The 144,179-nt window shown below is 44.1% G+C and overlaps 1 protein-coding gene across 7 annotated transcripts; it reads left to right on the top strand.

Annotated features, from left to right (window-relative positions):
• Nucleotides 1-47,544: 47,544 nt before the first annotated feature.
• Nucleotides 47,545-141,629, top strand: EDARADD (EDAR associated via death domain). 7 transcript variants are annotated; one of them, XM_086679601.1, is made up of 8 exons: nt 47,589-47,667; nt 65,932-65,986; nt 72,274-72,365; nt 83,054-83,112; nt 87,015-87,054; nt 99,933-99,991; nt 126,753-126,798; nt 140,915-141,629. In XM_086679601.1, the coding sequence occupies exons 3-8, from the start codon at nt 72,302-72,304 to the stop codon at nt 141,295-141,297; spliced, it is 651 nt and encodes a 216-aa protein (XP_086535727.1). In that variant the 5' UTR covers nt 47,589-47,667; nt 65,932-65,986; nt 72,274-72,301; the 3' UTR covers nt 141,298-141,629. The 7 variants fall into 7 exon arrangements, with proteins under 7 accessions (XP_086535732.1, XP_086535728.1, XP_086535730.1 ...); XM_086679603.1 differs by lacking the exon at nt 72,274-72,365 and having other exon boundaries at nt 47,583-47,667; XM_086679605.1 differs by lacking the exon at nt 72,274-72,365 and having other exon boundaries at nt 47,640-47,667; nt 65,932-65,977.
• Nucleotides 141,630-144,179: the final 2,550 nt, after the last annotated feature.

Below are 144,179 nucleotides of genomic sequence, written 5' to 3'. Positions count from 1 at the left end.
CCGTGTTCCTGAAGTCTAACTTTAATTCGGCTTCGATTCAGCTGTGTGTGACCTTGAGCGAGTCATTTCTCTGTCCCGGCCTCGCTTTCCTTATCTGTGAGCGATCATGAAGCTACTTTTGAGCTGAGGTTTTATGACTATGATTTGAACACTTGTTATGTATAAGGCCTTTGCTGATAGACGCTGAACTAATAAAAATGTTTTTGAGTGAACTCTTTGGTGTCCATTAAGTTTGTAAGGCCATTTAGTCCAAGAGGCCTCTTTTGATTTCTAGACTTTACTACCTAGTTTGCCCCTCAACCCCAAGGTGTTCTTGCACACCCCAAAACAAGTACCAGGTGATAAGCTTTTCGTTTTCTCTACTTTTGGACAAACCTTTTTGGGGTCCGATGTTTCTGGAGAGGCTTTTTCCTCCCCTGCCTTTTGGGTTATAGGACCTGTACCAGCTTTGCCTTATGAATCTTTCCTTATTGCCTTGAACCTGTCTTCCTCTTTGAAGAGCTCAAACAGGGGCACCTGGGTGGCGCAGTCGGTTAAGCGTCCGACTTCAACCAGGTCACGATCTCACGGTCCGTGAGTTCGAGCCCCGCGTCGGGCTCTGGGCTGATGGCTCAGAGCCTGGAGCCTGTTTCCGATTCTGTGTCTCCCTCTCTCTCTGCCCCTTGCCCGTTCATGCTCTGTCTCTCTCTGTTCCAAAAATAAATAAACGTTGAAGAGCTCAAACAGTCATTTGTAAGGATACTTACTGCAATTGATTGCTACAATATACTGAATTCCAGTGTGACCAGGGTTTGTAGCAAAACCTGGTTACGTACAAATCACAAGCATTCAATTTTATTTTATTTATTTGATTTTTAATGTTTATTTATTTTTGAGAGAGTCAGAGAGAGAGAGAGAGAGAGACAGAGAGACAGAGCACGAGCGGGGGAGGAGCAGAGACGGAGGGAGACACAGAATCTGAAGCAGACTCCAGGCTCTGAGCCATCAGCACAGAGCCTGATGCGGGGCTCAAACTCACAGACCGCGAGATCATGACCTGAGCTGAAGTCGGATGCTCAACTGCCTGAGCCCCCCTGGCGCCCCACAAATCACATATATTAAGCAATCACACAAACTCAACATCATTATGACAAAATTGGGGGGTGGGGTAAATAGCCCAGAGGACTATGTTTAGATTTATACTGGAATTCAAATTTCGACACCTAGTTTTTCTATTTTTTTTTTTTTTTTTGAAGTGGTGTGACTTTGGGCAAGTCGGTTAGCTTCTCTGAGGCCCAGCTTTCCTCACATTTCCAAAGTAACATTTTTCTGATAATAGCAAGCTGTATGGTGCACTGAGTATTCACTTAGTTAATCCTCACAACAACCTCATAAATAGGTAGTTGATTATCCCCACCTTACAGATGGGTTAAGCACAGGCAGGTACTAAGGAAGCAGTGGAGTCACAATTTGAACCAGACAGTTGGTTCCGGAGCTCGGGTTCTGTAACCACTGCGGAACCTTAACTGGCTTAGTAGCGGGTTTCTAACACCAACTCCCTGGCGCGTTTTTTTCCTTTTTATTGAAGTGTACTTAACATACCATGCTGGTATGTTGGTATTAGTGGCAGGTGTACAACATACGGATTAGTGGCTGGTATTAGTGGCAGGTGTACAACATACGGATTCGATAATTCTGTACATTACAGAATGCTCGTGGCAGGTGCTGTCACCATCTGTTATTCCAACGTTATTGACTATAGTCCCTGTGCTGTACTCTTCTTCTCCGTGACTTGGTCATTTTATGACTGGAAGTTTGTACCTTTCAATCCCCTTTTCCTATTTCACCCATTCCCTCCCCCACCCACCTCACCTCTGGCAACCACTGTATTTAAGAGTCTGGTTGGGAGTGCGCAGGTGGCTCAGTCGGTTAAGCATCTGACTTCGGCTCAGGTCATGATCTCACGGTTTGTGAGTTCGAGCCCCACATCGGGCTTTCTGCTGTCAGGACAGAGCCCACTATGATCCTCTGTCACCCCCCCCCCCCCATCCCTCCCCCATTCACCCTCTCTCTCTCAAAAATAAATAAACATTTTTAAAAAAGCTGTTTGGGGGAGCCTGGGTGGCTCAGTCGGTTAAGCATTTGACTCTGGCTCAGGTCATGATCTCACCGTTCGTGAGTTTGAGCTCCGTGTCAGGCTCTGGGCTGACAGCTCAGAGCCTGAAGCCTGCTTCGGATTCTGTGTCTCCCTCTCTCTCTACCCCTCCGTCACTCATGCTCTGTCTCTCTCAAGAATAAATAAGCATTAAAAACATTTTAAAAGAAATCTGTTGGAATGAGTACTGGGTAGCTTATATAAGCCAGTTTGACAATAAATTATATTCAAAAAAAAAAGATTCTGTCTGGCCTGACATTTATTCTCCAAGCTCTCAGTGATTTGTTACTGAAGAACCTAAGTACTAATCAGTATATAGGAGCAAAGTGGAATAAGGGAAATGTGTTTCATGCTCTTAGATCCCAGGCAGAAGTAGAAGCAGCTGCATTTCCCATAATTTTATTCAATGCAGAAGATTTACTTGTGACTTCTGGGAAAGGACAGGGCCTCTGCTGGTTCCGAAAATGGTGAGGGATTGAGCATTGATTGACTTTGAACTCCAGCTTCAGGGAACGAGCTGGCTGGGTGCACAGAGACACTGTGTGAAGCTTAATCATGGAGAGTCCACAAAAGCAGAGGGGAGAATCCCTAATGCCGTTAGCCCTAGGCTTAGCTAAGAAGAGGTCAACCTCAACGCTCGGTATTCTTCAGCTTCCTTTGGGAAATGTTCCACTGTGAGGGTTTCAGACTCCTCTGGCCCAACCCATCTGGCTTGTAAATTGTTGACCTACAGACTATTTAAAAATGTAGTTAGTTGTCAACATTTAATTCACATTTATATCCAAGTTGCTGGATTATTGAAAAATCTGCAAGTCTGACCTGTCCCACCTGTCAACCGCTCAGCAGATGCTGCCGCCATGAGAATGAGTCGGTGCACCACTCCCCTAGACCCCCTTCATGCCACCCCCAGCCGCCTGGTTCACTAGTGTCCACACCTCCTGGACTCCTAATAGCCACTGAAGTGGCCATCCTTTTTCCAGCCTTTTAGGATTTTTCCTTGACATCAGCCCTTTTCACCAGATGCCTAGTACGTTTCACCAGATTCATTTACTCAATTAGGGGCTCTTTCCAGGTTAAAAAACACTTAGCCTTGCTAAAATGCACACATCTCCTTATAGGACATTAAGGTAATGGTGTTATTAATAAAGATTCTAGGCTTCCGGAAAATCCATTTTGTCAAATGGTCTTTTGGCAAGGCTTGCTTGATAACAAATCATCTTCAGAGCATAAAATATATACGTTTATTTCTTTTTTTATTATTTAATTTTATTTTTTAAAAGTTTATTTATTTTGAGAAAGAGAGACCATGAACAGGGGAGGAGCAGAGAGAGAGGGAGAGAGAGAATCCTAATCTGGTTCTGAACTGCCAGTACAGAGCTCAACGTGGGGCTTGAACTCATGAACCATGAGATCATGACCTGAGCTGAAACCAAGAGTCAGATGCTTAACCAACTGAGCCACTCAGGCATCCCTATTTTTTTTATTTGAGAGAGAGAGAGAGAGAAAGAGAGGGATCGTGTAAGTGAGGGAGAGGGGCAGAGGGAGACAGAGAGAATCTTAAGCAGGTTTTATGCTCAGTGTGGAGCTGATGCAGGGCTCAATCCCATGGCCCTGGGATCATGACCTGAGTGGAAATCAAGAGTCTGATGCTCAATTGACTGAGCTACCCAAGTACCTCTAAAATATATACATTTTAAAACTATACGTTTAAAAAAATTTTTTAATGTTTATTTTATTTATTTTCAGAGAGAGAGAGAGAGCATGAGCAGGAAAGGGGTAGAGATAGAAGGAGGGAGAGAATCTTGTGCTAACAGACAGAGCCTGATGAGGGGCTTGAACTCATGAACCATGATAACGACCTAAGCCGAAATCAAGAGTCAAATGCTTAACCAACTGAGCCACCCAGGTGCCCCAAGACCATAGTTTTTTAAAGTTTTTATTTCACAAGTGAAGCTTTTGAAAAATGAGAAGTCCAAATTCCAGAATTATTTAGATAATATGTTCCAAATGTCATGCTTGCAGAAAACTATAACGATGATCAACATAGAGCTAGCTTATGAAGTGACTATTCCTTGAAAACTCTTGAAATAGTATGGACATAAGTGAATAAAATACAGTCTTTCAAGAGAGAATTTTATTCATGATAACTCTTTATGAGGAAATTTTCAAACCTCTAAGTTGGTATATATGGTCAGAGACTTTATATTTATATATATTTATAGTATTTAATATATAACATATAAATGTTATAGATAGATAAATAGATAGATAGATAGATAGATAGATAGATAGATAGATAGATAGATAGATATGGAGATAGATACTTTCTAAGGGAATATCCTAGTCTGGATTACTTTTAGATATCCTTCACTGTTTATTATTCTTGACAATAGTTAAACCATGCTAAATCAAGACCTCTGGAAAATCTAGAACTATAGTCCCATATATAATGAAAACCCATTCAGATGTAAGTGGCTATGAACCAAGAGAGTAATATCACCAAAACCACAATTAAGAATATAGCTTCTCCCATTACTAACCAGTAATTACAGATTTATGCTCTATTTAGCATCTTTTAGAGCATGTACTGTATAGTATTAGGAGCATTATAATTTCATCAAGCATTATAATTCTCCATCAAGAATGCAGAAAACAAAACAAAACAAAAAGAATGAGAAAACAGTGCTGACAAGCAGGTGTGCTCTCCGACAAGAATAAGAAGGCCTAGGGGTGCCTGGGTGGCTCATTGGGCTAAGCACTGACTCTTGATTTTGGCTCATTTCATGATCTCATGGTTGTGAGGGGGGAGTCCTGAGAGAGCGCTTGTGGAGCCCTGCTTAAGATTCTCTCTTTCTCTCTCTCCCTTCCCCTCTGCCCCTCCCCCATTCACGTGAGTGTGTGAGCTCAAAAGAATAAATAAATAAGTAAATAGGAAAAAACAGTTCTAAATAGAATCACAAATGAGAGAGAAATAACAACCAACACCACAGAAATACCAACAATTATAATATTATATAATTATATATATATATATATATATAGAGAGAGAGAGAGAGAGAATACAATATTATATATAGCAACAAATTGGACAACCCAGAAGAAATGGGTAACTTCTTAGAAACGTATAAACTATCAAAACTGAAACAGAGGGGCGCCTGGGTGGCGCAGTCGGTTAAGCGTCCGACTTCAGCCAGGTCACGATCTCGCGGTCCGTGAGTTCGAGCCCGGCGTCAGGCTCTGGGCTGATGGCTCAGAGCCTGGAACCGGTTTCCGATTCTGTGTCTCCCTCTCTCTCTGCCCCTCCCCCGTTCATGCTCTGTCTCTCTCTGTCCCAAAAATAAATAAACGTTGAAAAAAAAATTAAAAAAAAAAAAACTGAAACAGAAAGAAATTGAAAACTTGAACAGACCAATAACCAGCAAAGAAATTGAATCAGTAATCAAAAAACTCCCAACAAACGAAAGTCCAGGACCAGATGGCTTCACAGGCCAAACATTCCATTAAGAGTTAATACCTACTCTTCTCAAACTATTCCAAAAAACATAGAAAAGGAAGGAAAACTTCCAAATTTATTCTATGAGGCCAGCATTACCCTGATACCCAAGCCAGGTAAAGGCACCACTAGAAAACAGAACTACAGGCCAATATCCTTGATGAACATAGATACAAAATTTCTCAATAAAATACTAGCAAACGGAATCCAAAAATACATTAAAAAATCATTTACCAGGTCAAGTGGGATATTTTCCTGGGTTGCAGGAGAGGCTCAGTGTTTGAAAACATACCAATGAGATACATTACATCAATAAGAGAAAGGAAAAGAACCATATGATCACTTCAATAGACACAGAAAAAGCATTTGAAAAAGTACAACATCCATTCATGATAAATAACCCTCAACAAAGTAGGTTTAGAGGGAACATACCTCAACATAATAAAGACCACATATGAAAAACCCACAGCTAACATCATCCTCAATGGGGAAATCTGAGAGATTTTATTCTACAGTCAGGAACATGACAGGGATGCCCACTCTCACCACTTCTATTCACCATAGTAATGGAAGTCCTAGCCACAGCATTTAGACAACAGAAAGGAATAAAAGGCATCCAAATTGGTAAGGAAGAAGCCAAACTTTCACTGTTTGTGGATGACATGATACTTTATGTTAGAAAACCTGAAAGACTACCAAAACACTGCTAGAACTGATAGACGAATTCAGTAAAGTTGCAGGATACAAAATCAATGTACAGAAATCTGTTGCATTCCTATACACTAATAAAGAAGCAGCAGAAAGAGAAATTAAGGCATCAATCCCATTTATGACTGCACCCAAAAAGTAAAATACCTAGGAATGAACCTAACCAAAGCAGTGAAAGACCTATACTGTGCAAACTATAAAACACTGATGAAAGAAATTGAAGACAACACAAAGAAATGGAAGGACGTTTCATGCTCATGGATTAGAAAACAAATATTGTTAAAATGCCTATACCACCCCAAGCAATCTGCACATTTGATACAATCCCTATTAAAGCACCAACAGCATTTTTCACAGAGCTAGAACAAACAATCCCCAAATTTTTATGGAACCACAAAAGACCCTGATTCAATCAGCCAAAGCAACCTTGAAAAACAAAAACAGGGGTGCCTGGGTGACTCAGTTGGTTAAACATCTGACTCTTGATCTCAGTGTTGTGAGTTCAAGCCCTGAATTGGGGCATGGAGCCTACTTTAAAAAAACAAAAAAAGAAAGAAAAGAAAAGAAAAGAAAAACAAAGCTGGAGCTGTAGTAATCAAAACAGTATGGTACTGGCACAAAAATAGACACATAGATTGAACAGAATAAAAATCCCAGAAATGAACCTACAACTATATAGTCAATCTTTGACAAAGCAGGAAAGAATATCCAATGGGCAAAAGACAGTCTCTTCAACAAACGATGTTGGGAAAACTGGACAGCAACATGCAAAAGAATGAAACTGGACCACTTTCTTGCATCATACACAAAAATAAATTCAAAATGGGGGGCACCTGGGTGACTCAGTCAGTTAAGCATCCTACTCTTCTCTTGGTTTTGGCTCAGGTCGTGATCTCACAGCTTCGTGGGTTCAAGCCCCGTGTCCGGTTCTGTGCTTATGGCGTGGAGCCTGCTTAGGATTCTCTCTCTCCCTCTCTCTCTCTGCCCTCCCCCATTTGCACTCTCTCTGTTTCTCTCAAAATAAATAAATAAACTTAAAAAAATAAATTCAAAATGGATTAAAGACCTAACTATGAGACCTGAAGCAATAAAAAGCCGAGAAGAGAACACAGGTGGTAGCTTTTTTGACATCAGCCACAGCAAATTATTTCCAGATATGTCTCCTAATGCAAGAGAAATAAAATAAAAAATAAACTATTGAAATCACATAAAAATAAAAAGCTTCTGCACGGTGAAGGAAAAAAATCAACAAAACTAATAGGCAACCTAGTGAATGGGAGAAGTTATTTGCAGATAACATATCCAATAAAGGGTTAGTATCCAAAATATATAAAGAACTTATGGAATTCAACACCCCCAAAATGAATAATCTGATTTATAAATGGGCAGAAGACATGAATAGACAATTTTCCAAAGAAAACATATGGGAGCCCAAAAGACACATGAAAAGGTACTCAACATCACTTATCATCAGGGAAATGGCAAATCAAAACTACAATGTGATATCACCTCACATCTGCCAGAATGGCTAAAACCAACAACACCAGAAACAACAGGTGTTGGCAAGGATGTGGAGACAGGGGAACCCTCTTACATTGTTGGTGGGAATGCAAACTGATGAAGCCACTCTGGAAAATGGTATGAAGATTCATCAAAAACTTAAAAATAGAACTACCCTACAATCCAGCAATTGCACTACTAGGTATTTGCCCAAAGGATACAAAAATACTAACTCAAAAGGATACATGCACCCCCATGTTTATATCAGCATTATTTACAATAGACAAAGTATGGAAACAGCCCAAGTGTCCATCAATTGATAAATGGATAAAGAAAAAGTGGCGTGTGTGTATGTGTGTGTGTGTAATATCCATTATATACAATGGGATATTACTCAGCCATAAAAAGTGAAATCTTGCCATTTGCAAACACATGGAAGGAGCTAGAGAGTATCGTGCTAAGCAAGATAATACAGTCAGAGAAAGACAAATACATATTATTTCACTCATATTTGGGATTTAAGAAACAAAACAAATAAGCAAAGGGAAAAAGAGAGAGAGAGAAACCAAGAAACAGACTCTTAATTATAGAGAAGGAACTAATGGGTACCAGAGGGGAGGGGGTGGGGGGATGGGTGAAATAGGTGCTGGAGATTAAGGAGTACACTTGTCATGAGCACCGGGTGATGTACAAGTGTTGAATCACTGTACTGAACACCTGAAACTAATACTATGCTGTATGTTAACTAACTTGAATTTAAATAAAAACTTGTAAAGAAAAGAATAAGAAGTGCACACGGTAGTTTGAAGTCAATCCTAGTCCTCGATGGACCACATTTGACGCAGTTAAAATTACTTTCTGTCCTTTAACTATTTAAAAAAGAACTTACAATTTTGGTTAACTTGGATGTTCACAGAATCCTTTAACTACAGCACATCAGAAAGAAAGAAGGCAGCATCTACCTATTATATTGTGTAGGACACCCAAGCTCCCTGCCACTCAACATCACTAGACTTTGACAGTCCCTGAAATCACAGCTGTTGGAGACACACAGTGATGCCAACAAAATCTGTACACTCTCCCACATAGGTGTCATCTCAACTCATAATCCCACATTTCTGTCAGTCTATCTGAAATCTCTGTCGCCTCTGATTTACTCCACCTGCGGTAAGCAGTACAAATCAGTGTCTTCTCTATTTCACATTTCGCCATCAGTTACGCTATTACTGTGTCTAGTATTTCCTACTCTATGTAGACCAGTAGTCTCCATTTTTTTTGATAATACCCTTATTGAGATATAATTTATATACCATATAATTCACCCATTTAAAGTGCACAGTTCAATGCCTTTAGTATATTGACAATATTGTGAAAACATCGCCACAATCAATTTTGGAACATTTCCATCATCCCCAAAAGAAACCCTATACCCACTGGCATGCATCCCCCATTTCCCTCCAACCCCTCAGCTTCTGGAAATCATTAATTTACTTTCTGTCTTGGTCACTTTGCCTATTCTGGGCATTTTATACAAATGGAATTGTATAATATGTAGTCTTTTGGGACGTGCTTCTTTCATTTAGCATAGTATTTTCAGGGTTCACTTGTGTTCTAGTATGTATCAGTTAATTTCTTTTTACTGTCAAATAATGTTCCATTTTGTAAGTATGCCATATTTAAGAATCTAAAGATACCAAGTATTTCAATGATGTGGAACAATGAGAAATTTGCTGTATTCCTAAAGAAAGAGAGTAAAATTTTCAACCACTATGAAGAGCAACTGGCAATACCCTTACAGTTAAAGAAGTGGGTACCTTAAGACACAGCAGTTACCTTCTCAGGTATGAATTCTAAAGGAATGTTTGTATAGGTGCACAAAGGACACATACATGTACTCTCAGCTTTGTAATTGCAAAAAGGTATAACTCTTCTTACTGTTCATGAAGAAAAGAATGGGTATACCATTCTCATGAACAGTATATTCAATCAGTGGAGTATTTCGTAATGAACTATAGACATAGATGAAATCTGAAACATATACTAAACGAAAAAATAGCTTTCCAGAACACATAATATCATGTATGTAATTTTTAAAGATTTTTATGTATTTTTAAAATTTTCAATGTTTATTTTTGAGAGAGAAAGAGAGAGAGAGCACGAGCAGGGGAGGGGCAGAGAGAGGGAGACACAGAATCCAAAGCAGGCTCCAGGCTCTGTGCTGTCAGCACAGAGCCCAACATGGGGCTCAAACTCAAGAATCATGACATCATGACCTGAGGCTAAGTCAGATGCTTAACCAACTGAGCCACCCAGGCACCCCATGTAATTTTTAAAGATTTTTACACTTATGGGGGCACCTGGGTGACGCAGTCGGTTAAGCGTCCGACTTCAGCCAGGTCACGATCTCGCGGTCCGTGTTCGAGCCCCGCATCAGGCTCTGGGCTGATGGCTCGGAGCCTGGAGCCTGTTTCCGATTCTGTGTCTCCCTTTCTCTCTGCCCCTCCCCCGTTCATGCTCTGTCTCTCTCTGTCCCAAAAATAAATAAAAAACGTTGAAAAAAATTAAAAAAAAAGATTTTTACACTTATGTATAATGTACAAACTTTTATATTTCTCTAAAAGCATCTTTATTTTCAAAAACTAGCCCTTTCCCCCACCTCAGCTATGATTTTGACATATACAAGCAATAGAAAATAATTCCAAAATTTTTCAAAAGAAAGGGATGTATTACAATTATACTGAACAGTTCATATAGTCAAAGAAAGTGCTGAACCAAAAAAATCTTGAAATTGATTATGGCAGCACCAAAGTCTTCAGCAGCAGGAACCTTCCTGTGGGTCCTGCCATACTGTGACTCTGCTTCTGACCTTAAGTCTGTTGTGGGTTTTCTCCTTGGGAATCGAAATTCCTGAAAGAGTATGTCATTGACCCGCTTAGTCTCACTTCCTTTGTAGTGGGAGTGGATAGGCTGGCATGTTCCCTTCTCTTACTGATCGTGCAGGCAAGGAGAATGGACCTCTCAGATCTCAGAGATGCTGTGCTCTGGAATCTATCGTTAGGTTAGCTCAGAGCCCATGCTGCCCACAGGCTGCTCCCAGCCAACTAGTGAGCTCGCCACAGCTGTGAGACAAGCCCATTCCTGGGAGTATCCAGGTCTGACAGCTCTCCCAGCTTCTCCCATCCTCTTCCTGCTCCCTCCCCATATCAAGAACCATATGGAGTGGGTACTCTCCAAAGGATGGGTGCTGAGCAGAAAAAAACACACCTATATTCCAACATCACCACATTATAGTACTTAACTTGCCAGAATACACACATATGTACACTATAAATCCTTCTTCTGAGGCTTCCCCAAAATGTTCCTGAGATTCTGCAAATTTCCATATGCAACTTGTAAACACTTTCATTCCCTGACCAATGGAAGACAACCCAAAGTCATGCCTACCTTTTGCATCTAGAATAAAGACTTAGATGTTTTTAGAGTTTACAAGCTCCCAATAAAGTTCATTCCATTTCTTATTCCATCCAATTACTTCCTTACTTGTTTTTTAAAGTTTATTTATTTTGAGAGAGAGAGAGGGAGTGTGTGTGCGCACGAATGCGTGCATGCATAAGTAGGGGAGGGGCAGAGAGAGAGAATCCCAAGCAGGCTCCACACAGTCAGTGCAGAGCCTGATGCTGGGCTCGAATTCATGAATCCTGAGATCATGACCCCAGCCGCAATCAAGAGTTGGACGCTTAACATACTGAGCTACCCAGGCACCCCCCACCCAATATTTTCTTAATATGCTGACATCCACGGTGAATTTAACCATTGCCCAAACTCCTGTTAATGATGTGAAAGGTAGGCATAAAGAGAAGGAGAATTTTTTAAATAAACAGAAGACAAAGAAAAGCAGGAAGTACAGATTGAAGTAAAACGTGGTCAGAGGATACAGCTGGTGTTCACGTCTTCCTTCCCCCATCAGGCCAGCAGCTCTACTGGTCAGGGATCTGTGCTTAGCAGAGTGCCTGAAGTTTTATTCCTGAGGGCTGAATTCATGGTCTTTTTGCCAGTGTAAAGTAAGAGTAGTCCTCATGCATTTTTGCTATTAGGATTAGTAATTAAGGAAGATCCCAGAATGGACTTCAGAGGGTCACTATTCTCTTCATGACCTCATTGTATCACAAAATATCAATTTAGAGCCTTTGGGGGAGACAGTGGGCAGATAACAAAATCTCCATTTAACGTTTTTTTATTTATTTTTGGGACAGAGAGAGACAGAGCATGAACGGGGGAGGGGCAGAGAGAGAGGGAGACACAGAATCGGAAACAGGCTCCAGGCTCTGAGCCATCAGCCCAGAGCCTGACGCGGGGCTTGAACTCACGGACCGCGAGATCGTAACCTGGCTGAAGTCGGACGCTTAACCGACTGCGCCACCCAGGCGCCCCCAAAATCTCCATTTAGAACTGAATTAAAAAACAATGAATTTTATTTTCTCATGAACGGGAAGTAAGAAAGTGGATTAGGTTTCAGGCACATTTTTATCAAAGCCCTGCTCAGTTTCTGGAATCTTCTCTTTGGTCTGCCCTCCCTTGTGAGTCAGCTTTATCTATGCTACCAAGAGCGACTATAATGGGGGATTGGCTGCCGCCTTTCAGATGCCTTGAGTTAGTGACACATACAGTTTTATTTTTCCCCATAGAAGAATGCAGAGATATAGGAACCCAAGAGGAGAGCTGGATGAGGGAAAGACAAGAGAATTCTTCCCAGAGTTACAGCTCACGAATCATCTGCTTCCTTTCCCCTGCACCCTTCGTTCTCTGGGTCCAAAGGTTTTACTGATGTGTTCTTCCTCTCTCTATACCACCCCCAGGACATAGTAAGTTTTTTGCTGAAATAGGTGTTGCCATTGACTAGTTTTGGCTTTTTGCTCAACCAGGAAAACAGACAAGAAGGAGAGAGTTAGAGTTAGTGTTGGCACTGACTCTCACAACAAGGGAAAGAGAATTTGCTCCTTGTGAACACTCTTCCCTCAGCACCTATCCATCCCCACCTCTTTTACATCAGATCCCCCATTTTCATCAATCGTTTGTACCCCTTATGATCCATGTGATTCTAGAGATAATAATCTCTCTCCTAGCCACAGGGCTCGAAGCCAAACATGCTGAGTCCATTGGTCTTATGGTAATAGAACCAGAAACCAAAGTTAGAACCAATCAACGCATGACAACCCCAGACAATTATCATTGGTTCAAGGTTGGGTAGGTGACCAATGTTGGTCGAGTCAGACTTCTGGAAGGAGTTTCATTCTATGACCAGGATAGAGGTAAGCAAAGAAGTCCTTTCTTAGAAGCTATTAGCAGCTATCTTGTGATCTGCAGGGAAGGTAGTCTGCAATCTTTTCTGCAGCATTACTTAAAAATTTAATAAAGGTTATGAGATTTGTATTCTTGTGTTTACCCAATTCATTTTTTTAAAAAAAATTATTTTATTTAATCCAAGTTAGTTAACATATAGTGTAGTGTTGGTTTCAGGAGTAGAATCCAGTGATTCATCACTTACTTTTAACACCCAGTGCTCATCCCAACAAGTGTCCTCCTTAATGCCCATCCCCCACTTGGCCCATCCCCCCCACTCCCCTCCCCTCCAGTAACCCTCAGCTTGTTCTCTGTATTTAAGAGTTTCTTTTGGTTTGCCTCCCTCTCTCGTTTTATCTTATTTTCCTTTCCTCCCCCTATGTTCATCTGTTTTGCTTCTTAAATTTCACATATGAGTGAAGTCACATGATATTTGTCTTTCCCTAACTTATTTCACTTAGCATAGTGCATTTTAGTTCCATCCACATAGTTGCACATGTTAAGATTTCATTCTTTTTGATCACTAATATTCTGTTATATATATACCACATCTTCTTCATCCATCCATCAGTCAATGGACATTTGGGCTCTTTCCAAAATTTGGCTATTGTTGATAGTGCTGCTATATACATTGGGGTGAATGTGCCCCTTCGAACCAGCACTCCTCTATCCTCTGGATAAATACCTAGTAGTGCAATTGCTGGGTTGCAAGGTAGTTCTATTTTTAATTTTTTGAGGAACAGCCATACCGTTCTCCAGAGTGGCTACATCAGTTTGCATTCCCACCAGCAGTGCAAAAGGGTTCCTCTTTCTCCACATCCTCGTCAACATCTGTTGTTTCCTGAGTGGTTAATTTCAGCCATTCTGACGGGTGTAAGGTGGTATCTCATTGTGGTTTGGATTTGTATTTCCCTGATGATGAGTGATGTGGAGCATCTTTTCATCTATCTGTTAGCCATCCGGATGTCTCCTTTTGGAAAAGTGTCTTACACAATTCATTTCTAATTTGCTTTAAAAGCACACTTCTCAAAACAGAATTCTGTTTTTCCAAATTAATCGACAGAAAGCCAGAACTTAATCTGTTCTTTAACATTTCAACTACTGATCAAACACCTATTTAAGTGGTGCAGCAGGTCTCTTGCAATTTAATAGTATTTCTTTTACACAAGCCATGATAAAATAATTTTTAATCTGATTTATAATCTTTTTTTTAAGTTTTGATACCAGAACTTATTACTTATGTTGTGTATACATTACAGATTTTTGTGGTTATGATTATTCCCAAACATTTGCTCATTTTCTTGTGCACTAGTGTTATAATGTATTTATCCACCACTATCAGACGATTCCAATACTCTGCTTATATATATATATTTACTGTAACCAGTGATATTTGTACTTAAATAAGATCTTTTGTTGCTTTTCCTGTCCATTTATTTCAATTAAAACTACTTCTTTTATCCCATCTTTAAACCAGGTTTAGTGATAAATTACATCCAATTTTGTTTAATGAGAGTAATCGTTATAAAACTGTCCTTTAAACCAGGAGATATAACAATCTGATTTATAATCTTAAAAAATCTTTTGATTATTCTTTCTAATGTGTTCCACTGTGTTTTTTTTTAATAGTTTTAAAATTTTTTCTTAATGTTCATTTATTTTTGAGAGAGGGAAAGAGAGACAGAGTACGAGTGAGGGAGGAGCAGAGAGAGACGGAGATACAGATCCGAAGCAGGCTCCAGGCTCTGAGCTGTCAGCACAGAGCCCAATATGGGGCTTGAACTCACAAACCATGAGATCATGACCTGAGCCAAAGTCTGACGCCCAACCAACTGAGCCACCCAGGCACCCCTGTTCTGCTGTGTTTTATAGTCCAAAATGGGTTGTCCCATTACTTGAGTCTTGATCATTTCCTGCTACAAAAGACAATCCTCAGATAATGATGCTGGGGGAGGCAGGGCAGACAGAAAAGGCAAATCCAAATGCAGAATGTGTCTGTCCCGGTGAAGGAAAAATTCCTCCTTTTTCCAAGAAGAATGAAGTCCAAAGTCACTGGCATTCTACGAGGTAGCTGGCTGGTCATCTCAGACCAGGGTGCCAGGTTGGGGTTCAGTATGAATGACGGTGGCCAGCAAATTAGGCATCGCACAGTGGCAACAGTGGGGACCAGAAGTCCATATTACTGAACTTGCACATAACTTGAATCCCTGCCACAGGATGATGGATTCATGAGCACGCTGGGTTGGCCAAGGAAACAGGACACTAACATCCAGACCCCAGGTTGTCTTGTGTCCTTAATTAAAAAGTTCTCTCTGCAAGAGATAAAAATAATTTTCTTGTCCTTTTGGGACCATAGCAAGGGCATGAATGAAAATAACATTCATGTGGCTCAAAGCCAATATTCTCATCATGCCAAGTCTTGGTAATCCTTCCTCTACATCAGGATTTCTCAACCTTGGCAGTACAGTCATTGGGGCCCAGATAATACTTTAGTATGGGGGGGAGGCTGTCCTGCTCAGTGTAGGATGTTGAGCAGCACCTCTGACCTCTATCCATGAGGCCTTGAGCGCTGTCTCAGTTGTGACAATCAAAAATGCCCACAGACAACTGTCAAATTGTCTGAGAATCACTGTTTCATTGTGCCAACAGATTTCTTATCTATTTATATCATTCAACCTGAGCACCATGAGGTCTAAGCTTACAAGAGGCAACCCAGAAAACTGTTGAAATGTAACTGACTTTTATGGTGAGCATATTGGATGCACACTGGGGTGATTATGCCCATAGCAATACCTTTCTCCGGATTCAAAATTATTATCCTCTCGGTCAAACACTTTAAAATTCAGGTCCCACAGAAATTCCCCCAATTTCTTAGAAATAAAGTAGTAGATTCTTACAGTTGTTTTTTTTTAACCCCTGCTCTGAAATTCTGCAAACCACCCCCCCCCACACACACACACCAAGGGTATGTCGACATCCATGAAACTGGATTGCATGGTAAGCAAGTATTACTTTTGCTATAGCTGTTGCGTGCCAGACATCGTCCTTTTCCCTTTACAAGTATTAACTTACTTAATTCTTCCAACAAGCCCATGGGGTTAGTACCAAAATACCAAGAAGTTACTCTAGTTGCCTGAAATCACACCACAAATTTGTGGCAATGCAGTGGGTGGGAGATCCTTTGCTTTTCCTAGTGAGGAAGCCAACTCCAGCTACCAAAGACTGAGGAGGTGAGAGGGGACATGTTCTCTTTCTCCTGAGTTTTCAACAACAGGGGGGCCGTGAGGAGTGTTTGTGTATAGGCAGACACTTGTGTAATTCTTTTTTTTTTTTTAAGTTTATTTATTTATTTTGGGAGAGAGAGGGAGAGTGCAGGAGAGGGGCAGAGTGGGAGAGAATCCCAAGCAGGTTCTGGGCTGACAGGGCAGAGTCCGACATGGGGCTTGAACTGAAGAACAGTGAGATCTTGACCTGAGCTGAAATCAAGAGTCGGACACTTAACCCACTGAGCCACCCAGGCACCCGGACACTTGTGTTATTCTTTCCTAAATTCTTAAATTCAATTATTTTATTTCTGGAGCCCTCTATATTCTTTGTTCTGATTCTAACAAAATCATGGCTCAAGTTTGAGACTGCAAATCCCTAATTAGCAAATCTCTAATTAATGACAGTTTGGGAAGTAAAATGATCAGTGACCCAGGTAGTGTTAGAAGGCAAAATTCTGAGCAGGGCTGCAACTTAGAAGATCGTGAAACAGATGAAAACTGAGAGTTTTCCTTAAGACTTGGTGATGGTAAGATTATAGAACCTAATCCACATTGAAGGAAAGCATTGGGTACAGGAGAGAGGGGGTGGCTTGAAAGCCTAGGACACAAGAGATTAAGGGTGAGGGAAGTCCTAGGGTAGGGCCATTTCAATGTGGCCATGGCAATTGCTCAGGGGTCTGGATTGGGCCAAGAAAGTCAACCACGCATACTTCACCTTCACACACTTGTTGGTAAGTATCTGTTGACTGAACCATCGATATTGTTTAAATTTTCCATTTAATCCCAAAGGCTTCCTCAGGTGACCATCCTAGAATTGGTGCCTCTTGTGGAAATAAAAACTATAAACCCTAAATACTTTGATTTAGCTTCTATTCAATTTAAATTTAATTAAAAAAAAACCCTAGTATATTTCCTTGAGAGGGTGAGATCAATGATGCAAGCACTTTTGAGAAAGCAACACTGAACTTGTTATTCTTGGATAGAGAGAAAAAAGGAGGAGGAAAAATATTTACTTTATCAGTCATCATAATGACACAAAGAGAAAAGAACATTAGCCAAGTGGGGTTAAGGAATAGCTGAATATACTGTGATTTTTAGCATTATGAAATTGAGTTTCTGGCTAATTTTCTTCTATGAAGGGCAAACAGTCTCTTGTAATAATCTATTTTTAAGTACAAAATTTTTTCCTTCTCCTATGGAATTTAATTCTTTAAAAAAAAAATTTTTTTTGAGAGAGAGAGCGAGCACATGAGCAGTAGAGAGGGGCAGACAGAGAATCTTAAGCAGGCTCCACACTCAGCACGGAGCCCAGCACAGGGCTCACTCCCACGACCCTGGGATCGTGACCTGAGCCAAAATCAAGAGTCAGGCATTCAACCGACTGAGCCACCCCCTGGAATTTAATTCTTAATCTTGAGTGTAGGGTTACATGTTTGTTGTAAAATACTATATTATGTTTTGTTACAGGGAAATATAATCTTTAAATTCATATTTTGTAGAAATTGAATTTATTCACCCAAGCTTTAATGTATATACCATCACCATGATGATTAGTGTATCTTTGTTCTATAACTTCACCAGTATATATGTGGCATGAATTCACTTTCTAGGAAGAAAGTACTAAGATACTTTGTCTTGACATTCTTCCTCAAGGCTTATTTCAGAAAAGTACATTTCATGATTATAAGAGACTTACCTAAGTAAAACATGAATCTTATTTCTCCAATATCCTAAATATTTCTCTTAGATGGCTTACATTTGGCATTTCTTGAAGAGGCAGTAAGATGAAAAGTGATCTTTCATTAGCAAAGGATGTACAGTAAAACCTTGGTTTGCAAGCATAATTCATTCCAGAAACATGCTTGTAATCCAAAGCACTTGTATATCAAAGTGAATCTCCCCGTAAGAAATAAGGGAAACTCAGATGATTTGTTGCACAACTCAAAAACATTCACATAAAAATGATTACAATACTGTCATATAATACAAAATAATAATACAAAATTTTAAGACAAAGTAAACAAATTCACCTGCACTTACCTTTGAAAAGCTTCATGGCTGGTGTGAGGGGGACAAGAAAGAGGAGGGTTATTGTGTAGGACGACTTTCACTAATAGAATCACTGCTATCTATTGGCTCAATGGAATCTCTTTCTTTTCATGCAACTTTAACAAGGAACACATGCAAAATTTTGCACTGTGTCAACCATTTTACACATCTCCCTAATCTCATTTGAACAGAGGGATTTCTCCACCTTTTTCTCCTCCTCCTCTGCAGACGAGATGCAGACGTAGACTTCTTATAATATCTTGCAAGTTTGGTCACTCGCATACCTCAGTCCTGTTTCTTGACGATTTCCGTTTTAACTTCCACTGTAATCATCTCCTTCTTCTTACCGCCTTTCTTTTGAAGCTTTTTCTGCATGGGGGCCATTGCATACACTTGCACAATTGTTGACTACAGTATAGTATTAATAAACTCTTGCCATATACTGTATTTCACGTAACCGGCAATAAGGCAGCAGAGGAAAGGGTCTATATCTGCAGGTAAGCTCACTCTTGTCTGGAAAAACAAAGGACTGTCCATAGGCACTTTGAGGTGACAAAAAATACACTAGTGCCAGTTGTGGGCACCTCCCAACATTCTGAAAAATCACTGATTTCGGCCAAACAGCATGGCCTGACAGCCAGCATCCGAGCAAGGGAGACGACCAACTACAATCCCGCAGCACATGCACACGAGAGAGGAGAACCATTGGCTCAGTTGTAATCATGTGATGTTTCACATCAGACACTACTTGTGTTGCAAGACATCATTCGTTTATCAAGTGAAAATGTAATAGAAATGTTAGCTCGTCTTGTGGAACACTCGCAGAACAAGTTACTCGCAATCCAGGGTTTTGCTGTACCTTCTTCCAAGAAGTTCATCAGAGTCGGAATGTCTAAATGATCATCCTACCTGTTGCTGTGTAACCAAACCCAAGTGTGCCAGCCTGATGCACAGGGAAGACGATCCCTGGAAGACGATCCCTGGGAAGACGATTCCATGGAATCTGCAGCAAGGAAAGAGTTTACTGGAGAGGCAGCCAAAGGAGGAGACCCGAAGGAGAGCCTCAAATCTGCCTCACCTAAGCAGAGACAGGGAAATGCAAAGGCAAATGAACGCGACCTGGGTAAAAACTTGCAGTTCTGCTTATTAGTCTACAGCTGTGTTTATTAGTCCCGTTAACCTTTTGGTTACTGGTTTCAGTATTAGTACATAGAATCCCATCAGCTAGAGGTTTTCTCTGAAGCACTATGTTAAAGGGCTAACAATTTTTTTAAATAACAAAGGCTCCAGAACTCCTTGTTAGGTTACTACAGTGTTAAGAGATTGGGCGACTTCGATTGCACTGTCTGCATTTCCATGATGCTAGCAAACGTATTGCCATTCTACCGTGACTGTGTTTTGGTTGACTTGTCTTTTTAATAAAAGAGGAAACAGTTGACGAGGTGTTCTACTTCAACCTGACAGTGTTGGGACGAAAATATAATAACATACTTTGTATTTTTAATGGCAAGACTAATTTGTGAGAGTGAACCAGCTGGATATTGGTGCTTACCCACACTGTACTGTAAATGGGACACTGGTGATTTGTATCTGTGACTTATACGAGTGACCTTTTGCTTGACATTAGGTTTTTCTGGCCTTTTCTCAAGACATTTCTCTTTCTTTTAAACAATAATAGGAATGGGACACTCGGGTGGCTCAGTTGGTTAAATGTCCAACTCTTGATTTCGGCTCAGGTCATGATCCTAGGATTGTGGGATCAAGCCCACATCGGGCTCTGTGCAGGCAGCATGGAGCTTACTTGGGATTCTCTTTCTCCCTCTCTCTCTCTCTCTGCTCCTCCCCTACTGGCTCGTGCTTGCCTCTCTCTCTCTAAAAAAACAAAAAATCAAATGCAGAATAAAAAAAAAACAATAGGAATGAAGAGTAACCAAAATGAAAGAGACCATTTTTTTTCCCTAAAGTATTTCTTGAAAATAAAACTTTCTTCTCTTTATCATACAACAGAGAAAAACATGAAATAATTCAGAATCATTAATAATGCTGAGTTTATATAATACAAAATGTCACATGGAGAAAGATCTTTTTAAAATCACCAACATAATGAGTTTGGCTAGTGTTCAATGTGCTACATGTGTTCAAGAGACTCTAAGATTTAAAAAAACTGGTAAAATTCATGCCACAATTCTGCCCCATTTCTTCACACATTAACTTGTATAATGCAACTCTTTTTTGTTAATGTTTATTTATTTTTAATGTTATTTTTTCACTTATTTTTGAGAGAGTGAGAGAGAGCATGAGCAGGGGAGGGGCAGAGAGAGAGGAAGACACATAATCTGAAGCAGGTGCCAGGCTCTGAGTTGTCAGCATAGAGTCCAATATGGGGCTTGAACCCACAAACCATGAGATCAGGGCCTGAGCTGAAGTTGGGTGCTTAACCGAGTGAGTCACCCAGGTACCCCTATTTATTTGTTTTTGAGAGAGTACCCGTGCGCATGAGTGGGGGAATGGCAGAGAGAGAGAGAGAGAGAGAGAGAGAGAGAGAATCTCAAGCAGGCTCCATGCTCAGCACAGAGCCCCCCACAGGGGCTCACAACCCTGAGATCGAGATCATGACCTGGGCTGAAATCAAGAGTTGGACGCTTAACCCACGGAGCCACACAGGTGCCCCTATGTTGCAACTCTTAATAAGACTAAAACAGATCAGGGAGTAATGTAACAGAACCCTTTACATTAGGACCCTTTTCTTAACTCCTCCCGCTTTCCAACTCTAGCCTGCTCCACCCTGGGGAGGTCACAGTGAGGACTAGTACTGCTGTGGGGGACAAGGCAAAAGAAAAAATTAAATTTTCTTAGTACTTACAGCCCATTGACAAGTCCTTGAAACAGGCAGAGTGACCTTCTTCTAGGAGCTCAGCTGAGTCCATGTTGATACTTTGCTAAGCGCAAAAGGCAATCTTAGCTTAACATCCCAAGCTCCAGGACACTGTAAATCTACCTTAACATATAAAAATTCCTTTGGAAACTTCCTTTATCTCTAACCCCCCAAGAGATATGTTAGCAATCATCCTCCAAGCATATGGCCCCCTGTATACATATGAAGGGTCTCATAACTAAGGTTTTAGTAAACAGTAGTAAACGACCTTTTCCTAACAACAGCCAGCCCCCTCAAGGTCCTGGAAACCTTGCTTCCAAAATTCCTTGGAGGTTTACACTATCTCTAACTCCCTCCCAACTTGAAAGTAGATAATCAGTCACCGGTCACAACCCCAGTGCGGTGCAGCTCTCTCTTTCTACCCACGGGCCCTGTCCTCATGCTTTAATAAAGCCACCTTTTTGTACCAAAGACGTCTCAGGAATTCTTTCTTGGCTGTCGGCTCCAAAACCCATTTCCACATCAGCACCACTGATGTTTAGACAGTGGGAGGTAAACATGACCTGGCGTAGCACAGGACAAGGTCATGGAGCTATTGACTGCAGACAGGGAAAGGCTGAATGCACAGCCATTCGAGTCATAGGAGGCTGATGGAGGGGAGTTTGTGTTGGCCCTGAGTTTCTCCCTCCTGTCAATCTGTACCCCAAGGCATCGGGAACCTCGCAACACTGGGTTTCTACATGAGCCTGGAACTTTTTAAGTTTACTGCCTTTTCCCTTGGTTCATTCAAAACCACGTTTACTGGTTTCATGTGGTTTCTCCCTTTTGCTTGGTGCTGCTGCTTCTCCAAGGGTCAGACCCGTGAACCCCCTGAAGAGTCTGGTGCTTCCTGTGCAGGCTCAGTGGGGCGAGGTTCTGTTCCCCACCATCTGTGCCCCAATCTCCACTCAGGGGTAGGATCCCTTCTGCCTTGTCACAGTCCTTGATCACTGGTTTCCATTTTCTGATTCCCTTCAAGGACTCCACCTTCTCCTTAAGAAGATTGTAGCTTAGGGGCACCTGGGTGGCTCAGTCGGTTAAGGCTCCAACTCGGCTCAGGTGTTCGTGGGTTCGAGCCCCTTATTGGGCTTGCTGCTGTCAGCAAGGAACCTGCTTTGGATCCCCTGTCCCCATCTCTCTCTGCCCCTCCCCCACTCGCATGCACGCGCACGCGCTTTCTCTCTCTTCCTCAAAAAAAAAAAAAACATTAAAAGAAAAAGAAAATTGTAGCTTATATTTCAAATGCTGTGCTCTCGTTTGGAAAAAAGACAAGAGTACCTATTCTAGAGGTCTTTAAAACAGTCCTTTGCACTTGGTCCTTAAATGAGTGCTTAATAGGATTTTCATTTTTCTGTATCACTAATAGGAGTGACTGCCAGGCCGAATCACATTCCTGAAATGCGCGTGTCTCCCAGTGTGACAACAGTCATCTATGCCACCTCTTTCCTTCCAGCCCCTCCCCATGCATCAGCCATCCAGCACAATTGATGGATTTCTAATTTTACTATCTGGCTTTTTAGCATATTCAAAATATGGAGTTCTGAAATAAAAAATTTTAGTTCTTTAATAAAAGCTGCACAGAAAACAAAGTATCATAAGATACAGATTATACCCATTATAATTATGACACGTAGTTATATGCATTATATAAATATAAATATACAAATATATACTTATATATATTTAAGTGAATGCTCTGCAATGATGGGTGACCAACAGCCTCCTCTAAGGGAGCTATGAGAAGAAGTTGTTTTGATTTTTTTTCATTTTTTAAAATGTATTTGTTTTTTAATTAATTAATTAATTTTGTAATTTACACCAAAGTTAGCAAGCATCTAGTGCAACAATGATTTCAGGAGTAGATGCCTTAATGCCCCTTACCCATTTAGCGCATCCCCCCTCCCACAACCCCTGCAGCAACCCTCTGTTTGTTCTCTATATTTAAGAGTCTTTTATGTTTTGTCCCCCTCCCTGTTTTTATATTATTTTTGCTTCCCTTCCCTTATGTTCATCTGTTTTGTATCTTAAAGTCCTCATATGAGTGAAGTCATATGATAGTTGTCTTTCTCTGACTAATTTCACTTAGCATAATACCCTCTAGTTCCATCCACACAGTTGCGAATGGCAAGATTTCATTCCTTTTGATTGCTGAGTAATACTCCATTGTATATATATATATACTACATCTTATTTATCCATTCATCTGTTGATGGACACTTGGCTCTTTCCATACTTTGACTATTGTTGATCATGCTGCTCTAAACATTGGGGTGCATGTTTCCCGTCAAACAGCACACCTGGCAACTGACGGAATGGGAGAAGATATTTGCAAATGACATATCACATAAAGGGTTAGTATCCAAAATCTATAAAGAACTTATCGAATTCAATGCCCCAGAAAACAAATAATCCAGAGAAGTTGTTTTTGAAGTATTGCTAACATTGCTGGCTCTGACTCAAATAGCACTCACTTGGAGTTCTGATTGATCACTGGACAGTTCTAGAGTGCAGAGCATCTATTGCAGGGTGGGGAAAGGGTATAAATGACCCCTTGTACTCTGTTCTGGCAAGAGGAGAACACAGCATGGCCTGGGCAATGGTAGCTCCCATTTATTCAGCATTTTTCTGTGTGCCGGACTGTTCTCAGAGCCTTACATGTACTGAACATTTTTAATCCTCCAGCAACCTTTAGAGTTTTCTTTCCTTGGAAAAGCATAGTAACTCATCCAAGGTCACAGTCCTACGAAGTTGTGGACCCAGGGTTTATACCAGTGAGTCTCTCTCCAGGGTCTGTGGGTCTCTCAGGGTCTTTTAGGGTCTCTCAGGGTCTTTTAGATAGTTCTACCTCAATCATTACACCTTATACTGGATTTTTACCTTTCTTCTAAGGGAGTGGTGTGGAAGGAGGAGAAGGCATCTAATTCCAAAATATTAATGACTCCTGGAATATACTAGCATTGATTTTGAAACAAGTGCTTCTGATTTTTGTTTTCTCTCCAGTGTTTAGTAAACAGGAAAGTATTTTCTTTGAAATATGGGAGTCTGGTCTTTAGCGTTCTGATTGCGGAAGTTGGCTTATGCGAATGGGGGTTGCAGGACATCTAATCCCAGAAACACACCAGAAGTGGGCAACCAAACACCACCAGGATCCACACTCTCGTACCCCTGTTCCTCCCTGAACATCTGTCTCCTCTTCACCTCGTACCGTGGACCAGCCTTTTCTGCTTCTCAGTTTATACAGCAGGACATGGACACTCCCAGGTGCCAGGCTCCTACTCCCTCCCCTTTCAAACCCACCTGGGTCTGTGAAGGGATATCTTGGTAATCCCTCCAAATTCTCCGCAAATGGATTTGGTTGGTTCGGCGTGGTAAGGGGTTAACTCTTGTACCAGGTTCAAGGCCTTGTTATCCAAATGTGGCTGCTCCCTTAGCCAACCTGTAGTTATGAATGAGCAGTTTTCTGAAAAGGGATGTAGGTTGGGGGTGGCAGTGGAGAAAGATAAATACACCACCTAATAGGTACCTACTACATTTAGATTTCACTGAAACTCAACTGGGAAAGAATTGTTAGTCCCCCATCCCTTCCTGAACCCATTGGCATAGGCTTGGCTTTGTGAGTTCACAGAATAAGCGATTGTCATTTGAAAGTAGGATCAGAAGCCATTTCCCCCAGCGGCACTAAATAATGCCTTTAAAAACCAAAACAAGGACCTTCAACGAGAATAGTAAGCTTTATTCGGTTTCTTTAAATGGAAGATGCTCATCTTGTTCTATGAGATCCTCAATCCTACAGCCTGCCCTGACACAGAGTAGACATTCAGTAAACATTAGCTGATATTTTAATTTTTTAAAATGTTTTGTTTATTTTTGAAAGGAGAGCATGAGTGGGGGAGAGGCAGAGAGAAAGAAAGCAGGCCAGAGGATCTGAAGTGGGTTCTGCACCAACAGCACAGAGCCCAATGTGGGGCTCGAACTCACGAACTGCAAGATCACGACCTGAGCCGAAGTCCGACACTCAACTGACTGAGCCATCCAGGTGCCCCACTGCTATTTTAATTTTTATAGAAGGCATGGAATGAATAGTATTTAATGTTGTCGAAGTGGGGGTACTGAAATTGATGCTGTACCTTGACCTTCTCAGCACTTCTCCAGACCAAGGCCTACCATAGTGGTATCAGCTGACAATACTCAGTAAAACATAATATTATTGAGGACCATGTTATCAGGACATGAAAATTTAAAACAATATTTAAAAGACCAAGATTATATAAACCATGCTGTATGTTAATATCAAATTTACAGCAGGTTCTTTAACTATGTGTGTTTCCTTCCAATAATTTGACATCTCCCTTGCTATCCAGCTTGTCCATCTCTTACAATGTGTATACGTAAATTCCATAAAATGCTTATTAGTTTCTATTATCTTGAAGCATTAATGTCACAAAAAAATTACTATCTCAAATTTAAAAACTAGCTTAAAATCTTAAATTACTGATATCAATCATATAGTTACTAATACATTAGTTAAGTATTGCTAATAATAGTTTTAAATGGTTTGTGTCCTGACACAGAGCGGGGGGGGGGGGGGGGCAGGGGGAGCCAAGATGGCAGAACAGCTTGGAAGTTTTTTGTGTGTCTCGCGTCCATGAAACGCAGCCAGACCAACACTAACCCATCCTACACACCTAGAAAACTGATCGGAGGGTTAACACAACAATCTACACAACCTGAACCACAGAATTCAGCAGGTACATGGCGGAGAGAGGTGAACTTGGGGAGCAAGAAGCCGCAGCGGGCAGGCAGCCGCTTTTGCCGTTGGAGAGAGGACGGAGGCTGGGGGGAGGGGGGGGGATACGGGAAAAGCACCCCTCCCCAAAAGCAGCTGGAGAGAAAGTAGAAAATGAGAAACAGCCGCAGGGACTAAACTAAAAAGGGAGAAAGGAGAAAGGAGAGGATTTAAATTCCATTAAGACCGTAAACAAGGAGAGCACATTGTCTGCAACTCTGCAGCTCCATACCCGGCGGTGCTCTGGTGGGAAGGGCAAATCCCCAGGAGCAGAGTGGGGTCCAGGAGGTTCTTGGGCCACACAGGGAAAAGTGGTTCCACTGCTGGAAGGACATTTGTAGAGACTGTTGAGGCCACCTGGTCCCAACAGACCCCAGAGAACAGCCACATTCGCTGGTGCTGGAACAAGGTCAGTAAGGGTGAAGCCTGGTGCCAGATGTGTGTTGTGATTTTCCACAGTCCCTGAGGCGCTGCTGCTACACTATCTCGCGAACTTTTTCTGGGGCGGGTGGCACCTGGCCACAATCTCAGGGCACTGGCAGCAGAAGGGTCCAGCAAGTGTTCCTGGGGGCAACCGACATTCATTCGGCCATTGCTCGGTGAGACCCTCCCACAGAGGGGCGGAAAGAGTCAAAGCCCCGGTCCTTCAGAAGTAAGGGGCCGGGGAAAACAGCCACATCTGAAACAAAACTCGGGAGAGAGGTATTGCCTGGGGCTTGGTCATGGACAGTGAAAAAGGAGGGAGTGGATGAGAGCTGAAGACAGAGCACGGGTGCACGATTGTTGATCAGGGAGAACAGAGGTCTGATACTAGAGACTGGGTAGCTGGGTGATGCCATTTTCACCGCTCCTGCACATGCGCATATGCACTTAGGAGCGCCACAACACTCCACCCCAGTAGTCTAGCAGCGCCATCTAGTGTAGAACGGAGCTGTTACACTGAGCCCTGCCCAATGGGGCCAACCTTGCTCTTCAAGAACACAAGTCTCACCGCCTGTTTAGTTTATGGACTATAAAGCACTTCATAGTCTGACTTATAGGGGAAAATGAAGTAATTTCAGTCCTATTTCAATCTGTTAGCAGGTCCATCTATTCAATTTTCTTTCTTTTTTTCCCCCCTATTTTTCACTTCTTTTCTTTTTCTTGGATACAGAAAGAGAAAAAATTCATTTTTATTTTCAATTTTTATTAAAAATATTTTTCTTTAATTTTTTGTACCATATTTTTTATTGTTATGTAAATTTTTTCAAATTCTATTTTACTTCCATCATTTTATTTTAGTCTACTACAGTGTATTCACTTTTTCAAATTTTCAAACAATTTCCTCTTTTACTTTTCTTGTTTCTCTTTTTCATTTCTTTTATTTTTCTTGAATACAGAGAGAAAAAATCATTTTCATTTTTAGTTTTTATTATAAATATTTTTATTTAAGTTTTTCTACTATATTCGTTACTTTTGTGTAAATTTTTTCAAATTCTATTTTACTTCCATTATTTCATTTTAGTCTACTCCAGTGTATTCATTTTTTTCAAATTCTCAAATGATTTCCTTCCCCCCCCCTTTTTTCTCTAATCTATCAAGCCACTTTCAACACCCAGACCAAAACACACCTAGGATCTAGCATCATTTATTCAATTTTGTGTGTGTGTGTTTTTAATTTTAATATTTTTTCATTTTAATTTTTTTCATTTTAATTTTTCTACCTCATTGATTCCTTTTCTCCCTTCAAAATGAGGAAACGAAGGAATTCACCCCAAAAGAAAGAGGATGAAGAAACGACAGCCCAGGATTTAACCAACACAGACACAAGCAAGATGTCTGACCCAGAAGTTAGAATCACGATAATAAGAATACTAGCTGGAGTCAAAAATAGACTAGGATCCCTATCTGTGGAGATAAAAGAAGTAAAAATTAGTCAGGATGAAATAAAAAATGCTATAACTGAGCTGCAATCACAGATGGATGCCCTGGTGGCAAGGATGGATGAGGCAGAACAGACAATCAGCAACATAGAGGACAAACTTATGAAGAATAATGAAGCAGGAAAAAAGAGGGAGATTAAGGCAAAAGAGTACAATTTAAGAATTAGAGAAATCAGTGACTCATTAAAAAGGAACAGCATCAGAATCATAGGGGTCCCAGAAGAGGAAGAGAGAGAAATAGGGGTAGAAGGGTTATGTGAACAAATCATAGCAGAAAACTTTTTTTAACCTGGGGAAAGACACAGACATCAAACTCCAGGAAGCACAGAGGACCCCCATTAGATTCAACAAAAACCCAACCATCAACAAGGCATATCATAGTCAAATTCACAAAATACTCAGGCAAGGAGAGAATCATGAAAGCAGCAAGGGGGAAAAAAAAGTCCCTAACATACAAGGGAAGACAGATCAGGCTTGCAGCAGACCTATCCACAGAAATTTGGCAGGCCAGAAAGGAGTGGCAGGATATATTCAATGTGCTGAATTAGAAAAATATGCAGCCAAGAATTCTTTATCCAGCAAGGCTGTCATTCAAAATATAAGGAAAGATCAAAAGTTCCCCAAACAAAAATTAAAGGAGTTTGTGACCACTAAACAAGCCCTGCAAGAAATTTTAAGGGGGACTCTCTGAGGGGAGAAAAGATGAAAATATATTTAAAAATAATAAATAATAAATAAATAAATACCAAAAGCAACAAAGATTAGAAAGGACCAGAGAACACCACCAGAAACTCCAACTCTACAAGCAATAGAGTAAGAATTGGCATATTGGCAATAAATTCATATCTTTCAATACTAACTCTAAACATTAATGGACTCAATGCTCCAATCAAAAGACATGGGGTAACAGAATGGATAAGAAAACAACACCCATCTATATTCTGTTTACAAGAGACCCACTTTAGACCTAAAGACACCTTCAGATTGAAAGTAAGGGGATAGAGAACCATCTATCATGCTAATGGTCAACAAAAGAAAGCCAGACTAGGCATACTTATATCAGACAATCTAGACTTTAAAATAAAAACCGTATCAAGAGAAGCAGAAGGGCATTATATCATAATCAAGGGGTCTATCCACCAAGAAGACCCAACAATTGTAAACATTTATGCACCAAATGTGAGAACACCCAAATATATAAATCAATTAATCACAAACATAAAGAAACTCATTGATAATAATACCATAATAGTAGGAGACTTCAACACCCCACTCACAGCAATGGACAGATCATCTAATCAAAAAAATCGACAAGGAAACAATGGCTTTGAATGACACACTGGACCAGATGGACTTAACAGATATATTCAAAACATTTCATCCGAAAACAGCAGAATATACATTCTTCTCCAGTGGATATGGAATATTCTCCAGAACAGACCACATATTGGGACACAAATCAGCCCTCAGCAAGTACAAAAATATCAAGATCACAGGGGCGCCTGGGTGGCTTGGTCGGTTAAGCGTCCGACTTCTGCTCAGGTCATGATCTCATGGTCCGTGAGTTCGAGCCCCGCGTCGGGCTCTGTGCTGACAGCTCAGAGCCTGGAGCCTGTTCCAGATTCTGTGTCTCCCTCTCTCTCTGCCCCTCCCCTGTTCATGCTCTGTCTCTCTCTGTCTCAAAAATAAATAAACGTTAAAAAAAATTTTTTTTTTTTAAAATCAAGATCACACCGTGCATAATTTTGCTATGAAACTCGAAATCAACCACAAGAAAAACTTTGGAAAGGTAACAATTGGAGACTGAAGAACATACTACTAAAGAATGAATGGGCTAACCAAGAAGTTAAAGAGGAAATTAAAAAGTATATGGAAGCCAATGAAAATGATAACACCACAACCCCAAACCTCTGGAACACAGCAAAGGCAGTCATAAGAGGAAAGTATATAGCAATCCAGGCCTTCCTAAAGAAAGAATAAAGATCTCTGATACACAACCTAAACTTATGCCTTAAAGAGCTGGAAAAAGAACAGCAAATAAAACCCCAAACCAGCAGAAGACAGGAAATAATAAAGATTAGAGCAGAAATTAATGGTATTGAAACCAAAAACAAAAATAACAGTAGAACACATCAATGAAACCAGAAGCTGGTTCTTTGAAAGAATTAACAAAATTGATAAACTACTACCAAGTTTGATCAAAAAGAAAAAGGAAAGGACCCAAATAAATAAAATCAAGAATGAAAGAGGAGAGATCACAACCAACACAGCACAAATAAAAACAATAATAAGAGAATATTATGAGCAAATATATGCCAATAAAATGGGCAATCTGGAAGAAATGCACAAATTCCTAGAAACATATACATTATCAAAACTGAAACAAGAAGAAATAGAAAATTTGAACAGACCCATAACCAGTAAGGAAATCGAATTAGTAATCAAAAATCTGCCAAAAAACAGGAGTCCAGGGCCAGATGGCTTTCCAGGAGAATTCTACCAAACATTTAAGGAAGAGTTAATACCTATTCTCTTGAAGGTGTTCCAATAAATAGAAATGGAAGGAAAACTTCCAAACTCTTTCTATGAAGCCAGCATTACCTCGATTCCAAAATCAGACAGAGACCCCACTAAAAAGGAGAACTATAGACCAATTTCCCTGATGAACGTGGATGCAAAAATCTTCAACAAGATATTAGCCAACTGGATACAACGATACATTAAACAAATTATTCACCACGACCAAGTGGGATTTATACCTGGGATGCAGAGCTGGTTTAATATCCACAAAACAATTAACGTGATTCATCACATCAATAAAAGAAAGGACAAGAACCATAGGATCCTCTCAATAGATGCAGAGAAAGCATTTGACAAAATACAGCATCCTTTCTTGATGAAAACCCTCAAGATAGTAGGGGTAGAAGAAGCATACCTTGAGATCATAAACGCCAATATATGAATGACCCAATGCTAATATCATTCCCAATCAGGAAAAACTGAGAGCTTTCTCCCTAAGGTCAGGAACAAGACAGGGATGTCCACTCTCTCCACTGTTATTCAACATAGTATTGGAAGTCTTAGCCTCTGCAATCAGACAACACAAAGAAATAAAAGGCATCCAAATTGGCCAGGAGGAGATCAAACTTTCCCTCTTCACAGATGACATGATACTCTATGTGGAAAACCCAAAAGATTCCACCAAAAAACTGCTAGAGTTGATTCATGAATTCAGCACAGTTGCAGGATATAAAATCAACACACAGAAATCAGTTGCATTCCTCACCAACAATGAAGCAACAGAAAGAGAAGTCAAGGAATCGATCCCATTTACAATTGCACCAAAAACCATAAAATACCTAGGAATAAATCTAATCAAAGAGGTGAAAAATCTATACACTGAAAACTATAGAAAACTTATGAAAGAAATTGAAGAAGACACAAAAAAATGGAAAAAGATTCCATGCTTCTGGATAGGAACAACAAATATTGTTAAAATGTTGATACTATCCAAAGCAGTCTACATATTCAATGCAATCCCTACCAAAATAACACCAGCATTCTTCACAGAGCTAGAACAAATAATCCTAAAATTCGTATGGAACCAGAAAAGACCCTGAAGAGCCAAAGCAATCTTGAAAAAGAAATCCCAAGCAGGAGGCATCACAATCCCAGACTTCAAGCTATACTATAAAGCTGTCATCATCAAGACAGTATGGTACTGGCACAAGAACAGACACTCACATCAATGGAACAGAATAGAGAACCCAGAAATGGACCCACAAATGTATGGCCAACTAATCTTTGACAAAGCAGGAAAGAATATCCAGTGGAATAAAGACAGTCTCTTTAGCAAGTGGTGCTGGGAAAACTGGACAGCGACATGCAGAAGAATGAACCTAGACCACTTTCTTACACCATACACAAAAATAAACTCAAAGTGGATGAAAGACCTCAATGTAAGAGAGGAAGCCATCAAAATCCTCGAGGAGAAAGCAGGCAAAAACCTCTTTGACCTTGGCCGCAGCAACTTCTTACTCAACATGTCTCCATAGGCAAGGGAAACAAGAGCAAAAATAAACTATTGGGACCTCATCAAGATAAAAAGCTTCTGCACAGCGAAGGAAACAATCAGCAAAACTAAAAGGCAACCAACAGAATGGGAGAAGATATTTGCAAACGACATATCAGATAAAGGGTTAGTATTCAAAATCTATAAAGAATTTACCAAACTCAACACCCAAAAAACAAATAATCTGGTGAAGAAATGAGTAAAAAACATGAATAGACACTTCTCCAAAGAAGACATCCAGATGGCCAACCGACACATGAAAAAATGCTCCACATAGCTCATCATCAGGGAAATAGAAATCAAAACCACAATGAGATACCACCTCACACCTGTCAGAATGGCTCACATTAACAACTCAGGCAACAAAAGATGTTGGCGAGGATGTGGAAAAAGAGGATCTCTTTTGCATTGTTGGTGGCAATGCAAGCTGGTGCAGCCACTCTGGAAAACAGTATGGAGGTTCCTCAAAAAACTAAAAATAGAACTACCCTACGACCCAGCAATTGCACTGCTAGGCATTTAGTCAAGGGATACAGGTGTGCTGTTTCGAAGGGACACATGCACCCCTTTGTTTATAGCAGCACTATCAACAATAGCCAAAGTATGGAAAGAGCCCAAACGTCCATTGATGGATGAATGGATAAAGAAGATGTGGTGTATATATATAATGGAGTATTACTTGGCAATCAAAAAGAACGAAATCTTGCCATTTGCAACTACGTGGATAGAACTGGAGAGTATGATGCTAAGTGAAATTAGTCAGTCAGAGAAAGACAAAAATCATATGACTTCACTCATATGATGACTTTAAGAGACAAAACAGATGAATATAAGGGAAGGGAAGCAAAAATAATATAAAAACAGGGAGGGGGACAAAACAGAAGAGACTCATAAATATGGAGAACAAACTGAGGGTTACTGGAGGGGTTGTGGGAGGGGGGATGGGCTAAATGGGTAAAGGGCATTAAGGAATCTACTCCTGACATCATTGTTGCACCACATGCTAACCAATTTGGATGTAAATTTAAAAAAAAATTAAATAAAAAATATATAAATATAATAAAAAAATAAACAAACAAGCAAACAAACAAATAAATAGTTTGTGTCTTGGGGCACCTGGGTGGCTCAGTTGGTTAAAGATCTAACTCCGGCTCAGGTCATGATCTCACGGTACATGGGTTCGAGTGCCATGTCAGGCTGTGTCCTGACAGTGTGGAGCCTGCTTGAGATTCTCTCTCTCTCCCTCTCTCTCTCTGCCCCTCCCCTGCTCATGCTGTCTCTGTCTCTCTCAAAATAAATAAATAAACGTAAATAAACTTTTAATTACTTTGTGTCTTTTTGCACCTGAACTCAAGTTACAGACATTTCCCAATAAACTACAATTATGTGGAGCAGGATGAGGGCCCCCACAGAGGACATTTGTTCTTCAAGCCTGCTGTTGTCATGCTTTAGACTCCCTCCGTCTCCGCTCTGTGGTTGGTATGGATTCTAGCAAAGGCTGAGTTAGGACTAATGGTGGCGCCTTCTGCCCTGTACTACTCGGGGATAACGATCTCATCCTTCTTGCATCCTTCCTTCATCCACTCTCTGGTCCAGGTGAAAGGAAATGAAGCCCTTCCTCCAGTGAATTCTGCTAAGGTGAAAACACTGCTGGGGTCTAGTCTTTTATACGTGGAGGAAGTCATACTAACCCATAGGTGAGAAATCAGAACACTTGGGTACTGGATATGGCTGCCCTAAACGAGCACCTCAGATCATACGGTTACAGAAATCAAGAATCACGGACCAACCACGATCACACAAGCAGAGGGTAAGACCATATTTCTTAAGTTATAGCACAGCAGAGAACTCCTCAGAGTGCAGTTGGCTCCAAATGTCCTCTTTCGTGGAGGGGCGGGGGCGGGGGTGGGGCACAGGATCAAACCATTTTATTGCAGGGCTTCAGGGAAAGGTCAAAGGGCTAGGAGGAAATGAAATCCAAAATCCTCAGCCAGGCCAGGATCTCCCCAGCTTCACAGTTGCCGACAGAAAAGTCAAAAGGCCAACATTCTATACTGTCCTTTTGGCAATTGGCCTTCTGGTAACTATTCACTTGAGGATCACCAGGGTGGGGGGCGCCTGGATGGCTCAGTTGGTTGAGCGTCAGACTTCAGCTTAGGTTACCATCTCGTGGTTTATGAGTTTGAGTCCGGCATCAGGCTCGCGGCTGTCAGCTCAGAGTCAGCTTTGGATCCTCTGTCCCCTCTCTCTGTCTGCCCCTCCCCCGCTTGTGTGAGCGTGTGCACGTGCTCTCTCTCCCTCTCTCTCTTTCTCAAAGATGAATAAACATTAAAAAAAAAAATCACCAGAGTGGTGCCAACGATGATATCGGCTTCTCATAGCAAAGGACTTCCAAGCTTCCCGACCCTGTTCACAATCTTCCTAGCTATCCTTACCTAAAATTAACCTTTCTTTCTTTCTTTCTTTCTTTCTTTCTTTCTTTCTTTCTTTCTTTCTTTCTTTCTTTCTTTCTTTCTCCCTTTCTCTCTCTCTCTTTCTTTCTGAAGTTTATTTACTTATTTTGAGAGGGACAGAGACAGCGTAAGTGGGGGAGGGACAGAGAGAGAGTGAGAGAGAGAATCCAAGCAGGATCCGCGCTATCAGCACAGAGCCCAACGGGGGGCTCCATCTCATGAACCATGAGATCGTGACCTGAGCCAAAACCAAGATTCTGCCGCTTGCTTAACCGACTGAGCCACCCAGGTGCCCCTAAAATTAATATTTTCAAGCTCAAATAACAAGACAGGCATTCTACTTTTTAGATGGGAGAAAGGAGCATAGCTCAGATCGCAGGCCACAGAAAGCCGTGGAGCACAGTGGTGGGCGCCATGGTCTGTGGGCTGTGGGGAGACCGCCCACCTGTGGCTGGCCGGCAGGATTCAGCCACCCCAGTAGCCCCAGGTGCCAGTGTCTTCTTCACAGCAGTGGGGCCCCCATGCCAGGTACCTGCACTGGAGTCAAGAAATTATCCCTAGACTGAGTGCTAGGGGCCATTCTAGGAGCCACATCCTGACTGTCCCGTCTCTCAGGGGCTGTCATCTGTGTCACTTTGGCACAACGTATGGAAACTATTGCCTCATGTATTTTGTCTAGTTTTGTAAAATTTCCTCTCTGTTGGAAGGGAAGAAGAGAGGGAATTTCCAAAAAGGAAAATACTATGTGTTTACAATCTTGGGGAGTCTGATCCTGCCCTTGGCATAAGCCCGCTAGAATACAATTTTATTATTAAAAAAAATTAATGCATTTGAAGGACAGTAATATAAAAGAGAAATATTATATTTGAATCTTGTTAGTTCAAGCTTTTCCATAAGACTAAGCTTGAGCTGTGGAGAACGATATGTGCCCTTGGCTGTCTACCTGAAAGGTACCAAGAACCCCTCCCCAAGAAGCATGAATAGACCGAAGAATTCTGAGCTCAACTTAAAACATATTTCAATTTTACGTGGATTCAGAGATTCATGTTACTGGTAGGATTCAAACTAATAATTGTATTTCATCAGCATTCAAGATTTTTATTGGAAGGGTTGCTAACACAAAAGCTTCAAGAGAAATCTAGAAAGATAGAGGATCTGTCTGTTGCTACCTTAAGCATCAATTAAGAACTGGATGGGGCACCTGGGTGGCTCAGTCGGTTGAGCGGCCAACTTCGGCTCAGGTCATGATCTCGCAGTCCGTGAGTTTGAGCCCCGCGTCGGGTTCTGGGCTGACAACTCAGAGCCTGAAGCCTGTTTCGGATTCTGTGTCTCCCTCTCTCTGACCCTCCCCCGTTCATGCTCTGTCTCTCTCTGTCTCAAAAATAAATAAACGTTAAAAAAAAAATTAAAAAAAAAAAGAACTGGAGAAGAATATTACATGAAGACAGCTTTTTTATCTACAAGATGACTTAAAAGAAATCAATTCTTTCTATATTTGACAATGCAAAGTATTTTTTCTGCACAGCAGTTTCTATAAAAGAGCCCAAAGTAATGTTTAATATTGTATGTTTTTTTATTCGGCATCCCCATAACATATGCCTGTTCACTTCTAAGCTATGAAGACACAATAAAAATACAAATTTTTTTTGACGTATCAGATCATCCTATCATCGCCTTGACATAAAGTTGGAAAGTGCCCCGTGAAGGCTTCATGTCTCACTTTGAGCCAGGCAGCAGCATGAAAAGGGTCTGCCTTCAGGCACGACTTCCTCCCAGGCCACCCTCTGTGGTGCAGAGAGCACAAGGTTATCAGGGACTCTCAAGTCAGATTTGTTAATAACCAACCATCACAAGCTTTTGAGGAAAAACTGACACCATGAAAGAGATGTGACAATCTCTATAAATGGAGAATCTGTTTTTAAAGGCAGAACGGGGCTCTACAATACCTGTAGTTAACATTTTTAGTGGGCTAAGAGACAATGGCACGTGCAGAAAAGAGACTAGGTATTCAGACGAGATCTTGAGAGGGGAAGGGAGTTTTCGCAGTTCAAGAATGTATCACATTGGGCTGAGTAGCAGAAAAGACACAACACAAGGGTAAGTCAATGAACAGGAATATCGAGCCCAAAGTTTGTTTGAGAGCACAATACGGAGAGAGGGAAGCCAAGAGAGAAAGTTGAGATATAAAAAACCATCCTTCAAGTTCCAACATCATTCTTTAGTTGTTTTATTGACGTTGCTGTCATCTCCTTCCGGGCCCAAAATAAGTCACCTCGACCAGCAGTTTCTCTTTCCAAGATTGTGGCGCTGCACAGCCCCCCACAGGGGTCAAAGGCACCGCTGTGCCTGATGGACTGCATCCACTTGTACGTCAACACAGAGGAGGAACCAGCCTGGCTACAGAGTCTGCACCCTGCCCTCTTGTGTCCTATGGTCTCTGGGTCCCTCCTTCTGGACCCCACTCTGCTCCTCTTCCTTCCCAAATGCTAGTCTCAAATTAAGGATCACTCCTGGAAGAGGAGCACAAGGAAATGGGGCCCAGGAGGGCTTCCCTGCATGGAGTCTCCATCTGCTGAATGCACAGCTCTAGCATTTTGCCCAGACTTTCAAAAACTAGAGAGGCAGATTTTTTTTTCTTTCTCTCTTTCTCTCCCTCTAGCCTCATAGCAACTGAGAGTTCTTGGAGCTTTCTCCAGCGACTTCTGGGTGCAGCTTTGACACCATTTTCACTGAAAGCCCAGTGGATGGCTTTTTTTGATTGCCACCATTCAAACACATGGATAAGCAATTCATTAAAAACAACAACAACAAGAAGCCAATGTACACGAACCCTCTGGCAGAAGCACAGGGTGCAGGAAAGACTGGAGTCCCTACCTTGTGAAATAGCAAAGAGGCTGGGGTCAGCGACCTCGGACCCTGGACCTTTGGCAGTTCCTATGGTTGGAGATACAAAAGTACCAAATTCTGAAGGACAACGTACTAACTCCAAAAGGGCCAAAATGTATCAGGATTAAAAAAGTGGAGATCAGTTTGTGCTGAAGATGGGAGAAACAGCCATGCTGAGAATTAGGCCAGGAGGCCAGGCGCAGATAAGGGCAGGTGCACAGGTCACAGGAATCACTGTTTCTCCAAGGTCACACGATAACTGTAAAATGCGGCTAGGACTCCCATCTTGAGGAATTACTGGTCTCTTACCAGTGATGCCCCCTGATCTGCTTTGCTAGTCCCATGTGTTACTGGGGACACCCAATGCTAGGCTACCCTGTCCTCATGGACAATGCCTGTCATGGACTGAATGTTGTGTCTTCCCCAAGTTCGTTATGTCGGAATCCTAACGCTCATTGGGAGGTGTGGCCTTTCAGACCAGGTCATGGGATTGGAGCCCCCGTGAATGAGATGAATGCCTGTCTAAGAAAAGACGTGACAGCTCGTTCTCCAGCAACCTGCCATGCGAGGACACCGCAGGAAGACAGCTGTCTGCAAACAACAAAGCAGGCTCTCACCAGACATCAGATCTGCCAGGACCTTGATCTTGAACTTCCTAGCCTCTAGCCCAACTTTGAAAAAGATGCTTTTCTCCTCACTTGCGACGAGCGGCACTCTATGGTTCCTGTGGAATGTTCTCCCTCACCTTATTGAGTCAAGAATCTGATTTTAACAGACCACAGGCTTGTCCTAGGTGGTCTTTGGAAGATAAGGTGTTATCTTAGAGAAAACTCCTGAAGTTTTCTCTAGCTGCTTCATGAAGGGGCAAACTGTGTCCCCACAGCCTGTTTGGTCACCTTCTAATCACGGATGCACAGCTGAGACAAAACCTCCCAGGAGCTGGTTTCTCATAGCCTTTATGCTTTGGCGTAGGAGTTCCTAATATGACGGTTCTGCTTTTATCAGTTTTTGACAAAACAGCCAATTGGTGGTGGGTACAAAGTGCACTGATAAGTAATGTTAATATTAGGAAACAGTTTTTTGAGTGCTGTGTGTGTGTGCATGTGTGTGTGCACGCACGTTGTAAGCTTTGTGGTAAATGTCTGACAAGGATTAAAACATTGAAAAGTCAGAATAACCCATTAGCCAATATTGTTATTATCCCCATTTCCTAAATTACGAAACAGGGTCTGAGAAGAAGTAGCAAAAAGAACCAAGATTTGAGGCAGCTCGATTTCACAGCCATTCTTAACCAAGAAGCACATACACCTGGGTCTAGGTTCCTTGCCATAACCTTGCATAAGCTGCTCATCTCTAAGGTTCAGGCTCTTCATCTGCACATGAGAGATGTTTCAGGACCTGTAAGCCCCAGACCGTTCCTCTGAACTCCCTATCTAGAAATTCAACTGCCTACTTTACTTTTTATCAGGAATTGTGAAGAGTCTGAAAATTTTACTGTGGCTAGCCTGCCACAATGTCATGGATGCTAGCAGAAAACAAGGTATTTAGGTCAGAAACGAAGGACTTTATTACTAACGGCACAACAAATAGCATGAACTTCATGTTCACGTTGGTTCCCCCATTCCCCAGGTACCATGAAGGTAACATGGGGCAGCCCTGGCCGATGCTGTGCACACGGCTGGCTTGCATTTCAGAGGATCCCTGAGACTAGGGACCCCAAGTGTTTTATAATGGACAGTAAGTCTGGTTGAACTTTTCCTAGAGGGAGACGTTATCATCATTATTATACGGGACAAGAAGCAAACCTGTCATCTGTTCTGGAAAGAGATACTCTTTCAATATTTTAAGGATATTCACTATATAAACATCCTTGAAAAGACAGTCTGGAACAAAGACTTTCAATGCCTCTACACACAAGATGTGCAGAAATAGAAAGATCTGTGGAGAGAACCATCTCCCGTAGTATCTACTCCTTATTTCTATATTCTCCTGGCTTCTTGTGAATTTTCCTTCAAGTAAGAAACTCTGGCCAATAAAGGCTAGGAGCAAATCCATTCCTTTGGTCTCATATAGCATTTAAAGTTACTATCAATAGGACCTAAGCAGCAGGATGAAGCCATCTTGTGGTATTAAACTCAGCCATGCCCTCTAGGGTCCTAGACCCAACCAGTTGAACAAATCTTATACACCATTATTGTCACTAAGGTTCTGTACTGACCTTTCCATGGGGTGCAAGGCATTAACCCAGGTGTAGCAGGATGTATTTGTGATTGCACAGCCTTTGCCTTGGTCCTCAAGGAAGAAGTCTAGGGTATTTCTGACATCCATAATAACCCCAGGCAGTGGGTTTAGGCTGGCCTGACTGCTTCCCATGGCCACACTGGTGATCAGTCCATTAGAGTCAAGAACAAGTTTTGTACCACCTTTCCTGACTAGATGACTCCCATTTAGGGAAAACTGTCTGCAATACGTGCATACGTAATAAGTCAGTTGTTCTTCTGAAATACTCTCCTGAGTAACCGAAGAGTAGCCTTATTGTAGGTAGATCTCTGCAATCATCTTAGGGCTACATGACATCTTGGTGGTGTATCCTTAAACACTTGAAGGTCTCTTAGGCCCACCCCAAAAATACAAGTCCATATGTTTTCAGGAAGGAGGCAAATTAGTGCCTGAATTACATACAAGAAGCGCAGTGCCAGAGGTCCACGTGGGGCCCCTAGAAAGAAAGTGCTTGTTGGAAACCCCCAAGTGAAGCCCACATCTGTGGAAGGGCAAAGGTTAAGTGCCTCCAGGGTGACTTCCTGGCAGGCTGGTAAATCCTAGGGTTCCCAGCTCAGTTTCAGTCATTAAAGCTATCCCTTGTTTTACTGAAGGCCCAGCTTGTCTGGTGTGTCCATACCACCAACCAGCAGCATTTGTCTATCCCATGTAACGACTAAGTGACATTTATAAGAATAGGGGTGGGGAAGATGTCCATAGGTGCTGACAGATGTTCTGCACGGAAGGTGCGGGAGCTGGGGCCATCACCTGCTGTTTCCTCCTCTGTCCAGTTAAAATAAACGGCAATCAAATCATGATCAGAGCTATCTGGCAGGGAATAGCAGACCTAGCAGTCAGTTAAATTTAAGGGGCTTGCCAAAGTTTAGGACAGCCACACTAGGACATTTTTCTTTGTGAGGAAAGTTCAGGGGCAGTTATGAAGACAAGGATTATTAATATCTCTCCCCCCCATTCCTCGTAGGGTCAAGAATACTCACTCCACTCACCTACCCCCCCTGGCCCTGTATGTGTTTGTTGCTTTCTTTCCACCAACCACAAAATCAGTGAGTAGCTATAACTTCACCTTTTCCCATCATCCTACTCCCACCCAGACCTTTCGTCTCCAAAGGCCATGTGCAACGGGGACAAAGGCGTCTTTAAAAACTTACAGAAACCTATTATGCTCCATCACCTTGGCCCACATGGGCCACTATAAAGGGACTCTGTGAACAGTGTACTCAGATGAGTGGTCATTATCTTCAGAAAGGCAGGAGCTATAGTCGATCCAGGAACCAAGAAAGCAAGAATGAATGGACCATCAGAATAATGGAACACCAACCCCTTCTCATCTTTGGTTTGAATCCTCAAGACCCAATTTCTCATCAGAATTTTAATGTTGGCCTCATCTGACTCACTTGCCCACCCCTGGGCCAGCTGGCAGTTCTACCAAGCATTGGAATTGAGGAGGATAGTACCTTGGAGGAAAAGGAAAAGGATATTTGTCAGGTAAACCCAACAAATGGCCATTATAGGAAGTTATGCTTTTTGTCATGGTTCTCCATTAGCATCTTCTTGACTGTTAAGACAAAAACAAATTATTCAGGACACATACTAAAGGCAGTAGTGAAGATTTTATTCAAGGGATGCTACTACCATGGGATTTTGTAATATGGGAAAGATCTGGCTCGACTCTGAATAGAGCAAGGACAAGTGGAGATTTATAGCCAAAGAGCATGGTGAGAGTCATTGGATGGAAAGTTAAGAGGGAACATCAGGAGTAAGAGTCAGGGGATTCTGGCTCAACCAATGGGACAGGATTATTGCTGAAGGCAGGCCATGGTCATAAAATATTGAAGGTGGGGGATAAGGAATTTGATCAGATATCAAGGGCAGAGTAGGAGATTTCTGATAAATTGACTCGGCAGGATTCTTGTTAAAACTGGACTAAACAGGCAGAGTCCGAGGTCAGGGTCTGGGCAGAAAGTGGACTCAGAGGAACCTGACTCAAGTTTGGTCAAGGAGAAAGTCTTTGTCATGCACGACTCATCATATTTTCTGTAGTCGCACATTTCACTAATTCTTTTATCAAACATTCAGTGAACAAGAAACATTAAAAAAATAACTATAATAGTAACAACAACAGATGTAAGCACTGTAGCAGAGACAAGGGCAATGTGGGAATCCGCCTCATCAGGTTTAGAATGCATGATGCCATGACTGAGTTACTGCCACCACTTGGCTGAATTGTTGAAATTAAGATGTAGCATAACTCACAACATGCTCTGAGTGGAAGAACATGTGGACTTGCTAGACCTTGCACTGTCCAAATACTGTGGCCAGCAGCCACATGTGGCTATTGACCACTTGAAAGGTGGCCAGTTCAAACTGAGAAATGCTGTAAATGTAAAATACACACTGGCTTTCAAAGACTTGTTATGACCAAACGTCAGATAGTATCGCAACCCTGAGATTGCAGACATTGCAAATAATCTACAACCAAGTGGACCCGAGATGGGAGAGATCAACCGGAAAGTCCATGGTGTCAGAACACGGGGGAAGAAATACGTATAATTCTGGAGTGAGTACTGAGGCCAGTCAGGACGACTCTTTTTGTGGTTCTGGTCATGGACAAAGAGAATTTACTGGGGATGACATCTGTGTGCCTCACATTTTCAAAGGAAAATTATCAAAATGCATACAGACCACAGCCATAGGTTAATTATGAGTGAAATGTATTCAGACCTACCCCAGTCCAGTAAAATGTGTCCTGTCATGGCTTAGCCTCTCAATTTTGCTCTTTGGCTTCTCTTGTTCTTGAAATCCCAACACAAATCCCAGCCCTTGCCTGACGACCATGAACTACCTCACTATCAAAGGCCATACTGATTCATTGAAAACAACTTAATCTTGACTGATGTTTCAGGTGCTGTTCTAGGGGCAGGTGACACAGCAGTGAACAAACAGGTAACAATCTTGCTCTCATGGAGCCTCTGTGGTATTCAGGGGAAAATCCTTTCTTTATCAACATGAATAGACTTCTGATGGGTGTTATTTAGAATTTCAGCTTTTTTTCTTGGAGATATCTCAGGTGATCATCTTGGAGGTGGTTCTTCTGAAAATTCCCTTGGAGGACTGATTCGACCTTCTGAGTCGAAGACAGGAGTTAACAGGTTAAGGTGACACTGTCACTCTTGCATTAAGAAAAAGGATCACAATGCTTGAAACACAGATATGCTGTTCAGCTGTCAAAAAGTCCACAAGGCTGCCAAATGCGTGTGGCCAACTAATGGAACCTATCTTTTGAGGGGTTATCATCCTGAAGAGCAATCCCTCTAGTTAATGATTCTCCTTGAATCATTAACAATTAATGATTAATAACTGTTAATCATTAACAATTAATTAATAAGGCTTGACAATGGCCTTGATTCATGATGTCTAAGTAATTGCACAAATTCAGAAAAATGCACTGGTCTCTTACATTTCCATGATACAATCAAGGATATTGTTGTTCTATTAAAACTTTGTGTATAGAGCGGTAATGTATAGAATTGTTAACTCGTGATGTGGTACAGGTGAAACTAAAGTAACGTTGTGCGTCAGCTATACTTCCATAAAAAAAGAAATTTTGTGTGTGTGTGGAGTCACCTGGTTAACAATTCTATATCAGTGTCCAGGTAACAAGGTAAACGTGTAACAATTTATTTATGCTTCTGGGAGTAAGCTGAATTGTGATCAATGAGTCAGCTGGGTTCTGGTAACTACCTATTTATATGGAATAATAGAGATATTAGAGGGTAAAAGCCTTCTGAGGAGGTTGATGATTTATATATTGAATAACATCTTGACAGGTATAAATTGCAATTTGTGCTTGGTGATAAGATTTTCTCTTTCCCTTGGCAAGTCAACAGGATTAAAAAGTAACTAGAGTGAGCCCATTGTTTTTCTTAAATGTTTACAGAGCTATGAAACTCTCAAGCTTTCTTTACTAGACAGGATTAGATATATTTGGGATAACGTGTAGAATGATTTATATTGCTAAAAGAGGTTACAAAATGAGAAATGTCAGTTTGAAGAAAGCACGTTTTTATAACCAACAGATCAACTAGGCTAGAGATTAAGAAGAGCTGTGCTCAGGGTAAAAAAAAGTGATAACTTCATTGGTCAAACTTGATCCATATTCCTCCCCCTTTGTTCCACAGACCATCTTCATTAGCACACGGCACTTCCCATAATTGCATTCAGGAAATCAGTTAACAGAACTGGGCTGCTAGGATTGCTTTTAAACCCCAAGCCCATCTGCACACCATGCCCGTCATCTTCTGGTAACTGACCACATTCTTGTATCTGCGTGTCACACAAGAGTGGGAAATATTGCTCAGGACCTGCTCTTCCTCCATGATCTCCGGCTCCCTTTCCCCAGTGTTTTTTTTTTTTTCCTGATGTTTATTTATTTATTTTGAAAGAGAGCACATGAGCAGAGGAGAGGGAATCTCTCTCAACGTGTGGCTCAATCCCACGACTGTGAGATCATGACCTGAGCCGAAATCAAGAGTCAGATGCTCGGGGCACCTGGGTGGGTCAGTCAGTTAAGTTTCCGACTCTTGGTTTTGGCTCAGGTCATGATCTCATGGTTCATGAGTTCGAGCCCCACATCAGGTTTAGTGCTGACGGTGCAGAGTCTGCTTGGGATTCTCTCTCTCTGCCCCCCCCCCCAATAAATAAATTTTAAAAAAGAAAAAGAGTTGGATGCTCAATTGACTGAGCCACCCAGGTGCCCCTCCCTTTCCCCACTCTTATCTCATACTTAACAACTTGGCCACGCCAGATAGTTTCACCAATTTTCGGTAACCAGAAACCATCCCCAGATTATAAAATCGCCAGCTAATGGAAAGAAGAAATGTCCTGCCTTTTCTTCCACCATTCAAGGCAGAGCCAACTTGATGAGCTCACTGAGGACACTGAAGCCCTTTTACAGGACACTTCCAACCCTGGAGGTGCCTGATGGGGTTGCACAGTGGCTGGAGAAGACACAATGGGAATAGGACACAGCGAGTGGTGGGTTTCAGCTTCACGGGAACGGATCCCACACCTATTTGTATTCCTATCTCTCCGCTGTAAACCCAGGTCATAGCACAGTGCCTGGAGCAGAGTAGCATAAGCTCTCCAACACTGATAACTGTTGCTATTTATACCACTAAAATTCCCTCCACAAAGGGCTAAATGGCACAGCTGCCCCCAGTTCTCCACACTGTGCTGCAGCCAGGCCCACTGGACTTCATGCAATGAAGAATGATATTAGTAGATTAAAGACGGCGAGACCACCATCTTAACGGGACCAAAACCACAGGTGCCATATTGTATTGCCAGACTTGTGGTCTTACCAATGACTGGGTGTTCACTTCTCTTATTAAGAGGCTAGCTCCCCGGATCTCCCTCTTCAACTCTTTGAACCTATGTCTGGACTCCGACACTAGCACCCCATTTACAATCACATTGAATCTCTTAACATCACAGAAGAAATCTCATCAGATGCAAAAAAAATGTTACTTATCCTCCTTGTTTAAAATTTAATGCATTCTCTCCCTCCCCCCCTCTCTCTGCCCCCACTCTCTCTCTCATACACACACGCTCACAAAGTCAAAAACAATAACAAGGTATTTCCCAATATAACTAAGTCACTGTGAGCTTAAGCGCAACAAAGTCACTATGCCTGTTACTGCTCCATAGCTCACTGCCCCCTACTCTGCCCCCAAGCACGATCTGTGACTGAAACAGAACCCCCGGTGGCAACTTCCACCCTCCCTCGGCAAAGGCTGTCATCAGCACATTCTTGTCCCTGCCTCCACTCCTACTGGGTGGATTTGCCCTAGTGCTCTGCCCTCTCTTAGAGCCTTTCCATTCTCCCCAAGGGGAAGAGGACCATGACATCTCACCAGTGGTTGTGCCTCATATATTGTGATGGTCAGCCCCAGTAAGAGATTGGGAACCAAAGGACCTGCATCTGGTTATGGAAAAAAAACTAACTCTGGGGTTTGGGACACATGACACCATCAGGTAGAATTTAGATGGTTAAGGAATTACCTGAGGTTTCACATCTGGGTCGCAGCGACCCAAGAGGACACCAAGAACAGTGTAAGTCACTTACAGCACCATACCTCTCAGGCTTTGGGAGTGGCACTTTTCCCAACCCCAGAGTCCTGATTCAAATGCGGCACTTTAGGCTCTGAGAGATGCTCACTTCTGAATCACCACTGGCTGGAAGTAATGGCTGGCAGAGGGTTCCCAAAGACCTTCCCTTCGGGGTTACCCTTGCATCAAACTCCAAAGGGTGGAAGATGTGGGACTTTCCCATTAGCCTCTAGCACTAACACCCAAATGGACTTTGGAAGTGCTTTTTTACACCCACTTACCTTACAACATCCCACTGTGATTACTCTAGAATTCATTCCATGGGTTGTTGTTGTTTTTTTCCTGCACTGATTATTATAGACTGAATTGTGTCCCCCAGGTCATATGTAGCATTCCTAATCCCCTAGATGACTGCTTTTGGAGATAGGGCCTATATGGATGTGATAATGGTTAAATGAGGACCTAAGGATCCTGATCTGCTAGCACTGGTGTCCTCACAAGAAGGGGGAGAGACACCGTGGCTCTCTCTGCCCACCTTGCCTGTGAGTGCCCGCAGAGAAGAGGCCACCTGAGGACGTGGTGAAAAGATAGCTCTCTATCAGCCAAGCAGAGAAGGCTCACCAGAACCCAGCCTTGCTGACACGTTGATCTTGGACTTCTAACCTCCAGAACTGAGGGGGGGGGGGGGGAGGATCTTAAGCAGGCTCCACACTCTGCGTGGAGCCCCACATGGGGCTCAATCCCACGACCCTGGGATCAGGACCCGAGCCGAAATTGGCTACACCGACTGAGCCACTCATGTCCCTCTTTTTTTTTGAGAGAGAGAGAATTTGCAAAAGAAAAGTGATCAAGACTTTAACATTGGTATAATTAAAATAATCATAGGGATAAGCAAGAATATCACATCATGAAATGAGAGCAAGCGATTAGGAAAAGAATTAACCGAGATCTCGGGAATCCAAACAGCTACTGAAATAAGAAGAGATGGACTAAACAGCAGAACAGGCACTGCTCAAAACCAAACCAGAGAGATGAGATATCAAGCTAAGGAATTCTTCCAGAAGGCAACACAAGGCATAAAAAGACAAAAGCTATGGTTGGCAGGTAAAGAATTATGAAAATCAGATCTAACAGTTCCAGCAGACGTCCCATTGGTTTGGTTGCCATCTTCCCTTCTTTTCAGCCAAAAGTAAAGGACTTTAGCGGTTGGGCTTTCTCGCAGTTATTGTTAGCTTCGGGCTCCTAGTCTCAAATGCTGGTTTGGGCTCCGATTTTCCCCCGGGATTCCCCTACCAGCACCTGTAACTTCCTCAGGCTCCCCAGGCAGCCCAGGACTAGCAGCAGCTTCAACGCCACCCAGTCGCCAGCACTGTGCCTCCCCAACCAACACTTAGGCACACGCAGCCCATCGAGCGCCGGTTCGAGACGACGCTCCCGGACTTGAGTGACTCCAGGTGTCCCGTGCCAATCCAGCGATGAGAAAGCTCCCGAGCTTCTGGACGCCCGATGGGGAGGCCGAGATGCTGAGCGCCGTGGCTGTACCTGCCCCGCAGCCTCGACCCACCGCGCAGACCCCGCCCCTTCGCCCCGGCCACGCCCCCTCCGAGCGCGGGGCCTTGTGGGAGTTGTGGTCTCGCGCGACCGCGAGGGGGCCTCCCGCCGGAAGGCGGGGCAGGGGGCCGGCAGAACCCGGGAACTACTGCTGCGGAGGCCGCTCCGCCTCCCTGGGACTTCGGGCTCCACGGCGGCAAATGAGGTAGGACCACGAGGGCCTCCAAAACAAGAGGAGGTGCGCGCGGGGAGTCCTTCTCTCGGCCGGCAGCCCTCTCCCCGGGTCCCTCCTTGCGCACTGCCGTCAGCGACCCCACAGGCTCGAAATTGAGCCCCTCTCCTGCCCCGCCCCGGCGCATCCCCCGGGGCCCCAGATTTGGCCCCGACCTTCCAAAGTGGGGCTCTTCTCCTCCCAGTGATGTTTTGTGGCCTCTTACCTCCAGGCGCTTACCAGCTGCACCCCGACGGGGCTGAGAACTTTCTCCAGGTGGTGGTGCTGTGACAACTAGGGCTCACCATCTTTGTTTTCTCGCTCAGAGATCATTGTTCTTTGCTGGATTAATGGTTAATTGAAACCCATTGTTTCATCTATGTTGTCTGTTTAGGGGCTTGTTTAGGCTGGACAATGAATCGAGTCCATATCACTGTATCCTTGCTAGAAACAGAAACTAAGGGTGTTTTCTTTTCTTCCTTTGTTGTGTATATATATATATATATATATATATATATATATATATATATATATATACTGTCTGAAACATTTTATGAAATCAACAAATCAGGATTCCAGAAAAACAGAGTGCACCAGAATTCATTCCTGCTGACGAAATGATCCATTTAACCCTTCACTATATCCTTGAGATTGAGGCTGATAATATCTAAGTTTGTGCCTGACACGGAAGTCTACACAGGCAGGGTGGCAATATTATTCAAACCCCAAACTAGGACGTTTGGACTATGATTTTTCAGCTTACAGTGAATAATTCATAGGAAGAGGCCTGCTCAGACACTACTGTGGATACACTTTTAATAAACTGACTCTGGTAGAAAATAGAGAAAACAGGGGCGCCTGGGTGGCTCAGTTGGTTAAGTGTCCCACTTCAGCTCAGGTCACGACCTCACGGTTAGTGAGTTTGAGTCCCCAGTCAGGTGAGCCCCTCTTCTCTCTCTCCCTCTCTCTCTGCCCCTAGCTCACTTACCCCCTCTATCTCTTTCAAAATAAATTAAGAAAGAAAGAAAGAAAGAAAGAAAGAAAGAAAGAAAGAAAGAAAGAAAGAAAGAAAGAAAGAAAGAGAAAAGAAATAAAATAGAGAAAACATAGTTTTGAACGAAAGAAAAAGAAAAGAAAGAAAATAGAGAAAACATAAAAATTGACAGTTCACATCACGATGTTATTTTCTTTTTAGAATCCTGTCCTTCGAATCGATAAGCTCTCACTACAGATTCAGGTTACTTTTGTATCACTGAAGCACATATTCTACAAAAACAAAGAAGAAGAAGAAAAAGTTTATCATGTAAAACCAGATTATATTACAATTAAAGAAATAATGCTGAAGAGTAGATGTGCTCTTCAGAAGGAACAAGATGAAACATACATGTGTCTAGTCCTTAATTTCCAATCCCAATACCTATTGTAAAGCATTCATAATCCAAGCAATATTAATTTCTGTGATTCTAAAATTTCATCCTAAAAAGATGTCATCATGTAACCCATCATACTTAACACTTTCAACGGCACTAACAGGTTGCTGGCTGGGATTTAGGGTCCTCTTCAGTTGGGCCCCTCCTCTTCTTTCTAACCTTATCTCCCTTAATAATCTTTAAGAAAATGTTCTCTCATTATTGTTTGCTTTCTCACTGTATGACTCTCTACACCGTCTCCTTGTCTTCTCCCACCTCTGCTCACCCCAACTCCCATCCAGTCATTCAAAGGCCAACGAGAGTTTCGGCTCTTGTTGGTTTTGTGAACTTCACAACTCGGAAGGATCTCTTTTCTCTCGTATTTCTTTCTCTACTGAATGTGATATAGCACTTACTCTCTGTATCAGTCATTTGACGATCTATTATCCAGCTCTAGACACTTCTATCTCCCTATATATGTCTTACCAAGAACAAGTAAATTTTTTGAGATAAGGGATATACCTTTTTAGGGAATTTTGATACTTCAATTTTGAAATTATCATGCACATTATAGACAAAAAGATTTGCTAATTAATTAGTTGGGGCATACATAAAAGGTTCTAATTTAAATTACTGTATTTTTAGAGAAGGCCAACATTTTCTAACCACTGACCCCATAGTGTATGGCCTTCCATCATTTATGAAGGTTTTGATAACAAGAAACATCACTAGTAACTTTTGATTATGGGAAATAAGCTGAATTACACTTGGGAGACCACAACAAGTGCCCTGGGTAGTCCAAAGGGGCCTGAGGGCTCATGGGGAAAAGCAACACCCCAGAGAGGAGCTGGAAGCTATGGGAACGATGGAGAAGGCCTGGAATGCGTTTTGCAGAAAGCTGTCTCCTGCCGGGTGTGAGCTGATGACTCTTCAAGCTGCTCAAGTGATGCCAAAAATCATTGTCGTGGTCCTCCATCCCTGGGAAGATTCACTGCCTTCGATGGGGAGCAACAAGGTTGTTCTGGAGGTGAAATGCCCAGTGACTGATCCTCAATGCTCTGTCAAGTTTCAAAGAAAGAAGTGGTTACTGTAAGACGCCGGGTTTCACCTCTGTCCCAGCCGCTTTAGTTGTGGTTCCTACCCAAGTTTTGGATCTTCCTCCTTCACCAACTTCTTCCCTCCAACCCAATTCTCAAGAGTTCAAGGTTGTTCAGCTCCCTTGCAACACCCTGGTGCCGGCCTCAGGCAGGGGTCCCTCAGACAAAGGCAGAGCGCCTCTCAGCACCTGCTGCTGTCCTCTCCCAGTGGTTTTTCCACGAGGGGTCTTATCTCTTCTAGATCTTCTAGCAGGATGTGCGCACTTCCCATCTGCCCCTGTTGCCAGACCAACCCTTATCTGCAGGGTCAGACCCATCTGGCTTTTTGTCTGTTCTCCTCTCTGTGGATAGTTTGTCATAAACATTGTGGCCTGCTTCTGTCAGGACTTTACCCCTGAGCTATCAAAACCCATTCCTTGTGCCAGGGAAGCCTATGAAACATTTCTGATGAGTGAACCAGGAACCCAAAATAGATTACATTGACCCTGAATGTTCTGTCCCAAATGAAAAATATTTAATTTTCTGAGGAGCCCAAAGATCTCTGAGAAGTGAAATTTCAGACTCTGCCTCCTGGTGGCATACATGAACATTCACCCTGATTCTGTGTTTGACAATTTCCCTACTCTTCCGGTTAGTAGTTCTCTACCTCAGAAAACCCACTCTCCACCCTTTCCTCTCCGAAAGGCCATTGCTCGCAGAATCTGTACATGGCACATGGCGCCTGATGGCATTGGCTGCCCCCTGCACCTTGCGTGTAACTGCTGTGGAATGTCAGGAAGGGAAGGATACCTGGCAGGTCTCTTGTTCTAAGAGTTAAGGTAGTTTGGGGCACATACTAAACAATAATCGGTGTCTTGGTTTTTCCAGATGTTCACCCTTTCTGAATTATTCTATGACTGTAATTTGTTGGTTGCAAGATTTGTCTCCCCACCCCCCAATTTTAATACCCCTTAAGGCCACATGCATCTTGTACTTCACAATGTCATAGTTCAACTGACAGTGTTTCCCTTTCCTAGCAGTACATAAAACACTGCATCTTACCATTGATAAGAGCTAAAATTCAATGAATTACTCTATTACGATTATGATTCTGCACTCCCACAGTGTAGTATCTCAATTCCTCAATGTAGTACACAAACCATCTCACCCCTAAGTTCATTCTCTGGGCTTAGCCGCAGTCACCAACCTCCCCCTCCAACCCATCCCCCTCCCACCAGATGCTGTGACCAGTTGTCCAGAACTTGCGGTAGTTTCGCAGATGCACTGTGCTGCCTCCTGGCACATTCGTACTCCTTCTTTCGGGTGGCATTCACGCATCACCTCCCCTGAAAATCTGTTGCTAACTTAGTGGCTCCCACCCAGCTCCATCCCTTGGCAGCCTTTTAACTCCCTCTGTTAAAGAGCTTGTCACACTGCACTGTGGACATGCCAGTCTTCCCCTGAGAAGAGGAAGGAGCAGTGAGGGCCCTAAGCATTTTCAGCTCCAGTCGGAGCTCCATGCCTGGCTCTCAGGAAATGCTGGGTGCTGGTGACAAATGGTGGTTATGCTCCGGCTTCAGTGGGCCCTTTGCCCACCACGGATGGTTCATTCAGTTGACTTAGCACAGGGTCTGGATCAATAAACAGTAGGTGTTATTATTGCTGTTGTTCTAGGGTTTTTTCCTTCAAAATTTCCACACCCAGAGTGGAGCCTGATGCAGTGCTCGATCCCACAAACCATGAGATCATGACCTGAGCTGAAATCAAGAGTTGGACACTCAACTGACTGAGCCACCCAGGTGCCCTACATTACTTTAATTCAGGCCTCAACCACTTCTTAATCAGATCAGGTGAAAACATTTTCCTTGCTGCACCCTCTATATATTCTATTCCTGGTAATTTATAATTTACATGATCTTACTGTATCAAATAGTTCCATCTTCTAAAAATCTAATTTTGATCTTGTCATTTGCCCTTCTTAGAACCATGTTATACCTTTAGTAGCAAACTTGAAATCTTGGCCATTGGTTTTTATTTTGATTTAGGTTTGGGTTTTTTGGGGGGGGGGGTGCAGGGGCACGGTAACTTTAAAAATCCCTCCAGCCCTTGGCTCTGTCTACCTGACTGCTTTCATCTGTTTCTGCAATAAAATTGTTCTGCTAGCAAAAACTATCATTGTTGTCAGTGGCTCCCCCTACTGAACATTCCATTAGTAGAATTTTGTTTTCTTTTTGCTATGTTAAATTTGTAACAGCAAGGAGACATTTCAGTAGAGATGTTTCACAGATAACTTTCTCTAGCTGTGGGAATTTTACAAGATTTTTTCAAGACACTGATAATTATTATAACTTTACGTAACTCATTGTTACTGTACTCTTAACTGGCCAAACATTTGTTGGCACACAAGAAAGAGTAACATGGTTCTACAGACATTCCAGTACAGGGTCCCTTGGTCTAGAGGCCTAGATTCTAGCTCATCACTGTACAAGGCATGAGGCCTGTTAGTGATTTTATTTCCTCCTCTGCAAAATGGGCCCCCGGGTCCTTTCCACCCACATAAATAATGTGGTAATTCTCTGAGTGAGTTACACTTTTTGTTTAAATAGTCAACTGTCTTTTAAAAGGACGTCAATCATTTTTTTAAATCCCATATATTAACTCCCATCCTGAAAATTTGTCATTTTGATCCTCTCTGCTGAATAAAATATTCTAAAACTTCAGGGGTGTCTTGGTGGCTCAGTCCATTAAGCATCCGACTTCGGCTCAGGTCATGATCTCATAGTTTGTGAGTTCAAGCCCCGTGTCCATCTCTGTACTGAAAGCTCAGAGCCTGGAATGTGCTTTGGCTTCCGTGTCTCCCTCTGTCTCTCTCCCCCTCCCCTACTTATGCTCACACTCTCTCTCAAAAATAAACATTAAAAATATATATATTCTAAAACTTCAATTGTTTGCAGGTGTTTGCAGTGTAAACATTCTATATGTATTTAAAAAAAAAATCAATTTACAAGCTTCATTTACTATGGCAATACCAAGAGGCCTTAGTGAAAATCTCAGAAATGTCAAAGAGTACCATTTTCTATTCATCAAATAGTTATTGAGTCTCCACTAAGTGCCAGGGTGTCAGAGAATGAGAGCTGACAGGGATGTAGCATTTTCCCATCTTCTGCTACCATATTCATTTCTTCATTACTCAGAGGGGTCTTCTTTGTATTATCTGATCTTTTAAAAATCATAAATTTAGTGGCGCCTGGGTGGCGCAGTCAGTTAAGCGTCCGACTTCAGCCAGGTCACGATCTCGCGGTCCGTGAGTTCAAGCCCCGCATCAGGCTCTGGGCTGATGGCTCAGAGCCTGGAGCCTGTTTCCGATTCTGTGTCTCCCTCTCTCTCTGCCCCTCCCCCGTTCATGCTCTGTCTCTCTCTGTCCCAAAAATAAATAAACGTTGAAAAAAAAAATTTTTTTTTAAAAATCATAAATTTAAATTTAATTTCAGCTTTCATTCCCCACAACCCTTATAAACCTAGAAATATTGGATAGACAGCAATTTTGTTCCATTTCTTAAGAGCTCATAGATGGCAATTTTAAATGTTATATGTGAGTTTTCATTACTATTTGTTTATGTTACTTCTGCTTTGAACAGATAAACAATTGTTAATGACAGTGTGAACTTCTTACAAATGTACAACCAAAAATCCCCAAGTACACATTACTCAAGCTTTTTGTCCTCATTTAAATATTTCTCTCTTGATATGCATTCTTGTTTTGTATGGTCTTGCATAATAAAGATCTTTTTTAAAAAATAGACTTTAATTTTTGGAGTTTGGGGTTCACAGTAATTGAGCAGAAGGTAGGGATTTTCCATTTATTTCCATTCTCCACGTTTACACAGCCTTCTCCACTACCAACATCCTGCACCACAGTGATACATCTGTCACATTCACTGACCCTACACTGATACATCATTGTCACCCAAGGTCCACAGCTTACATTAGAGTTCACTCTTGGTATTGTAAATTGTATGTGTTTTGACAAATGTGTAGTGATATGTATCTACTATTACAGTATCATACAGAATAGTGTCACTGCCCTAAAAATCCTCTGTGCTCTGCCTATCCATCCTTCTCTTCCCTAACCACTACAAACCACTGCTCTTTTTACTGTCTCCACAGTTCTGCCCTTTCCAGAAGGTCATATGGTTGGAGTCATACAGCATCTTCTTCAGATTGACTTCTTTGACTTATTAATATGAATTTTAAGTTTCTTCCATATCTCTTCATTGCTTGGTAGCCATTTCTTTTTATTGCTGAATAATATCCCACTGTCTAGATGGACCACAGTTCATTTATCCATTTTCTCACTGAAGGACATCTTGGTTGCGTCCAACTTTCAGCAATTATGAGTAAAGCAATTATAAACATCTGTGTGCAGGTTTTTGCATGCATATAGTTTTCAACTCTTGAATAAGTACCAAGGAACACAACTGCTGGATCATATGGTAAGAGTATGTTCAGTTTTATAAGAAACTGCCTAACTGTCTTCCAAAGTGGCTGTACCATTTTGTGTTCTCGCCAGCAACAAATGGGAGTTTCTCTTGTTCAACATCATCAACAGCATTTTATGTTGTCAGTGTTTTGGATTTTTGTCATTCTAATAGATGTATTATTGTTATGGGTGTAATTGTAATTTACAGTTCCCTCATGACACACAATGTGGAGCATCAGAGCATCTTTTCATATGCTTGTTTCCATCTCTGTATCTTTTTCAGTGAGGTATCTGTTCAAGTCCTTTGGCAGCTTTTAAATCAGGTTGTTCATTTTCTTATGGTTGAGTTTTGATAGCTCTTTGTATATTTTGAGTAATATTCCTCTATAAGATATGTCTTTTGCAATTATTCTTCTCCCAGTAAGTGGCTTGTGTTCTTTCTCTTGACAGTGTCTTTTGCAGAGCAGAAGTTCTTAGTTTTAGTGAAGTCCAGCTTATCAATTATTTCTTTCATGGATCATGCCTTTGGTGTTGTATCTAAAAAGCCATTGCCATACCCCAGGTCCTTTTGGTTTTCTCCACTGTTGTCACCTGTCTTAGAATTGTGCATTTACATTTAGGTATATAATCCATTTTGAGTTAATTTTGAAGGGTGTAAGATCTCTGTCTAGATTCTTTTTTTTTCTTTTTTTCTATTTTCTCTTTTTCTTTTTTTTTTTTTCTTTTCTTTTTGGTATATGCATGTCCAGTTGTTCCAGCACCATTTGTTGAAAAGAATATTTTTGCTCCTTTGTCAAAGATCAGTTGACTATATGACTATATTCATGTGGGTCTATTGATGGGCTCTTTATTCTGTTTAATTGATGTGTTTGTCTCTTCTTTTGCCAATCCTACTGTCTTGATTACTGTAGTTTTATAGTAAGTCTTGAAGTTGATTTTTGTCAATCTGCCTTTGCTGTTCTCCTTCAATATTGTGTTGGCTATACTGAGTCTTTGACCTCTCCATCTAAAATATAGAATCAATATGGTGGTATCCACAAAATAACTTTCTGGAACTTTTATTGGGATTCTGTTGCATCTATAGATCAATTGAGAATAGCTGACATCTTGACAATATTGAGTCTTCCTATCCATGAACATGGAATATCTCTCTACTTACCTAGTTATTCTCTGATTATTTTCATTTGGGTTTTATAATTTACCTCCCATAGATGTTATACATATTTTGTTACATTTATAACTAAGTATTTCATTTTTGGAGGTGCTAATGCAAAAGGTATTGTGTTTGTAATTTCTAATTCCAATTATTCATTGCTCGTATACAGAAAAGTGATTGACTTTTGTGTTTTAACCTTGTATCCTACAACCTTGCAATGATTGCTTATTGGTTCCAGGAGTTTTTTGACATTTTTTTTCCTAAATAAATTATCATGTCATCTGCAAACAGACAGTTTTATTTCTTCCTTCCCAATCAGTATATTTTAATTTCCTTTTCTTGTCTTATTGCATTAGCTAAAACTTCCAATATGACGTTGACAAGGAGTGTTGAGAAGGGACATCCTTATCTTGTGCTGATCTTAGCAGCAAAACTTACAGTTTCTCACCATTAAGTATTGTTTTTTATACGTGTTCTTTATCAAGAATTCTGCTGTACTTGAATAAAATAGTTGATAGATGTAGATTATGTCCACTTGATTAATGGTGCTGTTGAATTCAACTATGTCCTTACTGGTTTTCTACTGGATCTGCCCATCTCTGACAGAGGATGTGGAATTCTCCAACTGTAATAATGAATTCATCTATTTCTCCCTATACTCTAGCTGTTTTTTGCCTCATGCATTGTTAGACACATACACATTAAGAGTTGTTAAGTCTTCCTGGAAAATTGATCCCTTTATTATTATGTAATTCTCTCTGATGAATTTCTTTGCTCTGGAGTCTGCTCTGTCAGAAATTAATACAGCTACTTCTGCATTCTTTGTATTAGTGTTAACATGGTATATTATCTCTCCATTCCATTACTTTTAATCTATGTATGTTTCTTTATGTTTAAAATAAGTTTCCGGTTAGAAACTTATTTTATATATATTTATATATTTTTATTTATATGTTTATTTATATTTTATTTTATATATGTTTATATATATATGTTAGACAACATATAGTTGAATCTTGTTTTTTGATCCACTCTGACAGTCTCTTTTAGTTGGTGTATTTAGACCATTAACCTTTAAAGTGATTATTTGATATCGTTGTACTTTAAAAAAATTTTTTTAAATGTTTATTTTTGAGAGGTGGGGGAGGGGCAGAGAGAGAGGGAGACAAATAATCTGAAGCAGGCTCCAGGTTCTGAGCTATCAGCACAGAGCCCAACACAGGGCTTGAACCCACGAACTGTGAGATCATGACCTGAGCTGAAGTTGGATGTTTAACCCACTGAGCTACCCAGGTGCCCTGATATTTTTGTGCTAATATCTTCTGTATTTGTCACTGTTTTCCATTTGTTGCCTTTCTTCTTTGTTCCTGTTTTTATCTTCCTCTGCCTTTTGTAGTTTTAATTGAGCATTTTATGTGATTACATTTTCTCTTCCTTCTTAGCATAGCAATTATATTACTTTTTCTGAAAACTTTTTTTAGTGGTTGTCCTAGAGTTTGCAATATAATAACTAATACAAGCCACTTACTTTAAAATAGTGCAGATAAGTATCTTATAATAGTAAAGTAATCCTAATTCCTTCCACACATCCTTGTATCATTGCTGTCACTCATTTCACTTATACAACAAGCATACATAAACCTGTATGTGTACATAAGCATATATAATTGAATACATTGTTGCTCTTGTTATTTTGAACAACTTGTTATTAGTTAGATCAATTAAAAATAAGAAAAATAAGTTTTTATTTTACCTTCACATATTGCTTGCCTGATGTTCTTCCTTTTTTTATGTGGATCTGAGTTTTTGATCTATATTATTTTCCTTTTCTCTAAAGAACTTCTTTTAATATTTCTTGTAAGGCAGGTCTACTGGTAATAAATTTCCTTAATTTTTGTTTACTTGAGAAAATCTTTACTTCTCTTTCAATTTTGAAGAATAAGTGTGCAGGGTGCAGAATTCTAGGTTACATAATGCACGCCACTGTCTTCTTTATTTCGCTGTTTTTTTGTTTTTTTTTAAGTAGGCTCCATGCCCAACATGAGGCTCGAATTCATGACCCTGAGATCAAGAGTCACATGCTCTACTGATTGAGCCAGCCAGGCGCCCTCCACTATCTTGCCTGCATAGTTTCTGAGCAAAAGTTGGATGCAATTCTTAATTTTATTCCTCTACAGATAAGGTGTTTTTATTCTCTGACTTATTTTTTCTTTGTCATTGCTTTTCTGAAGTTTGAATATAATATGCTTAGGTATACTTTTTGTTTGTTTTGTTTTGGTATTTGTTTTTGGCATTTATCCTGCTTGGTGTTCTCTGAGATTCCTGGATCTGTGGGGTGGTGTCTGACATTAATGTAGGAATTTTCTCAGTTATGATCACTTCATATATTTCTTTTGTTCCTTTTTCTCTTTCTTCTCCTTCTGATATTCCCATTACATGTATGTTAAAACTTTTTTAGTTATTTTTTGGTTCCTGAATATTTTGTTTTAGGATTTCTTTCTTTCTTTTTTTTTTTTTTTTTTTTTTTTTGGTCTTCTTTCCCTTTTCCATTTTGGAATTTTCTACTGACTTATCTTGAAACTCTGAGTTTTTCTCCTCAGCCAAATTCCATCTGCTAATGAGCCAATCAAAAGCATTCTTCATTTCTGTTAGTGGTTTGGTGTTTTTTTTTTTTTGTTTTTTTTTTAATTTCTAGCATTTAACAAGTTTTTTTCAGAGAATTTACATCTCCTTGATTAAATTGTCAGTGTGTTCTTGCGTGCCATCTACTTTATCCATTAGAGCCCACAACATATTCATCATAGTTTTCAGTTTTCTGGTTGATCATTCCCAAATCCTTGCCCTATCTGAGGTGAGGCTGGTTCTCCTACTTGTTCTGTTTCTTCAAACTGTGTTGTTTGCCTTGTTAGTATGCTATGTCATTTTTTTCTTGATAGCCAGACATGAAGGACTAGGTAAAAGGAACTGCAGTCCATAGGCCTTCAGTACATGCCCTTTAGTAATGTGGTGGTGAGTGTGGGGGAGAGGAAGCACTCTGTAGTCCTGTTATTTGGTGTCAGTCTTTTAGTAACTCTGTGCCTCTGGACTGCAAACTTCACAAATGCTTCTCAGTCCACTCTCCCTCCTAGAAGAGACAAAATTGCCAGAGAGGGTTGGAGTTGGGTATTTCCTTTCCCCATGTGGAGGGTCAGAGCCAGCTGAAATTGGACATTCCCTTCCTCCGAGTTGGCTAGGCTGTGATAAAACCCCCATAGTTTAGGCTCTGGAGGGCTTGTTCAGAATAGATTTCTATGAGTATTTCAAAATGATTCCTTTTCTCCTCTTGGTGCTGATATTCACGGTGAGAACCTGGTCAAACTCCTGGAGGTAAACTTCGTAAACGTGTGTGGTTGCCCCTGGAGTTTTTATTTCTCAGGAGTCCACACTGAGCCTTCAGTAATTCATCAATTACAGTTCTCGTTTTCCTGTCTTGGTACTAGTTCCCCTGAAGGTCTCTGCTATTGGTTTCTGTTCTGGTGGATTGTAATCCTCTGTACTTGGTTTCCCCAGATACGAAAGCAGTGGACCCCACTGTGACCCCACTTCTCTGATGGATCCAAGGAGGGCTGTTGACTTTCCAGTTTGTTGAGCCTTTTACTTGTTGTCAGGGAGGAGTGATGACTTTCAGGCTGCATGCTGGCCATTGTAAAGTTTTCAGTATTTGAAAGCAAAATAATGATTTTATTGTTGTATCAGTATACCTTTGTGATCCATCATTCATGTATCCTAACTCAACCACTCTACTATCATTGCACATTTAGGTCCTACTACTTTTCCTTTATTTCTTAGTTATACTTCAGCTGAAGTGACTATTTTTGTGCACTTAAAATTCTTCTTCTCTAGATTATTTTCTTCTTATACCCAAATTCACATCCATAATTCTCAATCCCATACTCTGTTGAGAACATGACTAGGGCACCTGAGTGGCTCAGTTGGTTAAGCGTCCAGTTCTTGGTTTCAGCTTGGCTTATGGTCTCCCAGTTCATGGGTTCAAGCTCCACATCAGGCTCTGTGCTGACAGTGCAGAGCCTGCTGGGGATTCTCTCTCTGCCTCTCTCTTTGCCCCTTCCCCACTCACTCTCTGTCGAAATAAATACATTTTATTAAAAGAAGAAAAAAGCTTTAAAAAAAACTTGAGTTTAGTATTCATAATTGGTTGGATCGTTTGGCTGGGGGAGGAGGTGGGGGAGGAAAGGGATGAGGATTAGTCCTCTTTCCATACCTTCAAGTCTTCACCCTGACTGCAATGGAAAGTTTTGGACTATCATAAGAAGTTGCCCGTCAAAACAGATAAAGTGACAATCCCTCCTCTCAACAAAAGAAACAAGGAGTCCTAAAGCTGAGAGAGCTTTTATCAAAATACTGGTGATGGGCATTTCCAAAATGCAAGTTTTTTTTTTAATGTTTTTATTTTGGGGGGCGTGCAGAGGATCCGAAGCGGGCTGGGTACTGAGAGCAGAGAGTCCAACGTGGGGCTTGACCTCACCAACCGTGAGATCACGACCTGAGCCAAAGTTGGACACTTAACCGACTGAGCCACCCAGGCGCCCCTAAAATGCAAGTGCTTAATGATCACGAAAGAAAGATCAACGGAATTCTGTTAACCTATAAGAAATGATATTCCGCAATGTGCAGCTTAGACCTCCCCTTCTGTCTCAACTGAATTAAACTGACCTCCATGCTAGTTGCACCAACTGTAACTTAACTGATAAAAAAAAGTACAAGCGTCTTCCACAGAAACCGCAACGTTCCAGATGTTGGTTTGAGATTGTTCACGCACACGTCCTGTGTACTTGGGCTTGCCTTTGGTGCCCTCTGCCTATCTCCTGGTGCACTCCCTTGCTCCTCTTCATTATTTCCTCTCTTCCTAGTGCTCCCATGTTCCCCAGAGAAAACCTGATTGGATAAAAATAATTGTTCATGGCATGAAACTATTTGCATTGAAACTTTTTTTTAACATTCATTCATTTTTGAGAGTGAGAGAGACAGAGCGTGAGTGGGGGAGGGGCAGAGAGAGTGGGAGACACACAATCTGAAGCAGGCTCCAGGCTCCGAGCTGTCAGCACGGAGCCTGACAGGATTCGAACCCACAGACCGTGAGATCATGACCTCAGCTGAAGTCGGAAGAGATCAAAATAGTGTGACACAAAGGAATGAAATGCTAATGGTGTAACCTCAGATAGGAAATGTCTCAAATGATTTCAAATATGCTAACCACCACTTAGTCTGTAAAATAGATTTAAAAAAATCAATGGTTACTTTCATATTCATTTCGCAGTCTGCAATGTCAAACAATTCAAAGTCTGGAAAAGGAGGAGAATGACGGATAGTTTTTCAAGTGACTGAATCTTTGCAAACAGATCAGTCCGGGAGACCATGTTTATGGGGGGGTGAGGCAAGTCAAGACTGATTTTGTTAAGCAGACACCTTTATGAAAATTATTTCCAAATTTTCTATATAAAATTTTTTAAATAATATATACATAAATAAATATTTACATATAAAGTTAGAACACTACCAAAAAAGCTGAAGCCTCTGTAAGCATTAATCTCTTCCAGTCCTGGTCCTTTCCCTGTTGCCCAGAGATAGCCCTTATTAGACATTGTTATGAATTTGGCAAGTATCCATCCTTAAAAAAAAAAACAAAATGAAACAGCTTTATTGAGGTATAATTATCATACAACCAACTACACATATTTAAACTGTTCAGTTGGATAACTTTTGACATACGTATACATTTATGAAGTCTTTACCCCAAGCTCTATGTGGTGAACCTATCCACCTCTCAAGTTTACTCATTTCTCTTTGTGATCATTCTTCCCTCCCCATCCTCAATCACAGGCACCCAAAGATCAGCTTTCTATCACTAGAGATGAGTTTGCATTTCAATAGGTTTATATACATGGAGTCATACATTAAGTACTCCTCCTTTTTTCTGGCCTCTCTCACTCAGCATAACTATTTTGAGATTCATCCATGTTGTTAGTGATAATAGTTCGTTCCTTTTTTTTTAAAGTTTATTTATTTTGAAAGAGAGACAGAAAGGGGGGGGGAGGGGCAGAGAGAGAAGGAGAGAGAGAGAATCCCAAGCAGGCTCTGCACTGACCATGCACAGAGCCCCCACATGGGGCTTGATCTCAACCGGTGAGATCATGACCTGGGCTGAAACCAAGAGCAGGATGCTTAACCAACTGAGCCACCCAGATGCCCCAGTTCATTCCTTTTATTACCGAGTAGGCGTCCGTGCTAAAGGTATACCTCAATATTTTTACCCATTCGCCCATTGATGGACATCCGGGCTGTTTCCAATTTGGAGTTTTTACAAATAAAGTTGCACTGAATTGTGCACCAGTCTTTGTCTGGACATGAGATTTTAAAAAACTTGGGTAAAGATGTAGAATAGCAAGATCATGTTGTAGGTATACATTTACATTTTTAAGGAACCGCCAAGTGGTTTTCCAAACAGGTGGTACTCCTTAACACTGCAACCACCAGGGCATGGGAATCCCAGCTCCTCCATATCCTTGCCAACATCTGGTATGGTCAGTTTGTTAGTTTAGCCATCCTAACACGTGTCAAATAGTATCTCATTATGGTTTTAATTAGAATTCCCTAAAGTACTAGTGATGTGAGTATCTATCCTTGTGTTTATTTGCCAACTTCTGTGGTCAAATGATTCTTTGAATGTTTTATACATTTTCCATTGGGTTGTTTGTTTCCTTATGCTGAGGGTTCTTTTCACGTTTTGGCAAAAAGTCCTTTGTCGAACACATGTTTTACAAATATTCTCTCCCAGCAGTGGCTGCCCTTTCCATTATTCTAAGTTTCTTTAGAAAAGGAAAAGTTTTAGGGGCGCCTGGGTGGCGCAGTCGGTTAAGCGTCCGACTTCAGCCAGGTCACGATCTCGGGGTCCGTGAGTTCGAGCCCCGCGTCAGGCTCTGGGCTGATGGCTCGGAGCCTGGAGCCTGTTTCCAATTCTGTGTCTCCCTCTCTCTCTGCCCCTCCCCCGTTCATGCTCTGTCTCTCTCTCTGTCCCCAAAATAAATAAAAAACGTTGAAAAAAAAATTAAAAAAAAAAAAAAAGAAAAGGAAAAGTTTTAAAATTTGATGAAGTCCAATATTTACATTTTTTAATAGGTATGTGTTTTTGGTGTTGTACCTAAGAAATCTTTGCTTAGCCCAAAGCCACAAAAATTTCTCCTCTGTTTTCTTCTAGATGTCTTACAGTTTTAGGTTTTATATTCATGCACAGATCTTTTAAATATGTTTTTATTGCTCTGGAGTGAATGACTAAGGGTAGAATGGCTGGACCATATAGTAGGTATACATTTAATTTGTATTTATTTTGAGAGAGAGAGAAAGAGTACACAGGAGGTCAGAGAAAAAGAGGGAGAGAGAGAGAATCTCAATCAGGCTCTGCACTGTCACAAAGGCAGTGGGGCTTGAACTCATAAACCATAAGATCATGACCTGAGCCGAAATCAAGAGTTGGTCACTTAACCAGCTGAGACACCCAGGTGCCCCCGCCCCGACTTTTTTTTTTTTAGAGAGAGAGAGCACATGAGCAGGGAGAGGGGCAGAGGAAGAGGGAGAGAGAAAGAAAATCTTAAGCAGGCTCCACCGTCAGCATGGAGTCTGCTGTGGGGCTCGATCCCACCACCCTGGGATCGTGAGCTGAACTGAAATCGAAAGAGTCAGACACGCAACTGACTGAGCCACCCAGGTGCTCCTACATGTAATTTTTTAAGAAACTGCCACGCTGTATTATTTCTGACTTCATCTTATCTCCTTTATTGGCTTATTAGCTAGCCATAACTCTCATTGGTGTTATTTCGGTGATTGTATACATCTTTAACATATCACAGTATAGCTTTAAATGATATTTTAATAATTCCTGCATTAGAGCCTTAAAAGTGTGTACTTCCATTTCTCTCCTTCCTGCTTTTGAGTCAATTTTACCTTCACATAGATTATAAACTCTGCATACATTGTCACTATTTTGCTTTCAATAAAACCTATTAGCTTTCAAATACACTGACCCCTTTAGTGCAGGCCTGCCAGAGATGAACTCTTTCAACTTCTACATGTCTAAAAAAAAAAAAGCTTCACCTTCATTTTTGAAATACATTTCTACTGGGTGTACAATTCTATGTCCTTTAAACACACTGATCCACTGTCTCCTGGCTTGCACGGTTTCTGATAAGAAATCTGTTGTTATTCTTAGTTTGGTCGCTCTGTCATGTATCTTTTTTTCCTGTGGCCACTTTAAGACTTAGTCTTTGTCTATGGCTTTGAGCAAATGGGAGTGTGTGGGGCTTGGTGAAGTTGTTTCCATGTTTCTGGTGCTGGGTGTTCACTGAGCATTTTTGGATCTGTGTGTTTAAGGTTTTCGTCTAATTTGGAAACCTTTCAGCCATTCTTTCTGCAAATAATTTTTGGCCCCCCACCATCTTTCCATTTCAGGGATTTCATTTACATGTATTTTACGTGTATATTAGGTGACTTGAAGTTGTTCCACAGTTATTTTCATTTTTGTAAAATTACTTTTTCTCCCCGAGGTTCATTTTCTTTTCTTTTCTTTTTTTTAATGTTTATTTGAGAGAGAGAGAGAGGGAGACAGAGAGAGAGAGAGACCACGTGAGCAGGGGAGGGGCAGAGAGAGGGAAGCAGAATCCAAAGCAGGCTCTAGGCTCTGAGCTGTTAGCACAGAGCCTGATGCGGGGTTCAAACCCATGGACCGCAAGATCATGACCTGAGCCAAAGTCAGACAGAGCCACCCAGGTGCCCCATCCCTGAGATTCATTTTCAGTGCTTTCAATTGCGGTGTCTTAAAGCCACTAATCTTTTCTTTTGCAATGTTTTAGCTGCTGCTAATCCCATCTAGTCTTCTTTTTTTTTTTTTTTAACCTCAAGTATTATGGTTTTAATCTCTGAAAGTTTTACTTTGGGTTTTTTAATAGTTTCCGTGTCTCTACATAGCTTGTTGAACCTATGGAATACAGGTATAATAAAAGTTTTAATGTTCTCCGTTAATTCTGGGGTTTTTTTTGAAAATTCTTTTTTTAATTTTTTTAAAATATTTATTTTTGAGAGACAGAGAGAGAGAGACAGAGTATGAGCAGGAGAGGGGCAGAGAGAGAGAGAGACACAGAATTCAAAGCAGGCTGCAGGCTCCAAGCTGTCAGCACAGAGCCCGATGCCCAGACTCACAAACCGTGAGATCATGACCTGAGCTGAAGTCAGACGCTCAATCGACTGAGCCACCCAGGCACCCTTACTGTTCTCCATTAATTCTAACATTTGTGTCAGGTCTGGGTTAGTTTTAATTACCTAATTTTTCTCCTCATTATTAGCCTACATTGTCCTACTTCTTGCAAGCCTAGTATCTTTATATCCCAGACACTGTGCATTTACCTTGTTGGGTACTGGATATTTTTGTACTTCTATATTTTGTATTTGTATTTATTGAGTTTTTCAGGATGCAGCTAAGTTAGTTGAAAAGAGTTTGATCCTTTTGGGTCTTTTAAGATTTGTTAGGTGGGACTGGGGCAGTGCCTGATCAGTCCAGGGGTAATTACTTACCGGTACTGAGGCAAGACTCTTCTGTGTAATCTACCAAATTCCCATGAAATACAAGGTATTTGCAGTCTGGTTGGACTGGTAAGCACTATTCGTGGCTCTGAGTGAGCCCCGGGTACTGTTCCCTCTGATCATCTACTACAGTCCCTCTCATCATCCTCCCCAACTGTGGGTCATTTCCAACATGAGCGCATCTATCAGTAAATGGTATGCTGAGTAGTCAAGAGGGACATCCCATGGATCTCTGAGGACCTTTCTGCGAAGTCTCTACAGCTTCCTGTCCTGTGACTTCTAGCCACAGTTCTTCACATCAGGGAGTCCATAAGACTCTGCCTCCATCCCTTTCTCTGCGCCACACCCTGGAAATTCTCTCAAGGCGGTAAGCTGGGGCAAGCACAGGAATCACCTCGCTTATATCCTGGCTCTTAGGGATCACTGGCCTTTTTTGTCTGATGTGTAGTGCCTTAAAAACTGTTGTTTCGTATATTTTATTTGGGTTTTTTGCTGTTCTTGTTTCAGGCAAGAGGGTAGATCTAGTTCCCGGTTACTCTGCTTTGGTTGCAAGGTAAAGTTGGTATGTATCCATTTTTTAAAAATTAGAATGTAGTTATAGAAAACATGGGTTGGCTTGTGTCTACCCCTGATATCACTTTGCAACTTGTTTTGGTTTTTTTTTTTTTAATTTTTTTTTGAACGTTTATTTATTTTTGGGACAGAGAGAGACAGAGCATGAACGGGGGAGGGGCAGAGAGAGAGGGAGACACAGAATCGGAAACAGGCTCCAGGCTCCGAGCCATCAGCCCAGAGCCCGACGCGGGGCTCGAACTCGCGGACCGCGAGATCGTGACCTGGCTGAAGTCGGACGCTTAACCGACTGCGCCACCCAGGCGCCCCCTGTTTTTTTATTTAAAATGTTTTCCTAGCTTACTTTTGGTACCTTCTGTAAAATATTGCATTGCATGATTATATTATATATTTATTCATCCCCCTATTGATTGACATTTAGATTGTTTCTAATATTTGCTATGACAAAAACACTGCATCCAGCATTCTTACCTGCCTCCGTGTAGCACGTGCAAAAATTCCTTTAGAGAAATTTTGGGTCAATGTTAGCGAATTTAGCAATTTTAGGTCAAATTGCTCTCCAATGTGACCATATAAATTAACATTCCTACAGTGTATTAAAACCTGTTTCTTCAGTCTTGCCAGTATTTGATATTGGCAAGATTTTAAGTTTTTGCCCTTCTGCTAGCTTCTTATTGCTTGAGTTTGCATTTCTTTTATTTTGACAAGGTTTAATATCTTATATTTTTATTGACCATTTTTGTTTCTTCTGGGGATTTTCTACCTAGTGTTTGTCCAACCTTATGTTGAATTATTGTTAACATATTTTAATTTATTTAAATAAATTCTTAAAACTTTGGACTGATTTTTTATATATATAAGTTATATATTATATACTATTCTATTTTATAATTAGAAATACAAATATCTTATTTTATATTTTTACCTAAATTTTATTTATATTTTATATTTAATTAATTTTTATATTTTATAAGTTTTATAAGTTACAAAATAGAATATCATATATGTAATTAATTTCTCTAAGTTTACCCCTGTTTTATAATTTTCTATTGTCTTATGGTGCAGAATTTGAATTTTTATCCAGTTAGGTTTATCAGATTTTTCTTTCATGTCTGTTGATTTTTTTATCTTAAGAAAGCTTTTCCTGTTACTAAAGTTATTAAAACATTCTCTCTTATAGTTTCTCTTACTAATTTTAATGTTAAATAATTTATAGTTAGATATTTAATCTATTTGAAGCTTACTTTTGTGTATAAGGTATGGTAGGGATATAAATCGCATTATTCATCTAAATAGCAAAATATCCCCATACTATTTTTGAACTATTTTCTCAACATTTAAATGTTTCAATCATGTAGCAAATTCCCCAAAGATACAAGAATCTGTGCTTCATTTTTTTCTGCTCCCGTTAATCCTTTTTTATACCAATACTCACTGTTTTAATTACTGTTACTTTATAATACCTTGCTATCTCATAGGGCAAATACCACCTCTTTGTTATTCTTTTTCAAAATTATCTTGAATTTACCCTTCCATATAAATTTACAACCAGTTTCATGTTCAAAGAAAATCTTATTAGTTTGATTGGGTTTCATTAACTGCATAGATTAATTAGGGAACCATGAGTATCTTTACAATATTGAGGCTTCCTATCAATTAACCTAGTATAGTTCTCTATCTACTCAGATTTATTTTCTACAGCCTTCAGGAAAGCTTTGTAGTTCTTGCGATTTTTAAAGATAGTTTTATTGAATTTATCCCCAGTAACTTTGTAGCTTTATTTGCTGTTTTAATGGGATCATTTCCACCATTTCCATATTGGTGATCTATAGGAAAGCTGTTGGTGTTCCGTACGTTGAGCTTTTTCTCTCCTCCAAGCTAAATTCACCTATTAGTTCTAATAGTTCCTCATCTGACTCACTTGTATCTAAGTCCACCTTCTTGTCTTAGCTCGGAATACACTCTAGAGGCATCTACATGGCTCGGTTGGTTAAGAGTCTGACTCTCGATTTCAGCTTAGCTCATGATCTCGCCGTTCATGAGTTCGAGCCCCGCACTGAGCTCTGTGTGGACAGTGAGGAGTCTGCTTGGGATTCTCTCTCTCCCTCTCTCTCTGCCCCTGTCCCACTCGTGTGCTCTCTCTCTCTCTCTCAAAATAAATAAACATTTTTTGTAAAAAAATAATACACTCTAAATGACAAGTTTTAAAATAATTTATTAAATGATGGATGATTTTGTAGATTCCCAAGTCAGCAACTTGAGCCCGTGTTCCACATTCTGAGGGTACACAGCACAGGAAACTAAACTCTCAGGTGCCGACTACACAACTTTTAGTTGGTCGCCGATAACGCCAGGTTTTCTTCTCATCTGCCCTTTTCTCCTAACAGCAGAAATGGAACAAAATCTCTAGCTGACTTCAGTTAGTTGGGTTTCAGGTTTTGATCCATAAAGTTCATCTTTTTGATCAGATTTTCTCTTAATATCTGGAGCAAGAAATAAATTGCTATTATATATATTCACTAAGAAAGCAGCTGAACATGCTGAGGATGATGGCACCCAAGGTCAAGGTACCAGCACACACTTGTGAGTGGTGACAGCGCAAGGCTGTAGTCAGGTTCCAGGATAAAGCGCTCATTAGAGAGCCATACTTTTTCTCCCATCTCCCTACCTCTCCGTACCTCCCACTCCCGATCCATGGCACTCAAAGTGTTTTTAGCAAGACCCACACTGAGAATCACCCACTGTTCCATTCTCTTTGTGGAAAACCAAACACAGCACAAAAATGGTGGTTTTCTGGCTCATGCGTCGTAATGGGTAAATGATTCAAAGTAAGCTGGTAGAAGTTGGCAAGAGAGATTTACTCTCCTGTACATAGAACGGCTTTTGTCCAAGTAGGTAGAAGAAACTTTAAGAACTATTCATGCTTAAATGTATGCACCAGAGTGCTGTGCCCCTGTCAAATAGGGCTCACATCAACTAAAATGATAATATTTTCCTTACATAAGTTTTCTAGTCCCTCTGTCAACATTTTGGAGTACATCATTTGTAAGGAACATCTGCAAACGCATAAAGCAATCACTTCATGGGAGACAACGAATGCTTAAAAAGGCAACAAAAGAACATTTACAATTTTTAGATATGAGTTTCAGATATGAGTTTCCCTCACTTTTGGACAAGGATGCAAATTCAACTCTGTAATAAATTACAGTGCACTGTGAAGATTAAATGCACTCTTGGATTGAGTTTGCGCCTTCCTCCATCCTATCCTACACACAGCTGCCACACTAATCCTCCAAAAACACCAATTTTCATATGCTGCTTTTCAAAACTAGCTTCCTGGCTTCCTGTTGCATGAAAAATAGTCTCAAATGCTTTCGTCTGGCATTCAAGGCTCTCTGTGATGTGCACCCTGGCAAACATTTCACACACAAGCATGTGGTGTGGTGGAAGAAATGATCTCCGGCTAGTTATTTAGAGACCCCACTGACCCCACGGCCCCACTGACCCAGCAAAGGTCCCATACACCTCCTGGACTCATAGGCTTACTCAGTAATGGTCTGAAAGGCTATTACTGGGTCACATGCCCAAACCCTAGAGTCGGGAGTCAGGGTGATGTTGCCACTGCCTAATCACATGGACTGAAAGTGGGAATGGCGGTTTTCCAGAAGAAAACTGGGGCATTATCATGAGCAGTCAGGTGGTAAAACAGCTGAGATCCCCTACAAGTGCCTTAACACACTGGACAAAATTCAAGGAGACAAGCAAACGTATTAACTCTCATTAGGCCTCTTGCATCACACACAATTCCACAGGGTTTTATCACACAAATGCAGCTGAGGGAGGCACTGTCTCATTCTGGAATGTAAGGAGTCTCCTACTGCCCCAAATCCATGCACTTCCATTATAGCTGCTTGAAAAAAACTTTTTTTCATGTTTATTTATTTTGAGAGGGACAGAGCACAAGCAGGAGAGGTGCGGACACAGAGGGAGAGATATTTCAAGCAGACTCCACACTGTCATTGTGGAGCCCCACATGGAACTTGAACCCATGAGCTGTAAGATCATGACCTGAGGCGAAATCCAGAGTCAGACACTTAACCAACTGAGCCACCCAGGTGCCCCCGTTACAGCCACTTTTATATAGATGAGACCCTGTCTGGGAGCACAATTTGCTGGGTTCATTGTATACAATGTACATACCCTCAATAATAACTTTTTATCTCAGGTTGCACAAATTTAAGTAACACTTAGCCACAATGGTGTAAAATGAACAAAAACAACATATTCTGTGATGAATCAAATAAAATATATTTTGAGTTAATGCTTTCTCTCTTTAAAGATAACATTTCTGATAACTGTCATCCGTTCGTGAAAAGACACAAGACCAACAGTTTGTGTGTGTGTGTGTGTGTGTGTGTGTGTGTGTATGTTTTTCTCTACTTAAGGCCAGATTATCTTGAATAAAGGTCTCAAAGTTTGCCTGAAAGCTTTCAAGGCAAATTGTCAGGTTGAGGGTGGTCACCACCCAGCCAGATGGCTTGCATACATCTTCAGTGCCTTTCTTCTACACATGCTCTCTTCCTGGTTTAAACCTTCATGATCCCAGTTCTATAGTGAAACAGTATTTGCAAGTCTCTCTTGACCATAAACTCCTAAAAGTTGGGGACTTCTCACTTTGGTTTCCCCAGGGCTTGGCATTTTGTTTGGCGTTGGGGCGGGGCAGGGGAATGGGCAATTCAAAAAGTATGTTATTTGATGCTATGACTCCATCCATCCATCTATGCTGTGCACAAACACTACAACAAATTTCTTATAACAAATAGGAACTTCTTGCAATAAACTAAATTCCAAGGAAAGAATGAAAACAGGAAGGTAGCTGGTTTATTTGTACCTACTATGTGAGAGGCACTGATTTAGTTTTTTTTTTTTTGTTTATTTGTTTTTAATGTTTACTCATTTTTGAGAGAGCATGAGCAGGGGAGGGGCACAGAGAGGGGGACAGAGGATCCGAAGTGGGCTCTATGCTGACAGCAACCAGCCCAATGGGGGCTCGAACTCATGAACTATGAGATCATGACCTGAGCTGAAGTTGGATGCTTAACTGACTGAGCCACCCAGGCGCCCCTGGTTTAGGTATCTTTATAGACACATTATTCCATTGAACTTTCACAATCCTATAAATTCTTACACTCAAGAGTTTGCATTGCTTGCCAAAGTAACACAAACTCCCAGTCATATCCAGCATGCTTGACTCCTTGATTACCAAGTCCACCATCCCCATTTACCATGATTCTGAGATTCATGAGTATGTAGGGGCTATCAGGAAATGTAAAAAATGTCCATTTTAAAGAGTGCTTTTTAAAAATTTTTTAATGTTTATTTATTTTTGAGAGAGCAGGGGAAGGGCAGAGAGAGAAGTCACAGAATCTGAAGCAGCTTCCAGGCTCTGTGCTGCCAGCACAGAACCCAACATAGGGCTCAAACTCATGAACCGTGAGATCATGGCCTGAGCTGAAGTCAGCTGAAACAAGCTGAGTCATGGCCTGAGCTGAGTGTTTTACGCTCTTTAGAAGCAATAGAAGCAAAAGCCGAATGACATAATGTGAGAGCAAATAGCTTGTATGGGAATCTGTGGGAATGATGGTGGATGAGAATTGTTTTTAAATTAGTTCTTTTGTAAATTGCAAAAAGAAAAAGTTCTCGTTTGTAGTGCACACTTTATAGTTCACAAAGCACATGGGAACAGTGAAGATAATGATGGGTTATGGTTGCAATTCATAGGAAAGGAGGTACAAGGAAATTGAATGAAAGGAGATAATAATTTACGTACATAATCAATCTTCTTTAAAAAAAAATTTAATCTGAAAGTACATTTCTGCCACCTATCTTCTATTCGGTATAATAAAGAATGAGAGTGATACAGAGATGAATTCTAGTTCAGGGTTTTGAAAGGCCAACCAGCTTTATGGCAATGCTCAAGCTTACAGTGTTAACAAGATAGCACAATTTGATATGCGGTTCCTGCCAACCAACTTTAGAAATAATTCCATCTTCGTGAGAAGTCTGCAAGAACCACAAACCAAACCTCAAAATAGATTCGAAGAGAAAATACTCTTAGAAAAAATTTCCCTTCCTATCAGAAGCAGACCAGAAGGAAGCTTACGCTCCCACTTACAAGTTCCCCAGAAAGCTTCATCTAGAAGGTTGTTACTTTCTTCAGACACACAGCGGGTCACTCTTTTCTGAGGCTCTTGCCTCTTCCATGGCCTCTTCCAGAGACTAAGACACCAATCTAGAGAGCGCCATGGGCCTCCGGACCACTAAACAGATGAGGAGAAGCACAAAACAAGCCTCTGGTCACCACGAGGGTATGTAGGTATTTGCTGCTTTTCTGCGTTTCTCAAAGCTGAGCTTTGGGCTGGAGGAGGCTCCTTTAGTGATCAGTCGCTGACACTGCATGCTAACAGCGATTATGTTGTCTCTTACATACGTCTTTCCATCCTCACCTGCCCAGGCCGATGTGGATTCTTTAAAAACCCTTAGGAGAGTCCTGTTACATTTAAATTGCCTATAACGCTTGTGTAATAGACTTATGACTGACGATAGGTTTAATTAAAATACAACTGTCTTTGGGAAGCCTGGACGACTGCAGCTCGGGTGGGTCCTGATCTCGCGGTTCCCGAGTTCCAGCCCCGCGGAACTCAGAGCCTGGAGCCTGCTTCAGAGTCCGTGTCTCCCTCGCTCTCTGCCCCTCCCCCGCTCACTGTCTCTCGGAAAGTGAATAAACATTGGAAAAATTTTTAAAAAATACAACTATCTCTAATGTATTCTTAGTAAACGACGCCAGTCTGTGCTCCCGTAAGTAACTGGCGCATGTTCCCCTTTAAATTAGACCTTAGTGGTTTTCTTGGAAGAACCGATTCCGCATTTCCGAGAGAACCCCGGCTATTTTTCTAGAACGGCTGTACGGGTGTGGACCAGGCGCTCTCTCGTTTCCCTCCCTTTGTGCAGCATCTATCCTGGAGGCCACGTAATAGCTATCGCCCAAAGAAAACTCCGAATCGCGGTTGTTCGCGTGTGCCACCATGCAGCGGCATTCGCTGCCCAAAGACCGGGAGACTTTAAACAGCAGATCGCGGGGCCTGCGGTGGGAGAGCTGCGTGCCGGCCCCGGCGTGATTAGGGGCCAGCACGGCGACCCGCGACTGCAGCCGGGATTTAAGGCCACCGATTCCTTCGCAGCCAGGCCGGGACGGCGCTCGAGGGGCCGCCAGGTCGGGAGCCTGGGCGCGCGGCAGGAAGGACGACGGCTGCGGGCGCTGCCCGAACTGGCGACGCTCCGGGCACGCGGGCGCCCCTCCCCGCGCCCCGGCCCCGGCCCGCGCCTGCCGAGGGAGGGAGGCGGCCGCGCCGAGAAGGGGCTTTGCTAATTGCCGAAGCAGGAAGTGAGCACGCGGAGGACGCTGCGGAGAGTCTGGGAGGAGGTGGAGGAGGAGGAGGAGGAGGAGGGGCGCGCAGAGCCGCGGTGGTGAGCTCCGGGCGCGTCGGCACGGCAGGACCTGCCATCCCTGCCCTCCCGCTCTCCAACCCCGTCCCCGAGGTCGCGCAGCCCCCTTGGGCGCTCGTCTGCCCCACCCCGCCCCATGGCTTTCCCGGACGGCCCTCTGCGCGCAGGTAAAGTGACACCGCGCCGCGCCCTCACCTGGAGCGGGAACCGCGGCCCGCGAGCTCGCCAGGCTCCCGCAGCTACCGTGGGGCCGAGCCTCCCGCGACCCCCGGGGCTTCCCGGGACGACCTTGCACGGGGCGCCGCACCCCGGTCCGCGCGGGGTCGGGCCGGGGACCGCGGCGGCGCCCGGGGCCCCGAGGGCGCGGTGCGAGGTCCCCCCCGCGAGCGGCTGCCGATCCCCGCGGGTCTCGCTGGCCTCCTGCGCGCCCGCCGCCCCCACCCTTCGGCGCCCCCACGCGTGCCTGGGACGCGCCTTCCCTCTCCCCGTGCTGTGGCCCCCGCCGCTTTTGTTCTGGACTCGGGATCCCGGTCGAAACAAGTCTCTCAAGCCTCTCTGGCAGGAAAGAGCGCAAGGAGTGGATTTCATTCTTTCCTCCCTGGCTCTTCCTTTCTCCCCACTCACAGGCCTTCTCATTTCTCCTTTGCTCTCCTCTTTTTCACTTTCATTAAATGCTTTTGTTCTGTGTGTACGTTGGCCCTCAGAGCCGTTGCATGAACTGGTATCCAGGAAACCGAGAGGCTGATCCCACCTGTGGGATCCCACCTGTAGAGGCCTTTAATTAGAATGGTCTCTAGTTCTGTCCTTATGTTAAAATACTGTGTGTACCCAGGCCAGAATCTCGATTTTTCTTTCATCTCTTACTTGATTTAAGGGCCTCCTCAGACTTCACTTTCCAGGATTTCTGCCCTTGCTCTCCCATCGTCTTGGGATGAATGAATGAATGAATGAATGAATGATCGAGCTACTCCCCGGGGCACGCTAGGGATTTTTCTCCTTTGCTGAGGTTGGAGAGGCTGCGGAGAAAACCACATTTACAGAAGTGCCTGTAACTGCGTAGATAAACGTGTTTCCTATTTTCTGGCTTGGGCTTGGGCAGGGACAGAGCAACATTCCATCATTAATCTGTGGTTTGAGCAGTTAGGAGGAGACAAAGTATCTGGAGGTGAGTCAGAAGACAGCTACATTGGCATCATGGTGTGCTAAGTTTGGGAGAGTTTCCTGAAGATTTTGGAGCAAGGTCTAAATTCTTCCTCAAGTGGGGAATGGTAAATATGTTTTCCAGGGAAATGGGAAATAAATCAGTTGTCTGGATCTCCTTTCCCTCCCCCCATACCCACTGTTTGGGAAAAAACAGAAAGGGCAGCCACCCCCACTCACCTCCGCATCCACGTCTTCCAAGAACCCGATGGACAGACAAGTGCCAAGCGGTGTGAGGCCCGATTTTATCAACAGTCGTCTCAGATCTCATTACATGATAGTGGCGAAGGGGCTTCAAAAAGATTGGGGGGGAGGGGGTACGGGGATCCATGGAATGGGGACAAGTGTAAAATCTGCTCGGGCCCCCCAAATTAATGGCACCAGAGAAGACAAGGCCCAGGAACTGCCCCTTAATAGTGATACAGTGTGTAAAAAGCCTCAGTGAGTCATGGTGTGAAGAGGCCACCAGGGCAGCCAACGTGGTCTTAGCGGACCACACTAGCACTACAGGATCTAGAATTCCTGTCGTGGTGTTCTTGCTCTGCCTGGCCCAGCCAAAATGGAACAAAGGACTTGGAAATCCCAGCACATGAGGCGTGACCAGGGGGGATGACGATAGGAGGGTGTCCTTCAAAAGAAATTGGTCTCCTGAGCTTTAAGAGGTAGAACCCAAATCCGTACGTGAGATCTTTCTGGCTTCCCACAGAGTGGGGAGAGACCTCCTAAGGTCGAGGTCTCCTTGTCACTCGCAAAGATATAGAAGAACCTATTCAGACATCCGAAAGATGTCCCCATGTCCGTTCCCACTCTGGGAGTCTATCAGTAAGAGGAGGGTTCCTCCATCTAAAAAAAGATCGAAAATGACTTTCCCTTTCTCATTTAATGTCTATAACCTCCAGCGCATACCCGCCCACCCCTTCTGTTTCTGAAATGAAGCCACAGATGGTGCCAATTTGTGGAACTCATTAAAGGGAGTCTTCCCTTCTGCATCCCTGACCAAGCTCCCAGGCTCTCTCCTGACTTCCTGCACTCAGTGCTCACCTGCCGTGTTCACACCTACGCTTGCCTTTTACCCGCCGCTTCACCAGAAGGTGGCCAGAGACCTAACAGATCCTGCACTTGTCTACTTAAGAAACCTGCATGGACTTTTCTAACAGATTCTCAGTCCTTCAGAGGTTTTCATTCTCTCTACGTCCGTCTCTACCCACCCCTGCCGTCCCTGCCCCTTCGCAGACATTGTTCCCATTGTCCGGAAGGCCCTCTTCACCGCCCCCCCCACCCCCACTCCTGTCTGTCTCCAACTAGACAGTAAGCTCTTGGACAGAGCTCACACCTGTCACGGTATTCGGTGATGTGGTTTCCGAGTGGTGGTGGGGATCCGGAACCAAAGGACACGAAGGAATTCTTGAGACGTCTTTGGTGCAAAAAAAAAAAAAAAAAAAAGGTGATCTTATTAAAGCACAGGGACAGGACCTGTGGGGCAGGAATCGATGCCCCGATAGTGAGGAGTGGCTGATTACATACTTGGGAGCTGGGGAGGTAAAGGCAAGAGGAAGTCTCCAACAGCATTTTCATATGCTAAAGAAGACTCACAGATCCTGGAGGCCTGGCTGTCTTCTTGCTAAGGTTGTTTTCCCTTCCAGCAAAGCCTCAACATCAAGACAGTAGGGAGGTCCTGGAGAATTGTTACACTCGATAATTGTCAATGGGCTGCAGGTTATAAGGCCATTTAATTTTGTCTACCATTTGCTTCTGCCTCTGTTTCCCACACCACTCAGCGCCTTGTAAGCCCTGGTTAAATACTTACTGCCTCACTGAATGAATGGAAGAATACAGTTTAACCACATATGCTTCAAACTGTGGGCAGTAAAAGCTTTTCTTGTTTTGACATTTTAGAAACTTCTTCATCCAGTTAGGTATGTCAACTGAGTTTACCTTGTAAAGATAAAAAAGATGTTTGTGTCTTCACGTGCAAATAACAAAGGTATATATATACTGTCATAGCAGGTTATGAGCTTAGTGTGAGGAAACAACGTTTTGCACTAAGAAAATCTACAAGACTGTTGGGGTCACACGGAAGAAAAACAGTCATGCAGGTTCTAGTAAGGCTGTCTCACTCTATCTCTGCCACTAATAAAAATCGAACACGGAATGAGTCAGATCATCTGTGTCGGAGGTGAGTCCAGTCTGGCTCACGTTCATACAGACTTCAAGCCAGAAGCAAAGAAAGAGGCTTTGAAACCTTGGGTTGAGGAAGTGGGGGTGAATCACTGCGATGAGCTAACTGCCCAGGGCCACCAGCTCGTGGGCGCATGTCCTTCCTTTGTTCTGGGGTCCCCGTTTGCACTGTGCAGTGAGGTTGCTGGTGGGGCAGCAGCTCAGGACAGCCCTGGGTGGCCCCTCATCTCTCACTGCCCCTCCCAGCACCACCCCCCCCCATGAGTTTAGGTGGGTCCCAGGTAGCAGTGGGAATGGAAACCCGGACAGAAGAGCCAACTGCTTCAAGGAGCACAGGTCTTTGACCAGCTAGACCGGCTAGCCCTTCTTCAGATGCACCTGAGAGCCGTGGCAAGCTGGAGTTCTCCTTTCTCCTTTTCTTCTTCTTCTTTTTTAAGTTTATTTATTTTGAGAGAACGCGCATGCTGCAGCAGGAGAGGGGCAGACAGAGGGAGAGACAGAATCCCAAGCGGCCTCTGTGCTGTCAGCACAGAGCCTGATGTGGGGCTCGAACCCGTGAACCCTGAGATTGTGACCTGAGCTAAAGAACTCAAGAGTTGGATGCCACCATCTGAGCCACCTAGGCACCCCCTGGGTGTGCACTTTCTTGACCCCTGGTCCTTCTTCCGCTTGTTCGGCACCTGATGTGAGGTCTGCAGACGACAGGGAAGAAGAGAAAATAAACAGTGTGCCAGCACCACCAGAGCACTGCCTCCCTGAGACCTTGTGTCCCAAATATGGTTAGGGCTCTAGGACTTCTTCATAACCAGGAATGAAAACAGCTGTCGGTCAACAGAAAAGCGATCGTACGCACAAAATCCTAATAACAGAGGAAAAATAAGTTCGCTCTGAAACTGCAAGTTCGAAACTTGTCTTGAGTTCTTCGCTCGAAAGCACACAAGGCCTCTCACGGCTCCTGGTTCCCTGGGAAAGCCAGGGCGCTCCGGCATGCTTCCCTCTTTGTTCGCTCTGAAAGAACGTCCTTAGAGGAGGTCTTTGGATTTCCCTTGACAGACTGTGTCTAGGAACAAGTGGCGCCCGTGTTCCGTGGCTAATGAAGGGAGGTGTTGGAGCGGAACCATATGGCTGTTGGGTGGCTCACCAGGATGTGTGTTGCAGAATAGGGGACGGTTGCTTCTGGAGAGGCGGTGGGCTGCGGTCCACGGTTCTAAGGATGCGATTTGGGTCATTGAGCGGATGAGGAGTCAGGAGGAGATTTGGGACTTAGAGCTGGTGCTGGAATGCATAGTACTTTGGGGGGACGCTCGGTGCCTGTATTTTGCACATGGGAGGGATGTGAATTGGGGGGCCAGAGAGTAAACTATGATGGGTTGAGCTGCGTTCCTCCAGAAACATTGTTGTCATTCTAATCTCCAGTACCTTATGTGACCTTATTTCGAAATAGAGGCTTTACAGATGTAATCTCCAGTACCTTATGTGACCTTATTTCGAAATAGAGGCTTTACAGATGTAATCTAGTTAAAATGAGGTCATTAGAGTAGGTCCTAATCTAACATCCTTATTAAAAGGGAAAATCTGGACACTGAGATTCCCCCCAGGGGAGCATGTCAGGTAGTCAGTGCATGAACTTCTAGAAAGTAGTGGAAAATAGGCAGATTAAAAAAAATTTTTTTTTCAATGTTTGTTTATTTTTGAGAGAGAGAGAGACAGAGCGTGAGTGGGGGAGGGGCAGAGGGAAAGGAAGACAGAATCCGAAGCAGGCTCCAGGCTCTGAGCTCTCAGCACAGAGCCCGATGCGGGGCTTGAACTCATGAACCATGAGATCATGACCTGAGCCGAAGTCAGACACTTAACTGACTGAGCCACCCAGGCGCCCCAAAATAGGCAGATTTTGAGGTCACAAAGTCCCAGATCCAGATGCTGGCTCTTGTATCACCCTGTGACTTTAGGCACACAGTTATGTAAAAAGGGAGGCACCAGAACCTTCCTCGGGGTTCCTGTGAAGATACACTGAGCCTGGGGGTAACCCCTGCAGCACGGGCTGGGCACCAGCTAAGCGGGAGCTCTAATGGGAATTTCAGAGGAAGGTGCTGACCGCGGCTTCCTATATCATTCAGTGACTTTAGCCTGAAGATGCTCTTTGGCCGATGGGGCCACTGCTTCTCACTGCTCATGGACCTTTAAAGCTGGAAGGACGTGTGAAGGCTCAGTTCACCCCTGACTATTACAGATTAGGAACCTGAGGCCCAGAGAAAGAAGAAACGATCGAGCAGCCTGCCTAGCTTGCTCTCCCCTGATGTCTCCGAGAGCCGGCCCAGGTGTCCTCCAAGGGCCACGCTGCGTCAGGTCACCACGGGCTTCTCTCGTGCCTTTTGAGAACTCTCCAGAAGACGCTCATATAAATTAAACATCAGTGCCATCAGTGAGATCCTTTTTGGTCAGTTCCCAGGTAACTTGGGGTGGTGTGTGTCTTCTTGCCTGGAGACATTGATCCCAGAGTTGAGGTGGCTTTGGGAGGAAAGCACTGCCAGAGAGAGCAGGGCTTCGGCTGGGAGCTAGGGGAAGTCCCAGCCTGAGCTCATGTGGTCCCCCTTTCTGTTTTGGCTCCTCTCGTGCCCCGTGTCCCAGCTGCTGTCAGAGCCTTGCCTGGGGGCCCTGCCCGCAGTTCCCTGGAACTTATAAAAAATAAACACTGTAATGCTTCTAAATAAGAGATTTGATTTTGTATGTAATAATACTGTAAACATGCAGCTCCAAGGGCTCTCAGAAGTCCTTTAGGGCAACTTCCTACTTCCAGACCAGTGTCAGAGAATCAGGATCAGCCCTCCTCCAAATACCCTCCTTGGTACACACCCACCCAGGCCTGGCGAACACAGGTGGTTGAGCGCGAACCACAAGGACGTCCTGGGTGGGAGAAGGCACGATGTCAGGCAGGGCACATTGGGCACCACCCAGGCCTGGGTCTGTGTGCGTGCTTGGCAGTGATGTGCACAGAAGAACTTCCTCCACGGCCTGATCTACGTCAGAGACTCCAATGAAGGTGATAAAAGACCTGGACGTGCCTTTACTACGGGGTCCGAACACATCGCCTTTCCCGATTACCCTTTCGCTTTGCTGCCGTACATCAGAAAATGAAAAACCTGAATTCCTTGTGCCCTTGCCATCATAAATTCTGTTTAGTCTCAGAGATTTCAGACCAAAGCAAGAGACTTTGGGCCTCCAAACACGTGCCATCATCCGCCTGGCTTTTCCTGTTCACCTCATACCTTTGTGAGGCACGCTCATCCAGCCTGGGGTTCCCAATCCTGGCCTGACCACAATATCCATCACCTGGGGCCCCCCTATCCCCCCTTCCCCCCACCCCGCAGCTTACAGGGGAGGAGCCTGAAGCCATAAGCACTTAGGTGAGTCATCCAAGGTCACACTGGCTCAAGGCCAGACCACTGCTCTCAGGATGTGGCAGGGAGAACCAAGGCCTTCAGCACCCAAGCCCACTGTGCCTTCCTTAACTGTGCTGTTTGAGTCCTCACTGCCACTTTTGGTGTGATTCTGCCTTTCCTGACCATGTCCTCCGTTTTCTTCCTCTTTTTCCTTCCTTTCATGCTAATTTTTCTGTAGGAAACAGAACTAACTTACAGATACAGCGGGTGAGGTCTGCATGAATTCTGTTAGAGTCATTTGGAAACCACCACCTCCCCCCCCCCCACACCCCTCCCCAGCTCTCTAGGTCCTGCACGCCCCTTGACCTGAAATGCCATTGTTGATACCTGCTAATATACCACACCCCCGGTGGGGGGGCAGGTTTCAAAGTATTATCATCCAGAGACGCCTGCCTGTGTGGCTCAGTCGGTTGAGCATCTGATTGTCGATTTCAGCTCAGGTCATGATCTCACGGTCCTGGCGTTGAGCCCTGAGTTGGGCTGAACATGGAGCCTGCTTGGGTTTCTCTTTCTCCTCCCCTCTTTCTGCCGCTCCTCTGCGCTCGCTCCCTCTCTGTCTCTCAAAATAAAAAAAAAATAAAGCATTAGCATCTAAGTATGCTTTAGTGAAAATGAAATTGTTGCAACAAGGCCGTGATAGGTGGGGAGGGAGGAAGGAACTTGAGATTACTCAGTGACGGCTTCCACCACCCTGTCTCCAGCCAGGAACCGGAAGGAAAAGAATGAAAAGGAAAAACTCAAAAAGCAAACTCAGTGTGTCTGGCCGGACATATCTGAAGTATACCAATGTGCCATGTTCTTTATCCCCTCTCAGCCTTCTCCCATGCTGTTCCTTCTCTCTAGAATGCTTTTCCCTCCCCAACCCCTTCTCCTGGCTAGCTTCACTTCATCCTTCCAGACCCAGCTGTCCATTCCCTGGCAGGATCTTCTCCCCGCACCCCCCCGCCCCCAACCCCACCATGTACCCCAGGCTGGGCATTTATGCTTCCTCTTGTTTCCATAGCATTCTGCACTTGTGTTTCTTAACGCTGAGGGCTCTGTATTATAATGACTTATCACTTGGGCAGGAGCAATTGTGAAAACTCTGGGTGAAATCAGCAACACAGGTGGTTCCTGTTTTGTTTACATGGATTTAAATCCATATTTGAGTCCATATTCCCCTGGGCTCCCAGGAAATTCCTTTTCAGTCCGAGTCGGGACCTGGCCCCTTCCTCAGGGTCACACGGGAATCTGAGAGGATGATGTGGTGCTTGGAAAACTAGAGAGGGGCCTTGAATTTTTAGTACATTTTGGTGGGCATTGCTGTCCTCAGGGTCTGGGCCTTACAGGACCCTTGTGATCCAGCAGCCCTTTGTTTCTGTGCTAGACACAAACCACGGGTCCCTTTGCTGGGGGTGGGAAGTCCCCTTGGTGCATCTCCTGATGTGGCCTTGCTACCTCTGGGCTCTGCCAGGGACCAGGCCACGGTCCCCACTCATGAGGCTGCAGATGTCTGTCCCCTGCTCTGTGGAATGACACTGGCGAAAGCTCTCCTCGTTTGTCCCCACTCCTCTGGGCCATCTTGTTTAATCTCTCCAATGACTAGGCTGTCATAAAACAAACAAATAGGTGTTCCCTTCACACTGCTGCTCCTTTGGGCATTGTCAACACCTGCCAGGCAAAGACATGGGGAAAGTCCAGGCACATTCTAGAAGGGAAACATCTAGGGAGAACAAACACAAATTATTATAAATCATCTTGCTATGCTCATTTGGATCCCCAAAGGCATTTCCTGGGTCTAAGTGCCTGGTCCACAGTGTATACTTAATGAAGATCTGGAGGGAAAAAATGAAAGTTGAAAAGTCGGCTGACCCAAGGCTGCCACTTAGGGTTTCGTGGGTGGTGTGCTGCACAAATCTCGAGGACCCCCTCCCCAAACAGATTTGGTTCTTTATTAAGATAGTTTTCTGGCAGATGTCTGATAAAGTGTCTTGGAGAGGGGAACTTTTTTCTACTTTGTGCAAATTCTTAAGATGTAGTTGTGGCTTTGACCGAGGCCTATCCCATTTTCTGCATTTCCTCATTCAGTTCCTGAAATGCAACAAGTGGTAAATAAGAAGCAAACATATTGGGAAATCAAAGTCACTTTTTGTTTGATAATGATACTGGGAGGCATTTCTGACTTTATTCATTTGCATAAACCACATCCAGATGCTTAGTATTTTAAAATTATAAAAATGAGGGGCACCAGGGTGGCTCAGTCGATTAAGCGGCTGACTTCAGCTCAGGTCATGATCTCACGGTTGGTCAGTTCGAGCCCTTTGTCGGGCTCTGTGCTGACAGCTTGGAGCCTGGAGCCTGCTTCAGATTCTGTGTCTCCCTCTCTCTTTAGGAAATGGAGAAAAGCAGAAGTCAAAGTTATAATCAAATCCAGTATGCCACACAGTCCTGAGAATGACATCTGCATAGTTCATGACTATTTGGAACTCTGAGTGTTTATAGATATCTACAAGGAAACTGTCCCAAATTATGGTGTTTTTTTTTTTTTTTTTTTTAATGAAGTTTATTTGTCTTAATCTCTTTCTTGGTGTGGTCTGACCCCATTCCTCCTGAATTTGTTTTCAGTAATGATTCAAAGTAAGTGTTTCTCAAACCTGATTAGGGTGGTTTGCGTCGCTGTGAAGGCAGTTCTCAAAGGACACCTTTGTGCTCTTAAATTAAATACTCTCCACTTGTTTGTTTGCTTTTTTCAGATCATATGGCAAAGGAGCCAGTGGAAGACACGGACCCTAGCACTTTATCCTTTAACGTGGTAGGTTACAAACTTTACATGAATGGCGATAATTCTTGTTATTCCTTTGTCCCCTTTGTTGCATTTTTATGGCTCAGTATTAACATGAAGATCAGAAACCCCAAGTTCGGTTTTCCGAAGATAAATGTCTTTATCACAGTGTTCTCTGTGACGTAATAAACTTTGGGTTTCTCTAAGGCTAGAAATGGTATTAGGTTTCTGTTCTTGTTTGGCATGTACCAGAAGTGATCTGCTTAGATTACATCAGGTCTTTGTACGTTTGTCTACTCAATCCTTATCTGTCTCCTTTTGACTTCCTCTTCTTCCAAATTCAAGTTATTTAATGTGAGATTGAAGGAAACGACAGGGCTGCCTTCCAGTAACTGGGGGCTGCCCATTCACCAGATGGGCGTCCACCGTTTGATTCAGTGTGTTATTGCATTTAATCCCTGCAACCTCCCTCCAGGTAAGCACTGCCTGTTTTACAGATGAAAGACTGAGGCACAGAAGATGAGGTTAAGAGGCTCGACTGGAAGCAGCCCAGCGGCTGGCTTCAGGTCCCTGCCCTGCCTTCCCATAACCACTCGGTAGCATGTCTACTGCTTAAGGTTTACCGAGGACTTCACATACATCATTCTTCATCCTCCAAATAAGCGGTGAGGTGGTAGGACAGCTGTTTTTACCCCCATGCTACAGAAGAAGCAAGGAAAGTGAACTGATTTGTATAAAATCACCCAGACTGGAGCCCTGCTCTCCTATGTGGTACTGCCTCTTGTTTTATGACCGAATCAGTGCCTTTGGCAACGTTTCATGTGTTATTATGCATATAGTATGTGACACATTTTCTTCTTCTTTCTTTCTTTCCTCTCCTTCCTGCCTCCTTTCTTCCTTCCTTCTTTCTTTTTTTCCTTCCTTCCCTCTTCCTTCCTTCCTTCCTTCTTTCCTTCCTTTCTTCTTTCTTTCCTTCTCTTCTCTTCTCTTCTCTTCTCTTCTCTTCTCTTCTCTTCTCTTCTCTTCTCTTCTCTTCCTTCTCTTTTCTTTTCTGTCAGCATTTGGAGGAGAGGAACTGCCCAGTCATGAACAATTCTGAGGAACTAATCTAGTTAGAATGACATAAATGCACACAACAATATAATTAAACAATACAATTCAACGAAGTGTCTCTAAGTCTTTGGTGATTCATGAGGCACCTGTGTCTCAAAGCCCTGAGATGTTTGTTCTCACATCTTTAGTCAGCACTGCAGTTTCCTAAGTGAGAATGGGACGGAGCTGGACACACAGTGGAAATCAACATGAGAGAATCCCCTGTCCCTGCGTTCCGTAAGGACGGGATGCAGAGCAGCCCTGTGGATCATTCCAGTCATCCCCCGTGCTGTGGTTCCTTAGGAGAGCCTTTGGCTCCTATAGGGTGTCACTCAGTTGGTCCTTCCTGTCCCTAGTGCCCGACCTGTGCTCCCCTGGGACTCCCACTGTCTTCCCGACATCAGGTTCTCCCCTCTCTCCTTGGCTCACAGCTACTTCCGATCGCGTCTCCACGCTGGGCCAGATTGATTTTTCTAAGCCTTCCCTGGGTCAGTTTGCTGGAGTGGCCACAGCAGGGCACCACATAATGGGTGACCTAAATGGCCCACGCTTCTGGAGGCGAGAAGCCAAACCCAAGTGTTGGCGGGGCCATTTCCCCCCGGAATCAGTGGAGGAAGAATCTTTTCTGCTCTCTGCAGGCCTGTGTGGTTGTCGGTAGCTGGCGGTGGCCCTCGGCTTGTAACTGCACCCATCCGTTCCCTCACTGCGTTGGCACGTGGCCGAATTCCCCCTGTGGGTCTGTGTCTCTTGTATAGACACCAGTCATCTTGGATTGAGGGTCCACTCTACTCCAGTATGATCTCACCTTAACTAGTCCTCTATCTATAGTGATTGCATTTCCGAATGAGGTCACATTCGGAGGTACTGGGCGTTAGAACTTTTAACAGGTCTTTTTTGGGGAGACGCAAATCAACCCATAACATGGCAGCTGCTCCTGGGGTTAAGCCTGTACTCTTCAGAACGGCACATGCGGTCCTCCACGACCCCATCTCAGCATCCCTCCTGATGAGTCAAGCTTGAGTAGCTATTTGCTGCTCCTGAAACACCCAGGCCTTCTCACCTTCCTGGGATACCGATAACCCTGCTCCATCCAGCGAAGAAAATCTCCCTGCTTCCTCACCTGATGAACTCCTGTTGTTCCTCGTCTTCTCAGTTCAAGCTTCGCTGACCTGTGATGCTTTCTTTGCCTCACCCTGGGGCCTTCTGGGGCCCCCTTCTCCACAGCCCAAACTCTACTTTCGATCGCACTGTGCTGAAATTGTCTGCTTGTCTGAGTTTCTACAAGACATTGTTGAACATCTTCCCATGCACAGCTGGATAGGCCAAGCTTCCCAAACACCTAGAATGGCACCCATTAAATCTTTCCACCTCACTTCCAGGATCTTCCATGTAAACTGACTCCATCATTTCGTATCCAGCCCTGTCCCCCTCCAGCGTGTGTCTCTGCTTCAAGCTGATGGGTCTTCTACACCTGTCACTGTCCAGACCACCTGTGTCTGCCATCTGCAATTACTGTGTTCCTTCCTCTTGGTCACCCAAGTTCTTGGGCATTCTCCAGGCCTAGCTTGAATGTCTTTTCAGGAAACCTGTGTTTGCTCCAGCCTGTTCATTCATGCAGACCTTTGGTAGATGTTCAGTTAACACTGAGTCAAAATGTGGAGTTGCAAAGATCATAGTTCCTTCTCTTGAAAAACTCCAAGTTTGTTCCAGGAAATAGACAACTACATACTTTAAAAACAGCCTGGTAAGTGTTATAGGACAGGTGTGTTTTCCATTCTCTGGAGAACAGAGTATCAAGAAGAATTTAGTCTGAGGGAAAACTTGACTTTTTAAGTTCTCCATGATTGATTGATTTCTTCTGTGGCAGAGGAGTTTGAGGCTCCTAGAGGTTCTGAAGCTTCACTGTTCATCTCCAAAGTAACTGCAAGGAAAGGGATTTAAAACAAAATTCTTGGTTCCACATTTGTTTCTTCTTCTCTTCTGTCAGAGGAGGACATGTGTGAGACCTACAGGCAAGTTGGAAGGTGTAACTTTCATTTTAAGGCTGGAGGGCATGGACCCAAAAGCCCCAGATGGAGGGTGGGAGCTGAATAGGGGTTAGGGGACAGGATAGGGAGACTGGGCACATTCTCGCTCCTCTCATGTAAGTCATCAGAGAATTACTCCATTCTTTAATCGGAAGTCAAAGTGTTCAGAACATTAGATACCCGCATGGAGGTACCAACAAAGACATACATGATTGTAAGAGCCTTTGCTATTTTGAATTCCCTCCAATGGAATTGCCCTCATCCAGGGCATTGAGGAACTGTATATGGTCATGCATAATGAGTAGATCTTTGTAGATCTTTGTGCAGGTCAGTAGGGATGGTTGGCTTTTGAGTCCCATCCCAGTCAACCCAGGACAGAGCTCTCCAATAGTGAATACCACCTGGCACGCAGGCTTATTGACCCAAATGAATATCACAGAAATGATGACAAGATATCAGTCTATCCCCATAATTCGTGAAAACGTTCCTCAATTTTAAACTACAGGAAATAGGGGAAATAGCACTGCAGAAAAGAGAGGAAGTGTGGTTTAGTGGTCAGAGCTGAGGAAATTGAGAAGGCTTATTCTGTCTCATGTTCCAACATTAACTTCTTGTCAACGTAGATTTCATTTTTTATGAACTAAGCATAAAAACAAGCAATGGGTCAGGCCTGTTGATAAAGCCATGGCTAGAAACTTGCGAGGTTTTAAACTAAAATTATGACTTCCCCAAAACAAAGCTTTCTTTTCACTTTGATCTTACAACTGACTATGGTGTTTAAGAATAACTCTCTTCTTTTGTTGGTTTCCACAGTCAGACAAATACCCCATTCAAGATACAGGACTCCCTAAAGGTATGTACGGTTAATATAACTACTTGAACTTGTGATTATTTTAATATCTTGAACAAAGCACCAGTCAAAGCAATTTCTCATGTGTAAAACAGAAACATAGTGATAATTTAGCTGACGACTTGTGGATGATCCCAGGCATGAATTTTCTTATTTAAATCTGTAAAATACTTCATTAGAAACTATCCATTAAATTCCTGTGGTGTTTTTCACATGCCTGAAATGAAGATAGCCAGGACTCTGGGATGCAAGTGACAGAAGTCTAACTCAAGTTAATTTTTAAAAAGGGAGGAGGGACATATTGGCTTAGGGTCTTTGGACGCTAAATCCAAGCATTTAAATGATGCTCTCGGGCTCGGTCTCTCTGTCTTTCCGTCCCTCTCCTGGCTCTGTCTTGGCTCCAGTTTTGGGCAGGCTTTCCCTTCATGATGGGAAAGGTGGTCACCAATGCCTCCAGCTTTATGCAGTGCCCCCTCAAGATGGCAGAGCAAGGTTGGGGGGTGGGTTTCCCCTAGCACCCACATAATTCTGGGGATGACTGTCATATGGGCGGTTTGGGTCATGTGGCCATCTGTGAATCGTCTGTTGCCATCAGGAGGATGGAAGAGGGCATTGGTCAGGTATGAGCCTTGAGGTTGGGTGGGGGAGAGTGTAGAGTAAGTTCTACCCAAACCACAGGAAGGAGGGTTCTCTTACTAGACAGAGGGGCAAAGGATGCTTGTCAGGCCCTAAAGCAGAAAACAGACAAACAGAAATCCCCCAGAAACCTATCTTTTGTAATTCACAGGCTAACGTTTTCGGCACAGTACAGACCAGAAAAATGGCTAGGCTCAGCCATTCCCGATTTCTCTTGTGGGGCCGTGCACAAAGCTGTATCTGCTCTGGAGGCCAAGCTGCTGGTTGCCCTACCGGAGCATTTACCTCGTGCTCTGCTGACAACCCAGAGTGGGGGAGGTGGGGGACAATCAGATCTGACCAGCGTCAGAGATGGCAGGGGCCCCCAGCTTCCTGGAGAGGTAGGGCTTCCCGACACCCGCCAACATGGCTTTTCCTAGCAGTCTTTGTGACGGGGTGATCATAGGGTCACCCAACTGGAGAGTTGGGAGGGAGCTCCCTGCCTGGGCCCACCTGAGGTGAAGTCTAGGGCTCTACCAAAGCTCCCCTCCCCTCCATCCCTTATTCGCCAGACCCTTCTCCTTGCATCCAGAAATTACACTGTTAGAGTTTAATTTCTTTTGCCTCCCGTGCATGTCCTGGGGGTGGCAGTGATGTAGGGAAAAGAGACCGAAAGCCAAGATTGAGTCCACATCCTGGCTGTGGTAGGGGTGGCATCTGGCAAGCTCACTTCCTCCTTTCCCCCGTTGAATGACTTCTAAGTGTCCCGAATCCTCCAGTGTGTGATTTAACTCTTTAGTTCAGCAAGATGGTGCAAGGTGCAAGCCAGGCAGCCAGGGACAGATGGGAGGCAGCCTTGGGTGGTGCTCCTCAGACTTCAGCGTGCACTGAAGAACCATCTGGGAGTGTGGGGGAGGCTCGTTTATAATGCAGATTCTGGGCCCAGCTGCTCTGAAATCACGACATGGTAGGTCTGGGGTCAGGCCCAGGCACCTGTGTGTATTTGCACACCTGAGTGGTTGGGATGCAGACCTCACTTTAAGAGCCTGCCTGGGACACCTGGTGGCTCAGTTGGTTGAGCATCTGACTCTTGATTTCAGCTCAGGTCATGATCCCAGGGTTGTGGGATCGAGCCCTGCATGAGGCTCCGCACTGCTTGGGATTCTCTCTCCCTCTCCCCCTCTCTCCCCCCCTCTCTCTCTCCCTCTCTCTCTCTCTCTCTCTCTCTCTTTCTCTTTCCCCTTCCCCTGCGCTTGCTCTCTCTCTTAAAAAAAAAAAAGGAGCCTAAGACGTTTCAAGGATTTGGTGTATCCACCAGGGAGGCACATAGACAAGAGAACTGAACTATAGCCAGACCATGGCCTGCTGGGCTCTGAGTGCCCTCAGCAGATGGCTCCACATCTCAGGGTCTCAGTTTCCTGTCTGTAGTGTTGGGAGGACAATGTTTTCATCCCCTCCCATGGTGCTTGTGAGAATTCAGTGAAATAGGGGGTGCCTGGATCGACTTTGGCACAAGTCACAATCTCATGGTTCATGGGTTCGAGGCCCTTGTTGGGCTGTGTGCTGACAGCTGGGAGTCTGGAGCCTGCTTTGGATTCTGTGTCTCCCTCTCTCTCTGCCCCTCCCCCACTCACGCTCTGTCTCTCTCTCTCTTGCAAAGATAAATAAACATTTTTTAAAAAAGAAAAAAGAATGCAGTGAAATGAGTCCAGAACAGTGCCTGGCATAGGTGAGCATCAGATGGTGGAGGGAAATCTGGTAGAAAGAAGTGGGAAAAATCAGGGTTGAGGATGCTTTCCCAGCACTGTGGCAAAAGTGGCACTGTTTGAGACAGCCACTGAGCTGCAGTGACTCTGGGATTGCAGTGTCATGGTTAGATCTGTCTAAAGATCTTTTTTAACACCCTTGAACATGACTTCCTGTTTTGGAAAAAAAGACTGGTTGCTTACCAGTCTGATACTACAGTAACTACTATCGGGTTTCTCCTAGAATTTGAGTTTTACAAAATCTTAATTAAAATGGTAATGAGTTTATAAGTAGCATGACTGTGAAAACCACCGTTGTAAGAAATGTGACTAGATTTTTCTTCTTATTCACAGAGAACAGTATTATCTATTACTATTTTTTTTATTATTATTATTATTTTAATTTGAGAGAGAGAGAGAGAGAGAGATCATGCAAGTGCGAGTGGGGGAAAGGGGCAGAGGGAGAGAGAGAACCTTAAGCAGACTGTTAGCACGGAGCCCAGCGGAGGGCTCAATCCCACCACCTGGGATCATGACCTGAGCCAAAATCAAGAGTTAGACAAGTTGGACGCTCAACCACCTGAGCCACCCAAGCGCCTGGAGAATAGTATTATTAAGCACATAATTTCTCACCTCCAAAGAAACACATCATCTTATACTGAATGTCCAGAAGTTTAAAAACTTATTCCAGGGCACCTGGGTAGCTCAGTCGCTTAAGCATCCGACTTCAGCTCAGGTCATGATCTCCCGGTTTGTGAGTTCGAGCCCCGTGTTGGGCTCTGTGCTGACAGCTCAGAGCCTGGAGCCTGCTTCGGATTCTGTGTCTCCTCTCTCTGCCCCTCCCATGCTGATGCTCTGTCTCTCTCTGTCTCTCAATAATAAATAAATGTTAAATAAATAAATAAAAACTTATTCCAACATTTGTATTCAATAATATCTATGATTTAATAACTGATGGTATTTTTAAAAAATTTTTTAATGTTTATTTATTTTTGAGAGAGAGAGAGAGAGAGAAAGAGAGCCTGAGCGGGGGGAGGGGCAGAGAGAGAGGGAGACACAGGATCCAAAGCAGGCCCCAGGCTCTGAGCTGTCAGCACAGAGCCTGACACGGGGCTAGGACTTGTGAACCATGAGATCATGACCTGAGCCGAAGTCAGACACTTAACCAACTGAGCTACCCAGGTGCCCCTGCCAGTATGTTTTTAAACATACCAATGGGGCCAATATAATCATTAAACATGTATGGTACTTTCCTCACTATAAATGTTTTTAGGGAAAGAAAACCCATATGAATCAATGTAGAGTCTAATTTATAGATTTCTTTTTAATTAATTTTTAAATATAATTTATTGTCAAATTGGCTTCCATACAACACCCAGTGCTCATCCCAACAAGTGCCCTCCTCAATGCCCATCACCCACTTTCCCCCTGACCCGTACCCTCATCAACCCTCAGTTTGTCCTCTGTATTTAAGAGTCTCTTGTGGTTTGCCTCCCTCCCTCTCTGTTTGCAACTATTATTTCCCCCCTCTCCTTCCCCTATGGTCTTCTGTTAAGTTTCTCAAGTTCCACATACGAGTGAAAAAACATATCTGTCTTTCTCTGACTGACTTATTTCACTCAGCGTAACACTCTCCAGTTCCGTCCACATTGCTACAAATGGCAGGATTTCATTCTTTCTCATTGCCAAGTAGTATTCCATTGTATATGTAAACCACATCTTCTTTATCCATTCATCAGCTGATGGACATTTAGGCTCTTTCCATAATTTGGCTATTGTTGAAAGCACTGCCAAAAACAGAACTACCCTATGACCCAGCAATAGCACTGCTAGGAATTTACCCAAGGGATACAGGAGTGCTAATTTATAGATTTCAAAGTAAATGTAATCTAATGAAGTCCAGAGTTGGACTCACAATGTTTAAGTAAATTTGAGGGCGTCCTATTTATTTAACAGAGGATTTATCTTTAGTTAGCTTGAATTATTTCCATATGGTTAAAAAGTCTTCAAAATTTATTTTCTTAGGCAGATTCAGCATGTTTCACAAAACCTTTATTGTCCTTCTAGTGTATTCCTACTGTATTCATGGTAACACTATTCCTTTACACGGTCCAAACCAGAGTGGTTCTGAATAATGTGGTTTTACCATAAATCAATTGTGGAAATCTAGTGCGATTTCAGTGATCAGCATGTTTTTGAGATGAAACATATTGTTTAACTTGTGTTCTTATCAGGAACAAATGTGCAACTTCCTCCTCCCCTGATTTTAGAGATTTCAAGGGGTTCATTCTGTCAGGGTTCATGTGTCAGGCCTCTTTTATGGGAGCTTTTCTGGGAGAGCCTGCAGGCCCTAAACTCAGGACTAAGAGTGAGACTTATTTTATTAAAATATTTTTTCATTTCAGTATAGTTGACACATTAGTTTCCGGTACACGTCATAGTGCAAGCGTAGGGGGGGTTCCTCAAAAAATTAAACATGGAGATATCATATGATCCAATAATTCCGCTATTGGGTATTTCCCCAGAGAAAATGAAAACATGAATTTGAAAATATCTATGCACTCTTATGTTTATTACAACATTGTTTATAATAGTCAAGATATGGGAGCAACCCACGTGTTCACTGACAGATGAATGGATAAGAAAGATGGTGTGTGTGTGTGTGTGTGTGTGTGTGTGTGTGTGTGTGTGTGTGTGTGTGTGTAGTAGAATACTACACGGCTATTAAAAAGGATGAGAGTCTACAGTTTGTGACATAAGTGGGGCTTATTTTATATCACAGAGTTCCTGATATCTTGTAGAAACTGCTGACTTACGTGTTCTGAAGGGAATGTGACTCTTCACATCTTGAGAGAAAATGTGTTTGGAAAGAGAATTCTGATTTTTGAACCACTATTCCCAGTGAGGGGAAATTGCACATAAATACATCATAAATCAGTCAAGCTTTTATCATCTTTTTTCTCTAGTATTACTGCTCTTTTCTCTTACTCAAAATATTTCATGGTGAATTTTAAGCTAAAGAGAAGTAAAGCAAACTCATTGTTACTGAATTTGAGGAATTTGAACTCAAGCGTAGATGATATTTGGGGACCTTTTAGAACAATTTGTTAACTAAATGTAGAAGCAGTGGTTCTACTTGAAAACGTTAGGAAAAAATAAACAAATATGAGAGAATTCACTAAAATCAGAAGTAAAAATGTTTGCCCTAGCAGCACCTGGGTGGCCCAGTCGGTTAAGTTGTCCAACTCTTGATTTCGGCTCAGGTCATGATCTGGGGTTTGTGAGCTCGAGCCCAGGGTCTGGTTCTACACTGACAGGGCAGAGCCTGCTTGGGATTCTCTCTCTCTCTCCCTCTCTCTCTGCCCCTCCCTGCCCTCTCTCCCGATGTGCTCTCTCTCAAATAAGCGTTAAAAAAAAAAAATGTTTGCCTTAAAACTAGCAAGCCAATACGCTGTATTTTATATGGTTTCTCTCCTCGTTAGATTGACAGCATTTTGCTGATAAGCTTCCTTGTTCTAACAGGAAACTAAACACCCCTCCTGCCTGCATGAGTTTCTGTGTGCTGGTCCTGCTTAATCCATAAATTCATTCCCTCCCACTCAACCTGGACTGGGACTCTGTTGGGAACCTCCTGTTACAATACATACCCAGATCAACCCCTCTCCCCCAGCGTATGATTTGAATGCAAAGGTGACCACCCTGCAAATTTTATTTTTCTGTTGTGGAGGGCAGAGAGGAGAGAGATAATGACCACGGGAATGTCTGGGGTGCACCACTTCACAAAAGTAACTACTTAAGTTCAAGGTGTCATCCTGCTGGGGGAGCAACCATGTTTTTGCACAAACGCTGAGTTGGCAGTTATGACACTAGCCATTCTGAGGATCCGTGTGACTGAAATCACGTTTCCGTGACTTTCGGCCGGAGTGTGCATGAGAATTCTGTGGGGCGCCTGTGGAATGTCAGACCCTTGGGGCCCCTGAGATTCCAGTTAAGGAAGTCTGGTGTGGAGCCCGGGAATCTGCATTGTTAACAAGCCCCAGAGGTACTTCATTCAGATGCCAGAATGCTGGGGACTATACTGAGGAACTCAAGCCAAGGCAAGATCTCTACTGCTCTCCTTTTGAAAGATACCATCTAGAATCTTAGTAAAAAACCATGCTTTTAGTTTAAATCCCTCAGAGAGGGGCCCCTGGCTAGCTCAGTCAGTTGAGCGTCCAGCTTCAGCTCAGGTCACGATCTCATGGTTCCTTGAGTTTGCGCCCGGTGTGGGGATCCCTACTGTCAGTGCGGAGCCGGGAGCCTGCTTCAGATCCCATCTCCCTCTTTCTCTCTGCCCCTCCCCCATTCATGCTGTCTCTCTCAAAAAGGAAACATTTATTTTTAAAAATCTAGAAGTACGGGCGCCTGGGTGGCTCAGTCGGTTAAGCGTCCGACTTTGGCTCAGGTCATGATCTCGCGGCCCATGGGTTCGAGCCCCGTGTCAGGCTCTGTGCTGACAGCTCGGAGCCTGGAGCCTGTTTCAGATTCTGTGTCTCCCTCTTTCTCTGACCCTCCCCTGTGCATGCTCTCTCTCTGTCTCAAAAATAAATAAATGTTAAAAAAAAATTTTTTTTTAAATCTATAAGTAAATAAAGAAATAAATAAATTTCTCAGATAATTCTGTTAATGGGGAAGATTGTCCTTTAGCGGGAATTGTACAGGAGCAGTGAACGTAGTAGCACCTTGTTTGAACAAATCCAGCAGCCCGGCGCTCAACAGGTGAATGAATGTTAATGTGGAAAAGAGATGACTCAGTCAATCCCTCATTCAGTCTTAGCTGTTGGACCCTGATAACTGATTCTTTACTTAAAGCTTTACACCTCTCAAAATCGACATAAACCTTTCCTTCATAACGTTCTGTATTTCTGTCAGCTTTCAAGTTTAGCGTGCAGGAAGGAATTCCGCACAGATTAAAATCCGATGGACCCGAATCAGTTTGTCACACACCTGTGCCATCGTCACCACCATCGGGGAGCTGTGAAGCCAACACCTGTGTCAGACAACCCTAAGCATGGAGGTTCCTTTCCAAAGTGAATTCTTTGAAAGGTGTTAACACGTTTCACATGCATGTCAGGTGCCTTTGACGTGCGCTGGCCGTGGCCACTTAGACAAGAGAGCTGCCGTAGCTTTGGCTTTTAGGAGGGTGACCTGTCAAGACGAGTAAAATCCCACTCTGCTAATCTGCAAGGCTTGGTAAAATGTCAGACAGATGAATGAGCACAGAGGAATTTGTTGTGATGTGAAGCAGAGGGAAATGTGTCCGGAGTGCCTCCTACTCACCCCCTGGGGAAGGGGGGGCATCCTGCCCTAGGGTTATGGGGATGGCCACGCCTGCCTGACACCAGACAGATGAGATTGACGTGAGTCACTTGTACTTACAGCCTGCGGGAGGGGGACACCGCAAGCCACGCAGGGTCATATCCCACGGGGCTGCCCTTGGGAACAGAGTGAGCCACCGGGGGCTGTAGGTGGTAAGGGTGGTAGTAGTGAGAGGCGGTAGCGTCCCTGGTTCCCCAGGGAGGATGTGATCGGCTCATCTGAGTAATTCAGCGGGCTGGCGGGGAACTGAAACTCAGTACTCGGGGGTAAGTAGGAACCGTGCCTGGTGCTCGGCTCAGGGGCCGATCACGGGGCAGCGTGCGGAAAGCTTTGCACCTCGGCCATTCGAGGCCCTCCTGATTTTTACCAGATGTCAAGGCAGTGCTAGTATTGAGTCTTCGTCTTAGATCTTATACCACAATTGACTCCGTGATAACCTTGACTTCAATTTAAATCTTAGTGATGATTGGGACTTAGAGGGTAGGGAAGGGCCTCCCTAAAAAGCACACCAGACACTGGACCAGGAGAGGGCGGGCCATGTGGTATGGCACTGGTATAGTGAGGGCATGAATTTAGATAACAATGCCGGGGCGCCTGGGTGGCACAGTTGGTTAAGCGTCCGACTTCGGCTCAGGTCACGATCTCGCGATTCGTGGGTTCGAGCCCGCGTCAGGCTCTGTGCTGACAGCTCGGAGCCTGGAGCTGCTTCGGATTCTGTGTCTCCCTCCCTGTCTGTCCCTTCCCCACTTGGTCTCTGTCTCTCTCTCAAAAATAAATGAACATTTAAAAAAAAATTTTTTTAGATAACCAATGCCTGTGGCAATAGTGACCCAGGGCAAGAGCTCTATTTGTTCTATAAAATAGGAATTCTGTGAGGAGCTCACCCTCCCTTTCGATTTAACCTGTTGCCTAGAGAGTAGATGGAAATTCGGTTGAGTGGCTTCTTTTAGAGCCGGGCATTGTGTTCTGAGAAGTGAAATGAATGTCTTGGTCACTAGCAGTAACGTCTGGAACTCCAAAGGGGATAGAGAATATTCTAGTGAGGCCTTACATTGTGGCCTTACTATGTGCAGAGATATCTGTTACCTTGATTTACATTCTCTTCATATGTGAGGCAAGAGATTCCCAGAGTTCTGTCCCAGAGTGGGCAAGTCTTGGGCAGTGGTCCAAGAGTTTGTATTTAAAAAAAAAAAAGTGCCTATGGGGCCACTTGTTGGCCAGGGCATCCAGCACTAAGATGACCACCTGAAGTTTGGCAGTCATTTATCAGGGACGTGTTGACTGAGGGCTAGAAAGCATAACTATCCATGAACTCCATCACGTATGATGGTGGTGATATCACCTGTAAAATCTACAAATTCCCACTGTTGTTCGCTCAGTTGATCTGAAGGGGCTCCCCAGGTAACCAGGAATGTCAGAAGGGTGACTTCTTCCAGCACCATGGCATCTGGCAAGAGCCTGAGGATAGTGGAGACCATGCCCTCCTATGGGTGGAACATGCCAGAAGGCCCACGTTTGTCTCCACTCAGCAGTAAAGTCTCAGTAGCCATGTCGAGCTTGTACGGAGCTGCTTCTGTGACTCAAGGCATAATAGGCAGCAGGGTATGAAGGCTCACAGGTGCAGGGTCAGGGAGAGCCTCTTGTTTCCAGAAGAGCCCAGTGTGCAGCCAGCAGTCGCTGCCCTAGTGGTGTATGGAGAGAAGGGTCTAGCAGGGCAGTTTCATGCATCAGAAGCACGTAGACAGCATATGGCAGTCATGGGTGGTCCAGAGACTTCAGGAAGAATATGAGGAGGTTGTTTAAACCCTTATGGTGAAGGGGTCTCAGAGAATGCGTGTTGTAGGCTTTTGTTAGAGGGAGCCAGATTTACAGTGAAGCACTTTACAAGTAAGCGTGTCAGTGGGAACAAATAAACTATGGAAATGAGGAATACATTGCCTCCAGAACTCCCCCCAAACTAGAAGATGTTGGACTTGTATTAACTTGTGGTAAGTACTGAGAGGGTCCATAACTCTGTTTTTTATTTTTTATTTTATTTCAGAGAGAGAGAGCACGAGCAGGGGATGGGCGGGGTGGCAAGAGGGAAAGAATGAGAGTGTCCCAAGCAGGCTCCACACTCAGCACAGAGCCTGACGAAGGGCTAGATCCTATGACCCTGGGACCATGACCTGAGCCAAAATCCAGAGTCAGAGGTTCAACCAGCTGAGCCACCCAGGTGTCCCTTAATGTTTTGTTTTTGTTTTTTTTTTATTTTCATAACACTTAAAAAAGTTTTTCTTTAGCATTTATTTATTTTTGAGAGACAGAGACAGAGCATGAATGAGGTAGGAGCAGAGAGAGAGGGAGACACAGAGTCTGCAGCAACTCCAGGCTCTGAGCTGTCTGCACAGAGCCGGACATAGGGCTTGAGCTCATGAACCGTGAGATCATGACATGAGCTGAAGTCAGACGCTCAACAGACTGAGCCACCCAGGCGCCCCTATTTTTTTTAACTCTTTATTGACCATGTCAGAGATGGAGCAGCCCTTAACTTACCAACAGATTCTCAGGAATTTAACCAAGGTGGTAGGGCCGCACACTGTGTGGGGGTCAGTGTCCTGTTCCCTTTCTGTGAGCTCTTTTATGGATGTTGTATGGCTTGGATGAATGTCAAATGGATATCCTTGGAGGAGGATGTCATCCATGTTGGCATACCCACGATCCTGGAGAAGGTTGGGTGCAGTTAAGATCTTGCCTGCAAAGACCGTGTGCTAGGGCAACGCTGTTAGGTCCCCCATACGGAGCCCGGTCACCATGTACGACTGCCTTTGGCGATGAAGGCACATGGCACCTGAGAGGTTGCTCAAATAGACACTGAGCAGAACGTATTAGCCCAATTGGTGATAGCCAGATATTTATTAGTGGCTGATGGGATGGAGTCAGTAATTTAAAAAATACTGGGCATTGGGTCTGGCGCCTTAATGGATGGGGCCACCACATTAAGGCCGCAGTAATGTCCTGTGAGACACTGTTCATTGCCTTTCGGGTTTAAGAACAGGCCAAATTCAGCTGTTAATTGGAGAGGCAGCAGTTAATCCACCCTTCACTCAAATCAGGTCTTACATAGTAAGTTTTGATCTTTGAAGGTCCTGTTTAATTTACATCGGGCCGTATTAGGTGCTTGCACTGAGAGGTCTGTAGGGTCCCATTTCGTTCAAATCAACTTCTAACTGTAAAGATTTAATTTAATAGTAATTGTTGAGTCAGAGCCGCCATGCCCACATGGGATAATCTAAGGCATTGGGTGCTGTGACCATGGGAAAATGAGGCAAAACAATAGTTCTTTTGGTAAGGATGAATCATGCCTATTTGTCTTCTGTTTCACGTTCCAGAACTCTCTAGGGTTACGTGGGGACCTCGTGTTTACATTTAGTGGCATCTCCAGGTGTAACTGTAATTGGAGCCCCGGGACTGATTAAGTCCCTGAGGGTTTGCCGGTTGGTGCATTTCAGCAGGTACTAAAGCTGATTCAGAACTGACGTTGTCAGGCACAGGGGTATCCAGCACTCGTTTACTGGTTTGCTATGTAAATTATTTCAGTAAATGTTGGATTTCCCATTGGGTCAAACTGTGGACCTCTGCTTACAGTCCTTTTTTTCCTTTCATCTCCTCCCCGGTGTCCAGTTTCTTTCCATTTTCGGTCCAGTTTCTTTCTTTCATTTCCCGTCCCCTTTTCTTTTTTGCGTCACTGGATAAACTCTGGGTGCAGGTAGGTGGGGGAATCCTCCACCCCGCTCGTATTTCTGCATTTCCGCCTCCACAGAGCCTCAAATCAGTACCACGGGGTTGGGGCCTTCCCTGGGCAGCGGTTGCTTTCATATGTTTCACGACCCCGGGCTTGCATCAGGGTCGAACTAACCCCGTGCCGTGCCCCAGGGGTACCACGGGTTTCCCCGAGAACTCCGAGGATCAGGATGTTCCTTGCAGCCAGGCAGAGGTGGCCGAGCAGCCCAGCAGGCAATGGGCTGGAACTGAGCTCTGCTATGGCCCTGCCTTTTCTTTGTTTTTTGGGGCTTTCTCCCAGATTCCCTGGGAGTATTTCTACTTCTACCTGTATAAAGGGTCAGCACTCACTTTCTGTCCCTGATCGTTCATGGTGCAGACTTTCTGACTGTTGACGGGGAGAGGCTTGGGAGGCTGACGGCCCACCTCGTAGGGAGCCATCTCTTCCTCCAGGAAATGCCAGTCAACCTGCTTGGGGTTGCGTCCACCTCCAGGAAGGTCGTATTGCTTATGGGTCTGGTATGGACCAGCGGGCCCATGACTGCAGGATCGGTCCTTTGGCTGCTGTAAGCGGCTGCGCGGGGCCCAGGCACACTGGCTTATGGATGGGATGCTCAGAGCTGACCCACCAGACATCAGTCGAACCCAACAGCACATCACACTGGGGCATAGTCAATAACAGTTTTCACCTTGGGGACGGGGACATTTTAGGTGGGAGGAGAGGACAAACACCGAACAAAGACGACACGCAGTGCTGCGTAGGCCAGAGTGCAAGTCGGCCAGCCCCAGGCAGCCTAAACTGTGGCGGGGAAGTTAGTTACATCTGACAAAGTGTCTTCCATAGCGGTTGGGCCATGCAGTTCACGAGGCCAGCTGCTTTGATCCCCTCCTGTTCACCCCAGCAGTGCGGGAGGGATCCTGCCCAGGGGTTACATGCCTGACACTGGACAGATGAGGTTGACATGAGTCACTTGTGCTCACAGCCTGGGGGAGGGGGACACCTCAAGCCACGCAGGGTCACATCCCACGAGGCTGCCCGCGGGAACAGAGGGCACCAGCCACCAGCAGCTGTAGGTGGTAAGGGTAGTAGTGGCAAGAGGAGGTAGCGTCCCTGGGTCCCCAGGGACGGCTCGTCTGAGTGATTCAGTGGGCTGGCGGGGAACTGAAACTCAGTACTCGGGGGTAAGTAGGAACCGTGCCTGGTGCCCTCACCTGGTGCCCTCGCAGGCAGCGGCGGGTAGCCTGGGGCCTTATGCCTAGAAGCAGAGAGGGCAGGAGGACCGAGGTCCTCCCAGCTTTACCAAATGCCAAAGCAGCACATAGCACTGAGTCCCAGTCGCAGGCCTCACACGGCAGAGCGTGCCCTTTCTTTATCAAGCTTTGTCTCTTTTCCCCCCCCAGCTGAGGAATGTGATCCAATTACTTTGAACGGCCCAACAAATGCTGATGCGCCACATGAGGTAAGAATCATTTTGGTTCCATTTTCACCCTTAGGTACCTGCTAATCCAACTGGAAGGTCTTAGAGATTCTCTCCCAGAGCTTTGAAAATAAGGAAGAGGATTTCTAGGTAATAAAATAAGTCTGGAAATGATCTTGAAGCATCCCAGTTGTATGGGATATTGACAAAACGTCTGTTGCTCTCAGTGACTATGGTACCTTTAATCCGTCCTTTGAAATGAATATGTATCTATACGCTAAACACAGACCATCAATGTTTATTAAGCCGCAACAAAACTGGATAGTCCTATGCCATTTTTGTAATGCTTTTATAAAACTTTTCTCAGATATGAGAAGTCAAACTTCACATCATTTTTATTGTCTTTTTCCAAAAAGCAAATCCATGTGTTGTTTTCTGATTGTAAAAGAATGTTCTTTTAAACTCCAGATAGGACAAAAATGTACCCCCAAAATTGAGAATTGCCTGTCATTCCATTGTTCACCTTTTGAGGTACCTCCTTCCAGAAGCTTCCTTGGGTCACCGTGTGTTTCAGTCACTTCTGGTACTGTCCAGTCCATTTCTTTCCACTCGCTCGGAGCTTATTAGCCAAATTGCATAATGCTTCACATCTGCTGAACTATATTTAGAGTGTCAAATGTCTCAAAAAGCCTGTCTTGCCTCACGATGGACTGGTTCGGTCCTGCCCGTTCCATAACACCAAGTTAATTTTTAGCAAGACAAATTGGAGGTTTTGTTTAGGCTTGCTTGTCAAACATCAGTCTGTCATAACTTATTAATAGTGATACTCCTGGAGAGTCAAATCACTTTTGCAATAAAGCAAAGTTACACGGTAGTTGATAAAACAGTCAATTTTAATTGTATACATCTCTCTTGAAAGTTGTCAGTGACGCTGCTTTTAACTCTGGTTTGGGGCTTTTCAGTCACCCACTGTGAAGATCATATACTTATTTATTTTTTTGTACTTTTTAAATGTTTATTTTTGAAGGAGAGAAAGAGACAGAGTGTGGGGGGGGGGGGCAGAGAGAGAGGGAGACAGAATCGAAGCAGGCTCCAGGCTCTGAGCTATCAGCACAGAGGCCTATGCCAGACTCAAACTCATGAACTGTGAGATCACGACCTGAGCTGAAGTCGGACACTTAACCGACTGAGCCACCCAGGCGCCCCTCACATTCTTATTAATTAATCCTCAGCAGTTTCCTTGGAATTACAATCTAAGGATTGATTTTGGCACTGACTGCCTTTAAACAACTTTAGTAAACCCAAACTATGAAATTTTCTTTTCTTGCACTCCTTAATTTGTTTGGCAAAGTTTTGCTCCTCACACGTTTTGTAACATGATACAGACTCCCATGAAGATACAAGAATGTTGTTTGTTTAGCTTGATTTTAGGGATTTTCCAAAACCAGTTAAGATTAGGTACCGAATATACCTTAGGACGCTGTTCAATAATTTTTTTTTTTAAATTTTAGTGTCATAGATCTGGCTGTTTGCAGTAAAGACAATACTAAAAGATGAAAAAATAAAAATTAAAAAAATTTAAAAAAAGATGAAAAATAGATTTATCAACAAATAAAACGGGAAGAAACCTATTTGAGGTTTTTTTTTTCAGTTCCGTTTTAAAAGAGAATGTCTTCTATTCCTGTGAAAAGTAGGACACTACCTTGCTGCTTCAGTTAGTTATTTCTTTGCATAATCTATAGGATTTGTTCTAACTGCTAGATATCCAGAAGGATTCTTTGAAACCAACTTGGCAGACAGAACAAAGGAAACTCACTAGGGGAGAAACATTTAAAAAAAACAAACAAAAACCCCCACAGTCCATTTTCTAGAGCTCAGACTTTAATTTTTTTTTAATGTTTATTCATTTTTTGAGAGAGACAGAGAGAGACAGAGCACGAGCGGGGGAGGGGCAGAGAGAGAGGGAGACACAGAATCCGAAGCAGGCTCCAGGCTCTGAGCTGTCAGCACAGAGCCCGACGTGGGGCTCGAACTCACAGACTGCAAGGTCATGACCTGAGCCGTAGTGGGACACTCAACCGACTGAGCCACCCAGGCACCCCTCTAGAGCTCAGACTTTAAAGGCAAGCTGAAAATATGCTCTTTAGAATATTTAACACTTGATATGTTCGTGATTTTTATCATTTTAAGACTAAAACTCACTCTAGCAAGAGTGCCTCCTTTGAATGATGCAGAGGGAAAACGCTGTAGTGTCCTGGTACGCAAGATCAAACTCTGACATCTCAGACAAAATTTCGTAATCAAGAATCCTTTATTTTAGGAACTTAAAATCAATACCCTATCTACTAGATCCTGTCCTACTACTTCAGTTTATCAAAAGTTGCATTTGCTGAGCATACACTTGGAGCCCAGATCTGGACTGGGTGTTCTTGGGTGTAAGAAAAAGTGGGAGGGAGGGCGCCTGGGTGGCGCAGTCGGTTGGGCGTCCGACTTCAGCCAGGTCACGATCTCGCGGTCCGTGAGTTCAAGCCCCGCGTCGGGCTCTGGGCTGATGGCTCGTAGCCTGGAGCCTGTTTCCGATTCTGTGTCTCCCTCTCTCTCTGCCCCTCCCCCGTTCATGCTCTGTCTCTCTCCCAAAAATAAATAAACGTTGAAAAAAAAAAATTTTAAAAAAAAAATTAAAAAAAAAAAAAAAAAAAGTGGGAGGGGAACGGACAAGGGAAGACCGCAGCAGGGCTTACGGACTTGCTGGAGAAGCAGCGTGCACACAACATTAGATTCTGGATGTGGGGATGCTTCACAGGGTTTAAAATTTTCCATGGCACGAGGGGCACGTGGGTGGCTCAGTCAGTTGAGCGGCTGACTTCGGCTCAGGTCATGATCTCATGGCTCAAAGGCTCGTGAGTTCGAGCCCCATGTTGGGCTCTTTGCTGACAGCTTAGAGCCTGGAGCCTGCTTCCCATTCTGTGTCTCCCTCTCTCTCTGCCCCTCCTCTGCTCACGTTCTTTCTGTCTCTCTCTCTCAAAAAATAAATAAATGTAAAAAAAGTTTTTTTTAATATCCATGGAACTTTATGTTCAAGAAAACATTCCCCAGAACCTTTACGAAACAATAAAGTTTCAACTACTTTAACTACCTGCACAAACATATAGCAAATGATAGTTAAAGCAAAATTTGTTCCAGTTTATAACCAACGATATCCATGCCAAGAGGAGGCTGAAGTAATAATAAAAATAATAAATATCAGGATACTAACTTGGAGTTCGAGGTTATGGAAAGAATGACATTTTCCTCTATGTTATTTGGTTTTACCAAACTAAAGAGTTTTTCTTTCTTTCTTTCTTTCTTTCTTTCTTTCTTTCTTTCTTTCTTTCTTCTTTCTTTTTTCTTTAAGTTTTAGAAACCATGTGAAAGTACTGGTTTATTTAGCTGTGATGAAAGTATCATGCTAACATGCAATGTTAATAATAAAGGAAATTGAATGTAGGGCATATAGGACCTGTCTTTACCATCTTCTCAAGTTATATGTAATTCCAAAACTATTCTAAAATAAAAATGTATTTTAAAAACCACACTAAGTAAAATTTAGAATGTAGAAAAATGAAAAAACTCATTCACAATTCCACTGCTCTGATATAACCATTGTTTGACATTTGGATGTATTCCCTTGTACATTTTTTTATATGAATAATTGTCAAAACTGTCAGTGAGATTTGCTTTTCTTATGTAATGTTATCTCACAAACATTTTTTAAGTTTATTCATTTATTTTGAGAGAGAGGGGTGGCGGGGAGGGAGAGAGAATGCCAAGCAGGCTCCACACTGTCTGCCTGATGCGGGGCTCGAACTCACGAACCGTGAGATCATGACCTGAGCCGAAGTTGGACACTCAACCAACTGAACCACCCAGGCGCCCCTATTTCACAAACATTTTATCCAGTTTCTACATGGCTTTGCCATCAGTTTGAATGGGTCCATGGTATGACCATCTCTAACACAGAAGTAGATTCTAGGATGTGTGTCTGAGGGCAGGGCAACGGCCTCCCCCTGCTATGAGGAATGGTATATGTCAGTGCTCTGACAAAAGAGCCCCTGACGAACGCTTTGTCTGGAGCTGAAGTATTAGGAGATCCTAGGTGATAAGACTGAGGGATATGTTGGAGCCAGGGCCCCAGAGCCTTGAATGCCAGACACAGGTTGATAGAAATTATTGGGGGTTGTAAGTTGTGGCCATATGACCATATGGGACCCCAGGGGGACTGGAGAGAAGATGGGGGTTAATTTTAAGCCTGTGACTGGGAGATGTTTCTACCAAGAATGTAAATAGAGAATTCGGATAGAAGATAAGATTCATGTGTTGCTGGGATTAAGTTCCGCTTGTGGGTTGGGGAAAAAGGAGATAAACGTTTGTAGAGTGAGGGGTATGTGAGATTTGTGGCAATGCCTGGTAAGTGCTGGAAAACGCAGCACTAGGTACTGATTTAGGACTCGCGCATCAGGACATTACAGTTGAAGCCTCAGGAGCGGACGAGACTGCCAAGGAGAGAGTCCTTGTAGAAAAGCAAAGAGAGAAGCCAAGGGTGGAAGTTGTGGAACACCTCACTTTAGAGGCCAGCAGAAGAAAAGAGCTCAGAAGCAGAAACTGGTCATCGGGACAAAAACGTGATTGCCAGTCTTAAAGAGTGAGCAGGTGACAAGAAAGTTCATGCAGTCCTGTCAAATTCCTTAAGGTGGCAAGTAAAAATAGTAAATTCTTGTTGGAGAGTGTTAGAAAATATGGGGGAAAAAGGCTTCTTTTTTCTCAAGATGGGAAACCTCAGATTTTAAAGGATAAGGTATTATCAAGGAGCAGAGAGATTAAAACCAGGAGGAGGAGAAGTGTAATAATTAGTGGGATTTGTTTTCCCTGTGGAAGGTAGAGAGGAGTAACGTTCTTAGCAAATACTTATTGATAATACGGTTGAAAATGTTCTGTGGGGAACATGCAACACATTGATTTCCCTCAAGGAATGTGTTATCTGGTAGGGAAGATAAGGTATAGGCACACAGGTGTTCAATAGATGAGTTAACATTTTAAAAGTAAGAACCTCGGCTCTTTCATAGGCCAAAAAGGCGAGATAGGTAAAGATACAGACATTCTTTTTAATGTTTGTTGTTGTTGTTGTTTTAGAGAGTTAGTGAAAGCGGGGGAGAGGGGCAGAGGGGAAGAGAGACAGAATCTTTTTTTAAAAAAATATATATTTTGAGAGAGAGAGAGAGAGAGAGAGAGAGAGAGCATGTGCGCTTGATCAGGGGAGAGGGGCAGAGGGAGAGAGAGAATCCCAAGCAGGCTCCATGCTCAGCACAGAACCCGATGAGGAGCATGATCCTTCCACCCTGGGATCATGACCTGAGCTGAAATCAAGAGTCCAAAGCTCAACCGACTGAGCCAACCAGATGCCCCACAAACATTCTTTTTATACATAGAGACTTTAGAAGCTGAGATAGCTGATGCCAGATTTGAGTTGGATCTTGAATGGCAACACTTGAATGGGGCAGGAAGGGAGGAAATCTAGCAAAGAGATTAGGGGGTTAAAGGGTTTATTCTGTCCATACAGCAGGGAGGCCACAGGCCATCGTGAACAAGGCAGTAGCATGGTGGTGTTTGATAAATAAGAAATGGATTGCAGGAGGTTAGATGATGCCACATCCATCCACCCACTTAGCCATCCATCCATCCATCCAGCCAGCCAGCCAGCCAGCCATCCACCCGTCCACTCATCCATCCATCCACCCACCCAGTCACCCACCCATCCATCCATCCATCCACCTACCCACCCACCCACCCAGTCACCCACCCACCGACCCATCCATTCATCCATCCACCCACCCAGTCACCCACCCACCCATCCATCCATCCATCCACCCAGTCACCCACCCATCCATCCATCCATCCACCCACCCAGTCACCCACCCACCCATCCATCCATCCATCCACCCACCCACCCAGTCACCCATCCATTCATCCATCCATCCACCCACCCACCCAGTCACCCACCCATCCATCCATCCATCCACCCACCCAGTCACCCACCCACCCATCCATCCATCCATCCACCCACCCAGTCACCCATCCATTCATCCATCCATCCATCCATCCACCCACCCACCCAGTCACCCACCCATCCATCCATCTACCCACCCAGTCACCCACCCATCCATCCACCCACCCACCCAGTCACCCATCCATCCACCCACCCACCCAGTCACCCATCCATCCATCTACCCACCCAGTCACCCACCCACCCATTCACCCATTCATCCATCCATCCATCCATCCATCCATCCATCCACCCACCCACACAGTCACCCACCCACCCACCCACCCATCCATCCATCCACTCACCCACCCATCCATCCATCCATCCATCCATCCATCCACCACCCACCCAGTCACCCACCCATCCACCCATCCATCCACCCACCCAGTCACCCACCCATCCATCCATCCATCCATCCACCCACCCAGTCACCCACCCATCCATCCATCCATCCATCCATCCACCCACCCACCCATTCACCCACCCACCCATTCACCCATTCACCCATTCACCCATTCACCCATTCACCCATTCATCCACCCATCCACCCATCCACCCATCCACCCATCCACCCATCCATCCATCCATCCATCCATCCATCCATCCATCCATCCACCCACCCACCCAGTTACCCACCCATCCATCCATCCATCCACCCACGCACCCACCCATCCACCCATCCATCCATCCACCCACCCACCCACCCATCCATCCATCCACCCACCCACCCACCCATCCATCCATCCATCTATCCATCCATCCATCCATCCATCCAGTATTTGATACCACTACTCTCTTAGGTGTGGGGATACAATGGTGACTGCTTAGAGCTACACTCAGAATTAGCATTTGAAATCTCTGGCCTGGAAAGCTGAGTAGGAATGTTTTTGGATGCTCCCAGAACAGAGGCTCCATAGGCAGGTAAGCTGAGAAACTCTCCCTTGGATTCTTGGACAATCTCAGCACATATCTGTAAGGGAAAAGAGAGAGGAGATGGCTGAGTTCATTTGACAGGGAGGCAGACTTGTCTGAACAGAGAAAGCCTTGTTTCCCCCACCTCCTCAGCATGCCTGTTAACCCCTGCATCCAGCATTTCCTCTCAGCTCCTCTCTGGGAAGTGCTGCTCCGGGCCAAGTCCTGGAGCACCAGGGTGGGAGCACGGTCTCCGTCTCCCAGACAGGGGAGCTGCCTGAAAGAGTCTCCCTGTAGAGTGATGGCATAAGAACAGAGCTTGAGCCAAGTCATCCTAGCGGTGGCTGGTCCAGGGAATGGCTAGGAGGAAACACCGAGGTTCTTTGGCTCACCCGGGAATGCGATCCCAAGGGCTTAGGTACAGGACGTGGAAGGGGGAATGAAGAGGGGAGGATAGCATTCCGAACATCTGTGTTGATGTCTAGGGCTGCTGTTGCAAAGTACCACAGCGGGGGTGGCTTCAGTAACAGAAATGCATGGTGTCCCAGCTCTGGAGCCCGTAAGTCTGAGATCAAGGTGTGGGCAGGGCCCGTTCCTTCTGAGGGCGCCGGGGGTAGGCTCCGTCCTAACCTCTGTCCTTGCTTGTTGATGGCTGTCTTTTCCCTGTGTCTTCACCTCGTGTTTCCTCTGTCTCCGTGCACAAATGCCCCCTCTTTGTAAGGATACCGGTTGATCTTTTTTAAGCTCTTAAAAATGTCATCAAGCACATCATAAATGCTTTACGGGTGTGTGATTCATAAGTCAGACTGACCAGGAACAAATAGGACAATGAAGTCTGTTATTACTGGCAATAGTGCTTTGGAGAGAAATGAAGCAGGAGAAGGGGGCAGGGAGCCCCACACGGTGGGAGTTGCCATTTGTAATAGGAAAGTGGACACAAGCTTGCTGTGTTAAGGGTACCAGAGCAAATGACGTATCTTTGGAACATGTTCTAAAAAAAAACAGTCAAGGCAGAAGGTGGGGAGAGTCCCCAGAAATCAAGAGCTGTGCTGGCTCAGGTACCAGCTCAGGCCCTGGGCCCGCACAGGGCCGCACAGGCCCTGGTGTGGCAATGTGGCTTGCACGGGACCCACAAGGCCAGGTTCCTCCCTCCAGAAACCCACAGAGGAGCTGAGCTGGCAGGACACGCAAGGGACAAACACGGCTTGAGGCATTGACCTCAGGGGTTTAATCAGGCATATGCATCTTGAGACTGGCCCCTCAGAGTTTTCTAGGACTCTCTCCTGTGCGGGGTTAGTGCTGTTTTCTGGGGGGAACAGGGGTAGAGAGGCATTAGTGAGAGCACCCTACTGGCCATGTTTCAGAAGAGAGGCAGGCTGGGTAGAGAGGAGGGAGTGTTGTAGGAGCTCTGAGCTTCCAGAACAGGAAAAGGGAGGGCAGAACCTTCCTAAACCCAGGAGTAGATTCTAAAAGCCCCATAGGTGATTCTTTTTTTTTTTTTTTAACTTTTAATTCTTTTAAATGTTTATTTAATTTTGATAGAGAGAAAGAGACGTGGGGGAGGGGCAGAGAGAGAGGAAGAGAGAGAGAATCCAAGCAGGCTCTGCAATGTTGGCACGAGCCTGACTCGGGGCTGGAACTCAGGAACCGTGAGATCATGACCTGAGCTAAAATCAAGAACCGTAAGCTGGTGCCCCTACAAGCCCGGTGGGTGATTCTGATGTCTCCCACTTCCTCCCCTGCAAACAAAACCGCTGGATAGGAGGGATAGCATCTGGCCACTGGTTAGATTCACCTATTCTACGGCAGCGTTGATAGATGAATAGTTTTAGTTTATGGTAACGTAAATCGGCAGTGGAAGGTGTTGTGAGATTAGTAACAAATGTACCTGTCACCTTTCATCTGCCATGTTCTCCCCCCACCCTACCCTTCTTGGCCATTTTTAGATAATGCACGAGCCTGACATGACTGTGCCCGTGGGAGGGGCAGGGGTCCTGTGCATCTGTGCAGTGTAGGATCTGGCACAGAAGACAGTAATGAGAATCCTTAAGGACAGATGTAAAAACGTGATGGGGCACCTGGGTGGCTCAGTCAGTTAAGTTTCAGGTCATGATCTCGTGGTTTGTGGGTTCGAGCCCCGCGTCGGGCTCTGTGCTGACAGCTCAGAGCCTGGAGCCCGCTTCAGATTCTGTGTCTCCCTCTCTCTCTGCCCCTCCCCCATTTGTGCTCTGTCTCTCTGTCTCTCTCTCAAAAATGAATAAACATTAAAAAAATTTTTTTAAAAACATGGAAAGCACCTGTTAGTGGCCCGCAGAAAACAGATACAAATTTTCTTACTAACATTAGTGCCCACCTATGATCTGCTTAGCCCAACAATTCTGGACCCTGGCTGCACATTAGGAATCACTGGGAGAACTTTTATAATGCACCAGTGCCTGGGTCCCATCCCCCAGAGATGCCAGCTGGACTGCTAAATTTAGGGTGGGCTCCCGTCACTGGTATTTCTTCATGTCCTGGGAACGTCTCTGTGTTGCAGAGTGAGAAAGCCTGGGGTAAACCAGGCATCCACATCCGTGGGGTGAGGGGTCCAGACAGGCCACAGCGTCAACTCTTCATGTTCCATGTGTGCAGGCTGCTCCCACATGCTCCCGGGTATGGCCCTATGTGAGTGTCTGTCTCCAAATTTCCCCTTTTTATAAGAACACCAGTCCTGTTAGATGAGGGCCCACCCTGATGACCTCTCTTTAACTTGATTACCTCCATAGACCTTATTTCCAAAATACTCCAAAATATTCTGAGGTTAGGACTCTGACATATGAATTTGGAGTTGGAGGCGGGGCGGGGGGCACAATTCAACCCAAAACAATATTGAGTGATTTGGTATTGAGTATTTTACAGCATTTATTTGGACTCTGATATTCCATAGGCATTTAATAAGTGGAATGGGTGGGTGAATACATGTCCTCTAGTATTCGGGATATTGTATGTGCTGGCCACTGATCCGTGCAGAAAACACACACAGCCTGATTGTTTACATCCTGTTCCAAGCAGAATGCCGAAGCTTTCCCAAGTACCCTCCATGAGAAAGTTACGTTCTTAGGAAAAGAAGACGAGGGAAGTATTATTTCCTCTCTTTTTTTTCTTTTGCATGGGTGTAATTATTTTGTATCTGGTTGTAATCACACCGTACAATGTCATGATTTCCTTCTTTCACGTAATGCAGTACCCTAAGCATCCTTTCCAAGAAGTTAATGGTATGTAATCAAAAGAGTAATAATTATAATTAACATTTTTAAGCCCAAGAGTTCTTCCAAGCACTCAGCTATGTGGGCTCACTTAATCTTCCAAATGACTCAGTGGGACGTACTATTTCTACGTCCGTTTTACAGATGCACACTGCGACACAGAAGGGTTGAATAATTTAAGGTCACACAGCTACTGAGTAGTAGAGCCAAGATTTGTTTTTCATTTTTCTGAAATTCATTTATTTAAATTCAAATTAGTTCACATACAGTGTAGTATTGGTTTCAGGAGTAGAACCCAGCGATTCATGAGTTACATGTAACACCCAGTGTAGAGCCAAGATTTGAGCCATATAGGCATTCTGATTTTGGGAATCTGTTTCCTCCTTTATGAAATGGGTATAATCGTGCCAGGAGACTGAGGGAAGATGTTCGATAAATACCTGGTTAGTATTGCATCTAAATGAACTCCATCCCGTACTTGAATCACTCATCCTGTTCCAAGCTTGTCTCCTCACTTCCAGCTCAAGCCTGATTGAAATTTTGAGGCCCAAAGAGGGATGTCACTCCCCTCTCCTTCCCCAAATGAGAACTCAGCACCATATAATGGCCTGATGTGGACAAAGCACTGCCAGCTGACTGTTTACATCTGCCTCCCAACAGCCAAGCCCAGCCCCTTCTCTCCTGTGATGTATCACACCCCTCCTACCTGAGCAGGGTGCTTTCAAGATGGCGTCCATCCACTTGGCCATGGGCAACTTGCCCCACTGTCCCACCATTAGGGACAGGGACAGCCCTGGCCAGCTTGTGGCTTCCTCACATACACAGGTTCGAGCCTCCCAGTGGCAGAAGTATTCCGCCTCAGTCACAAAGAGCGAGAGGCTGGTCTTTCCATTCTGTCAAGCACCCCCCACAGGTGGTGATCCTGAGGCCCCCTCATCTGGCGTGGGTGGGCCAGAGAGGTGCCCCTTCCTCTTAAAGGCAGAGGAAGGGAAACTTCTTCCGCCAGTTCCTTCAAAGAAGTCTCTTCCTCTTATATAGGCTGAAAGTGGGGTTGGGGTAATTGTCACACCACCTCTTTTGGTCCACTTTGTAGCTCATCCTTTGGGGTTCCCCGGCCCCTTTCTGTGGAATGCATGCATGCCATTGTCCTCAGCATGGGGCCCCAGTCAAAACTCTTAAGAACCCTAGGAAAATATCCTATCTCACATCCTGTTATATTATATTCTTGGCCATGAGTCACTTAAGAATTTCCTTATCATGGGACTTGAGGCTGTTTCAGGTTTTTTTTTGCTGTCCTAAACCCTGCTGTGGGGAACATCCTTCCCCCGCACCCCCCAGCCCCCCATGTAAGGCTGTATATTCCTTACACTACATTTGCATCTGTATTTACAGACTAAACCTAACAGGCCAGACTGCCAGTCTCTTCTTCCGCTGAATAAGTTCTAAGACCTCAAGTCAGTTCCTAGTGACAAATGCCACCAAATACAAAGAAGATGCTGTTTTTATCTGTTGAAAGCCTATCAGTAACCAAGTGATTTCTTTGAAGTTAAACAAGCCTCTCAAAAATAGAGTTGCACATGATGTTGCCCAGAGTAGATGGGGGGCAGGGGGCCCACACGCAGTTTTTAAGCCATGGAACAGCAGCTTTGCTTGTTGATAGTATTATCCAAAGTACCACGTGATGACCAAGACTGAAGTCCTGAACCTTTGTAATCCGGAAAACTATCTTCATTAACGATCGATGCTAAAGTCGCAGCCCAAGAAACTGATTAATCTTGTATCTTGTGTATTCGTCAAAGCGACAGAAGTCTTTTATTTCCAACACATGTTTTCTATCTTAGGTGGGATTCCCCCCTGTGACCTTGACCCCTCACCTACCATCCATGCCTTACATTTCTTCCAACTCTGGGTCCTACCTTCTTCCCAGCTCCCAGAAGCTCACGCCTAATTCTTGTGCCTTATTTCCTAAGCTCCTGTTAGCATCTGACTTCGGCTCGGGTCATGATCTCATGGCTTGTGAGTTGGAGCCCCACGTTGGGCTCTCTGCTTTCAGCGTAGAGCCCCCTTCAGATCCTCTGTATCCCTCTCACTCTGCCCCTTCCTCGCTTGGGCACACTTTCTCTCTCAAAAATAGATATCTAAAAATAAAATGTCAATATTTGCAATATACTAGAAATTACATTCTTTCCAACCAATTAAACCAAAACATCATGTAAAATTGTGAAAGCTTACACAGTTTACTAATTTTTAAAGACCTTATTATTAAAGCAGTTTTAGGTTTACAACAAAATTGGGAGGAAGGTACAGAGATTTCTTTTTTTTAATTTTTAATGTTTATTTATATTTGAGAGAGAGTAAGAACCAGCAGGGGAGAGGCAGAGAGAGAGGGAGACAGAATCTGAAGCAGGCTGCAGGCTCTGAGCTGTCAGTACAGAGCCCGATGTAGGGCTCAAACTCACAAGCCACGAGATCACAATCTGAGCCAAAGTCGGGCACTTAACCAACTGAGCCACCCAGGCACCCCAAGAGATTTCTTTTTTCTAAGTTTGTTTATTTATTTTGAGAGAGAGCACACTAACTGGGGAGAGGCATAGAGACAGGGAGAGAGAGAATCCCAAGCAGGCTCCGAGCTGGCAGCACAGAGCCCAGTTTGGGGCTCAGTCCCATGAATTGCAAGATCATGACCTGAGCCGAATCAAGAGTTGGACTTTTAACCGACCGAGCTACCCAGGCCCCCCTAATCCTGACCACTTAGAAAGTGGGTTTGGGCCCAGACGTGTAGATTGACAGCTCAGCATCTTCAGAGCTGAAGGGGACCACAAAAATCATGTTGTTGGTGATTTCTTTTGTTTCATAGTGGAGGGAACCAGTGTCAGTCGATTGAGGGGTGGAGTTGGGACCTTGTCCAGCGTCACTTGCCCACCCCCGATGCCCAGCATTTCTGAGTCAGTAACAGCTGCCAGTTACCAGTTGCCGCTGGGCCGCTCGCCTAGGGAGATTTTAGGCTTTTCCAACAGTTCTAAATGATATCCGTCTGGCAGAGTAGCCTGGGTAAGAGCTCCTGGAATAAAACTGGTAAATGGCAAGGTTGCTCTTTCCTTCAAATTGTATTGGGAGGTAGTTGGCGAAACCCTCACTGCCTTGGCAGAGCAACTGGTCTGCCAGACTGTCTGCGAACCCGAAGCAATTACGTGCGTTATAATAACAGAGAACGGACCCGAGCGGCACTTGCTGTTGATGGTATCTTCCCTGAGTCAGCCTGGCAGGCTGCTACCTGCTCTGAGTGATGCGTGGCGATCCTTTTCAAGCGCCAACAAGACCTGTCTCATAGATTGGTGAGCCCTTTGCTTTGTTCTTTGAGGGACAAGCAGATAGTTCTGGCTTCGGGAAGTACTTGGCAGTTTCTCACTTCGTCCCTGAGACGATGTTTTGAGAATGAGGAAGCAGTGCTCTTACAGAAAACTAGAAAACTTTCCCTAGAGCCTCTACTTGCTATTTTTAACTCTGGTGAGAGGGACTCCCTTTGGCTTTGAGGCCAGTATCTACCAATCCAAAATTTTAGACCGCACTTTCTTGAAACAGGCTGTGGGGTCGGGGGGAGGGGGGTGGTTCTTGATACACAGCTGCCTGGGCGTTGAGAGGACGGAGAAGGAATTTCAAGGGTGGGTTTTGCTGGACCAGAAAGCACCTGTTCTGTAAGTCCATGTATCCCTCACCTCCCCCTTTCCCTGCTCCCTCCCTCCTTCATTTACCCACCGTCCCATCCAGTCCCTGCTGTTGACTGTCTAACCTCTACTATAACGTGCCTGGGGTGCCACATTGGGGGAGCAGATACACAAACCACTAGAAACTTAAAATTAGGGGAGTAGTACCAGGTGAATTTGATTAGGGTCTTTCCGAGGGGCAGATCTCTTCTTTGTCTTGATTCCCTAGACAGTTCTGCCCCATACACACAAGGATCTGATTCTGTTTCCCAGGATAGAACTTAACGTCCTCGAGTTGTATCATCTGACTTTTTCTAGACTAAATTTATGTATCTGGCGTGGTGACCTCCCACTGACCTGCCTCTCTCTGCTTGTCCCATCTGTCTCGTAGCACATCATCACAGGAAACAAACACTCCACCTCAGACTCTGAAGTCCTTCCCCCCAACAGCCTTGTACCCTTTTCTCTCTCGCTCCCTCCCCCGCCCTCAGGCTCAGCGCACAACAGCCCTCCACCTGTCTGGCATTTCGATGGGCTCTTGCTGATTTTTGGTGGACCCTGTGTGGCCAAGCCCTTGGGCTTGGGTAGACCAGGACCACCTGCACTCTGTGTTTCTGCATGCTGGAGAAAATAACGGAATGCAAACTGCTGTCCCCACTACAAATTCATGCTGCCCACTAAAGTTATCCTTTGAGGTCCCTGCAGATCTTTTCTTTCATAAACTTCTCAGAAGTGAAATTTTAAAAGAAAAATCAAAGTACAGCCAGTCCCCAAGTTTTGATGGGCCAACTTATAATTTTTCAATGTTACAGTGGTGGTGAAATGATACATATTCAATAGAGACTGCACTTCGAATTTCGGAGTTGGATCTTTTCCCAGGCGGGGGATCTGCATCGCTCTCCTAATGCTGGCCACAGCCTCCGCTCCCACGTGGCCACACGACCACAGGGGTCAACAACCTACACACTGACATCCATTCTGCACCCACACAGCCCTTCTGTTTTTCACTTTTTTTTTTTTTTGAGTTTATTTATTTGGAGGGAGAGAGAGAAAGCATGTGAGCAGGGTAGAGGCAGAGAGAGAGAGAGAGGAGACAGAATCCTAAGCAGGCTCTGTGCTGTCAGCGTGGGGCCCGATACGGGGCTCGAACTCATGAACCACGAGATCATGACCTGAGCCGAAATCAATAGCTGGGGACTTAACCGACTGTGCCAGCCAGGCACTCTTCGCTTTTCACGTTCAGTGCAGTACTCAATTATAGAGATCTTCAGCCCTTTATTATCAAATAGGCTTTGTGTTAGATGCTCTTGCCCACTGCAGGCTAACGTAAGTGTTCTGAGCACATTAAAAGTCGGCTGGGCTGAGCTATGATGTTCGGTAATGAACATTCGTGGTAGTGAACACATTTTGAATTTAGGATATTTCCAACTTATGATGAGTTTATCAGGATATAACCCTATTGTAAATCAAGGAAAATCTGCACTCTAATTTGATGTAGTCTAATTTGATTTTTTTTTTTTTTTTTTACTTATTTCTACTTTCGGGCCAAGTCAAGATAACATATTTCTGGTAAGACACATAGAAGCCAAAGGGCAAAAATGCCTGCTTTCTAGCACTTAAGTAGTTATTTCCCTAAGAACAGCACATGAGAAGTTTATTAATCATTAAATTATACAGTCTCTAATCTGCTCTAATTGTTTGACTTAAAGGCTTCTGTTCTCATCATCATTCAGTGCTTTATTGACTGTAATGCCTTTGAATTTCACTAGTGACTTAGGATTTGACTTAGACTTCCCATTGGTGTGGGTGTCGAGGTACAGCATGGTTTGTGTGGTTGAGATGCAGATTGATACAACTTTTGGAACACTATTTGGTGGCATCTGTTACTCATTGATTGGGCAATGTCACTATTCAAGGACTTGATCCTACAGAAATTAAGGCAGAGTGTGTTTGAAATAGAAAAAAAATTAACCGGTCAAGTAAATTTTGGTATTTTGACACAGTATAATTAAAACCATTAAAAAGAGAAGAGACCAGGGGCGCCTGGGTGGCTCAGTTGGTTAAGCGTCCGACTCTTGGTTTCAGCTCGGGTCATGATCTCACAGTTCATGAGTTCGAGTCCCACATTGGGCTCTGTGCTGACAGCACGGAGCCTGCTTGGGATTCTCTGTCTCCCTCTCTCTCTGCCCCTCCTTCTCTCCCTCTGTCTCTCTCAAAATAAATAAACATGTAAAATTTTTTTTAAATTAAAAAAAAAAAAGAGAGACCACTGACCTGAAAAGATATCCATAAGGTATCATTAAATAAAGCATGTTGTAGACTAGTATGGTTTGAGGCTAAAAAAAAGTGGCTCAGTCTTGGTTCCTATGACTAAGGAATCAGGAAAGACATGCCCCAGATTGTAACCAGTGACCTCTGGGTTGGGAGGAGCGATTGAGAGATGAGCTAAGAGCTGGAGAGAAAGAGCTTCACATCTCTTACGAATTTAAAAATATATATATATATGATATTTGAATAAAGGTATTCTTCAACTTATAATGGGGTTATGCCTCATAAGCCCATCCATCGTAAACTGAAAATATTTAAGTCAAAAATGTATCACTACACCTAACCTACCGAACATCATAGCTCAGCCCAGCTGACCTTAAATGTGCTCGGAACATTTACATTAGCCTGCAGGTGGGCAAGAATATCTAACACAAAGCCTGTTTGATAATGAAGTGTAGAGTGTAATTGATTGAATACTGCTCTGAAAGTGAGAAGCAGAAGGGCTGTGTGGGTGCAGTATGGTTGTCAGTGTGTGGGTTGTTGACCTTTGTGGTCACGTAGGAGCGGGGAGCGGGAGCCACTGCCCAGCATCACGGGAGAGGACCATACCCCATGTCACTACCCTGGGAAAAGATGCAAATCCAAAATTTGAAGTGAGGTTTCTCTAAACACATATCAGTTTTGCTCCATAGGAAAGTCAAAAATCGTGGTTTTTTTTTTTTTTTTTTTAAGAAAAATTATCAGTCAGGGGTGCCTGGGTGGCTCAGTCAGTTGAGTGTCCAACTTCGGCTCAGGTCATGATCTCACAGTCCATGGGATGGAGCCTGCATTCGGCTCTGTGCAGACAGCTCAGAGCCTGGACCCTGCTTCGGATTCTGTGTCTCCCTCTTTCTCTGCCCCTCCCCCACTCACTCGCGCTTGCTCTCTCTTCTCTCTGTTTCAAAAAATAAACATTAAAAAAAGAAAAATTATCAGTTGGGAACGGTCCTTTTTTTTTTTTTTTTTTTAAATAGACTCCACCGGGCGTGGAGTCCAATGCAGGGCTTGAACTCAGGACCCTGCAGTCAAGACCTGAGCTGAGATCAAGAGTCAGACCCTTAACCAGCTCATCCACCTGAGTGCCCCTGTCCTTCTTATTCTGTGTTTTTGTTTTTTTTTGTTTTTTGTTTTCAAATTAAAGGAGAAAGTAGTGGAGTCACTCATTCAAACATTTTGGTGGCATTTAGGCCCCATAAACTTCCATACACTGGCACTTGACATCCAGTGGTCTTTCTTCAGCCCACACGTAATTACGCACTGCGGGAAAATTATAGGCTGAAATGAGGGGTTGTGAATGCACGTCCTCATCTTGCAGCCTCGGGGGAGTCTGTGCTCTGGCATCGCATGTGTCCTCCGCCCGGAGTGAGGGTGAGACTAGGCAGGAACCCCCCACCTCTCCGTGACACCCATTGCCTTTGTGCACGCAAATCATCACCTCCTGTGAAACGCTTGGTGATATTTCTGAACAGTAATCATGCACAAGGGGAAAACCCCTCCTCCCTTCACCTTTGAAACCGTAGCAAGGGTATGAAATTACATCTGAGTGTGCCCGGCCTCCCAAGTCCCAGGCGCAGCTGCTCCAGTCTTTGACCCTGACTTCAACTCCAGAAGTAGCCGGTCTTGCTCGTAATTGGACAGAACCCTCGTTGAAGAGAATAAAGAGCCAGATGTACACAGAGCCACAGATTTGCTCTCCTCCTAGCAAAGCAGGGTGGCATTCATTCAAATTCCCATTCTTTCAAACTCAATGAAACTTTTCCTGTTCCCTGAGGTATCACCTGGATTCTTGCCCACCCTTGTGCTCCCCTGGCATTCTCTCTATGCCTTTCTTTTTTAAAATGTTTTTAATGTTTGTTTATTTTTGAGAGAGAGAGAGCATGAGCAGGGGAGGGGCAGAGAGAGAGGGAGACACAGAATCTGAAGCAGGTCCCAGGCTCTGAGCTGTCAGCACAGAGCCCGACGTGGGGCTTGAACCCACAAACTATGAGATCATGACCTGAGCCCAAGTCTTACGCTTAACCGACTGAGCCACCCAGGCACCCCTCTATGCCTCTCTAACATGTTTTTCATTCCTTGTGGTGTCAGTATTTTTGCTCACGTCTTTGTTGCATTGCTGAGTTGTAACCTTGAAGCAGCAGGGATGTGGCTCCTTTGTCTCCATATCCCAGGCCTAGAATGGTCTCTTACACCAAGTAGGTCCTTTCTAAAGGCCAGCTTCTAGAATATACTTTCAAATAAATAGGTATGTGTAGTATCCTTCCATAAAAAGTAAAAGTGTAGATGGTTGCTACGATAACAGTAACTACCTTGCAGAAAAAGAATGAAATATAAATTGTTTTAGAAAATCCAACAGCAGATTCATAGTCCATTCCTAATGTGTAGAAGCAGATGATCGATAAATGCATTCAGAAGAGAGGGATGCCTAAGTGACAGCCAGGTAAGCATCCAACTTCGGCTCAGGTCATGATCTGTGCTGACAGCTCAGAGCCTGGAGCCTGCTTCGGATTCTGTGTCTCCCTCTCTCTCTCTCTCTGCCCCTCTCCCCACTCGTGCTCTGTCTCTCTCTCTCTCTCTCTCTCATAAATAAATAAACATTTACAAAATTAAAAAAAAAACAAGAAGAGTTATAGAGATACTCGCTCTGTCTTGGGAATTTACACCACTGAAAGCTACTTGAGTTTCACTAGCCGTGTGACAGGAGAGAGTCTAGAACCATGTAAATCCATGCTATCAAACCCTGTTACTGTTGCACACCTGAGCTTTCAAAATCATGTTTTCAAAGCCATTTCCTGAAATATTTTCTTAAAGCAGAGAGCTCAAGCTTTAGTATTAGTTGCTTCCCCCCAAAGAAGCTACTTAAGTAATTCGCATGGAAGACGGCTCTTTTCGGGCTCTTTGCCTGTAATTTGGGTTACCGATACCAGGTTGAGCGGTGATAACTTGGTTTTGCTCTTTGTGGAAACCTCCAACCAGACTTAGGTGATCATCAGGTTAACCAGCCTGTTGAGTGCTTTCCCACCCGGTTATCCTTTCCCTAGTTTGCGAAATAATAAAGGTGGAACTCTTTATTAATTAGCTCAGCGTAGGCATTAAAATTTTTTTTTTTCAACGTTTATTTATTTTTGGGACAGAGAGAGACAGAGCATGAACGGGCGAGGGGCAGAGAGAGAGGGAGACACAGAATCGGAAACAGGCTCCAGGCTCTGAGCCATCAGCACAGAGCCCGACGCGGGGCTCGAACTCACAGACCGTGAGATCGTGACCTGGTTGAAGTCGGACGCTTAACTGGCTGCGCCACCCAGGCGCCCCTAGCTCAGCGTAGGCATTAAAGATGGAACTCGCCAGTCCAGAAGAGCATGATTCACAGAAAACTAGCCCCTAGGTACCAGTTAGTACCTTCCCCGTCAATCTGTCAGCATCTCCCGCCGATCCGTCCATCCCCATGGGGGATGGACCAGACCTGGCGTTTTCCCCACAGTGTGGGTTTTCCCCACCTGTGTTCCTGGCCTTTGGATTTCTGCTGCCCAGAGCCCTGTGTGAAATCGCCAGGTGTAAATCTCCAGAAGCAGCTCTTCAGCACCTTGTGCCTGCGGCTCCCTGAGCAAGATGGAACCGGGCTGCCAGCTTCTAAGCTATAACCAGAGTACAAGATGAGTACGACCACACCAGCTTTCTCTCTGCTCAGAGAATTCAGCAGTCAACACCTTTGCCCAAATAGAAGCTAATTCCCCCCATATTCACAGTGAGGAGGCTTAACAAGATGGGGATTTTCTTTAGCCTCGTTGAATATATAAAACATTGGTGTTTAACTTTGTGGTACCTTCAAATCTCCTAAGAAGAGTAAACAGATTTTTTTATTGTGGCAAAATACACATGACATAATATTTACCATCTTGACCATTTTTAAGGATATGGTTCCGTGGCTTTAAGTCCATTCATGTTGGGCAGCCATCACCCCCATCCATCCCCAGAACCTTTTCATCTTCCCAAACTGGAACTCCATACCCATTAAATACTGATTCGCCATTCTACCCTCACCCCCCTCCCACCTCCTGGTAATCACTATTTGACTTTCTGTCTTTTCAACGTTTATTTATTTTTGAGACAGAGAGAGACAGAGCATGAGTGGGGATGGGGCAGAGAGAGAGGGAGACACAGAATCTGAAACAGGCTCCAGGCCCTGAGCGGTCAGCACAGAGCCTGACGCGGGGCTTGAACTCACGCACCGTGAGATCATGACCTGAGCCGAAGTCAGACGCTTAACCGACCAAGCCACCCAGGCGCCCCGACTTTCTGTCTTTTCAATTTGATTCCTCCAGGTACCTCATATAACTAGACTCACACAACATTTTTCCCGTTGTGTCTGGCTTATTTCACTTACCATAATGTCCTCAAGGTTCATCTATGTTGTCGTGTGGGTCAGAATTTCCTTCCTTTTTGACGCTGAATAATATTCTACATTTTTTTACTCCATGTATCTGTCAATGGTCATTTGGGTTGTTTCCATCTTTTTTCTTATCTAGACCTTTCTCTTTTGGCATTCAGGTCGAACCATACCCAGGAACCATTCTTTCCCACAAAACCAGTACTTTAAGCTCAAATCTCATTCAGAATTAAAACAAGGCCTTTGAACAGAACTCTTTATCATTTGTAAATCGTAGTTCTTAGCTCCTAAGAAGCGCTTGGAGGAGTCAGTGAGCTAACCCCAAGCATCATGCACGTGGCGCATAGCAGGCACTCTGCAGAATTAAGTCCTTGAGAAACCTAGAAAGAATTAGGGAAGAATAAAGAGGGTGGAATGAGGAGGCTGGTTTCAGAGGTTGGCTTAGAACAGGGGAGAATTGTGTATGATAGGATCCCTGGAGGGGAAGGGGCAGACGTGCAAGGGAAGAGATGGAGTTGGGACCCCTTTAAGGCCCTGCCTCATTTCCCCTGCCTTCCTGGGTTGCTCACAGCTAAGCCTGGTGCTGCTCTGACCCACAACTCTGTCCTCTGTGTTCCTGGATCAGTTTTAATGGGAGCAGCGAGATCTCAAGCTACAGCTTGTGCGGCTGAACATTATTCATTCCCTCAGGCCCCAGCCCTAGGTCCCAGGGATGCCACAGCCTGGACCTCTGTGCCCAAGTCACAGCGTCCCGGCATCCTGGACTCCAGTTCCTAGAACTGGGCTTACAGTAGATTCCTGCCATCAGCAACCTCCTGAGGACTGTACTGGCCCTGGCTGTCCCCAGGTGTCATCTGCCCACATTCCCTACGGGTATCACATACCCCTCTGATATCCACGTGGAACCCACAGTCCCCTGTTGGAAATTCTCCACGTGAGCTACTTCTGGAACCATCACCGAACTTGCCACATCCTCTGTATCCTGTGTTTTGTCCGTGAGCTGATCCTCTGTCCCCTCCCTACCTCAGACCATTCCTCAAGGCTGAACTGGTCCTGGAGGCGAGTCCCGTGTTGTAGCAAGAGGCCACCTTGTGACGCTTCTGGGTTCAGTTAAGTTGAACTAACATTTTTGAAACACGGTAACTAAGGTCAGTGCTAGGCAGTATAAAAGTGGACAAGACCTGTCCCACCCTTTGCAGTAAGTACTCTTAAAAACCTCTGCACGTGACCATAATTCAAGGATACAGGTCAGGTCTTGAAGATGAAAAGACCCCATCTCTTTGGAGATAGGAGAAAAGGAGAATGGAGGCAAATACATCGGCCGGGCCCTTTCTGGGATAGTAGGCACAAATAGATACGGGGCCTTCAGCAGACTGGAAAAGGTTTGGAACAAGACCCAGTAGGGCCTTAAGGGGGACAGTTGGAAGAGAGACCAAGAATGACCGAGGAGAAGCTGAGACCCAGCTGAGACCAGATATGTGATCATATAATGTGTGAAGTTTGTCCCTTCTTTTTCCCAGCCATACTCAGCAATTTAGAACAAGACAGGGGGAAGGAAGGGCAGAGCTAAGTACTGGCCAGGGGCCCACAGCTGATGGACAAATCTAGGGTGTTTTTAAACCCATCCCTAAGATGCCGGACCCTGGCTAAGTGGACAGGAATCCAGGGGAGACCAGAACAACAGAGCTGGGATGGAGGCCACAGAATTGGTGGCCAAGGAGACGAGGCCAAGGAGCAGAGTCAGAGGGCATGACGATGACGTAGGGACAGCATCATGGAGAATGTTCATCCCCTGGTCTGGAGAACACAGACTCCACGCCATAGTTGTGTCTTCTTTCCTTCCTCCCTCTCACTCGCTGTCCCTTGCACAGATACTATGTGTTATCTGTCTCAAACGTGCTAATCACAGGACAGCATGGACAAGGACCCTTGCCTGGTAGTCTGGAGTCTCCAGACTTCAAACTCCCACACCCAGTGTCGCCATCCAATGGGGTGGCACGTACGGGTGTGTGGGAACACCCCAGGCACGTAACCCAGACTGGGAGTTTGTAGAAGGCTTTCCAGGAGGAAGTGACTTCTGAGCCGGGACCTCAAAGATAAGAGAAAGTGAGGCGGATAGAAAGGCTGGGGAGGCTAGCACCACAGACACCTCTGTGTCCTCGCCGCCCCCTGGTAGAAGCCGGCTTGCACGCCCACCTCTCTGCTAGAACCGCTCTAGGATATGGCCGCTCATCCCCTCACCAAATCTCGTCTCCAAACGGCCCCCAGAGCTTCCAGCCTTTCCCGGTCTTGATGCTGTCTCCCTCCTCTCTGACCTCCCTTCTCTGCTTTCCTTCCTCGTTCCCTCCCCTTCCACCGAAATGTGGGTGTTGAAGTGCTCCTCAAGTTTGTGACCACACATCTTGCTCTCCAGTGTCTCTCTCTCCTTCCATAATCCCATCAACGTCCATGTTTTCCTCTCCTGCCCTGGCGTCCCTCAAGGACCAGCGCCATGTCTTCAACACACAGGGACATCTTGTGGTCTTACTCTTCAAAACTTGCCCTGGATTTCACCTCCCTTCACCTCGTGACTGTATCTCTGCAGGGGCTGTAGCTTTATCCCTTCCTCTCTCAGATGGATGGTCTGGGGTCTCATCAATCATTACCTCCAAGGCCATCTTGCTTTCCCCCACCACACCCCCCACCACCACCTGGCCTTTACATGCTCCCTAAGTGCCATGTACCTGTGCTGTGCATGGCCAGGGGGAATTTCCTGCTGTGCTCCTGGGCAAGCATAGCTGCTTCTGGCCAGAGCTCCTTAGTGCCCCCCCCCGGCCCCCCAATATCTGTGAGATGGAGCCTAGCTCCTTAGATGGGCTTTCAGGCCTCAGTCCAGCCTCAGAGCGCCATCTCCTATCCCATTGCCTCTCATTGCCTTTGCTTCAGAAAGACTCCGGCTAAATGCCCTTGCCTCCAAGTGCCCACTGTCCAAATTCCCAGCAAAAGCTCATCTCAATATTTCTGGTTCAGAGATTCAGAGAAACTGCCTCTGGTTTTTTCTGTTGGAAGAAATGTCTCCTCTCTGACTTCAACTACACGTCCCTATTGGAACTCGTCCCCTTCTGCCTTGTATTTGGGTTATTTGTGTACGTCTCTACTGTCCCAGTATATCTGGGGGCAGGCCTTGAGGCCAAGGGTTCAGATTATTTTTTTTTTTGTCTTTGCATATAGGTTCCAGCACGGGAACTTGTACATATTACATTCTCTGTAAAGAAGGTTTGAATAGGGGCGCCTGGGTGGCACAGTCGGTTAAGCGTCCGACTTCAGCCAGGTCACGATCTCGCGGTCCGGGAGTTCGAGCCCCGCGTCAGGCTCTGGGTTGATGGCTCAGAGCCTGGAGCCTGTTTCCGATTCTGTGTCTCCCTCTCTCTCTGCCCCTCCCCCGTTCATGCTCTGTCTCTCTCTGTCCCAAAAATAAATAAACGTTGAAAAAAAAAAATTTTTTTTTAAAAAAAGAAGGTTTGAATAAAGGCGTGTGTGTGGTTTCAGTAAGGCCATTAAAAAATGCAAAAATAAGTCTTTTATGATTTCACTCTTTGAAAACTAACCTCATGGGGTGCCTGGGTAGCTCAGTGGGTTGAGCGTTGGGCTCTTGATTTCAGCTCAGGTCATGATCTCACGGTTCATGAGATCGAACCATGCGTCGGGCTCCGTGCTGATGGTATAGAGCCTTTTTAGGATTCTCCCTCTGCCCCTCCCACCCCCTCTCTCAAAATAAATAAACTAAAGGGGTGCCTGGGTGGTTTAGTTGGTTAGGTGTCCAGTTTCGGCTCAGGTCATGATCTCGTGGTTGATGAGTTCAAGCCCCACATCAGGTTCTGTGCTGATCGCTCAGAGCCTGGAGCCTTCTTCACATTCTGTGTCTCCCTCTCTCTGCCCCTCCCCCACTTGCGCGCACACGCGCTCTCTCTCTCTCTTTCTCTCTCAAAAATAAATATTTAAAAAAATAAAAGTTTTAAAATGAAAACTAGCCTAAAAGTAGCATCACATAATAATTAGAGCAAGAACAGAGATCATTGATATTCTTGTATTATTCTGTCTCCATCAACCTTCACAAGTAATTCTGAGTCATGTCATGTCCCTTATCTCTGTCATGGGGATAATTCTGGCCAGACATGGTGTTCGGTAAGAATGTTCTCCAGGTGATAAGAAACCGAGTCATGTATGCTCCGTCACGGAGTCTCCCATTAAAAGAGAGTTCACGTTTTAGCAGGGACCTCAGCTGTACCACAGAGGCTGACAGGTTTGAACATTGGTGCCTCTTAACTCCGGCTGAAGGCCCCGTTTCTGTTTCCTCCTGTGCATGTTTCCAGTTCGGTGAGCAGAACCGTGGCTCTTGATAAAAGAACATGCCTGCCTGGTCCTGCTGAGGCCGCGCAGATGTGGGAAGGCAGGTCCCTGCACGAACCACCGAACAGTGGCCCTGCCTGCCGTTGGGGAGCTTTAGCCTCCCAAAAGTGAAAAAGTTGCATAGAGACAGAGTTTTGTTCTTTCAAAAACTCCCCGTAACTCTTACAAACCATATGTATAGAGCGAGCAGTGTGCTTTTTATTCCAGTTAGAACGTTGGCAAGGACCAAGACTCAGAAGCAAGAAATACTTAGACCTGGGGCGGCTGGGTGGCTCAGTCGGTTGGGCGTCCGACTTTGGCTCAGGTCGTGATCTCACAGCTCATGGGTTTGAGCCCTGCTTCGGGCTCTGTGCTGATGGCTCGGAGCCTGGAGCCTGCTTCGGATTCTGTGTCTCCCTCTCTGTCTGCCCCTCTACCCCAATTGTGCTCTTTCTCTGTTTCTCAAAAATAAATAAACATTAAAAAACATAGAAGAAGAAATACTTAGATTCGTTGAGGGGAAAAATCTAGCTGGTAAAACATAGGAATGCTTCTGGTGTGGAAAAACAATGAGGCCCATAATTAGACAGCTGTATCTACATTGCTGAGACATGGAGATTTATGAGCTTGGAGTGAGGGGGGAAGGCTTCTTAGAAGATTAAGAGGAAAAAGACACCAGGGAATTAGCACATCTTTAAGGACAAAACCGAGAATGTAGAGCATCTTAGAGATAAGCTAATCTATCCTCCCCCTTAATCTACAAATGAGGATGCAGAGACCCTCATTGATAAATTATGGGTGCAGCTGGAGTAAATAAAACCCAGGGTTTTTGACCCAACACCGTGGCTTCTTCTGGACCACGATGGCGGGGGTAATCCTAGCCGTTGAGAGAGGTTTTCATTGTATGAGGATGGAGTTAACATAAACAAACATGTACTGACTATGGTGTCCTCTGTGGACTTCATTGAAAACACATACACACACACCCCCTTCCAACAAGGTCACGGTAAATCCCTTCATGTAGCATGCTGTATGGCACAACCTTGCTTGTAAAAACAGAACCCCCCTCAGAAGGGCAGAAACACGATCCTCAGGAGATTTGCACACTGCTTTCTAACAGTTTCTCTTTGCTGTTTTGAAATATATTTAAAAAAAAAATAGATAATAGGCGCCTGGATGGCTCAGTCGGTTAAGCGTCCGACTTCGGCTCAGGTCATGATCTCACAGTCTGCAAGTTCAAGCCCCGCATCGGGCTCTGTGCTGACAGCTCAGAACCTGGAGCCTGCTTCGGATTCTGTGTCTCTCTCTGCTCCTCCCCTGCTCACGCTCTCTCTCTCTCTCTCTCTCTCTCTCTCAAAAAAAAAAATAAACATTAAAGTATAATAGATATGGGAACAAATTGTAACCTAGACTGACAACAAGCCCAACAAAAAGTGAGTAGGGAATAAAAATAAGAAAGAGAACCCCTAGCGTGAAATAAGAATAAAACAGTAGCACATTGTTTCATGCATTGATACCTTTTAAAAAAATAGAGTCACTCATGTAACTTACATTTGTTGAGTGTCTACCGTGTGTCAGGCACTGTTCTGGGCACGGGGTGGGGGTGGGGGGCGCAAATAGACAAGAGCCCCTGCCCTCCAGGAGCTCATAGAGGGAGGTGAGCGATACTGTTCTTAAGCTCCATCACCACCACCCCTGCCCCCACCGCCTGCCAGGCTTTGGTGGAAATGTAACTAAATTGGAAAATTGATAATGTCTCCACAAATGGGGATGATTCTAATGAAGGTTGCTTTCTGGTTTTCAGGGAGAAGAAAACGGCTTTCCAGACAGTACTGGAGAACCCCTTTCAGGTAAACAATTGACTCCACGGATGTCTGGGCTTCACTGAGAACTGGCATGGCTGAATTAAAGATAATTTAGGAATATGTTTATCATTAACTTTGAAAATCTGTATTACAGCCTAGAGAAACTTTCCAACCACCGGTCATGGTGAACTGCAAGGAAATGTTAACCAGATTTCACAAAAGCCTTCAAAGAGTCTTTTCTCCGAGCTAACCCTACTGTGCGCAGGGGCGGGGCACAGCTGGGTTCCTAGTTGGACAGGTTTAGGATGGGGCAACAGAACAGAGCAAGCAGACCCTTCTCCCTCAGGAGTCCTAGGAGGCTTGCCATTGCTGGAAAACTGTGCCAGGTGGAAGAAAGCAATGGGGCTTAGGTAAACCAGGTCAGCACAGGAAGGGCCAGCATCCTCTCTCGGTACCTCAGGCACTCGGTTAGCCAAGGGGACCCCCCTGACACCTGGCCATGTGCTGTTCCCTACCTTCTTTCTGCTACCGGTGTGTTTAACCAAAGAAACATGAAGGATTGCGTCCTTTCCCACTTTTTATTGTAAGATGGAAACTCTGGCAGTCTTTAGATTTCTTAGTAATCAATCTTGGGGAAAATCTGGAGTAAGCATTAAAATACGCTACCAAAAGAATAATGAAAAGATATAGAAACCTCACTCATATTTTCTATATCTTTTAAAACACATATCAAATGACCTGAGTCATCAGAGTTTTGTTTCTTTCTCTTCTAATGGGAGGGTGGCGGACCCTGAAGCCCTCAGGATAATCTCATCAATCCTACCTAGCCTCTGCCAGTGTAACCATGCTGAAAACCAGAACACATGTTGTATAATCACCTTAGCCACAGTGATCTCTGGTGGTGAGACTGTAGGTGATTTTTTTTTTCCCCTTCAGCAGATCTATATTTATTAAGGACCTACTGTGTGCCAGGTTCCCTAAAGAGGCCATGTACTAAAAGTATAGTTCTGGGAGACAGAAGTGGGGATCCTGGTTTCAATTCAGTCATCCCCCTGCTGAGATTAGAGCAATCAAAAAAGAAACTGAGCCAGATGAACTTGCATTAGAGACTTCCCACCAGTCTCATGGGACAGGCCCAATGTCAGGGTCCCATCCGGACACCCCATTGGAACTTGTCTTCCTTGGGCCACACCCCTCCCCTACCAGAGGCTAGGACCACTGGCTAAGGATTATCCCTCTTCCACAAATGCTATAGCAGACAAGCTCAAATTAGAAGCACCTAGCTGGGTGGTGTGAGGAGGAGAAGGCATCTTTGTATACAAGCAGCCACTTTTTTTTTTTTTTAAGTAGGTTTCGTGCCCAGTGAGGGGTCCAGTGCAGGGCTTGAACTCACAACCCTGAGATCAAGACCTGAGCTGAGATCAAATGTCAGACGCTTAACCGACTGAGCCACCCAGATGCCCCTCCACTATCCTATATTTAAAAAAAATTTTTTTTTTTACCATGTACCTTTTTTTTAAAGTATGAAATTTATTGTTAACTTGGTTTCCATACAACACCCAGTGCTCATCCCAACAGGTGCCCTCCTCAATACCCATCACCCACCCACCGCTCCCTCCCACCCCCCATAAACCCTCAGTTTGTTCTCAGTTTTTTTAAGAGTCTCTTATGTTTTGGCTCCCTCCCTCTCTAACCATTTTTTTTTTCTTCCCCTCTCCATGGTCTTCTGTTAAGTTTCTCAGGATCCACATAGGAGTGAAAACATATGGAATCTGTCCTTCTCTGTATGACTTATTTCACTTAGCATAACACTCTCCAGTTCCATCCACATTGCTACAAAAGGCCAGATTTTTTAAATTTCTAACATGAGTTCGAAAAAACTCTCCCCCAAAACTTTAACCTGTATATGTACATAACCTATATATATATACATAACCATTATATATACGCAAATGTATATATAAAGATGATCAGATGTAGGCAAATGCATAGAATGTGTGGTAAAATAACCAAAGAAATCCATAAAAGGCCAACTGTTACCGATCTGGGTGTTAAAGAGCATGGTTTCTTTTTCCCCATGCTCATCTAAATTTTCAGCTTTTCTGCAATAGCACATATTTCTTTTCTAATTATAAAAGATCTATACACTTTTGAAAGACTAACACCCTATACACTAATGTGGAATGTGAGCTAAAATGAGAATGGATAGAGCTGTTCAGGAATATCTAGAAACCTTTATGCATTAAGGTTGTTATTAACTAATGGAGTAATCAATTTTCAGTTGTCTCTTAAAAATTTTTACGTGTGTCAAAATGAAATGGAAGAGCTTCAAAGAGGTAAACTTTTCACAGTGATAGTCATAGCAGGTGGTGTTAGTGCGAGCAGATTGCCATTGAAATCAACATCTTTAGCACCTAGCACGGTGCTTTGCACACAAGAACAATCAGGTGTTCGGCTCGATTTTTGTTTTTGTCTTCGTAAACAAGTAGATGAGAGACAGTAACTTAATGGCTTTGCTCTTGGATAAACTGGTGAAAACATCTGGATACAGTAAAACCTCGGATTGCGAGTAATTTGTTCTGTGAGTGTTCCTCAAGACGAGCAAACGTTTCTAATAAATTTTAAATTGATAAACGAGCGATGACTTGTAGTACAAGTAAGTAGTACATGACGCTGAGGGTCACATGATCACAACTGAGCCAGTGGTTCTTCTCTCTCTCTCTTTCTGTCTGTCTGTGGGATTGTGGATGGTCATCTCCCATGCTCGGATGCTCGGTCTCAGGCCACGGTGTTTGGCAGAAATCAGTGATCTTTCAGAATGTTGGAAGGTGCCCACAACGGGCACTACTGTGTTTTTGGTCACTTCAAAGCACCTATGGACAGTCCTTTGTTTTTCCAGACAAGAGTGAGCTTAGGAATGCTTTGCTTCCTTCTAGGTCAGGCTGCCTGCAGATAGAGACCCTTCCCTCTGCTGCCTTATTGCCAGTTACATGAAATACAGTCTATGGCAAGAGTCTATTAATACTGTTTTGTAGCAGTGATTCTGTTAGTGATAGTGAAAGTGGTCTTACACAATAACCCTCCTCTCTCTTGCCTCCCACACACCAGACACGAAGGCTTTCAAAGGTAAGTGCAGGTTAATTTGTTTATTTTTCTTTCTGGTTTGTATTTTCTTTATTATTTTGCATTATATTACAGTATTGTAATCATTTTTGTATGAATATTTTTGGATTATGGAACGAATCATCTGAGTTTCCATTCTTTTTTAAAAACATTTTTTGATGTTTTTATTTATTTTTGAGAGAGACAGACAGAGCATGAGTGGGGAAGAGGCAGAGAAAGAGGGAGACACAGAATCCAAAGCAAGCTCCAGGCTCTGAGCTGCCAGCACAGAGCTCAAAATCATGAACCACAAGATCATGACCTGAGCTGAAGTTGGATGCTCAACTGACTGAGCCACCCAGGTGCCTGAGAGTTTCCATTATTTCTTATGGGGAAATTTCTTTGATATACAAGTGCTTCAGACTATAAGCATGTTTCTGGAATGAGTTATGCTCTCAAACCAAGGTTTTGTTGTATTTCAGTCATTGAAGGAGAGTAGCAAGCTAAGTAAGATTTATCTTATTGTTTTAGTCACGTGCACTAATTCCCCACTTACTGTGTACCAGCCCCAGTTTGAAGCACTTTAAAAATGTGCTTATTAGGAAAATGTGCTTAGAAAAAAGTGCACATGACAGCTCTGAGTTTACTTTCCTTACTGGGCGGATGTTACAGAAGCGATGCTGGGTCACGTGGCTCGTGCTTGGTCTCACAAGTCGTAAGTGGGATTCAAGCCCCCAGCCTGCCGGGAGCTCATTTCCAGCCACCACATGGGGCTGCCCCTCGACTGGTCAGATGCCTTGCCTGCGTAGTGCACACACTGTATGCTGAGTGTCCTACCGCGGGGTCAGCGGTATCTCAGGTAGAGTCTTAATCTGGAGCAAAGCCAGCATCCACCCCCCTCCACCAAAGTCCGTCTCCGCCAAAGACCCTGTCCTAGAAGGAGGGGTTAGGGGCGCCTGGGTGGCGCAGTCGGTTAAGCGTCCGACTTCAGCCAGGTCACGATCTTGCGGTCCGTGAGTTCGAGCCCCGCGTCGGGCTCTGGGCTGGTGGCTCGGAGCCTGGAGCCTGTTTCCGATTCTGTGTCTCCCTCTCTCTCTGCCCCTCCCCCGTTCGTGCTCTGTCTCTCTCTGTCCCAAAAATAAATAAACGTTGAAAAAAAATTAAAAAAAAAAAAAAAAGAAGGAGGGGTTAGACAGACGTGGGAAAGGACAGCTGACAGTTTGTAATCAAGGAAAGAAAAAGAACACAAAGCAGAATCAGCCACCCCTAGAAAAGCAAAGCCCCCTCTGTGGAACCGTTGAACACGGAAGCAAACACCCACAGGAGGCAGAGCCCCAGACCGAGGATACTCCTTGCGATGCCTGGGTTGAAACGGCAACACAAGTGACGGCCTGTGTTCCCTGCTGAAGGAAACCTTAAAGGTGTTCGATGTTCTCATACAGACTTTCGAAATGAAAACATTGGGCCGTGAAAGGAACACGAGTCAGTTATCAAGAGAGTATCCCTCCGGTTGAAAACACACAGAACCCCTCCTCGCCCTCCCTTTCTGAGAAAGCGGTAGCTGTCGCATGGTCACATGGACCACGGCGCTTTCTGTACCTGTTCTCGACGCCTGGCCAGTTTCCCGAGGATGACTTTCTGACCACCTTGCATAATTCAGCACTTGCCTGATCGGAACCGAATGTCCCCAGAGAGACGAATGTAAAATAGGACTTTTATTTTTTTTATTTTTCTAGTTAGGCCCATTAAATGGCACTTTGTTAATGTGTTGACACGACATAACTTCTGAGTCCAGATTCACGTGGAATTCTGTGCTGAATTTTTACCTAGGTCCTTTCTTAACATAGGTTCGTTTCCTTTTGAAAGCGCCTCTACCTTCTGAGTTTGTGTGATAACACAATTGAGGCACAGCGTGATTTGCTAGCCTAGATCCTTCCAGTTTGTCAGTTAGACTCCCCAGTGCTGCCGCCGACATGATGTCTCCTTAAAGGGGTGTTTTAGAGAGAGAGAGAATGAAATTATATTGTTTTTCCCTTCGGTTAAGAGATCAAACGCCCACCAAAAGCCCTTGGGGTAGTTTCTTGGGAGATAAAAATAGTTCATCATTTTCCAGCTCAGAGCATATAAACCACCTCTGATGAATAATGTGGTGTGTGTGTGTGTGCATCCCAATGATTTATCAAAGCCATAAACTGACATTTTAAATATATTTCTTTCCACCCACATTGGAAACCACACATAGGAAAAAAGCATGAATTTATACCCTTAACACACACAACTGCAGAAGTACTCGACTCTGCTTTGACCCTAGTTGGTATTTTCAGGCTCCAAATCGAATAGTTTATAGACCCCTGGGATAGAGTTATTTTATTTCAGGATCACAATATTTTGCTATTTGCAAAGTTGCCGGTATAAAAAATGCTTCCCGTTTAATTGTCTGAATTAACTCAAGACCTAGTCACCCCGGGGAACGTTACTATAAATGATCTAAGAGCGAGCAGTGGTCCTGAGCACACTGGAGGGAAACACCCGTGTGGTAATAGTTCTCGAACAGCCAGAGTGTACAAGATAAAACGGAACTCACCCCTGCACGTTAAGTCAGTCTGTGATCCACTGCCAAAATCCTGGCTGGCGCCATTTTCTAGACCCAACTAATCATGACCTTTGTGGATCCTGGAGTCCTGTTCCAATTCATAATTAACTGTTAATTGGCCATTATTTTAAACCTTGCCAGCCCCAAGCTGGAGTTAGACCCTGCACCGTCGGGCATGACCTGTTTCTTACCATTGTTTTAAGTGACATAGACCTATCCCGTCAGTGAACATTCTTGAATCCTGAACTCTTCCTTAAAGTGTATGAAAATGTGTGCGACAGAGACGATAGAGCACAGGGAGAGAAGACCGAAAACACCCCACAGGAAAACCCATTCATCTACTCTTGAGGGTGGAGAAGTGTTATCTGTTCAAAGACTTAACGACCAAACCGACATGCTATCTCGCGAAGAAAAGTAGCAGCTCTGATTCGAAAATGTCATTTGGCAGGCCCTTCTGGCCAAGAACTTACCCTGCAGATGTCTTTAAGGCAATGGTTTTCAACCCTGGCTGCATATTAGAATTCCCAGGGGAGCTTTTAACTATCCCATGTCTGCCTGCACCCCACACCAATTAACTAAGGATCTCGGTAGACGATCCCTGGTCAGAGTCAGGATTTTGTAAATCTCCTTGGCCGAGAGGGTGGGGGGGTAGGTCAGGAGGAGTTCCTTCTTGCGGCCAAAGGTCCAGAACGAGTGCTTTTAAAAAGGCTCTTGGTTATGCTTCCTCACCCCCAGCTACTAATCCTTTGTTGCTCACCTGTGCACAGAATGAAGTTTCAGTGGATGATCTCATTTAATCCCCTCAATAACCTTGGGAAGTAGATCCCACTGTCCCTGGTCAGAGAGTGAGGCTGTGGCCTTAGCAAGCTCATTACCAGTCCAAGTTGCACACCTGCACCGTGCTAATGGGCATTGACTGTCAGCTGGGGTGTCTCTAAAGCTCTTGTTGTTGATTGGCCGTACACAGTGTGTACTCTTTCTCCATAGCAACCAGGCGTCTTTCTTCTGCTTTGTATACGCTCAGCACTAAACAACAAAAAAAAGCTTCAGTTCATCTGAAATTTTCTGCCCAGAGCTTTAGTGTTTCTCTAAGACACACTCTTCACTCATTTGATTTACTCAACAAATATTACTGAATGCCTCCTGTGTGCCTGGAGCGAAGTGGTGACATCAGACACCAAAGTCTCTTTCCTCTTGGAGTTTAATACTAGCTGGGAGTGACAGGCACTGGGAGTGACAGTCATTACATATGGTGGTAGGTGTACCGTGAGGAAAATAACGAGGGGAACAGAATTTTGCCTGGTAGGGGAGGGTGCTGCTTTAGCTAAGAAGATGCACAGAGACCTGAACAATGCAGAGGAGCCAGCCGTGTGAAGATCTGAGGAAGGAGGACTCCGGGGAGAAGAGCTAGCTGGTGCAAAGGTCCTGGGGCAGGGCTGAGCTGCATGTTCTAGGGACAAGTGTGGGCAGGGAGAAGCCATAGAGAAGGAAGTGAGCTGGGAGATAGCAACAGAGGCCACACTGCGTGGGGACTCTTTTTCTTTACGTATCCTTAAAAAAATGTTAAATCTAACATCTTTCAATAACATTTACATAAGACCTGACAGAAACGCCGTTACATCATTTATCTCATTCAACTCATGAGATACAGAAATGATCATTTTAATTTTATAGATGAGGAACCTGAAGTCCGTAGATGTTAAATGCGTGGAGAGGTCAAGCTCTAGGAGGTTGGAGGGCTGAGATTTGAAGATGCTGCTCCGTGCAGGGCTGGTCGTATGTTAGCCATTCCATGAATGACCGTTGTCCCGATGAAAAGACACTGACCAGGCTCAGCTGGTCACAGTGTCCAATTCTTGATCTCGGCTCAGGTCATAATCTCATGGTTCAGGAGTTCGAGCCCTGTGTCGGGCTCCTGACTGGTGGTGTGGAGTCTGCTTGGGATTCTGTCTCTCCCCCTCTCTCTGCCCCTCCCCTGCTTGTTCTCTCTCAAAATAAATAAACTTTAAGAAAAAAAAAAAGAAAGAAGAAAAGACATAGAGAAATCTGGCGTTTCTTCCTCTGACAAAGTCTCCCCGAGTTTAAGCCAGTACTCAGACTAGACTCACAGAGAGCAAGTCTTTCCAGGGTTTTGGTCTCTAAAATAAGTCATCATAAATTAATGGTGTGTTCCATTCTTGCTTTGCATCAGCAGAAAATACACAAGTCAGGTGTCCAAATATGGCAAGTGAGGACCCTCCCTAGTAGAGAATCTGAGTGAATTTTTATACATAAGTAACTTCTTTTTTGAAATAGCCCTCTCCTCTCTGCCCCCAAATCTAGAATCCCCTTGTATCTTAAGACCAATTCTGTACTGTTTTCCACCGATACCTGTTTATTGCTCAAGAAACACAAGCAACATTCCTTTTCCTTTATTATTCTTCAGGTCATAAGATGCATCAGATAATAAGAACAAATCTGCCTTGTCTCCTGGGGAGAAAGTATAGTTCTCATTCATTCATTCGTCTGGCAGACAATTTCTGAACTTCACCTACACAGCAACCCGGTGCTTGTTTTTTGAGAGGCATCAAATAATATTCCCATTTTTCCCCATTTCTGATGAAAGCTTCTTCGGTGCTGTGACTCTCTCCCCCCACAATTGTTTCTCCCCCAAGGCATCACCCAGTCTAGCGTTTTATGTGCACTATTACATGATAGGTGTTTAAAGCAGGGCAGGACAAAATGTGTTCGATACAAAACAAAACATGTTCCTCCACTTCGGTCTGCCAGAGAGCTAATTATAGTTTATGATTCCAAACGGCAGCTTCACATTCGCTACCGTTGCCAGTTCGGGTAGATTTCAGTTCAGCGAGTGGTTTGTGATTTGTGTCATGAGAGATACAAAAGGAAACATCGATAGGGTTTTGGCATGTCATGTGTTGTAAAACAGACTGATAAATGGTCAGCGTAATTGTTCAAAGAATAAAAGCTTCTCTTACACTAGAAGGCTTAAAGGAGCTTCCCAGGAACCTTACTGATGTCTTTCTTCTTTTTTATATTATTTATTATTATATTATTTTTATTCTTCTTCACTTGACCTTAGCCAAAAGGCTGAGAAGTGATTATCATTCTCTTCCTCCTAATGGAGAAAACTTGCCAACCCTGAATCTGACACAGGAGATGCTGGGGAGGACCTTCGGACATCAATACATTTAATTCTGGACTTTGAGATACAGATCCTCCTTTATTTTTCTGTGACATTTAAAAATATTTTTAAAGTCGGAGCACCTGGGTGACTCAGTCGTTGAGCATCCGACTCTTGATTTCAGCTCTGGTCATCATCTCAAGGTTCGTGAGATCGAGCCCCACATCAGGCTCCATGCTGAGCCTGAGGCCTGCTTCGGATTTCTCTCTCTCTCTCTCTCTCTCTCTCTCTCTCTCTCTCTCTCTCTGTGTGTGTGTGTGTGCTCCTCCCCTGCTTGCTCTCACTCTGTCTCAAAATAAATAAACATTTAACAACTATATTTTTTAAAGTATCCAAAGAAACAATCATATAAAAAATTAGGAAATATCCATTGTTAACGTGTGTGTTATACATACTTCCAGACTCCAGACTTTTTCTGTGCCTGTGAATATGTATATAATATATGCTTTACGTGGATATGAATGACTATACCATTTGTTTTTTATAAAAATGGAATTAGGCATACTCTTTTTTTTTTTTTAATGTTTATTTTTGAGAGAGAGAGACAGGCAAAGCACAAGTGGTAGAGGGGCAGAGAGAGAGGGAGACAGAGAATCCGAAGCAGGCTCCAGGCTCCAAGCTGTCAACACGGAACCCAACGCGGGGCTCGAACTCACGGACCCTGAGATCGTGACCTGAGCTGAAGTCAGATGCTTAACTGACCGAGCCACCCAGGTGCCCCTAGGCATACCCTTTAGTAACCTGCTTTCCTTGCCATTTGACAGAATATTGTGCATTTGACTGTACCTTTATTTTTTTTAAGTTTTATTTTGTTTTTTTTTTTTTTAATGTATACTTATTTTGAGAGGGGGAGAGAGAGAGAGAGAGAGAGCACGCTCGTGATTGGGGGAGGGGCAGAGAGAGAGAGGGAAACAGAATCCGAAGCAGGCTCCAGGCTCTGAGCACAGAGCCCCACGCGGGGATCAAACTCACCATGAGATCATGACCTGAGCCAAAGTCAGACACCCAACCAACTGAGCCACCCAGGTGCCCCATGACCCTATCTTTAAATAAGAGCAAAGAAAATTGCAAAATTTCCCTTATACCTCTTTTAGTGAGAAATCACCTTTACCATTACCAAGTTCGTTTTTTAAATAAACTTCTGTCCCATCGTGCTAAAGCTTTACTTCCTAATACATCATTATTAATGTGGCTGAAGATTAGTTCCATACATGGAAATGTAATGCAACATTTTTAAACTCTAAGATGTGGAACACATTGCAGAAAGATCTGGATCTGGTCTTGGGCCATTTAAGGTGTAATGAATGGATGAGGAGCCAGAAAACCATACGGAACATCTCACTGCAAGGCTGAGTCAGGAGATACAGACAAAGTGATGGGATTCTGTGAGGCAGTGTTCTGGGCGTTGGCTGGGGAGATTTCATGCAATGGGTGAATCACTTGGGGTCTGTAAGGTGGCTGAGGGTTGAGCAGAGAGAGAGAAGTTAAACAGAGGGAGAGAAGAGAGAAAATTGATCAGAGAGAAAACACCACGAAAGACATGAAGGTAACAAAATATGAGCTGTAATTTTTCCACCTATGAAATTGACAAACATGGTTACCCGTGGGACTTCAGCTCAGGTCATGATCTCACAACCCATGAGTTCTACGTTGGGCTCTGTGCTGACAGCTCAGAGCCTGGAGTCTGTTTCAGATTCTATGTCTCCCTCTCTCTCTGCCCCTCCCCCGCCTGTACTCTGTGTCTCTCTCTGAGAAATGAACATTAAAAGAAAAAAAAGAAATTGACAAACCTTTTTTTTTTTTTACTTGGTGCTGACAAAGGTCAAGTGAGATGAACCCCATCGCTGTTCCCTGATTGGAGTATAAATTTGTAACCACCGTTATTTCGGGAAAGCAGTTTTGGGCTCATGCATTGTCAGCTGTGGAATGCTCATACTTTTGAGCCTAATAATCCCATTACTGGGAAGGTGAATAAAGATGTGGCCAAAAGTATATATGCAAAGGTCTGCATCAAATTGTTCCTCATTGTCATGAGAATTTGTGAAAACCCTAAATGGTGAGTAGTTTATACAAAACCTATAATGGTATACAATTTCCAAATTTTCTACACCAAATTGATGTTAGTCTTTCTTTTAATTAATCTGAGGTCGGTTTTATAGGACGGATGAAGTTCAGGGAACAGAGCAGTCCAGCCTGTCTAGAGCACAGGTTATATTTAAGGAAGTCATGGGAAATAAGGGGCACCTGGGTGGCTCAGTTGGTTAAGCGTCCCACTTCGGCTCAGGTCATGATCTCACAATTCGTGAGTTTGAGCCCCACGTCGGACTCTGTTTTGACAGCTCGGAGCCTGGAGCCTGCTTCAGATTCTGTCTCCCTCTCTCTCTGCCCCTCCCCTGCTTGCTCTCTGTCTCTCTCTTTCTCTCTCTCTCTCTTTCTCAAAAATAAACATTAAACAAAAATTTTTTAAAAAGGAAATAAGACAGGAATTGTAGCATGGAGAGTTTCCAGTAGAGGCTGGGACGTGGTAACTGGTTGGATACAATGAAAAAGTCTGCAAGGACACCAGGAAACTGCCAGTGTAAATAGGGGAGGCAGAGTCCTTTTGGTGCATGGGGTTGGGGGGAAGTTACTGTATCGTCTGCCCTGAGTTGGAGATTCATCTAGACATCAAGAGGGGCTTTCCAGTGGTCAGTTCTGGGGTGCAAAAGAGCAGTTATGCACTCATGCATTCACTCACTCAGCAAACAGTGCTTAAGCGTTTGCTGTATGCTAAGGGCTATGCTGGGTCCGGCAGATGCAAAAAGAAGGGGCCTTCCATTACAGCAGGAGCGCCCGGTGGGGGGTGTTGGGGGTGGGGGAGGGGACCGAAGGGAGGGAGTGTGGACGGGGAGAGCTTAGTGCTAAGAACAGTACCAGAGCACCTTCTTGTCACTCTCAAGGACTCAGCAGTGAGACAGGCGGAGATCTCAGCGTGTCAGACGCCAGGGGAAAGGATGCAGCGGGGACATGGGGGTGTTGGGCCTGCGCTGTCAGAAGGAACCTTCCGGGAGGATGCAGCCTGCCGTGCCATATACAGTGTCCAAAGGGACAAAGGAGCATTGGGATCAGTTCCAGAAGCAGCCGTATCTAAGGGGGGGCCGGGGTGAAGGGGGGCATTAGAAGCAGCAGGAGGGGTCCAGGTGACCTTCAAAGTCAAGTGGGGACCTGCGTGTTCATGTGATAGGCTGTGCTGGTTATCACAGAAACAACACAACCGCTGGAGAAAGTTTGGAAAACAGAAGCGTAATCCTACCGAATTAAGATAATGACTGTTACTATTCTTGTACATTTCCTTCCAGAGTAATAGTAACATAGAGTTTTCACATAGTTCTAACATAGAGTACACACACATCTTACATCTTGCATCTTGCATTTTTCATTTAACATTATAGCACAAGCATTCTCTGGGTTTTACTGGTTTACTCACAGTGTTCATAGTTACTTAACTAATATTCCGTCAAGTTGTACAACAATTTGTTTCACGAGCCCCTTCTCTTTGACATTTGTTTAAACAGTGGATAATAAGGATAAGACTGTAATTAAAGATTGTCATACATAATCTAGATTATCTCTTATTCCCAGAAATTATGTTAACAGGTCAAAGAGCATGAGCGTAATCTTCATGGTCCTTGTTGTCATTTGTATTTGCCACCAGATCGTTCCCAACGATCACCAAAGTGACGCCCTTTTTTCCAAATTCCTTACTTTCCTAAATCGGGAAGTCCAGGGCTCAGTGTAGTAAAGGTCATTATAACCTCCCAGAATTTTCCAAGCTAGAGATCTCTAGCATAGTGTAGCTATTAAAATCCGTGGGGCGCCTGAGGAGCTTAGTTGGTTAAGTGTCAACTTCAGCTCAGGTCACGATCTCAGGGTCCGTGAGTTCAAGCCCCGCATCGGGCTCTGTGCCGACAGCACGGTGCCGGGAGCCTGCTTCAGATTCTGTGTCTCCCTCTCTGTCTCTGCCCCTCCCCTGCTCGCTCGCTCTCTTCTCTCAAAAATAAATAAGCATTAAAAAAAAAAAAAAAAAAAAAGTGAAAATCCCTAGGCAGAAGGAGCCAGGAGACCTAGTGCTGATGTAGAATTTAAGTCACTTAGGTTACCATGTTGTGCAAACCCACTTGCGACTTTATTGTAAAGGACTTCTCTACCCCTTCCTCCCCCTCCTAACATGCTTCCTAGTATTAAAGTGAGCTAAAGATGACTGATGGAAGAATGTTGCCCTTCCTCTGGGCTGGGGCTGTGCCCTTCTTGGTGAGGCTCAGCTCAAAAGCCTCCTGTTCATCCAGCCCCCTGTGCACACCTCAGGCTGTTGGCTCCGCTTCAAAGGCAGCCCCGTGGGTGAAGAAAACACAGATAAAGGCAAAGCGATGATAAGGTGGCCGTAAATCTGAAAAGTACGTTTTCTGGCATTATCAATTATCACTCCGTTTCAAATATGCATATGGGGTGGATATTCCAGTTTTCAGTGGTGTGTGTGTGTGTGTGTGTGTGTGTGTGTTTAAAGGCCTTTTAAAACATTGCACAATCCTTTATACCCTAATGTGCTGTGTGTTTGGCATTAAAGAGCTGTCAGGGCTGACTTGTAGCTTGGAAAGGGTAAGGGTTGAGGTACAGGCAAGTATGGGCTGGTTTACTCACGGGACAGAGTCTGACTCCCGCTGGTGACCTGCCTACAGAGAGAGCCTTGCTCCTCGGATCCCAGATTTTGGTCCACACTGTCACAAATGCACAATGTAAGACACAGGGAGTCTCCAAAAGAAAGGGAAATCGACTGTATAAAATCTTACTAGTGCATCCAGCAAAGCAACCCACCTTTGGTTGTCAAGAACACCACATTTGTTGGGGCGCCTGGGTGGCTCAGTCAGTTAAGCGTCTGACTTCGGCTCAGGGAATGATCTCGGGGTTCGTGGGTTTGAGCCCTGTGTCGGGCTCTGCACTGACAGCTCAGAGCCTGGATCCTGCTTTAGATTTTGTGTCTCCCTCCCTCTCTCTGCCCCTCCCCTGCTTATACTCTGTCTCTCTCTCTCTCTCTCAGAAATAAACATTAAAAAAAATTTTTTTTAAACACATTTGTTGTGGGGGTCTACAGAAATGAGTATTCTGAAACATCCCTCTGTAAGATACAGTGTGTGGTATCTACACCAGTGCTGTTGGCACTCGAGCAGGAGAATAAAGGACCGAGGAGATGGACGCGTGCGCTCGCTGCCTTGCTGACGTGGGGACCGTGTTGTTTGTTTCTGCAGATATAAGCAGAGGCGAGTCCTGCAAGGAGGACTGCACTTGTCCCGCCTGCTCGCTCCGGGCCCCCACCATAAGTGACTTACTCAATGATCAGGACTTACTAGACGTCATCAGGATAAAGCTGGATCCGTATCACCCGACAGTAAAAAACTGGAGGAATTTTGCAAGCAAATGGGGCATGCCCTATGACGAACTGTGTTTCCTGGAGCAGAGGCCTCAGAGCCCCACCTTGGAGTTCTTGCTCCGGAACAGTCAGAGGCCAGTGGGCCAGCTGATGGAGCTCTGCAGGCTCTACCACAGGGCCGACGTGGAGAAGGTCCTGCACAGGTGGGTGGATGAGGAGTGGCCCAAGAGGGGGCGTGGAGACCACCCCAGGAACTTCTAGACCTCTCTGCTTCCCGCTGGCCTCTTTGGACATTGAAACAGCCACAGGTTAAGGAGGAATGTGGATCTGTTCTTTCTTAAGGGTTTAGGATGAGGACACATGACAGTGGACATTGGTTTTCCCCAAAGCTGGTGGGTTTTTTTTTTTGGAGGGGTAGGTTGTGTTTTGGTGGTGGATTTTTGTTTGTTTAGTTTTGCACATCTGTTTTAATTTAACATTTGAACCTGGAATTGGGAAAAATACTTTGTAGACTCACATAGGGACCAGGGCCAAAGACTACAATCAGAATGGACTCATGCCATGATGAAAATAAAATTATCCTCTCCCTTAAATACTGTGGAAGATTGAAATAAGAACTAAGATTGTTGATGGCCCCAGTTGATCATCATCCATAGGATCCTTCATGCTGGATGGGATGCCCACAGCTTAGAAGAAACATAAGGGACATTAAAACCTTGGTTTGCGAGTATAATTCGTGCCGGAAACATGCTTGTAATCCAAAGCACTTGTCTGTCAAAGCGAATTTCAAGAACCATTGGCTCAGTTGTGACCATGTGACATTCAGCGTCACGTACGACTCGTATGGCAAGACATCGCTCGTTTATCGAGTTAAAATTTATTAGAAGCGTTTGCTCGTCTTGCAGTACACTAGCAGAACGAGTTACTCGCAATCCAAGGTTTTACTGTACTTAGGTGAAGTAGCAGGATATTGGTATTATGGGGCCATGCCTTCAGACCACACGTGCCATCTTTTTTATTCAAATGCTTTTGTCATCCGTGCACTGTCAAAAATGTCATCTGCTCAAGTATTTTTGCAAGAAATAAAAAATAGTGGTTTGGGGAGGAAAGAGTCAGGAATCAGGAGGGAGAATAAGGACCTTAGGAAAGTGTTTCACAAAGAGAGCACACAGAATGCCCTTTGTTACCCAAGACTTTTTAAAAATTAACTTAATATGTACTTTTCCATCTTTTGTGTAAGGCTGAGTGTTTTCACCCATGAGATCAAGCTTCGTTAAGAAACAAAACTCACCAGGCCCAACGTTGGAATGTAACCACTTCTAGTACCTACTGTCCCAGCTGGATACAGGGGTCACGAACAAACACTACACAGAGGTTTAGCCAAGAATGGGGAATCTTTCACGCTGACGCTGGGGCAGGAGATCGGCATTAAAATCCAACTTTTAAAAGATTTCAAACCGAATGAAAAATCGGTTCCAAAGAATATCTGATGTTCTTAGATGGTTTTAGGGGGAGGTGAAGTGTGGTTGATGGAAGGGTTTGCTGCTGGAAAGATGGGAGGAAAAAGCCCTTTCCCTCCTGCCATCTTCCCCCTCCCCCCTCCCCCCTCCCCCCTCCCCCCTCTAGGTCTCCACTGTCTCCAAATGGAGACAGAAAAGAGCAGGTGGTCCTCCACCCCCAACCCCAGCCATCGTTCCCACAGTGGGAGGATGGGAAGGTTCCCTTATTCCCAGAGACTCCCTCCACCCCCGGTGACACAAGAGAGAGGTACAGCGCCAGAAGAAAGGGCAACCTGGTGGAGGAGAGGATTGGAATAACAACACCCCCACCAAGGCGCCCTCCCTCCATCTTCCCTGGTCTTCCCCGTCACCCCGTGATTGTAAATACTCCGCTTTATTGAAACCCGTGGCACATCACATACCACCCTCGGTGGCTTGGAGCAGTAGCTGGGGGATGTGGCCTTCTAAATTTCCATTCAGTAGGGTCACAGCTGCAAATTTCACAAAAAAATTTAAGTTTGGGCCGCCTGGGTGGCTCAGTCGGTTGAGCATCTGTTGGCTCAGGTCAGGATCTCATGATTCATGAGTTCGAGCCCCACATCGGGCTCACTGCTGTCAGCACGGAGCCTGCTTTGGATCCTCTGTCCACCCCGCCTCTGCCCCTCCGTGCCAGTTCTCTCTCTTTCTCTCACTCTCTCAAAAATAAACAAACATTTAAAAAAAATTAAGCTGCTGATATCCCAGATGTTAAATCTGGAGAATGGTGAAAATTTTTCCCATGCAAACACTTGTTACACGTGGTGATTAGGTTCTTTAGAACCGTCAGTTTTGTATCTCACAAATTTCTGAATTAAAAGTTTTTCGTAAGCTGGCTTGGGAATGGTCCCTGTTGGCACTACTTTTGGACATGATTCCGATTTCAAACTCAAAATTTCTTTTTTTTTTTTTTTTATTTATTTTTTTTTTCAACGTTTATTTATTTTTGGGACAGAGAGAGACAGAGCATGAACGGGCGAGGGGCAGAGAGAGAGGGAGACACAGAATCGGAAACAGGCTCCAGGCTCCGAGCCATCAGCCCAGAGCCTGACGCGGGGCTCGAACTCACGGACCGCGAGATTGTGCCTGGCTGAAGTCGGACGCCTAACCGACTGCGCCACCCAGGCGCCCCTCTTTTTAAATATAATTTGTTGTCAAATTGGTTTCCATACAACACCCAGTGCTCATCCCCACAGGTGCACTCCTCAATGCCCATCACCCACTTTCCCCTCTCCCCCACCCCCCATCAACCCCCAGTTTGTTCTCAGTATCCAAGAGTCTCTTATGGTTTGCCTCCCTCCCTCTCTGTAACTTTTCTTCCCCCTTCCCCTCCCCCCCCCCATGGTCTTCTGTTAAGTTTCTCAAGATCCACCTATGCCAAACTCAGAATCTCAATCTCAAAACAGACTTTGAACTCATCGTCGTATCTTGAACATGGCTGTTGTTTGTAAATGTCAGCTGAGTTTACCTGTGAGTTGGATCAGAAACATTAACGGGCACCTGGGTGGCTCAGTCGGTTAAGCGTCCAACCTTGGCTCAGGTCAGGATGTTATGGCTAGTGAGTTGGAGCCCCGTGTCAGGCTCTGGGCTGACAGCTCAGAGCTGCGA

This window comes from Puma concolor, chromosome D2 (genome assembly GCF_028749965.1).
Source record: "Puma concolor isolate L17-30 chromosome D2, mPumCon1.1.hap2, whole genome shotgun sequence".
Classification (NCBI taxonomy): domain Eukaryota; kingdom Metazoa; phylum Chordata; class Mammalia; order Carnivora; family Felidae; genus Puma; species Puma concolor.
Note: the sequence above shows the minus strand (reverse complement) of the source record. Positions and strands in the feature narration are given on the sequence as shown.

Coding starts and splice junctions, on each gene's coding strand:
- EDARADD (XM_086679601.1), top strand. CDS start 72,302: ATGGGCCTCCGGACCACTAAACAGATGAGGAGAAGCACAAAACAAGCC. Junction 72,366..83,053: donor AGCCTCTGGTCACCACGAGG/GTATGTAGGTAT, acceptor TGCTTTTTTCAG/ATCATATGGCAAAGGAGCCA. Junction 126,799..140,914: donor TACTGGAGAACCCCTTTCAG/GTAAACAATTGA, acceptor TTGTTTCTGCAG/ATATAAGCAGAGGCGAGTCC.